The following is a 144,179-nucleotide window of genomic DNA, read 5'->3' on the forward strand; positions in this document are numbered from 1 at the left end:
CTCATGCACAGCTTCATTCCCTGTCCTCTTTCGGGTCTCAGCAGAGGTGACAGCAGCCAGGGACGGGGTCCACGTCCTTGGTGCCTTCCTCCCTCCTCCTTTTGCTCAGATCCTCGAACTCGTCCTGTGGAATTTCATTTAAAAAACCTTTTGCCATGAGCCTGGCTCTCTGAGGGACCTGTAAACACTTCATGTCTCTAGTGATTTTGAATGAAACCCTGGTTTGCTAGTAAGAGGCTAAGTAGAACCAAATGGAACAGGGGTGAATACACATCTCATTTGAGAGAATAGATGTTTTCCTGAAAGCGGCCTGTGTTCAGAATTTTTAAACTTGAACTTTAAGGCGACTGTGGGTTTGCTGTTTACAAATCATGTGGCAATTCTTCATTTCTGAAAACATAAGGCTCTTTAATGGCTTACTGTGGATACACCATGCAACCATGGTTTTCCTAAAGTGGAGAGCACCTGTAGTCCAGACTTGACTATTTACTGGACGCATGGGAAGAAATGAGTGTTGAATGTGAACCATGAATAGAATGTTACATTCTTAAAACTGTAGCCACATGAGACAAGGGAGTTACATGAAGCCAAACATTGTTTCTCCTTTTTCCACGCCTGTCTGTTTGGCATGCAAAAATAAACAAGAAAAGCAAGGATGTAGCTAGGAGTTCCGGCTGTAAGGCTTCTTTAAGGCATACACTCAACACATCTGCTGGCCTTGCTCTTTGTTGCTAAGATATCGGGGTCCCCTTGGTTAGAGCCCTTGATTAGAGCACAAGGTTCTTCCCCAGTGGAGGTGTTCAGAGAATGTCAATGCCTCTTGACAAAGCCAGCCTCAAATCAGTGGGGGTGGGGCAAGGCGACTGTTGGTGTCACCTCCCTGCCGCCTACCTCTGTCTTTGAGCCTAAAGTGAGGCCTTCTGCCCTCCCAGTCTGTAGTGCCTCTGTCACATGGGGACCAGATGGATGGCGCTGTAAGAAGAGCCAATAATGCATAGGGCACACAAAACACAGAGCATTTTAGCTGTCTTAATTAGGTACCGATAAAAATGTTTGGCTAGAAAGCTATTTTTGTTGTGGGGGAAAGAAACCACAGCCTAATGTAAATTTTTCACAAAGTCAATCAACTCTGCTATTAAATAAGTATTAGTAGTATTTTCATCATTCTTTTCGTTTTTATCTCAGACATCATCGTTTTCATCTCTAGGAATTCAAAACATACATCTTCTGTGTCTCCACTTGTTCAGTCTTTGCTCTGACTTCTTGAACATATGGAATATTGTTGTAATATTCTTGTCTATTTTATCATCTATACGATTTTTGAGTTCGTTTTTGATCTATCCCCCCCCCCCCCCCATTAAGGGCTGTACTTCCTGGCTTCTTTGCTGCCCTGGTAATTTTTTATTGGATGCCAAGTACTATGAATGCGACATTGTTGGGTGCTGGGTATCTTTGTGTCACTTGAACTATTCTTACGCTTTGTTCTGGGAGGCCCCTCAACCTTTGGAAATAGTTTGGTTCTTCTGGGCCTTGTTTTGAAGCTTTATTAGGTGGAACCAGACTAACGTTTAGTTTAGAGCTGGTTTTCCCCAGTGCGGAGGCAAAACCCTGACTACTCTCCGCATGGCCTCGTGATCCCCGAGGTTTTCTAGCTCCGGCCTGTATGAGCCCCATGACCGATTCCTCCCTCTGTTCTTCGTGGATGGTCACAGGTAGTCAATCCCCTCTGTCATGGGAGCTGCCTTGCGTGCATGTGCAGGTCAGTACTCGACTTTAGACTCTCTGTGCAGCGCTTTCATCCTCCCTGCCGACCGTAACTGCCATGGCCGGCGAGCTGCATCTCCTCAGCTCCAGGAGACCTCCACACTCTGCCTGGGTCCCCTCCCTGCACCGCAGCCTGGAATCTCTCCAGGCAGTAAGCTGGGCGGTCACAGGAATCCCCTTGCTTTTTCTCTCAGGGATATTAGCCTTCATTGCTAATGCCCAGGGTCTTCAAAATCATTGTTTTCATCTGGATTTCTAGGAGGGTATGCAAAGTAGGAAAGTGTTCCTTGGGAAGAAAGAAGGAAAGAAAATGTGTATGGATCAGCTAGATGCTGAAGTATCTTGAGGGTCAGACAGAAGTCATGTCTAGATGACCCAGGATTGTTTTCATTACGCCCAGTATAAACCCGTTCCAGATGCCGTGTTCCCCACAGGTTCTCAGCTACACCATCTCTCTCTCCTTATAGCACGGTTTGCTTATGGGGCACCTTTTTACTATAGGCTTATCTTGCTTCGTCCACCTCAGGGTCATCCCAAGTGCTCCTTATTTAAATGTTCTGCCCAACACTCACAGCTCAGAAGTCTCTAATTAGTCCCACCCATCTGGACTGGCCCATATGTACCCAGCCCCATGTGGTTGTTTACCTGGCTTTGCATCCTTTGCAACTGGTTTCTTGCCGGCCCCAACCAAGCAGGTGTTTATTTTAGGGATGGGCGTATTCTCATTCCTCATGACAAAGTTGCGACTTGTGGAATGTAGGACATTTCTTTTGCTGTAAGGTTTGGTATCAAACAGGCACCTATCATTAACATCTTCACTTTTCTGTCTTAAAAAAAATGATCGATTTGCTTTGTATGTCTGACAAGTTCTATGGTAATTTGAATGCTGTAGACCAGTGCCTCCTGACACTGCGGGGCTTTTCAGTGTTTCCTGACACAGAATCACCTGGTGTTCCTGATTTCCTTAGAGACCGTCAAGGCCCAACCTTATGGATGGAGTGAAAAACTTGAGTATAGGCCTTGGGCGTGTTCTTACCACACTGCGTGGGTCACATAGGAGAGAAAAAACATTCAGGGCTTTAGCAAGACGTAATTCAACTAAACCCTTTGCTGGAGATACTTGTTCAACCCACTTTCTCACTACAGCATCTACAGCACCCTTTCTGTTGACTGGAGAGTCAAAGGAGAGAAGCCTGTGGCAGCAACGGGGACTAAAGTTCGCTCTGGGTCTGCTTCCCCTGCTTGTGACCCGATTGTTTGTCAAGCCTTGGCCCGTTAGCTCCTCTGCCTTTATCCAAGGAGGCCCATTTTCCTGTTGGGGGTCTCAAGGGGCTGCTGAGAGACTGTCAGAGGTGTGCTGCTGCCTTGAATTTTATTACAGATGGCAGCCTCTTTTTTTCAATAATATAGTTCTTCTAACTCCTTATAACAAGTCATAACTTGGAAGAGAACAGATGCATCAAATGCTTTTGTTGTTGACACATTTGGCTGAAGGCAGTTGTGTCCTTTTAAGGCCACCTGTCTGCTTTTGGAGAAAATGAACAAAAGAGCCAAGTCAGTACCCAAGCACTGGGGTGAAGTGATGTGTATAGAAAATCCCAAGCACAGAGGCAAAGGTTGACAAGCAAAATTGTGAGCAATGCTCTTTACCGACCTGATGGGCCCATCGCTGCTGAGGGCAGAAGCAGCAGTTCGGTGAGCTGGTTAGTTAGACTACTCCTGTTTAAAAGGTAAGGGTGGTCATTCCACATTCCTACATGTGTAGGACTACTACTAAGATAAAACATTGCTCAAGCACAAAAGTCACATCTAAGAGATAGCTAAGTAACTGCAGGCCTCTGGGAACTTGTGCGTCAAACACCAAATGTTGATGCTTATAGTGGTGCAGCCTTTAGGACTGTTTTTTTGTGGTCCCCTAAGCCCGTGCTATTGTAGGGGGAGGCACATCGGCGTCAATTGGAGTGCTGTTTGTAATTGCAGATCTGAACGTCCATCAACAGAATGTCCACAGAACGTCCATCAACAGAGGAATAGCTGAACAAATTAGAGACATCCATACAATAGAATACTGCATCATTTACAAAAACGTCTGTAGGTACTGGGCTGGAAAAATGGGACAGATTAAGTGAAATGGCATGAGATACAGTAGGTAAATTAAAAATCAAAACTTGCTGCAAACCAGTAAGTAGAGCCTGACTCACAAACTGTGAGCACATGTGTAGCTGACTGCCCAAACAAGGGAAAATGGCAGAAACAACACACACTAAATTGTTAACAGTGGTTACCTACCTTGGGAGACTGGGGGAGGAAGGGCAGATTAACTTGGGAAGGGCTTATTTTGTACATTTTAAAGTAGTGGCATTAAGATTTTTAACTTTGTGTTTCTTGGTATTTTTATATAACACTCATAAAAATCTCAACACATTGATTGGGTAAATGACACAAAACACTGAGTGATCGTGGACTCCAAGTCTCTCTTATTAGGTGTCTCAATCCCACGTATTATTAGCCATGAGACTCCGGGCACAGATTCATCTCTGAAGGTGGGCTGTTCTCCTATGAATCGGGGAGAATTCCTATTCTAACTACTTCTTACAATTGTTAAACCAGAAAATTAAAATGTTGAAATAAGATCACATGTGAAAATACTTTATAAATTGCGGAGTCATGCAGGAATGCCAGGCTGTAGGAGTTATCTATGAGAACAAGGATCTCATTTCCCTTTGAATTCTAGGGCTCCCAGTTTTTGCTAAGGTGTGTCTTCCCTAAAGGCTGCTCGGCAGTGCCCAGACTGCTTTGGCTCTGGTTCAAATGCCTCACCCGGGACAAGTGTAAGACGATCTGCCTGCAGAACCTTGGCTCGTAAGCTGAGGGCTCCTTTCTTCTTCTAAGGTACCGACATTGTTTTTCTTCCTACTGTTTCCTGCTTCAGAGGGCAGAAACAGCCACATGATGGACGGCACTGATCTTTTCCCCTTTCATGCTGGGATAGACAATTAGGTATTAGTGGGTTTTCCCTTACAAGTAGTTTCTGACCATCCCCAAAGTACCCAGGTGGCTGGCTGCTCACAGAACAAGTGGCTCCACCTACTTCAACAGTGGCTCTCGTGATCCAGGAACCATGAATTCTCCTGAAATAAGGGGAGGTCTCATTAATGGTCATGGACCAGGACTCTTGAGCAGCCATGCCTATTCTAAAAGTCAAGCCTATTCTAATAGGCTTTTTAACCCTATCCATGCATCTGCTGGGGTTGTGTAAAATTATTAAAATACTACGTTGCATTGACTTTTCTTCTTCCAGGTTTACTGAGGTATATCCTACACCTTAACTACCACCTCAGTTAAGGTATGGAATGTTTCCATCACTCCAGTTTCTTCTTAACCCTTCGTAGTCAGTTCCCTTCCACAACCTCTAGTCTTGGACTTTTCTCGAGCTGTATCTAACTGCAATCACATGTAGGTTTTTGTCTCTGCCTTCTTTCACTTAGCACAGTGCTTTGAAGTTCACTCATGTTGTTCTGAGTATCAGTTCATTCCTTTTTGCTGAGTATTCCATAGTACGGATGCACTATAACTGGTTTATGCATTCATCTCTTGAACATTTGGGTTATGGCTACTATGAGTGACACTTTGTGGGTATCTGCATAAAAATCTTTGTGCGGCCATACGGGTAAACCAAGGAGTTGGCTGGATGATAGGTGTGTGTTTCATGTTTTAAGAACTTGCCAAACTGTTTTCCAAAGTGGCTGTATCATTGTATATTCCCACCAGCAGTGCACAAAAAGTTCTAGTTGCTCCGATCTCACCAATACTTGGTATGATCAATATTTTACAATTTTAGCCATTTTAACTTGTATTGTGATTTTTATTTGTATTTCTCTGATGACTAATGATGTTGAGCATCTTTTCTTGGGCTAATTTCATTTATCTTCTTTTGGGAAATGTCAAATCTTTCGTCCATTTTTTAAAAAATTGGGTTAAGTTGTAAGAAATCTTCATGTATGGTGGATACAAATTTTTTGACAATTACTTTTTATGAGCATATCTCATTTCAATTTTTAAATGTAAGGATCTGCTTACAACAGAACTGGGAAGGAACAGATGGGAGCCTGTGTTCACAAATCTTGCTAAGTTGGACACTAACATGATTGTGTGTTTTTCTTAGAAGTAGGCTCAGCAGAAACAGAATTCTTGTCTATCTTTGTTAGCTGTTTTTACTGGACTTATTGGCAAGTTTTATATTTTATTGTTTCATAGCATCTCAAGAGTAATGGAGCACTTTTCTCACACATTAGACCCAGCATTTATCAATAGATGGTACCCACTGGATGATTCTAGATGAAAGTGTGAAAGTAGATTAAGTAAGCTAAGGTAGACTGGCAGAGATCTAATACCTCCCTATAAAATAAGACAGAAACTAGTAGCTCAATTTATTACTTAAAACCATGATTTTCTAATGATTAGGGTGAAATGTATGGCCTACGGCAAAACAAAGATTTTCACTGTTTTCTAGTGTTCACACTGCACAGACTCCAACATGTCCATGTAATTCTTCCAGCGGGATGGATCTGTGCTGTGTGTCCTGTAACTGTCTCAGTGTCAGATAGAGTAAAAAATCACCTACATACTCTCAAATATTCTGAATACTTACGTTGCAGATTTTTTGTTCACTTTAAAATGACTTCAAAGGCTGTAACTACGAGACTACCACTGCTTCTAAAAAGTTTCCAAAAATACTATTTTATCGTTTCCCAGTGATGAACACATGTCAAATGTAGTTAATAAAAACTAAAAATCCTTCCTTATGTCGCACTAATGCAGGTGTGTTCTAATCAACCATCTTGTCTCATCCGTAGGGAAAGAGTAGGATCCTGCTTTGCAGGAGGAATCAGTGTGTGATGCTCGGAGTGTCCCTGACTCAGAAGGGGACGCATCTCTCTGGCACGCCATTGGACTTTTACCAGACAAGGAAGCTTCACCCAGGCACATTTGTATCTGCACAAGCTGGCCTAACACGGCGGACGGGCGGTATTTACCTATGGAATCAGACAGTGTTCTCTGCTTTATTAAAGCACAAATGGCTTTTCCCTGTGGGGGACGACTGAGGACACCAGGGGAGGAGAAAGGGGCACGTGGAGAGAGAACCACAAAACAGAAACCCGTCTTCACAAGAAGGGCTCAATATTGATTTCCAGGGAGGAGCAGGGCATAGTCAGCTCAAACTTGGTGATAACTTCGGGGTGAAGGACCCCCAGCTTCCCGATGCTCTGACCCCTGGCAAAGATCTCAGCACATCGCCCAGGGAAGAAAGCAGGGCCTGAAAAACAGTGAGAGAAAAATAATCAATGTTTCTCCTGGCAAAAATATCAACAGACATTTAACACTAAAAGCTCACTAATCTACTATAAAAATAACTATTCTTTAAACCGTGGGCTCTGAAATGACAGTGCTTCCTTACACTTTCTAGACATAAAAAGTATTTGGTATTACATCACGAAACTCTTGTAAGGAAAAGGTTGGGACAACTATGAAAGTCAGGGACCTGTGTTTTTTATCACAGGGGTCCAAGCAGGAAGGACGAAGAAGAGGAGGCTGCAGGGGCACCATTGGGAGAATCTTAGGGGAACGGGTCCTAGAAAGGACAAAGGAAAAAATGAGATGTAAAACTGATGACCTTTGCATGGAAGAACCTGTTCTGAAACAGGTTTTTCCATAGTAATCCTCGCTGGATAAAAAGTCTCCACTGAATTCATAGATGATTCAAAACACCCCTCTTTTCTGCCTGGTTACACAGAGAAACACAAGCTGCACACCAGCAGTAGGCTTCCAGAATGCGACCCACATTCTTGTCGGGAAAGGGGCTTTCTAAGCAGCTCTGAGCATCTGCTGTAGAACCACAGCAAAGGTGGGAAACCCAAGAAGTCTGGGTTGACCTCTGATTTACTTCAAGACAGGCAGAAAGTTCTCTTCATTTGCATGGCTATGTCTTACCAAACCAGCAACAGTTCTTGAGGTTTGAACAGCTGAAAACAAGCAAATGTATAGTCCCACTCCACTTTCTGTGAAGTACCAGTCCCACAGGAGTTTATTTACGCTCAGTACTCCACTGAAGTTAACAAAATGCTGACTCATTTCTCTCACCACCAGCTTGAAAAAGGATCAGGCCCACAGCCCCTGACTGACAACCTAAACGTTTACTGGCACGAACTATAAATACGCAGCGGGGCTGGGCTGCTGGCCTCCAGCCTGCCATTTCGAGGACTGCATTATTTATGAAGGAGTGAACTGCTGAATCTCTACTAATGGCTCCAAGGTCAGCGTAACGAAGAAATACAGAAGAAGGGTGGGGGTGGGGAGGCTCCTGTCAGGTTAGCACCAGTAATACCACAGAGACATGGGACCATTACACATATTTCCCGATCAGCACAGAAGGCTGTTTGTTTATATTCCTGAAAAACAGTTTGGCATCCTTAAATAATCCCAAAGCAACCTGGATGGAATATAAAGTGGTTTATTTTTCACATTATTCACCCCAAACTAAACAACTCTGCTTCACTGTCTATTAAAGCAAGAATTTCACTGAGCTGCATCTGAAGGTGATAATTATTTGGTTATGTGCACTAATCTACACTTGGGGAGAGGGACGGGGAGGGGACTCAAAATAATACAGAAACCAAACTGGACTGAGACTGTGGAGCCTGATGTGAATGTTGTGAAATCTGATGAAGACTAAAGACAGCATATTTTAATTCTATCAAAGTGAAAACCTAACTTAAAAGACAATACCAGTCCCCCCTCCAAACTTCAAATGACAAAAAAGTGAGGTTTGGATGAAGTATTGATGGTAAGCAGTATAACCAAGAATCACAGACCTGGAAGGACTGCTGAGAAGTCATTTATTCCATCACCCACCACCCCTGGCTCCCTTTGTACAGAACCATATCTGAACAACCTACACTAGCTGAAAAAGACACCAGCCTATTTTTAAAGGCCATTCGGAAAGGAAGTTTTCAGGACCTTTGCTGATAACCTTGCTATGTTCACAATCCTCATTGTACCAAAATCCTTCCTTTTATCTATCTCCACATTCCAATTTGATTGGATTCATTTGAACTGAAGCATAAAACCAGACTATTTCAGAATCTAAGCCAGATGTGCTAGTTCTGACAGTGTTAGCAAAATAAAGCCTAAGAGATAAGAATGTAGAATTTTTTTACTTCATAAAACAACTTTTTGAATCAGCACTTTCTAGCAAAATTCAGTTCCATTCTTCTTTAGTTCCCAAGCATGATAATGCCAGCCACACCTCTCCAGGAGTTTGGACCAAACTTTGCTTTAGTTCAATTAACTGGTGAGGTACTCAGTCAAACAAAAATATTCCTATCACTAAGTATAATCTTTCCAACGAAAAGCAAAGAGAACTGAAATTCCTATTATGTATTGTTTAAAACATACCCAAGTATGAGACGATTCTAAATGACATAAACATCCAAAGCTCTCAGCCCAGCACGTGGGCCCATCCGGGTCACTGCAGCACCCTGCACTGCCCCTGGGTCAGAAGGTCCCCACTGGGCAGGAGCTGCTTCCACAGGGTCCTCTCCTTCCCACCCACGTGCAAAAATTAAGCCCAATAATGGGATTTCTGTATAAGCTTCACTGTACGGGAAACTGTACACTTAAACTGTGATGGCAATTTTAACCTTTCCTGCTATTTCTCATTTCTGAGAAGGTCGATTATGATATAAACACTTCTTACGATTTTCTTATTGGCTCTTCTGTTTCCTTAAGAGCCAGGCTCAAGTTCTCTTCTCGAGACACACATTGAGAAACACACAAAAGCGCCTTCAAGTTTGTAAGTGGTACGGAGAGAACCCCAAAAATGTACCACTTGATTGATGTATGTGAACTAGAAATACTGAACGAAAGTTTAAAGTTACAAAGTCACCAGCATTTCTTAGCACTTTTTAGAAACCTTTATGGGTCGAACCAAACTTTGCAGGCAGAAGTGAATCGCTTCAGAGAAGGGCAAGAGGAGACAGAATGAGAGAATCGCTTCACTAGCAACGGAAAGGGAACACACCCACGAAGGCAGCAATTAGGCCCCAGTTCAAAGATGAGAGCATCTCCCCGTTGGCGGGAGGGCAGTTTAGCTCAGAACCAGGGAGCTCAGTGGGACCATCCTGCTCTAACTAGAACTGATGCAACTCTAATCGGAGTCTTTTCAGAAGGAAAAGAAGTCACATAGAAACAGAATCTAAATAGGGGTCCAGGTTTACGAAAACTCAGACCTAGATAATGGCCAAAGGCGACTTTTGTCTCATCCACAAACAAGCAAAAACATATTTTTGGACAAAGAGCAGCCTGCTGTGTCTAGAGACATAAAGTCGCCAATTCAAAGAAAATCCCTGTGAATGGGAAATCTAAAAGTCAAATTCCACAAAGTGCATTTTTTTCCTTTGATTCACATGTCTAAGCCCAAACAGAGTCCCTGGCACACTGCTGTACCAAGAGGCATGAATACTACAATTTTCAACCTGTGCCCAAAATGCTCCCCAGCAAAAAGCCTCTCGGCCCACTCTCCACCTAGTTCCTTAACGCCGATTAAACCCTCAGCTTGGGTAGTGTTCATCACCGTCAAATGGCTTCCACCATGAAGCAGATCTGGGGGCAACAGTGCTCTCTGTGGAAATCCATGTGGAAGCCCAAACAAAAGAAACATCAGCTAAGCACAAACAAGAATTTAATTTCCAAATCGTAGTGGGGTGTAAGTAAGCCCCTTAATTAAAGCTTTTGTAGCATCTCCTCAAGGTCTGTAATTGTCTCTCTGTGCTCAAACGGCTGGACCACTTTGAGGACCTTGGGGGTAATTCCTGGGCCAGGAATCCAGCACAACACCCAGTCTTTAGCACATTTTCTGGCTAATTGACCTTCAAAGAGTTTGTGAGCCCCCTCTCTTGCTCGTTGCCAAACACCTTTCACAGTTTCTTTTTGCCCCTGTCTTTCTTTCAGAGTAGTATTACAGGACCAAAGTTTGGGTAAGCTTTCCACAGAGTCATTCCTATAATTTCATGAAGCGTCGGAAGTGGAAGCTTAAGGCAGTAACTGAGCAGACCCCTAATGTGAAAAAGCTCGGTTGTTATGAGGCATGAAGCTCTTAACTCCTTCATCTTAAACCCCCCGCCGTGAGTTATAGTCAACAAATTCACTTGGTACTTTATTTAGGCCACCTCTAAAATTCATCTAGTCATACAATTTTACTTTTCCCTTTCTGCACATCACTAATACAGGCTTTGGGGTTCCAACCCATATATTGTAACTACCTGCAATCTGGTACTTTACTGCCCAAATGTTCTACCATAAAAAGAACAAAATAAAAAGGAGGGCAGGGAACTTTGGAAGAGGAATCTCCGTGTGTCACATATGTTATATACAGCAAATAGCAGAAGCCATCATCATAAGCTTTAATACAAACAACCATACAGGGACCCAAATTCAGGGACAAAATACAAAATGCAGAATGATAGATGTAGCAAAGCCCTTGGGCCAACTGCATGTATTTTAAATGTGTTCTACATGACTGGTTATGTCATACGGGGTGGGAGAAAGGAACAATCATTTCACAGGCTGACTCGGGCTGGCATCTATCCAAACCCCACCCTTTCCTTCCCCAAATCCCTAATTCTAACACAGTTAGGTACATATATAAAATAATGCATTCCATGTGCCAACAACCATCCTAGGAAATCACACAAAGGACAAAAAAAGAAAAAAGAAAAACGCCCCCCGTGTTCCATTCTGGGGTGACACTGACGGAGTAGGTGACAGGGCAAAAAGTGGAATATGGGGCGGAAGCCAGAACTTGCTTTGTAGGATTTTCTCCTCCTTTCCCTCCCGTGTCCTGAGAATGTAACTCTGCTGCCAGCACATCAACCTCACTTTCCTTTTTTAAATCATGTTAATTTAAAAGAAAAGACAAGATATAAGCCTTAAAAAAACCTGAACACACTCTTGTACCATACATGTGAGCATGGTAGCTATCACTCTTTAAAGCAGTTGTTCTCAAAGTGTTAGAACCAGGAGTTTTTTTGAGCGCACCAATGGAATTACACAATGAAGGAGAACCCAAGGGGGGAAAGGCACAATGGAGGTAAGACGTCAACTTATGAACAGAAAGAAAAGGTTTTATAGGAAGATGGGGAGGAAAAAGTGGCATAGCTCCCGAGATATAAGCACACATTTTTTTTCAGATCTCAGTACACTCAAGGTCGGAAGAAAATTTCTCTGCAAAGATCATTTAATTGGTAAGTGGAGACTGAATAATTTCTAACTGGTAATGTAAAACACCCATTTCCCCCAGATGTATACAATTCTTCACTTTACATCTGAAGTGAAATATTTATGGGAACTCAAGTCTTTAAAGAAATGGTACCTAATCCCTTGAGTTTAATGGCTATCTTTCACCGCTTTCTGAAGATCAAAAGAAAGCAAAACCCCTTATACAACTTTACAATGCTAATCCCGACACACCTGCAGACATCATTAACTCTTACAGCAAACGCAACTGGACGCGGGAGAGGCGAGTTAGCACCTCCTTAAGCCCACAGCACGGCCCTCGGCCCTTGGAGAGGGAGCCTGTCTGTGCTCACAGCAACATTCGCGTGGCAAAGCCGCTACTGCAAGTAAGGACGGGATCACACAGGACTTGATTCTCAAAGTCATCAGCAAAGCCCAGGCTACCTAGTCTTCTAACTAATGCGAAAATGTCTTCAATAAAGTAGGTTTGGGAAATAGATCAGCACAATCACCTTATGACTAAGTATTTAAAATCGTAACTCCAAAATTTCCCAGTTGGACTTTGTTTAGAGAACTCTGTAGCTTATTTCCGTGGCTATCACTTTTTAACATTTCGTAAGATCTATTTTAAAGTTTAATCTTAACAACGTGTCTCTCACACACACATATTCATACATACTCATATTTCAGAAGCTGAAGGTCAGAAATGTTACAAGAATTTAGATGTGATCCATCTAATTGCAATTTTAAATCAGTCTCAAATTAACTCATGTAAAACCAAAGGACTTTTTAACTCTAGGTCAAAAAGTGCCCTCACTAGCTATTGGTTTGTTTTGAAAACTCCTATTCCAAAAGAATGCCATCACCCTACATTTGTCTGATACATCATTTCCCCCAAATTTTCACATTTTAAAAATATTGACAGGCCAGATTTAGAATAACTTCAAAAATAAAACCTATGGATTATCCTGTATTCCTGGACCAGTAAAATGATTTTTCCTAGTCTTTCACCTGATGAAAACTTTTACAAGGACTATTTCTCAAACCAGATATGAGCAACTTACTCCTTTCTCCACAATTAGAGTGAAACAATTAAGAACAAAAAATAATAATGAGAGCGTTGTAGGGCTAATTAAAGAAAGAATAGAAATGTTGTAGTAAAGGACATTATATCTATAATTTCCCAATTAGTTAATTTATTCAATTGAGACCTTTGGCCAACTGGGAGTAAACATAATTTCACACATTGATTATGACAGATGTGCTTTAGTTTCAGAATTAGATTTCAGCTGGCAAGTCAGGCATGCGGAAGAAAAAGAAGAGAATGATGAGACTGTGCAAATGTACTACCCTGCTCTCTACTTCCTTCCTTCCACTGGTCCCAGGCCCAGCCAAGCCCCCAAGGACAGGCAGTTACAGATGGGAAAAAGTGAAGCACAAGGAGATTAGGGGACTTGCCCAAGGCAAGCAACAGAATAGGCCAAAGAGCAGCAAAGGTGAGGACAGCCACTGACAGGGCACCTTTCTGTGTGTGGCCCAGAGGCACTCATGGGGTGGGGTTTGGATAGAAGGCCGGCAGGAGAAGGGTTTCAACATTTTGGTCAAGCTGTCCATTTTCAGGTTTGCAAACTACTTCTGGTTTAAAATTAAAGAAATAAGCAAAATTTAAGGGGAAAAAAAGTGAAGAAAAAGAGCTGATATGTTAGAGCCTATGGCAGACTGCTTCGGAAGCATTTAAACTCCTGCAAAATCTTAAAACTGGAAATGACCTTGGCGGCGATCTTGTCCATTCCTTTATTTTTAGATACAAGCAAATGGATACCAAAGAGGTTAAGAAAACCATGCAGCCAAGTAATACCAGAGCTAAGATTAGAACCCAGGTCTTCTTGAACCCCAGTCTGTGACTCTTATCTAACACCAATTTCCTGAAGGGCACATTTGGGTAAATCTACCTTGACTTGACCCATTCCAAAATGCTTTCCCAAATTCTTACATCTGCATCTCCCAACAACTCTGTGGCACGGACAGGGCCAATGTTACCATTCTGATTTTACAGAGGGAGAAACTGGCATGAAGGGATTAAGTCCTGTATCACATGGGTTATAGCGACAAAACATGAAGTCTAATTTTTACTATATCACAGTTGATCATGCAGCCTAGGGTTTAACAAAACGTACTCTTTCCTATCATTTTAATTAGTGTCTACACCATCTTGGGATCTAGCTTTTTCAACTTAGTGTATAGTCACAGGTCTAAAGATATTTTTTTCATATATTCCATTATATTTATATGTCATAGTTTGCCAAATGTTTCTTAAAGCATTTTTATGTTGGAGTTGTTTCCAATTATTCACTATTATAAATAGGGTTTCTATAACATATATACTCTTTTTTGTTTTTAGTTTCTTCCCCTCTACCAAACGTAGTACCACACAAGTAAAAAAAAAAAAAAATGAATCACTGTATAGATCATTATCAAAATGTTAAACAATGGACTTCTAGCAATGGTAGTACCAACAAACCACAAACTTAGTAGAGGATTATACTGATCTCATCTTGTATGACACTGATTAAAGAAATACTTTCCCTTGCAGAGTACCAACTACCACCTTTTTTTTTTTTTTTTCTTTTTTAGTTCCACTGGTAGGGGAAAAAAAAGACTCAAAGCAACCTAGGAAAATAATTCTAAGACGAAACCTTTGTTCAGAGAATAATTCACAAACAAGCTAGGCACCTTTAGGAATTAAGAGAATGACCAGAAACTTCTCTCCTGGAAGGTGAGTGTCAAAATCTAGTGGCCGAGCTAACAAGACTGATAAACTATTTAACAGGCACTGATGAAAATTAGGCACATTGAAAGCAGTCCCACAAAACAGACACAGGAGTCCTGGAGCTGTTTAGAGCAAGGCCTCTTATCTGCACTTTCTAATCAAGTGTCCGCTCTTTATGGGCTTCTACATTGCTCAGAAGAAAAAAGAATATTGTAACTGTATTCACATGGTTTATCACCTAAAGTAAGGCAAGTAAATGATTACTACCTGAATTGGCTAATATATTGGGCACTGTTGTTGTTCCCCACATTTCTTCTTCCACTTCTTTCTCAATATGCTCTTTCCACATAAGGAAGGCCCCCAAGTGTGTGCGGCTGTCAGCATGGTGTGGTTTCAGTGGGTGGGCAGCTTTTTCTATTCCACTGAATTTGCCCCATCCTTTGTGTTCATACCTGACACTTTCATACAGGGACCAGAATGTCCTCCTTTCACAATTAGAAAGAAGGCTAAAAATTAAAGCATCTTTACGTTCACACTGATAGGTATCAACTGAAACTGAAGTCAGATCCTTTCCTGAAAAGAAATATTTTTTTAAAAAGGCAGAGAGGAAAAAAAAAAGAGCCCTTGGTCCTGAACGGGGAGGAGTAGAAGAAGGACCAACTACGACACAAAAAGGCTACAATGGCTGCAAGAGGGGGAGGCCTGGGGGCCCTGAAGACCCGCCGCCAGCCCCACATTCGGCCTGTTCGGCCAAGAGTCATCCATCCTCTGCAGGAAGGTGACCTTCCTGACTCACAACCCACCTGAACCAGCAGGTGCTTCAGAGGCATTTTCAGAGGGGGATGGGTTGCCCAAGTCCCCATGTGACGATTAGCATTCATTTCTCAAACAGGACAAGATTAGGCACAGATATTCAACACCGAAGTACAGCAGAATAACACACCAAGGTCAAAACTGCAAATGGGACCTCAATGAAATTAAACTGTCTGCCTATCATTTACATAAAAATATTACTATCATTTACATAAAAGTTGCTGCTGGATTTCTATAATGTTAGAACCACAAGTCCTATAGAGGGGTGTTTGGCAGTATCTAGTGAAATATGGACTTACCCTTTGTTCTAATAATCCCATACCTCTAAGAATCTCTCCCTAAGATACACTAGCAAAAATACCACTCAATATATGCGCAAGACTATTTATTATAGCATTATTTGTAACAGCAAAAGATTGGAAATAGCCTAAGTGTCATTTATAGTGAATTAGTTGAATAAAATGTATACTCCACACAACAGAATACTCTGCAGAAGTCAGAACCATCTGCTGCCAGAGTGGCCTCCAATGTAGATTTTATAGAACTGTATATAAAGCATCAACTCTTCAGTTGAGAAAGTGGAGAAGAACATAAATACACACAGGCTTATACTTAAAAAAAAACACAAATTATAGAAAAATAACTGAAAACTAACAAAAATCATAAGCTAGAGAGGCAGGGAGGGAACAGACTGAAGGGATCAGAGATGGAAGCTGGAATTCTCTAAACATACTTTACTTTGCAGGATATATCCTAAGTAGAAAAAGAACTAAAGGTAATGATGCTTAAACTGTTTTAACACTCATATTGTTAGTGATAATACCGATATTTTTGGAAACTAAGATAGAGATAGAGCAAGCAAACCAGTAGTAATGTAAATTCGTTAGGAATCAAGATGTCCAATATAAAGAAAAAAGCTATAAATATTAAAGCCAAACATAGTAAAAATCCTCTAATTCTGAATATAAACGGGAAACAGCCACATGAACTCAAATTTTTTCTTTAAAAACAAGTGTTTTCCCAGCTCTGCATACTAAAAACTCCTAGGAACAATGACTCACTCGGGAGCAAGGAGCAACCCTACCACCCTGCTTGAGATCGCAGTTTGATTTCCCGTTAAAAGGAACAGGGGCCACTTGGAGACACAGCTCATTCCAGGTCTGAGGCACAAAGCTGAGACCAGAAATGTATTTTTGACATTAACACCCGCTTCCAAAAAGGATCCCACTATATACACCCATTGAACAAGAACCACCCTACCAACAAAGGTCTCTGAAGACTTAGAAAGTCTTTTCCCCTTTTCTTCCACAACAATTCAGCTCTAAAGAGGCTGGGGAAGGCAGAAACCCCCACCTTGGGCGTGGGGAGACAGGTAGGGACTCTGTGTGTCCCAGATCAAGGCAAGAAAGTCAGCACGAGCCTAAGGGATCAGGAAGGACATCCACAGGTAAGCAGGGGACAGCCCTGAGAGGCAGTAGAGTCAGAGTGATGAGCAGGGCAAACATACAGGGGGGCAGATGGAGTTCAGGTTACAAATGGGGCCATTGATCAAGAAGTAATTTCTCACTTGAATTTCTCCCGACTAATGGGAGCCAGGCTTCTCACTGTTGGAGGAGAGAGGTACACATACGAATGGGAGAAAACTGGAATGAACCCTGAAGGGCTGGGCTGGGCTGCAATGGAGGTATTATCATGGACTTATGGTCTTCAAACTATCTGCAGATGCAGAAGTAAATACGTGTGCATGCATACATGCACACACGCAAATAGCAATTCTCAACCCCTAACAGCAATAAGCACATCTTAAAGCTTGGCGTTTAGACACCATTCCCCACTAAATGGACCCTGGATGGAGAAATGGAGCAGCAGCAAGTTCCAGGTAAGCCTGGTATGTCTTTGAGTGCTAATTGTAAAGAATAACAGGAATACTAAGAGGACACAGACACCAGCAGAAAGGGATGCCCACTCACTGGCCAAACTGTGGACCTGTGAGCACCAGACGAAATAATAACAGTAATGGCTTAAAACCTGGTGTCTAAAATAGGAAATATTTAGTAAGTTCACACTGATATAAATAGAAAGCCAGGTTAGAAACAGAACATTTACATAATTTCAAACTTCTTCCCACAAAATGTTGAATTATACTGGAGAAATAGCTTTATAGTAAAGAAGCCTAGCAGACAGCACTGTCACCAGGTGATCACAACACCATCGGTTGTGAGATAGAGGGAAACTGTGTCTTGACAGGACACTTGATAGGATGCACTGAGAAGAAGCATTACTTCTGTAACATTCTTCCGAAGATGCCTAACCTGAATCGAATAGTGAGGACACATTAGGCAACCCAAAACTGAGGGATGCGCTACAAAATAAATGGCCTGTAATCTTCAAAACGTGTCAAAGTCATGAAAGTCAAGGAAAGACTATTCTAGAACTCTCCAGAAACGAATGAGACATGACAGCTAAAGGCAACAAGTGATTCTCTGATATAAAGAACAACTGATAAAACTTGCACAGGGTCTGAGGATTTAGATGGTAACACTGACATGAGTGATAGTTTCCTAATTTTGATGATTATATTGTGGTTATGTAGGATGACGTTCTTGTTTGTAGGAAATACATACTGAAATATTCAGGGGTAACAGGATATTAGGTTGGCGATTTACTCTCAAATAATTCAGGAAAACGTTCTTCATACTGTATTTCCATTTTTTAATAAGCCTGTGACTGTTTCAACAAATTTTTTAATTAACTAGCAAAATGGGGTTTAAGTTATAGGAGTTGCTTAAAAGATGCTTCCATCCAATTCTTTAAAAATACAGTAAAAAATTATTACCCTAGTCCTCCTATACCTTGAATGAAACGGACATACTACATGTGAATACATTCAGGGAAAAACATTTTGCAGATAGATAAATCCAATCAATTTATTTGTTTTAACACTTCAAAAGAAATAAGAGCATTTATCTGTTTTAAATCACTCCCAATTCTCTTAAGAACTGATCCTTTCTTTTTTTTAAAATCTGTTTTTAAGGTCACTGGAATAAATTGTTTCCTTCCTTAAGATCTATCCATTCATCTATCTATCTAAATACATGCATAATTATGTTTTTTTCTCAATCACAGTATTGCCCATTCTTTTTGGAAATGCAACAGCCCACACTTATTTCATTTTGTTAGGTTACCCTGACAAAGTATTAGATACCATACATTCTTATAAATGACTAACTGTACTGAGGACTTTCAGAAACTTAAAAGACTAAAAAAAAAAAAATCAGTATCATATCATATTAACTTGTATCATTAAACTCTTCTTCAAATTACTGAAGAGAACTTAAGAAATATGAGTTGAATTACCAATGTTTTGGCGGATTTTCCCTTTCAAGTCAGTGTTAATGAAAAATAATCACTATTAATTTTTCAGTATACAAAATGTGAGATGCTATTAAGTACCTGGTGTTATATCCAACTGGAACTAGAGAACACCCAAATGCTGACGTGTAATTATTGCTGCTCTATGAAAGAAGAGTGAGATCTCATGCTCATCACTGCAGCATTCATGAACTTCCTGGTTCTCTATAAGGGTGCGTTTCAAACTCTTAAGACCAGGGACCCTTTGTTCAAATCTTACTTAGCGGTATAGATACTTTCTCTTTCTCTCTCTCTCTCTCTCTCCCCCCTCCCTCTTTTTTTTTTTTTTTTTTTTTTTTTTTTAATGAAAGCCCAGAAGATATTTTTAAAGCCAATCTTCTAAAACATACTCCCTGGGGACAGCCAACGTCTTCATTAGCTGTAAAAATGCAAACTGGAAATAAATGCCAGTGATTGGCAACTATATCGCCTTAAAGGCCATCGGATACAAGTATGTCCATGAAGCTAATATACATGAAGGTGGTTGGAATAAAACCACTGCATATGCGGATGAGTGAGCCATCGAAACTGTTCAAAAGTCAAGAGGAAAGGGACTGGGGGTGGGGGTGGGGGAGGGAAAGAGAGGGGGAGAGGGGGGGAGAGAGAGAGAGAGAGAGAGAGAGAGAGAGAGAGAGAGAGAATGAATGAGAGCAAATGACTTTACTAAATGTTAATTTTAAAATTACTTAGAAGTTAGTCTGAAACTTGAGTCAGTTATCTTAGAGCTGGGTAGCATTTTAATACTGCCAAGTAGTTCAGGAAGGTAGAAATCAAAACATAACTTGTAAGTTAGGGTTAAACCTTGACAATATCTGACTACCAGCTATTTCCTCTCATCAAGGAAAAGTTAAATTCACTAAAAATTATTTTTAAGAAGTTTAAATTTTCAATTGTTTTACTCTTGCTGAAAAATAAGTTTTGAATGTTTTAAAACTTTTTGGTTATGGTTATTGTGCATTTAAATTAATTGCTATGTGGTACCTAATTTGATACACTACAATTTAAATAAATAAATAACATTAAAAATTATTCAGCAGATATAGTAAAGTGTTATTAGTTTTTAAATTTAACTTTTAACTTAAAATTTTTTACTTATTCTTAACCTTGAATTGAATTTTTAAAAAGCTTATACTTATTCTTTTTATGTATAAAGCACAGCTATACAGATGGTGCTAAAAATACGTATACACATTTTAAGAAAGGTAAAAACTGTATTAAAATTGTAATACTCAATATATACCGATAACAAAAGATGAATATGAGTGATGTGTATATATTTTTTGGCACTCCCGGTGCATACAGCACATAATAAATATGTGGTATATCTGTGGCATTAAAATTTTATGGAGGGGCAATTAAGAAAAAAGTCTAAAAGGACCCTTAGGGGAAAGATAATTTTTAAAAAGGTTAAGAAACACTGTGTTATGACAATATCTACCAGAAGGGAAACTGAGCTGACCAAGTCATTCCAGTGGGGCCTGGTGTGAAGCACTCTAATTTACTGGGTACTAAATTGTCAAATAAGTACCCCTTCCCCCAGAAAAAGAGTGAACATGAGTGGCGAGAGCTTTGCCTTTGTACACATAAGAAAAAGTGGGCAAGAACAATAAACAGGCTCAAAAACAAGGCAGGGCTAAGTGAATTGTGTGGCAACTGCCGAAGCTTTTATAAATACTGTGGCCCCAGGTTACACCGCTGTTTTGAATGTGGTCATCACTGTTAAAGTGTTTAATATTGCTTTGAGTCTTTTAATCCCTTCAAAGGAGGTAACAAGAATTGTAGTATTTGAAAGCTTGCCTCAAACACAATAAACAGAGAACCAGAGGGATACACACAGTAATAGGGCCAGGAGGCTTAAAAAACTTCCCAACCTTTTTTCTTTTAAACCTGATGCCTTAACAGAATAATGTCTGTGCTGATGGTAACTAAAGGTGGGTATGCCGTGCAGATCCCCCTTTATTCTAGTCCAGAACATTCTGTGTAAATCAAACCATAAATGGAACGCCTTGACTTCAACAAGTTGTTCGAGCATATATTCTCAAATATTTCCAAGCTCACATTACGCTAAAAACCAGTGTGAAGACCAGGAAAACATCACAATTTCACCCATATTTTTTTGCATCTGAAGTCTTTCAAAGGTGTCCTGAAAGAGGGAAAAGGTCATGACCTACAGGTCAATCAATGATCATTAGGTGTTACTGTAACAGAAGGTATCTAAATAACCACTGTCGGTACATATGGTGCAGGATTGAATGTGCATATTACTTACAAGGTTATTTTTCATTTCATAGAATGAATTCTGAGCAGCATGAAAACTAGAATTGTCAAAACTCAAAATTCTAAATAAAACTTCTGTCTCTCCACCAGGACTCTTGTCTCAAGTTATATTAAAATTTTCTGTAGAATTGTAAATAAGCAAAACTGAAACAGGTAACAAATTCAAGGGGAAAAAGTACACCTGGAGTCAATGCAGCCAATCCCACACAAAGCCCACTCACTAACTTCTACAAGAAAGGATGTTTGCCACTGATTTGCCCAGGAACCACATAACTGTTCTAAACACAAAAATGTTGAGAATTCTCCTTGCCCAGAAGTGGTTTTTGAAAGGGATAAGTGCATTTTAACATACATAATTTAGTTTGCAACAAACCACAAAAACAAGGGGCAAGAAGCTTGAAAAAGAGCATATAACGTATGCTATAATAAGCTGATCCAATGCCACTAAAACATTCTGAGTTGAACCTTTTTGAAACCCTCAAAACACTCTACAGCCTGCTAAAAAGTTAAAGCTTCTTGCCTTTTTTCCACTCAACAGTTGACCTTATTCTGTTAGCAACTTGCCGTTCTGTCTCACCTATGTTCTTAATTGCAAGGGTGCTCAGCAAATGAGAACTATGGAAGACCAAGCGACCATAGCTTCTAACTCAGGGGTCTTACGAGACTCCGCAGAGGCTCCCCAGGCTGCAGAGGGCTGCTGCCTGAGTAAGAAGGTGCCACGCCAGTGTCACAGAACTCCTTGGGAGCAATGTGATGATCAATCAAACGAGCTTCCAGATTTCTCTTACAATGGACAGGGCCACGTTTCTCAAAGGGGAATCAAGTTCTGCTCCACTCATCCCTACCTCCAAACAAAGCCACACAGAAGGAAGCTGGCGGTGTCCATTAGAAAGGACAGAAGAAATTAGGTATAATGGCCAGGGGACTGACATTAGCAGGAGTCTCTGGTGAACAGATTTAGCTCAACTGTAACTGCAAAGCCACCAGGGATTTTTAATTATTAAAAGGTAAACCATATGCCGGAGTAACAGAAGACAGCTCAGTAATCAAGAATGGCAGGAAATGGTACTTCTTAATCTGTTTCTAGGGTATGCTTCTTTGATACTCAGAAGGCCCTTTCTCAGCAGAAAAAGCTACGTGCAAAATATAAATTTGAAAAAAGTGATGTAGTTAAACACACCCCAGCAATCAAATTCCTGTGTTCACAGATTTACTTAGGAGATACATAGCTATATGCTTATGTGTGTGTGTGTGTATAATATATACCTATATATATAGTATATAGAGAGAGGATGCCAAAAAAACTGTATACATATTTTAAGAAAGGAAAAAAACTATTAAAATTCTAATACTCAATATATACTGATAACAAAAGATAAGTCACGCGTATACATTTTTTGGCAAGCCTGGTATATAATATATATGAAATTCATATATATATGAAATTTCAGATGAAGACCTAATACCAGCTTTGCTTCTTATTTTGACAAGCCATTTCTATGGGTCTTGATTTCTTTAACTATAAGAAACAAAAAAAACGATAATTGTATTTGTCATTAGATAATCAAAATAGACTTGGAAATCCCTGTGAAAAATGAGGAACTATTATTTATAATGACACTAATTCTCTTTGGCTTGATGGCTCTTACAGAAAACATCCTGAGAAAAATGATTTGGCCAAAGCTGGTGATAGGGACAGTGAAAGTAAACCTCTCTCTCTCTCTCTCTCTTTAAAAAAAGCCAGTTAGATTTATTGACACATGTACTGATCCAGGCCACCCATATGTATAAAGAAGTTGTACCAAAACTTCTCACGTTCATAAATCTAGGACATGTCACAGATGTAAAAACTTTAAAACCTTACAATATTCTATTATGAGAACCAAAGTAAATCCAAAAGGAAACATAACCCTGTCCTCATACTTAATCAAACCCCACAGTAACAATTTGGCCTAAAAAACTGAACAAACATATCTACAAACACATAAGCAGTTACAATTTATGAATGTATTTTCTAATAGAAAAAAAATATATTCCAAACGAAAATAACAGACATCTACATATTAGGGAAATTAAATTCTAAGTATTATATTGTTTTGGTGCTAAAATATATAGCATTCAAATGATAATATCATAGGTTTAGAAAGATAAAAATCTGACTTTTAAAAATGTGATCAATATGTGTTAGCTGTATCATAGAAAGTTCCAAGCTGCATGTATCATGAACTCTTCCAAATGCTGACTGCTAGAGCATCTCACCTTCCTAAGGTTTCTTAAATCAGCCTTCTCCTTCATTTAGCTATGGCCAACATCCAAGTTTAGTTCCTCATTCTAATTGCTCTAGATACACTATACAACCATCTCTTCACCTCTACTCTATGCCACTCCACCTCACCTTGCTGCCAGATTAATTCCTCTGAAGTACAGATCTAATGACCTGCTTAAAAAAATAAAGCAAGAAGGAACGTCACTATTTGCCCCTAATTAGCTAAAATCCCATATTCTAGCATTCAGGACTCTAAACATAGTCCTAAGCTCTTTCCTCACCCTGCAGTCAAACCAAACTGCACTAGGCCGCAGGAGTATCATTTTTGGCTTTGCTCATGTGGTTTGCCTTGCTTCCTGTCTCCACTTTTCCCTTCTTTCAAAGGCCTATCTCACTTCCCAGAAACTCACAAAAGCGTTCCCAGATGCCCTCAAGAAGGTGCACTATCTCCTGTATAGTTGGCCTAACTTAAACTCTCCAACAGAGATTTTCCTGTACTTTGGCTTTAAGACAGGATTCCCTCCCTTCTTCGGGCAACTTTATGATGTGACTAACATGTGAAGTCTTAACTTTGGAGGGTTTGTTTTGTTTGTTTGTTTGTTTATTTGTTTGTTTTTGCCTTAAAGGCCTCAGACAGGTGGCTTTTGAGTGTAAATCATCAGTTTAGGTTTCTCTCAGTTTCCAGTTTGGACTTCTGGGTTCACCATGGTGCTGGTGGCTTGCTGGTGCCAGGAACTAGGGGTTACCCATGCTCAGCTAGAACAAAAGGATATTGTGCAGTGCGACGAGAACTCTGAAAAGTGTTTTCTTAAAATGTGGGAGAGAAGTGGCATATTTTCTAGAAGATACTAACGAGTGAGGCTCTATCTCCTGCCTCCCCCCCAAATTAAAACCAAAAAAAAAAAAATAAGTTATCAAGAATAGGGCTAGGTCTCTTCATCACATTACCACTAACTCTGGATTCAGCTGCTCTGTCTTACCTTCTGATGCTTTGATCACATATCCTCCCTTCTTTTCACCCGGAGGCACATTGAGCAGCTGCATAATTCTGTCCAGTAGCCCGTGGATTATCTCAAACCCAGGATTCTTATTGTAATAAACGGCACAGAGATGCCTGTAGTTTCTTGCACCTACATCTGAAAAAAGTAAAAGAATTAGTCACAAAGCCACACTGATCACTACTTAAGAATGGGATTTACCCCAACACAAACTTGGGCCAAATCAACAAAAAAGAAAACGATTCGTAAATACATAGAGACATTCAACCTTAGAAATTCAAGATATGATAGTTTTTCAACCATCAAATTCCCTGAGGTGCTTTTATTTGGGGGAGGTGTGGAAAACCCTCAATGCTGACCCCGGAACAATAAGGCCTCATGTGGTATAAACTGATAAAAGTCTTTGTTAACAATTTAGCCACATATATCAGAGACTTAAAACTTCATACTGTTTTATTCACAATACTGTACAAATACACAAAAGGCTTCATGTATAAAGGGTGATCAAAAAATATAGTGAATGCTGAAATAAAACTTTATTACAGTAAAAAGACACATTGCCATTCATCCCCCTCAGAATACTCCCCCTCGCTTCAAACACACTCATCCCATCGTTCTTGCCACTTTCTGAAGCAGTTCTGGACGTCCTCTTTCATGAGTGTCTTCAGTTGCACTGTCGTGGCTGCCTCAATGTCCTGAATCAATTCAAAATGTTTACCTTTAATGGTCATTTTGACTTCGGGAAAGAGCCAGAAATTGCACGGTGCCAGATCCGGTGAATAAGGACACACCATAATGTTTTTATTTGACAGAAATTGCCGTACCAGAAGCGATGTGTGACATGGAGCCTTTCTGTTGTGATAAAAAAATATGGTGAATGCTGTTGCCGAGTGCCATCCAACAGAAAGACAGGGATCTTCAATATAGGAAGCGTTGCATCAAACCTTAGTAACAGTGTGTGACAAGTTTCAACTTGTTCGGTGCAGTCAGTCGAGTGTGAGCTACAACTGAGAGAAGATGTGTTTTAAAGTGTGCCGTCAATCATCCTCCATCATTTCAACACTCCATTGTCACACATTGTTTCTGGTATATGGCAATTCCTGTCAAATGAAAACAATACCGGTGTGTCCTCATCCACCTTACTCACCAGATCTGGGACCATGAGACTTCTGGCTCTTCCCCAAAGTCAAAATGATTCATGACATCGAGGCAGCCATGACAGCGCAACTAAAGACATGAAAAAGGACTTCCAGAACTGCTTCAGAAAGAGGGTAGAATGATGGGATAAGTGTATTTGAAGAAGGGGGGGAGTATTTTACTCTTAAATTAATGGCAATGTGTCTTTAACTGTAATAATTTTTTTTATTTAAACATTCACCATATTCTTTGATCACACCTTGTAGAAAGATATTATTTCTACATAAAGCATTATTTCCAATAGTGAAATCAGAAACCAACTAAATTGGGGAAAGGCTACATAAAGTACAGTACAATGACTCATCAGAATACCATGTGGCTAAAAAGCATCTTTCTAAAACATTTATCATAATAGAGCTACAGCAAATATTTAAAATAGTAAATGAAAAAACCCAGGAAGCCATGAAGTTCAAAAACAGTCAAAACTAAATTATATTGTTTAAAGAATATACGTAAGTTAGAAAACTATGAAGCAAAGACTATCACAAAAATTAGAATAGTGATTATTCTAGATAAAGGGAAGTTGATTTGGTAAGGAAGAGTCTTACAAGAAGTTTAAGATACAAGAAATATTCCACTTCTTAATTTGGATGCTTGTACTAGTGTTTGTTTTATAGTAATCTTCTCAAACCATATTTTATATACACTCTTTAAAATTAAAACATTTTAAAAAGCAATACATGAAGAATCACAACTATATAAATATAACCATAAGCCAAAAAAAACTCCATGTACAGGAAAAAGATGGAAGACAAATACACCTACATGTTGACAGAGGTTATGTTTGGGCAGGGGTAATTTTTTCAATGTTTCATCTATTTTCAATTTTTTTTCCCTGATTAGTATATATTATTCTACTTTGAAATTCAGAACTTACAAAAAGTAATATTTTTAAAAAGTCAATGGTGACCATTTAACTTTATAACAGTATATACACCTGTGGGCCTTTAATAAATTCTGGAGGAGACCACTGCTCTAATACAAACACTGAATAAATGTTGGTTTCATTTTGCTTTTCAAACTAGGAAAAGAGAGAATAAGCTCATGCCTATCTGGGGGAACAAACTGAAAATAAAAACCTGCTTCATGTTAGCATGTATTGGGCAAAAGCCCTTCCACAGGTTTATTCTCAGAAGAAAGAATTCTGAGATGTCCTACATTAGATTACAGCAGCCAGAGAGTGGGAGAAGAGACAAGAGAGGTTAATCAGTTAACAGCCAAAGACCCAAACCAACAAGTGACAGCTCACACTCCTCAAAGTATGCTGAGACTTCACATTCATGTTCAGGTGGCTATTTCCTCGATTAGACAGACAGTTGAACATCAGAAGCCACCGCATCCTGGTTACGGAGATCTTTCTAGACTGTTGCCCACAACCAATCCAAAAGCAGCAAATACACTTTCCTACAGACCATGCCCCTGTCCCCCATTTCTCCTTCTCCAGCCACCTTTATCATAGCCAATGTAAATTCTTTCAAAACAACTTACAGCTTTCTTCTCCTAACTCATTGTGTAACACAGCTCTGTCATTCCCGGGCGGCAGGCATGTTTGTGTTCTCCATTTCGCCCTGCTGCTGGCGGCTTGCACTGCGTGCCCCAGGACCTGGTCCTTTTTCTGGCTAGCACATGACTCAATAAATTCTTGCAGAAAAACTTCTGGCCTCCAAGGTTTTTTTTATTAACAATTCCCATTGCTGTAACTGACACGAATTATAGACTGCCCTTTACCTTCCAGATATCCAAATAAAACATGGGTATTTTAAGACACTGTACTCAACTACTAAAGTAATCTGAAAGTGAGAAAGCACATGAATGGGGTGAAAGGAAAAGGGAAGCTAATGTTAACTGATTATCTGCCATGTGCCAGGAACTTAGTACCTACCTATCAATTTATCTAGAATCTTATTTAATTCTCAAAACAATCATATATAAGGTAAGTTTTACTATCCCTACAAAACAGAATAGGGAAAATAAAATGGTGAAACAAAAGCTCAGAAAGATTTTGCCAAAAGTCAAGCCAACTGGCTGGAGCTAATTATTATTAATTACATAGCTAATAAGTTACAAAACCAGGATTTGACCTGGATCGTCTGACTCTAAAACCCATCCACGCTCTTTACACTATACAGGGGCTATCTCTCAATCTCCAAAGGATTTAAGTAAAATCTCCAAGTCTCTAATGGATTTAGATGAAAACAAATAAGATAAGGGCAAACTTATGTATGGATATATACCTACTTAACATGGTCAAAGCTGTGCATTCTGGAAATGTTTCTGATATAATAAACAGATGTTTGAGTTTTGAAAATTTTTCATGATATGTAAGAATTCTAGTTAAGCAACTGGAATAAATTATTTTTAGAAGTCAGTTAACCAAAGTTTCTACCCATAAGCAGTATTGTAACTCATGGAAAGTGTATTCTAAGTTAAAGGCTGACTGAACACATGTGGAGAAATAACTGTTCTTGTCATGTCACATTTCTTAGTACCTACTATGTTCAAGGCACTACACTCTTAGGTATCTCCTAGAGGGTAAAGGTCGAAGCCCACACAGGGCCTGCACAGACAGAACCCTCAACAATTACTTTCTGAATCAAGGAAGAAAGCCTGGAAAGGGAAGTAAGCACACAAAAATTTAACCAGGCCGGACCAGACAGCGGGCCACATTCTAAGTCAGCACAAGAGTCAGCTGATGGAGGAAAGTAGGACTGGACTATGTCACTCTCTAGATCATTTCCATTTGCAAGGACACAGAAATTTGGTGTCTAGAAGCTTTAATTGAAAGTGTAAGAATAAAGATTAATATTAAAATCAAGCAGGCATAAAACCTCACTAAACTAACCACATGCATAAATTAAAATGAGGGCCTCATTCCTCTGTAGGATCTCTCTCTCTCTCTCTCCCTCTCTCTCTCTCTCTCTCTCTCTCTCTCTCTCTCTCTCTCTCTCTCCCCTCTCTTTTCCTGAAGGGAATAAAATGAAATGAAACAGAACTAAATTATCCCTTTCATAACACTGACTTGCTCCTGGGCATCTCTGCCATGTGGTACCCATTTGTCGGTGTCACATGCTTCCACTTTAACATACAGACCCGTATTGAAACTGCTTTGTTGTCCCATTTTTCGCTGTGAGAGGAGAGCACAACAGTCATGCCACCATTCAGAGAGCTTAGCAACATAAACTAGAAGCTTTATTTTGGTAACCTTTGCCTTGGAATACTTATTTCCTGATCTCCAAATTATGTAAAACTTACCTTTCCGATAAGAAGAGCAACATCTGGTTTAAAGACTTAGAATTCAAAAAAAATAAAAAATAAATGATTTTGATGATCAGAATAATAAAGTTACAATAACAAAAAATATAGAACTTTAAAAACATTATATTGCAAGAAAGGCTTCAGGATGTCAGAGTACACACACACACACACACACACACACACACACACACGATAATGAGCTATATATTTTTAGATTCAATTTGCAATGTTTTTTAAAAAGGCCACTGACTTTTAGCGCTTTGTACTAAAATCAGAAGAATTACATTGAACTCCTTATTTAGGTGGCCACTCCCAACTCCAACCATTGATGGGCTGGTTTTTCACATCTCCCTAGTGCTACCACTCCCTCTAGACTTGCTTCCTCAACATCTTGCTAACATATTCCCTCTGTGGCCGAATTGAAAAAAAGAGAAAATTACCACATACTCAGCTCCATCCATTCCTCCTTGGAGAAACTGCGAGGTATAGTAAAATTCCCATTTCCTAGTATTTTGCACTGAGGGACCACATTACATCACAAAGTTCACTGACTGCAAGCCACAAAATAAGAACTATTCCAATTTCATGCCAAAACTAGGGTTTGTTGGAAATGACTCAGTTCTTTATAACTCAGTTAACAGACCTCTTGTGTCATGCCATCAAACAATTCTGCTTTTTAACTTGGCTTGCCAAGTATGTCAGCCTAAATTACCAATATATTTCACAGACTTCAAAGTACTGCCTGGAGAGGCTGATCTAAACCACCCAAAGGAGGGGCAGCTGGCTAGGATTCTGTAAGTGGAAAGAACATGCCAAATGATTTTTTTAAAGAAGAGAAAGTAAAAAAGAATAGTACATGGTGTCCCTTAGTAGATAACTACTGCATACAACTCAATATTTTTTTTTTTTTTAATTGGGGAATATTGGGGAAGAGTGTGTTTCTCCAGGGTCCATCAGCTCCAAGTCACTGTCCTTCAATCTACTTGTGGAGGGCGTAGCTCAGCTCCAAATCCAGTCGCTGTTTTCAATCTTTAGTTGCAGGGGGCGCAGCTCACCGGTCCATGCGGGAATTGAACCAGCAACCTTGTTGTTAAGAGCTCGCTTTCTAACCAACTGAGCCATCCGGCCGCCCCACCATTCAAATTTTGAGAATAGACTCTTGTTTGGTATAGATTCTCTTTCACCAAAGTACCAATGATTAAAAGCACATTCATCTAGAAGCCCAAATAGAGATGCCAGGAGAAAGCCTAACTGGGACCCAAAAAGGCTTCCAGGGTAATCGTTGACCTTGAAATGAGTAGTCTGGCCAAGCTCAGAAAATAAAACAAAGCACCTTGATTTGTAGTCTATTCCATTCAATAAATTTTTTTAATATTGGTCCGCAATAGACTGAAGCTTATACATATCTCTTGAAAAATTCCAGTGTAGTATTAAATAATTCACCAAAGCTAAAAATCCTGTAAAGACATACACTTTAAAAAAATTATACCTAATGTAGGAAAACAGGCACCTTTATATATTCTTAGCAAGACTGTAAATTTGTACAAAATCCTTTTTGGAAGAGAATCTGACAAGACAGCAAACATTTAATGTACATGCCTATGAACTGACCAGTTTTATTTCTAAAAAAATAAATTGTGTAAAAGTATGAGGCCATTCATTGAGACAGACATATTTTAACAAAAACCTGGTAGCAATCTAAATATTCATCATTAACAGTCTGAGTAAATAAATTATAGGGCATCCATATAATTGACTATTATGCAGCCATTAAAAAGAATGAGGTGGACAAAATGTGTTTGTAGCAAAAAGCAAGGTTCATAGGAAAAAGAGGACAGGTAAAGCATAATTCCATTGGTGTAAACAAAAAAAAGTATCTATGCATATCCATGGCTATATATAGAAATGTAAAACATATGGCTACATATGCATAGAAAATGTCTGGCAACTAATTGTAAGAGGAGGATTAGGGAGAACTTGGATATGTGCATTTTTTTTTAGTACCAAAAGAAAAGAATTGCTTTTGAATAGGAAATACATATTTATGAAAGTTCTTAAGAATACTACAAATATATTTTCTACAAATAAATTTTAAAAACAAACATAATAAAATTTTAAGAACAAGTTTCCTTAAAAGGCATCTATCTATAGTATAGCACTGAAATACAGCTTTTTCTTTTTTAAATAATGCTGAAAGCCAAGAAAAAAAATGCAAGGAAAAAATCTATGACCTTTTCCATGCATGCGGGAAAAAGTTATATCCTCGTAGGTTGGCTTTTATTTAGTTAACAAAAAACCTGGAACGGATTTTTATCTATTAAAAAAAATATAATATGCAACGCATGACAGAGCACATTATACTCACGTTAGCAGATCTTAACTATGTGGAACCAAATGTACTAAAATAACTTTCTATATTAAAAATGATGTTATTTACACAGTTAAGATGCCATCACATATGCGAATGATGCTACTTCAAATATTGTTAATGTCAATGTTCCTTACACCCATATTTTTTGAATTATTAATTGGAAATTCTACATGCCAAAAATATGAAGTAGTAAAATTAAATTAATCCAGACTGATGACATAAGCTCTCTTCAGAAAACCACATTCCACATGTGGATGCTAGATAATCTGCCATTATTTGATGGCTGCAGAATTAATGGACAACTTTTCAGAGCTGAAGTATTTCAGAAGCTCATAATGAAAACGCTTTTATTGGACTCTTTATTAAGCAAAGAGTTATAAAAAAACTATAAAGATCTGGCCCCTGTATTTTAGTAGGTTACAATATAAGATATACATGAATGGTACAAACCGACAGCAAATTGAAAGAACTAACGAAATCATAAAAGAACAGTGAGTTCTGTTCCATGCAGTTACAGTAGCCCAGGGAGGAGAAAGGAACACAAATCTTCGATATATATTACAAATAAAGTTAAAAATAATAAATTCTGGGACTCCATATCCAAACTAGTCGAGGTAAAAAGTAGATCATTCTCTGATTTAGAAAAACTTCAGAGAGAACACAATTTTAGAAACTGTTTACACAATGATCTGGGAAGCAGAGGAAATGCAGATTGTTCCAGGACTGTGGCAGCACTTTGGAGAAAGTAGAAATGGTCTGAGAAAGAGGTGAAGGCTTGGAGGAAGTGTGCTTGCTAAGAGAGAGGTAACCAGAGCCCTCTGAGTGGTCAAGGCCTTCCATCTGTTCCATCTACTAAAGTAATTATTAAAACCCCCAATTCTTTAAATGCAGTAGTTGAAACTAACATGCATGGCAATTTGATTATCAGGGTTCCCCACAGATATATGTCAAATTGACAACAGGATGGCTGTTTTGTGCTAAATCTGCCTCACCCTATATACACTTTACAAAGCCAAACTAAGTCATCTTTCACAGGCTATGGTTCTTTTAAACTTAAACTCAACCCAGTGATGTGTTTTGTCTTGCCGTTTCAGTGAGCTTCTAGGCACACTGGCAGCTTCAGTGACCATCATGGGATAAATGGCGATGGCAGGATTCGATCTGCGTTTAATAAAAAGCCAGAATGTTGGACTTTGTAAAACAGAACTGCCTGGGCATAAAGATTTATTCTGGGCATAAAGATTAGCAATTCACAATTAGGTCCTCTGCTCCTCTAATGTCAATTTTTACTATTTTGTTGATAGTTTAGTTACCCTTGACATCGAACAGAAAACACAAAAGTATTAACCACTGGAACCAATCAATAACTCACACAGCAACGTGAGCTGATAGCTTCAGCACTGCCCCTACTGACGTCCCCGCCATGAAGCTGAAAATTTACCCCACAGCAGACAGCATTAACTTCTCGTTCCACAGACACATGCTACTCTGCTCAGCAAAATGGATAAATCAGCTTAGTCCTTTGAGTCACGACTAATTTTTTTAAACGCTGCAGCCACTTTGGACCTTAAGACTCAATAAATGCAGAGGCTGGCACAGCCTCAAAGAACTGGAATGTGTCTGAGTCAGAGCGGAAGTCTTCCCACTTGAGAAGTGCACCTGACCTAGTCACTAAACAGGCAGCCAGCCCGACAGCCTCACAACATAGACGGTCAGTCAGAAAGTCCTCAACAGCCTAGGAAACTGTCCAATGAGGTCAAGCATGAAACTTGGGGCTAGCAGTCTTTCATTGACTCTTACAGGAAAGCAGGTCAGACACATTTGTGGGAGGCATATTGAAATCCAGTACAGATTCCTTTTGCATTTCCAGTTTGGGAGATACGCTTGCCCACACAAAACTGACGTGAGGCTGGTAGTGTTGGGTTTTCCCGAAGTGTTACAACACAAGTTAGTGGCAACTGTCACTCCCTTCTCTGTGCTATGAGGGCACCTTGTACATTCCCTCGGAGCGCTATCTATAAAAATTTGTTCCCTGGCCCATCTCCCTCAAGACTGGTAACTCTTTCTCCTATATGCCAAACAGTCCCTAGCAAAAAAAGGAACTCAAAAATTCTTTATTACCAGTGCAATGAACGAGACTGTCTTGTTCACTCCTGCCACACACTTCTACCCCTTTTGAACCAGTAGTTTGGGTATTGCCCCAACTAATAAAAATTTGGGACATTTTCATTATTAACTGGAACACTCCTTTATCATTTCACTTTTGATCATCGACACTTTTTTCTCTTCAAAATAGTTTCAATTATTTAGGAGGAAATGGCTAATGTAAATCCAACAGAAAAATGTTTACTGGTTTGAAAGGCAGTTAAAACATATGTGCTCAATTCATTAAAAAGAAGTGGGTGGTGTATTACTGAAAAAACATTCCTGTTTTTTTAAAATTCCCATATTAGTACATTTCAGTTTTCTTATCCTAAAAAAAAAACACACACAAAATAAAACAAAAAAAAACACCAGTGCGCAACAGAAGAAAAACCAATTAAGTCAAAGGTTAGGATAAAAATGAGCCCCAAGTGCCTCAGCAAGGCGACATTAACCCTTGAATGGCCACAAAGGTTTTCAAGTCATCCTCCTAGGAAATTACCAGACCAGGGTGCTATGTCTCTGACATTGGGAGTTGCTATAATAGTAGTTGCTATAATAGTACCCTCATAGTAAAAGCAGGCACCAAACCTTGCTTATTATGTGACTGCAACTTTTTCAAATGCAATTTCATTTAATCCTTATAATGAATCTAATGAATAAAGTGCTATTGTTATTCCTATGGTACAGATGAAGAAACTAAGGCACAGAGAGCTTGAATCAACTGTCTACGTTAAGCGGCTGGTACACGGCAGAACTATCACTCAATCCCAGGCCCGCTGGTTGCACAGTCTCTTCGGAACCGTGGTGCTGTGCTGCGGGTCCTATAGCGTCCTCTATGTACACCAGATGACAAGTAAGGGGACCACATGTATGTATTTAGAACAATCCATCAGAAAAACCACTTTTGTTAGGAAATAAAAGCCAGGCCTACCTAAAGAGGAAACAGAGTCCAAATAAATTAAAGCAAACCTATGTTTTCAAGATGGTAAACTTACCGAGCAGATGTACCTCCTCTCATTCCTCAAATCCCACTGATATGATAGAAAATTTTAAAGGAAAATGGTGCAAGACAACAGGTAAAAGTAATTACCAGATGGAAATGGCTCAATGAGGAACACAGCGCAGAATAATCACAACTGAAAACAGGAACTAAAGACATCGGCTACAGAGATGAGCACTATCTGCCTAAAGAAACAAAGTGCAGCAGGAATCTAGCTTTTGAGTAAACAAGTACATACATGGACTGGGTTCCTGGGGTTACCACCAGGGCTGTTTGCCAAGTGACGACTGCAGCGCTAACACTTGAGACCAGCTGTCTCTCAATAGGGGAGGTTATCGCCAAGCATGGGCCCTGAGGCAGAGTGGAGTCTATGCCTGGGCCAGCCTAAGGAACACAGAGGAAAAGAGGAAACAGTACAGGCACCTCTGCCCAGGATGGCAGGACTGTCAAGTGCTCCCAAGTGCTCCGTGCCAACAGCGAAACCTTCCTTGTGGCACTTGTGGGGACTCCAGCTCTGAGCTGCCTGCTTGCAAGCAGGCCCAGCCGTGCAGTGAAGGCAGTAGCCTACTGCGGAAATAGTGTTCCAAAACTTTTGAGGATTAACCTAATCCTGTATTTACAAATGTGTCTGAATCGCCAAGGATTGAAACAATATAAAACTCAAAGAACTAAGATAAAGAAAACACGTCCAAGTTAATAGAAATATCTGACATTGGAATTTTAACCAAGTCTTACTTATCTATACCATTGGGGGATCTGAGGCAGAAGAACCCTCAAAACTATTTACAGCTGGCACTGAAAATGTTTTCAGATTTCTATGATAGTAGATTTATCACCCAATGAACATTCTACACAGACTGATATTAAAATGAACTTTCATTCTCTAAGACCAAAATTATTCTCACCCTAGCTCTAAGTCCAATATTTACGCAGCCTTGGGCAAATAACTACTTTTCTGTCTCAATTTTCCTATATTTTAAATGGGGACAATGTTTTTTTTGCGGTTGTTTTTTGTTTTTTTCTATCTCATCTGCCTAAGAGATGATTTCACAATCAAAAGAGAAAAAGTACGTTAAAAATTTTTTTTGAAAAGTAAAATGCACCATACAAATGCAGGGTGATGCTGGTAATTGAAAACAGTCACATACCGGGGAGCAGATGGAATCAGCGTTGGCTAAAAAGTTCACTATGGACAGTCCCCAGACAGTCATAGTGGACATACATCTGTAATGCCTATTTCCTCTGATAGGTTGATTTATAGCGATTGTTCTTGACTGCTTTCGCTGGTTAGAAAGATGCCATATTATCGTCTTCAGGAGCAACTGAGGAAAAGGCCTCTCTGCTTTTGTTAACTGACTCAAAAGAATATACTCCAAATTCTGCAGTCTGGAGTATAACTCTCTGAATAAGCAATGCTAAGAGTTGAACTGTTAAATCCAGAGAACCAGGAAATACTGACAGCAATTTAGTCAGCTGAGGGCACTGCTCACTAAGAAGTGACCTCTTACACAGCTCGAAACAATCAGACTTGTATAAACTTGGAAGACATGGGGAAGTCTGAATGAGACAGACTTCCTCGGAAATCAGGGGTAAGTACTCAGTAACTGTATATTTTTTAAACAACCACTGCGTTCCAAATGCTGGACCAAGCAACTTGCTCCACTAACAAGTCCAGACCACACTCAAAAGAGGCAAAAACGGCTAAAACACATTCACAATGTCTAGTACAACAGTGGTGGTATACAGTCACTTGACAAACTAGGAGGACAAGATACCAAATACCTTAAAATGATATTTACATAAATCACGTGATATAAGAAAAAAAGAAATGTTCCATAGTGCTGTTCAAGGTGAGGTTTTAACAGGGCTCGTCAAAAATATTAAATTCATTGTTAAAATTTGCTTTCTATTAAAAGAAATGAGAGCTAGAGTAACCAAATATCTGGACCTTGCTTGAATTGATTCAAATAAATCAATCATGAGAATTAAACTTATTAAACAATTGGGAAAATTTAAACACTAGCTAGATATTTGATAATAGGATAATGGTACTGGGTTATTTAAAAACAAAACAAAAATGGTAGTCTCTTTTAGAACTACACACTACAGCGTTTGTTGATGAAATGATATGATGTCTAGGAATTACATTAAAATAATGTGGAGAAGTGAGTTAGCTATGTGTTGATAATTGTTGAAGCTGGGTCCTGGATTCACACAGCTAGTTATACAATTTACCTTTATATCAGTTGAAGTTTTCATAATAACAAAATGCTGTAAGTATACAAATTAAAGGTGACTCATTCTTACCTCTGCTAGAATCTTTTACTACAATGTCAGAGATTTCAAACAGTTTCAGAGGAAGGGGCATCTTCCGATTTGCTGCTATGGTCTTTAGGAGGCCAGGAAGAAGGGTAGTGCGTGCCACCTGCAGGACAAGACATGAAATTGCACTGAACAAATAGGAACCAAACAGACCAACAGCAGATTCCCCCCTCATCTGTGGTGGGAGATGCTCCAAGAGCCCCCGTGGATGCCTGAAACCTCAGGCAGTATCAAACCCTATATATACTATGACACTATGTTTTTTCCATACATACACACATATGATAAAGTTTATGGCTTCCCTTTGGCATAATCGAACTGCCAGCATCACTACTCTTGCGCTTTGGGGCCATTATTAAGTGAAATAAGGGTTACTGGAACACAGGCACTGCCATACTGTGACAGTCGAGCTGATACCCTAGTCGGCTACTAAGTGACAAACATGCAGATGGCATACACAGTGTGGACATACTGGACAAAGGCATGATTCACGTCCTGGGCAGGATGGATGGGATGGAGTAAAATTTCATCACGCTACTCAGAACAGCATGCAACTGAAAACTTACGAACTGCTTATTTCTGGAATTTTACATTTAATACTGTTGGACCAGGTGGACCGTAGTTAATTGAAAGTCCCGAAAGTGAAACCGTGGATAAGGGGGGGAACCACTGGAATTGGTTTAAAGACAAAGCTAAAAGACTCTATGGCTGCATAGGAACACACTTCTGGAAAATGCAATGCCTAAACACCCAAGTCACCTTTAATTTTCAATTCCAGGACACTAGAATAATTGAAAATATTCTGCCTCCCAAACTTACAAAATGAAAAATCATAAATGTGATTAAAAAATAAGTGAGAAACAATTATTATAGCACACATAATTGCTTGAATCTAGGATTGGTTATTTTATTATCATTTTTAAAGTTAGCTTAAAATAAAGTTGCCTTATTTTATAAAATAATTGAAGTAGTTATAAAAAATACAAATATTTAAATAGATTAAATATGAACTAACCAAAATTTTAAAACCCACAGGGAAAATGTAAATGTAATTTAAAAACCGGGACAATGAGGAAAACAACACAAACATGTAGTGTTTTCAGCTGAGTAGCCAAAGAAGTACAAATACATATCCTAGTTCTTAAAAAAGAAAGACAGAAATCAAAACTTCCCTGCTTTTGCCTGTGACATAAATTCTCCATTCTAAGATATGTGAGATATGTTAGCTTTCAACACATCATGTTACTGGAAGGGTATGGAAAGCAGTGGTATCAGACGCCAACACCACTATCTTTTGCCCAGACTATTGTATGAGTTTCTTAGGCTGATTTCTCTGCTTCCACTCCTGCCACTTGATGGTCTATTCTCCATACAGAGGGATCCTTTAAGACCTCAATCAGATCATGCAACTCCGCTTCTCAAAATTCTCCAACAGCATAGGGAATAGAGTCAATGGAATTCTAACAGCTGTATGCGATGTCAGAGGGATAGTAGATTGGGGGAGGGGGGTTATCACTTTGCGAGGGGTGTAAATGTGTAACTAGTACATCGTTTTGTACACCTGAAACTAATAAAATAATCTCCAATAGGTTGCCATCTAATTTTGAATAAAATCCATGCCCTACATAGGGCCCTATATGAATCTGGGCCTGGTCCCTTCACCAACTTCAAGGCCTGCTCCAGCCGCACACCCACACACCGCAAGCAGGTTTCCCTCTCAGGCCTCCACACATGCGCTTTCCTTTGCCTGGTTGTGGGGGCAGAGCCTCAGAAAGTAGTTTCCAGGCTCTCGGCCTCACATAGACAGGTGCTGGCTCAGGTAGTAAATGGCCAACTGTGATTGCATGGCCATCAGCTGTGGCTAGTTGGCCGTCAGCTGTAACCAGTGAGCCATTGGCCACTAATGTAACTGCTGTGGCTATGCTAGCAGAAGGAGAGGAGAGAAGAAAATGGGGGCTAGCAAGAAGATGGTGGCTGGGCTGGCAAGTGTGGATGGCGGTTTGCGTATAGTGTGGATCCAGCCTCCAGTGAGAGTATAGTGCCGCCAGAGAGAATATAGTGGTATGACTCCCCTACCTATGGCTCCGTGGGTGTTCCTTTTTGGCCTCACCGTATCCTGCGTTATGTGGGGAGCGGGAGGAGAGACCCCGCAGGCCGCCCTGCATGACACTGGTACATTCTTCTCTAGACTCACACGTGGCTATCTAACTTCCTTCAAGTCTCTGCTCAAAGGTCGTCTCCCACGGAGGCCTGCCCTGACCACCCGAGCTAAAACAGCACCCCTCCTAGCTCCTGCATGAGCAAGAGAGTAAGCTCCTGAAAGGCCTCGCTAGATTGTGGGTTGAGGGAAAAAGAGAACATCTTTCCTATCACAGCCACGCTACCAGCAAGCGGCTATTAGCCTTCAGCCTGGTGCTTTCTTAAATACCCTTTACTTTCCCCACAACTTCCTCTCCTCTTTGAGAATAAGTGCCCAAACCATTCACAGAAACAAAAACCATGATGTTAAAAGAAAGATTAAATTATTGGAATATAAACAGCCTATTTTTGTAGGTAACTTTTCTTAGTTTATTTTTTCTTTTCAGTTTATTTTATAGATAAGCCTTATTTGCTTATTTAAAAACCTACAGAAATATAAAAAAATTTCAACTTGAATCTGATCAAGCTTCTAAATCTAACTACCAGTTTACTGGAAAAATAAAGGGCCATAGGAATATAGTCAGCAAAATCCTCAATGTGAGAACTCTATGGGACAAATGACCTAGTTTCTTCAACAAAGTAAAAAAGGGAGGGGGCGGGGAAGGAGGGGGGAAGAAAGGGAAGGAGGGAGAGGGGAGAGAGATGTGGATGGGCAACTTGTAGATTTGAGTCTTAAGATGCACATTGATCAACTCTGATGTACAGCCTCATTTGAATCACAAATTAAACAAACCATTGAAAAAAATTGAGACAACTGGGAAAATTTGAACAATGACTGGATATTTGAAGATGTTAAGGAATACTATTGCCAATTTTGGGGGATGTGGTAATAAAGTTTGTTTATAATTATAATAAAATATTAGATATTTTGTCTAAATAATATTTCTCTTATTTTATCCATTCACATAATCTATTACTACTAATAATATATCTACTATCAGAAAACAGCCCAAGGTTAAGAATCATACAGGAGAGAGAACAGGCTTAGACAATAAACTGAGTTACAAGACCCTGTGCAACTTTAAATTTAATTTAACCATAAATAAATATAAACCTGTTAGCCACATTAGCAATGGTAGGACGTACCTGTTGGTAAAGCAGGAATAAAATATAGAATCTATCAAGTCTAAAAGACAAACTCAGGGGGCTGGTTGGCTCAGTGTGGTTAGAGCACAGTGCTCATAACACCCAAGTCGCTGGTTCAATTCCCACATGGGCCAGTGAGCTGCGCCCTCCACAACTAGACTGAAAACAGCAACTTGACTTGCAACTGATGGGTCCTGGAAAAACACACTGTTCCCCAATATTCCCCAATAAAAAAACATAAAAAAAAAAACAAAAAAAACAGAGACTCACTTTCATCTGTAATGTATTTTATGCAGAAATATTGATTTTTAAATGTGCTGAGCCACAGCTACTTATAGTGACATTTAATGTGTTTCTGATTTGTTTTCCTTCTACTTATATAAAGTAGATTAAGACAGGCTATAAACCCTGAAGAACATAACATCACCACATCTTAAGAAATCTATCAAGTTTGGTAAATGAAACTGGGAGAAGAGGAAAATTTGGAACGCACATAAAAATCCATTAAGATTTACTGAAAACTCACACTACCCAAATAAATTTGAATATATCTTATTGAAAAGAACACCATGGACATCTTTTAAAAGCAGTGGAAAAGCTAGTGGACCTCAGAAAACAAAACATAAAAACTCATTATCACAACCCCTCCAAACTAGTGTAAGGATCCTTCAAAGTTCTGACACTGAGTATGAAAAATTCATGTACTTGATGCATTTTAGTACCAATTAGTTCTTTAATTACCTCTAATCTGCCACATCAGTCGGTAGTTCTATAGACCAAATTTAGATTTTTTTTAAGGTTACACTTAATACTTATAGAATTTTTTGAAATAATCCAGCCCCCTGCTTTTACAGAAGTGAAAACCAAGATTCAAAATAACTATCTCAAATCAGAGTACAGATACTATTTTATAATAGCATTAACTTTTTAAAAAGCATTTCCCTCCAATTCTAAATTTTGCCTTGATTCTCGAAGCCGTGATTTTCCTAAAGCCTAGATTTTAAAAACCATATAGAATTTGTATATACAAGAAAAACAAAACGAGAGCTTATTCGTATGAGATGAGATTATCTGAAGTTATTAATAAGCCAAGATATTATAACCTTGAAATATTCTCTGTTTATAATGAATACCCTACACTGTAATTTAAGTCATTTAACATTTGCTATTAAGGTAGCATCATTCTCATTTAAACATTCCTAAACATACTATGAAACGGTCCGTAAACTAGACAATTACTGAGAAAGACCCAACAACATCTAATTTCAAAGTGACTGACTTAAAAGGTACTCAGAACAGGTGTTGATGCATTTATGAAAACGGGTGGAAAGGAGATGAAATCTGAAAATAATGTTAAAAAGTCAACTATGAAATGGAAAGTTCAGACTGGGTTAGATAGCACAAAGCAAGTAAGAACCAGCTATAAAGTTAATCGAGAAAAGATTATGAGACGTTTTAAGAATTTTTGTCAGCAAAGTATGTGAGAACCAACTGTAAAACTTACCCAAGAAGGGATTTTTAAAAAGCTCCAAAGTTTTTGCCATCTGGGGTAGAATAATTGAAGAGACTTTACATAACTCATGTACTACACGGGAGTTTTTACCTAAATTCTTATCTACTTAAAACTCCTACCTGGAACTCAGCTGTCTTTGGATTACCGATGTGCACTGCCTTTGTTGCAGAGATATCCAGACGAAGTTTATCAGCAATATCTTCTTGGGAGCACTGAAAATAAATGCAACATAGATCAACATGGAATAGCGGTGACCAAATGGAATATAATAAATGTTTAATGCTGGAAGTCAACTTATGGTCTCGTAGCCATGTCGATTCTCTACATATGAGTTACGAATAAGCTAAGAATAAACATATCAATTAACCCAGGCCCACAGCAGATGCAACTTAACATTGACAGTTCTCTTCTAAGGAGTTCTCGCGGTGACTCAGAGCTACTGTAAGTTTTTCATATGGAGATGGTGGCATAACCTGTATTCGGGCCCTTCTCATAAGCTCTTCCCATTCACTTTACCAGTCTAATTGCCTACAATTCCTACCCATTCCCCAAACCTTACACTTTCCCCCGCCTTTACCTGAAATAGTCTCCTGCCCTACTTGCTGCCATCCCCCAGGCTCTACTTAAAAGATATCTCTTCTGCCTCTTCCATAAAACTATCTCTTATGACTCTAGGCAGTTATTCTCTCCCTCCTCGGTATTCCTATCGCTTTTTGTTTCGACTATTATTGTAATCTCTGCTAAATCCACAGATTGTGGCAGAATAGTAGGCCTGAGAGCAGAATTTACATGGCCTGAATTTTGCCCAATGTTCTTTCTACTGTATCATTTAACTTTCGTGCTTATATGCTTGCTAAAGCTCCAAGGCATAAACAAACTGCTAAGCACTCATCCACCAAAAAGAGAGAGATGCTTATCGTCCTCAAACACTAGGATGGGGGGGATGGCCAGTGAGCTCAGTTTGTTAGAGCGCGATGCTCATAACACCAGGGTTGCCATTTCGATCCCCACATGGGCCACTGTGAGCTGCGCCCTCCACAAGTAGATTGAAACAACTACTTGACTTGGAGCTGATGGGTCATGGAAAAACACACTTAAAATAAATAAAAGTTAAAAAAAAAAAGTGTTTTGTGGTTGGGTTGTTTCCAATTTGTGGCTGTTATGAATAAAGCTCCTATAAACACTAAAACAAAACAAAAACCCAGGATGGTAGGCAGAAGTTGTGAAAATAAACTTACTAGTAGACACAGCAAGTCTAATAATAAATCAGATAACGCAAAGTGCTTGGCACAACTAAGTGATCAAAAATATTAAAAACGGTAATAAATCTTTACTAAGAATAAGCAATTATCACATATATTAATACTAACTTATTGAAAAAGAGTTTAAAACTTAACATGCAAACTGATGTACCATCAGATCACTGTACTCTTTTCCAACACTGGGTGACACTGCTCACTACACTGTTGTACAAAATGGTCTTCAAAGGCTAGCTGGCCTGTATTTACCTTAAGAAAAAAAATGGGGCCGGCCCGGTGGCTCAGGCGGTTAGAGCTCCGTGCTCCTAACTCCGAAGGCTGCCGGTTCGATTCCCACATAGGCCAGTGGGCTCTCAACCACAAGTTTGCCAGTTCAATTCCTCGAGTCCCGCAAGGGATGGTGGGCTCTGCCCCCTACAACTAAGATTGAACACGGCACCTTGAGCTGAGCTGCCTCCCGGATGGCTCAGTTGTTGGTTGGAGCGCGGGCTCTCAACCACAAGGTTGCCAGTTCAATTCCTTGATTCCCCGCAAGGGATGGTGGGCAGCGCCCCCTGCAACTAAAATTGAACACAGCACCTTGAGCTGAGCTGCCGCTGAGCTCCCGGATGGCTCAGTTGGTTGGAGCCTGTCCTCTCAACCACAAGGTTGCCGATTCGACTCCCGCAAGGGATGGTGGGCTGCAACCCCTGCAACTAGCAATGGCAACTGGACCTGGAGCTGAGCTGCGCCCTCCACAACTAAGACTGAAAGAACAACAACTTGAAGCTGAACAGAACCCTCCACAACTAAGACTGAAAGGACAACAATTTGACCATTGTTCCCCAATAAAGTCCTGTTCCCCTTCCCCAATAAAATCTTTAAAAAAAAAAAAAAAAAAATGGGTTTAGATTCGCTTTACGCCAATGCCAGTTCTAACGATTCTTGCCATGCTCTCTTGGGAAGGATCGTGAAGCCACAACCAGGCACAGCAGAAAAAAGCGCCCTGGTCTGCCAGGGCTGCGGAGATAGAGAAAGGTGGCAGGCATGCTAGGAATAACCATTTTGCCCATAGCACAGAGGAGTTTTTATAACAAGACTTGAATATAATGTGAGCAATTAATTAGGAAATGTGTTCGATTCTCAAAGAGAACTAGTACTGTCTATATATAAAAAAAGATTCTACAGACACATGGCAATGCAGCTAGGTATCTTAGTGAACTTTTACTTTTCAATGGACGATAAGGCGTGGAGATAAGAAGCAGTTTAAATCAAGGTATCCTGCAGTGGCAGTAGCTGGTATACAGGAAGGAGTATTTTTTAAATGTTAATATTGCTGTATTTATTTTCAAGTGTTAGAAAAAAATATAATAAGTAAATGAAGCCCATAATTTTTACAAATATTTTTATAATAATTGTAGGGACAGAGCCAGGAGTGCAGTTTCCAGGCTCTCAGCCTAACGTGAAAGATGTTGTCTCAGGTAGTAAATGGCCATCAACTGTGATTGGATGGCCATCAGCTGTGGCTAGTTGGCTGTCAACTGTAACCAGTGAGTCATTGGCCACTAATATAACTGCTGTGTCTATGCTAGCAAACAAATGGGGGGCTAGCAAGAAGATGGTGGCTGAGCTAGCAAGAGCGGGTTGCAGTTAGCACGGAGGATTGCAGCTAACAAATGAGGTTGGTTGGCTGACAGAGAAGCAGACAGCAGGTTGCAGGTCGTGTGGATCCTGTTTCCTGTGTCTCCAACCCAGCCACCAGCGAGACTATAGTGGCATGACTCCCCTATCTATGGCTCCGTGGGTGTTCCTTTTTGGCCTCACCATGTCCTGTGGTATTATGCGGGGAGCGGGACCAGAGACCCCGCATGACACTCTGCATGACAGTAAAACTAAAGTAGATAGCTTTAAAAGTGCACTAATAAAAAACATATTATAACTAGTATATTACAACTAGTACACAGATATAACAAAAATCATAATGACAAGTTGTGAATTACACTTGGGAAACCAAGGGGTGGGTTTTAGAAAAAGCAGGGCTATCACTCTTGTGCAAAAGGAGATATAAGGCTCAGAGATGTTTAGTCTTGCTTAGAAAGTATGTAACTTTATAAATACCTTTAATGTTAAAATTCCTGTAGGGAAATCATTACTGCAAATCTGAAACTCTCTAGCACCTCCCTCCTTTCCACTCTGGTAATAAATCACGTGACGAAGTGACTCGAGACAGCTGAACAGACTGGCACTTTCGGTGGGAGATATTTCAGTCATAGACCTTGGATATAGACAGACCTGGCCTGGAATCCCTGGTCCAGAGCCAACTGGCTGAGTGGAGGGTGGCCAGTGACCTACATGACCTGCTGTGAGAGACAGGGACACCCATTTCCCAGGGCTGCACTGAGAGGTGACATCACGTACATAAAGCCCTCAGTGAGGGATGAACTCTGCACAGCAGCTGCTGGCCAGGAGGCACACAGTTACAAAAGAAATCCTGTGCCGCTGAAAATAATTTAAAAAATACATTTCTCAATGCTATCATTTTGTAGTTCATGTTCCATAAAATCACTAGGGCTCACAATATGTACCTGTGTGTATGTGCATGGCATGGTACCAGGAGCCTAGCATACCCAGGAGGAGAAAACAGAAAAGCACCGCTCCACTAGTCAAAAGGCCAGGATTCTGCTCAGGTCTCCTGCCATCTGGGTAAACTGTTAGGTGCTCATCATCTCCTGTTGGCCTCAGGCTTCCTCACTGGGACAGTGCCTGGCATACAACAGGGGCACTATCAATGTCGCTGAACAAACAGATGATAACTGAATTAGACAACAGAGGGTGGGGAACGAGATCCATAAGTTCCCTTCTGATGTTACCATCCCATGAATTACAAATACTCAATAAAGTGACGTGAGAAAGGCGGCATCTCCTGACCTGCCCTCTGTATACTGGTAGTAATTCCACGTCTGCCTTCTACTCTAAAAGATAGAGAATTTCAGGCTGGAGTTGAGTTGAGGGGGAAAAAAAGAAGTCGCTTTTCTGGTTGTCTTTGTCGTGCTTTGCTTTTTGGCCCACGTCATTCAGTTGAAACCTCCTTGAGTACTCCGGAGCTACACTGTCAGCACCACAGAAATGTGCAGCAAGAGAAAAGGGAGCTACAAGTTGCACATTTTATTCTTTTCAAATGGTCAATCTGGTGGGGAGGGGGATTTCCTTCTGATTTTGTAATAAAATTCATTTCCTGATTTAGGCCTTTTATGTCAGCTTTTCAACTCAAAACAAATGTTTGTGAACATGTTCAAAGACAAAGAAATAAGTTTAATGTGGAACAGTCCCCAAGCCCTTAACCAGGGCGGCATCTAGTGGACACAGCCACAACCAAATTACGACGCAAGATTCTAACTTAATAAATTTAGTATGAAATTCATTGGGAACCCTCAACACTTATGTGAAACTATACTATACAATACAAAAGTGTCATTTAAGACACCTTTTAAGTCACCACTTCAGGTTTTTCTGTGACAAAAAAAAAAAGTCGCCCAACATTTCTTTACCAGAAATTGTATACCAAATGACAAAGTTATTTTTCTAGAACCTGGAAATTTCAGCAGTCTAGATTTTATAAATTCATATGAGGAATCATTGAATAAATAATTCAGAGATTCAAAGTAAACAATCAGCTGAGCAAAAAAAGCATACCAGAGCAAAGGTAAGTGCCTCAGTGAATCCAGCGGCTGCCATGTCATGTCTTAGAAGTTCGGTGAGCTTATTAAGGGGAAGCTGGAGGGAAAAAAAGGTTTTTCCTTTATTTCACCTCAATAAAATTTCCAATTTTGAAAAAGAGTTATACAGAACATGTCAGTAAAAGGAAACCACCCTTCCATCATTACTGATAGACTGCTTATACCACCCTTTCCCCACCAACACCACCACCTCACTCCCGATACGTCTACACAGACATACACAGCCCACTTTCACCTCTCCCACACACAGCTTCTGCCCCCAGGCCCAGGTTGAGAAAATGAATCTCCCCGTTAGAGATTCAACAAGAGCTCCACACCCAAAACCTGTCTTTCTTCAAAGAACTAGTCATCACAGGTTTTCAACTTACTCTAATCCATTGGGCATCTGTTTTGTATCCTCTCCATAGCAAATGCCTCCCATAGCACAGCATGTCCAAATATTGCTTAATTCCTATGTTCTGGTTTTCTCGAAACCCTCCTGGCATTCAACAATCCGTTTCTAACAATAAGGAGTGTTTATTTAAGGGTGCAATCTTACTTGATTAGCTATGGTGTATGTTTTCGGGAGAATCAGCTGAATGTTGTTATATCCATAAGCAATAGCTGCGTCTTCCACAATATCACACGTGTGGATAACGTCAGCTCTTGTCGGAGGGATTTCAATCTCAATCTGATTCCCATCGCCAATGACTTCTGACTTTAAGTACATCCTGGTCAGAAGCTTAGCAAGATTCTCTGGAGTTTCTCTGAAATAGGAATGTACAAACCATAAACTTCACTGGATTATTTAAAACATGTTTATATTTTGTTTATATGCTACTACCTGAAATAGTAACCCTTCTTTTGGAATTTGATTAGACACGAGACATCCTAACTGATGTTCTATCATCACTTAACCCTCTCCAAGCATCCTTTCAGGAAAAATTAAATAATCTTGTGGGCACTTCACCCTTGAATTATCTCCAACCGTAAACAAATAAATGAAGTTTTCTGGACATACCTGATTCCAACTTTTTTGTTAATTAGATCGGCTCTCACCATCTCCTTTCGGTAAGCCAGTTCCTGAAGAGCAAGAGTTTGAGAAGCTTAAATCCTCCGTCAGATACAGCGTTAGCCTCTTTCTACTTGAACTTGTCATGAGTTTTATCACCCTCCCAAGAAACTGTCACTAGAGCAAGACACTGAAAATAAACTTGGAGTTTCAAAACATTACTGTAGAAGAATACATTTGCTACATTATATTCATACCCGTATATGAACATTCTACTTGCTACACAATTGGAACTGCTCAGAAATAATATAAAATGCCAAACATTTTTCTCTTTCAGATGGTCAATCACCATTCTCTTCAGTAAAACACCGGTGCATTACATCATTTCTAAAATGCTTGTAAATCCTGAAGCTTTTCAGCCTCATCTCATGCAAGAAGGTGTTTAGGACCAAGAATGAATAATTCATGTGTCACGATGTACTATCCATCATACTAAGCCTAAGAGTGTTATGAAGACATTCCTTTCTCATTGTTTTTCCCTGTGGGGAAATGCAGCCATGCCTCCAGTCGCAGCTATTGAGCTGCTCCAGGAGACAGTACGGCTGGGAGCATCTCATGAATTGGTACTCATTCGCCTTAGAACAGTATATAACTTCCATGTTAGGCAGGAACAAACACACATAAAATGCAGACTTTTCAGCACCTTTGGAAACACATCTGTGAACATTTCTTATCACTAAATTACTCTCAAAAGTATCACTGCCACTACCAAAAAGGCTGTAAATTTACAAACCCGTTTGGACTCAGGTAAGGACAATGAGCCTGAGCCTTGCTAGTCAAAATGTAATTCTCAGGCAGAAGTAGCACCACCACCTGAGTGCTTGTGAGAGAGGCAGACTCTCAGGCCTTGATAGCTAGTGGCCGTTACACCCGACGCACTGAACCCAAATCCCAATGTTACCAAGATCCCTAGGGGAAGTGAATACACATTAGAATTTGAGAAGCACTGGACTGGATGCTCATGTTTGCAATAGTGGTAACAAACCTGTACTGAATAGCTAGTATGAGCTCAACAGTACAAGACGCTCTTTTAAGATAATCTTAACCCTCAGAACAGGTACCACTCATATTCTCATTTGACAGATAAGGAATCTGAGTTTTAGGTTAATAAGTAGTTCCAGAGCACAATGGTAAGCTGCTTAACCCTAGTGCTGCGATATTCCCAGTGCCTGGAATAATGCTTTTTAGATAATAAGCACTTGTTATACAGTTAATGAATATAAGCATGCATGCACGCATGAAGTAACAAATAACGAATTAATAAACAACTCGAGGGAGCTTAATTCCAAAGCTCACACCATTAACCATTAGTCTCTCTGACCATCTACCACTTTCGTCCCCTCTGGTTCTCTTATTCCAAACTCTATTCTTTTATATGAAATAACAGAAGACTAGGAAAGAACTTTCAAGTGTTTGAAAAATTATGCTATGTCGTATGAAAAAGAATCAAGTTTTCCCCAGAGGATCATTCTTTTCTGGGAGGACAATCTGGGAAGAGTTGTTTTCAACTAAGTTTAGAAACAAATAAATTGACAAACGATGAATCACTGGGGTAGTACTCCTTCTCAGAAGGCCCATTTCGAATTTATGAAAGCTTTTTATAAATGATTTCAAGGAATTATCAACACGAGGAGAAAAGTGAACCAAATTTTAAGATAGGTTTCTTTTTCTTCCCAAAAGTACATATTTCACTTTTATTAACACTTAACAATTCTTCACACTGAAAAGAAAAATTGAACTTTCCAAATTAGAATTATTTTAAAATAGACTACAAAGCCATCTCTGGCTAATCCCAAATACTGCTATGGTAAACTGTACAAATGGCCACAAATTCTTCCTGCCTCTGCATCCATGGCCTTGGAGTCTTCTCCCCCGTCTCAATCTAGCAGAATTACTGGCTTTGACCAAACAAGATATTTGCTTAAAAGCACTGGACGTCCTCTCTTGCTGTTGGGAATCCCGCAACCCCCATCAAGTACTGAAGACCAAGCTAGCCCCTTGGGTGATAGAGACACCTGACCTGCTGACCCCACAGCCAGGAAGCAGACATGTGAGTGAGGCCATCCAGGTATCCGGCCACTAGCCTGCCAAGCGGCTGACTCCACAAGAGCGAGCCCAGCAGAGGTAGGCCAAGCCAGCCCAGACCAGAAGCACTACCCAGCTGACCAACAGAATCAGGAGATAAACAAATTGTTGTTAGTTGTTTTAAGTCACTAACTCTTGGGGCAGTTTGTTACGTCACAAAAGCTGGTAACAGCCACTAAAATCAATTTGAAAAATAAAATGATACTGCCCATAATTTCAGTCATGCTTTTTACAGTTATACATTTATTTTGAATTATAGTTAATACTCTAGAATAAAATAGAATGCTACATGCTAATGTTATCAGGAAAGGGAAGGTTTTGATCTTGGTAGGTTTTATCTACTTTAAAAGCGACTTAAATAGTAGAAACTATTCTAGATGCTGTTCATTTAATAAATAACAGAGAAATAGTGAAAAACCCAGAGAAAAAGAGCTCCAGGAATGGCCTCACTGAATCAGAACCATAATTAAAAGAGTGGGAGACTGTCGTGAATTATAATGGCATTTTTATATTTATAAAGCCATCTTGGGGAAAAGAGCCTAGACAATTAAGAATAAGCTGGTTCAGATTTATATTTTTTTTCACCAAGATCCTATATCTTCACAATAATTGTGCTGTTAATACGTTTGGAATTATATATTAGTTACAGTGATGGCCTTCAGCAACTGTTAATTCAAGTGTGAACAGACTAATTAGGTTTGGATGGCTGAGTAATTTTAAAGGGGTAAGACTATAAATTACCCAGTTAACTAGTTAATAAGAGAATAAATCTCAGAAATTATGGCCATATAATGCTGTGGTATAATGTAGTGTGTTGGGAACTGAAGTCAGACTGTCTGGGCTTAAATCCTAGCTCCACTATTTAATAGTAACAGGCAAGCTATTTAACATGTCAAGGTCTCCCTATCTCCACCACGAAAAGGGCATAATAACAGCACCCACCCTCACAGGGTTAATGTGCGGACTAAATCCATCTAATGCACATCTGGTGCCTGGCATGTTGGTGGATGGACAGACAGATCACGAGCAATCTATAGCTATTGTTATTATTATTATTATTATTCTATCAGCATCATCAGAACCATCATCAAGTCACTTCTTAAATACTTACTGGAAAGGTATATGATTTTCCATTAGGAAAAACGACCTCAGCTGCTTCAACCCTGAAAAAATAAAATAAAATACTTAAGAAAAAAAGGGTCCATAAAATCTAGAAATGTGTATGACTATCAAATCTTTCACTTCATCTACAACTGTAGCCTCCACACATTTAAACTATTCACCTTCCAACACGGGTGTTTGGATTCATCCTCCTAAATACAACACGACTCTACTATTCCACTTCCTATGGCTCCGTGTCTGCTCAGGTGGCGCCCACCTGATACGTTTGTTTCCCAATACAGCACATCACGCATCCTGCACGGACTCCTTGTCAATAGTGACACACACATTCCAGGTTTTACCGGGGTGTGTGTTACACAACGCAAGCTGACTGACACAACCAGTAAAATGCAAATCAATAATAAAGAAAAGAAGCAACTGATACTGCCCATAAAATTTCAGTCCTGCTTTCTACAGTCATACATTTATTTTGAATTATAATTAATACTCTAGAATAAACTATGATGCTGTGTAAGGGCCATATAGGTTTGTTGAATACATTTTTTTAAATTAAAAAATAAGCTTTGGAAAAATTATAGTAATCTTACTGATATATATATGGGATGTATGCTTTGCTCTTATATCTGCTTCTCTGCCCTTGTTTTGCTGTTCCTCCATGTTTCCATTCTCAAATTCAGTGAACCTTAAACACAGTTTAAATTTCACTGCCTCCGTAAGGCCTGCCCAGCTTGCCTCAGGTAGCAGTAACTTCCCCTTACAAACAGCCAGAACATCACTGAAACTTTTAAAAGTACTTATAACTTTTTTATTTTATACATTATTCATGCACATGTCTTAGCTCCCCACAGAGATTATATGTTCTAGTTACAGGTACACAGTTTTCATCTTTATATTTAGCACAAGTCCTTAGTGCTTTGCCTTCAGAACAACAGGCCATCGAAGAAGGTGCCAAATGAACTTACGTAAATTGATTCTCACAATATTCACTGAACATGGTGACAATAATATCAAGAACTATTTTTGCCTGCAAAGGAAAAAGACAAATGTTATGCTAATCTATAAATAAAACACATTCCCTCTTTACTCAGGTGGAAGTGAATTAATATTTAACATAATTTAGTCCCCAAACATCTAAAAATGGGCCTTTAATTAGGTTGGTGCAAAAGTAATTGTGGCTTAAAAGGTTAAAAATAATTGCAAAAACCACCATTACTTTTGCACCAACCTAATATATACATTCTAAAAAGGGGGGCGGAATAAACACTTGTGAGCTAAAGTAGGCCTGTCCTTATCTTCAAGTGTTCTGCATTTATTTGGTGCCGAGTTACAATCCATGACCAAGGCAAGTCATTTGCTTTCCCCACCCTCTCCCTTGGGTTCACCAAGTGTCGAGAGAGACATATGGCCAACTACAAGGTACAATTTATCAATCTCATAAGTCTCTGCAGCCAGATACCTGACTCATGGCTCAACCACTTACCAGCAGTCTGACTATGTGCAAGTGATTTACGGTCCTTGTACCTCAGTTCTTCATCTAAGTGGAGATAATAAAAATTCCTACTTCATTTGGTTTTTATGAGGATAAGTGTGTGTGTGTGTGTGTGTGTGTGTGTGTGTGTGTATCACAGAGAGCAATACCTGACACATAGTGAACACCACAGAGATTTGTTAAAAAAAATTTTAATTGAAAAAAATGCTTAGGAAAAATACAGTAACCTTATTGGGGTATATACTTTGCTTGTATGTGTACTTCACTCTTACACATAAGCTTCAACAAAGAAGGTCTGCTAATGTATGAATTTTAAGAAAAGTTTTTTAATAGGAACACTACTCTGACAATATTTTCCAAGGCAAATATGGTACATAAAGTTATAAACGAAATACCTTGCAGTGGACTCGAATTCTGTCAGATGTATGTGACTGCCGTTTGGCTGTCCTACTTCTACATCACAGCCCTCTCCTGCCACCCACATTTACCTTTCTTAAATTGCTTAACTGCCACCTCACTCTATGCCTTACTCAACATGCGTAAATAACTCATATGCTACAGAAAAAAACTTTCATACCAATCCAATCCAACCCATGTGGTGGCTGAAAGTGAGTGAACAACTAGTATTCTATATATTCTCGATACTGTGTGCATAAATCCTTTATCAATTTGCTAATAAAGAAAACTTCTTTATAGCCAGTTGGATTTTTGTTGTTTTTTTTTTTCTTTTCAGAATTTATATTTTACTGTCAGGAAAATTTGCTACAATTAATTGTCAAAAACTTGGAATTTATATATTTTAAATCCCATGAAATTACAGAAATTCTCATCATTTGAGATTTTTTAAATTACAATGACTTAAAGTGAAGATTAAAGGACTCTGGGTCATAGATAGAAATTTAACAGTTGTTCCCTTGTTTGTGTAATATTATCTCATATAGCCAGTTGGTTTTGAAAAATGTTTTACCAAGTACAAAAAGGTACCAAATTACTCAGCATTTAAATTAAGCCAACTAAGATAAACAATTGATACAGATCCCATTACAATACTTATCCCATTCTCTGTTTTACAATTAGGTGTATGCCTTATTTTCCCACTAACCTATGAATTCCTTGAAGTCCAAGAACATGCAACTCATTATTAAATTTATGGCACTGGAAAGACAATAGGTGCTCATTAAACATTTGTCGATTGAACGAAGGCACCATAACCAAAGTACAGAAAATCTGTATATTTTAGAAATTTTCTAATTTTCTAAATCTCTAAAATATGTTCCCACTTTGAAAATAAACACAATTTAAAGTTTTGCCACATAGTCTTGGTCCAGACGTAAAATCTATTCTGTCTGACAGCACACACACACAAAAAGCGTTATTTACCTTAGTAAAGTCAGTTCCTGTGCATTCAATAAATATATTTTTAGTATTTATTGTTATTTTGGAATGATTTCCTATAATGAATGCAAAACAAGAACAACAAAACAGTCAGTTTCAGAAATGTAAGTACACAACATAGCTCTGTAAAATAGAAACTACATTTTGATTTAGAACACGATATAAACTAACACCTCAAAATAAGGGGATATACAACTTTTATTTTAATCCCCTTTGCAACCTAGAGAATAAATGCAAGATAACAAGCTTTACTGAGTGCATTCATCGTGTCAGGTGCTATACCAAGCACTTCACAGAGACTGTCAGCTCATCCTCACCACAACCTATGACAGACTTTTAAGTGGGACAGCTAAGATTCAGAGATGAATCTTATGACCGTGACTGTGATCACAAGGTATAAGCAGCAAGGCTAAGATTTGGGTCTGGATCTGGCTAACTCCGAAGCCCAAGTTCTTAACCACTGTAACTACTAGTGGCCAAGACCCTGAGAAGGCAAAGACTCTCCTTCCCATCGTGAATCAACTAAACCCCCTTCTCACCTCCAGAAAAGCAAATATCTATGAGTTCGATGTCATTAAATTTTGTAAATACGTCTAAGTTGCCTCATCAAAAAGCCTTCAGAAAGTAGTGAAGAGGATAAAATTCAGCTTAAAAACTTTGGTTTAAAAAAACAACAGACCAAACAGAATTTGACCTTGAGTTTACCCAAGTGAATTACCTGCTAAAACCAAAAGATTAACACCCTTTGGAGGAATATAACAGAATCTAGACTGGCATGAGAGAGTATTTATAAACTTATACATATTTACACATTTATAAATTGTATAAAAATCCCAAGTAAAATGTTGTTGAATAAATAAATGAAAAGAACTATTGCAATATAATCTACAAAACATCTGAGATTCTCAGATTAAAAGTTATTTGATTTAATTCAGCCAACTCTATTGAGAATTCTACAGAAATGCTGAGTAATAAGAAGAGACAGCAAAAAAAAAAATCTATGATGCTTAAGAAATAACTCACCATTGATGATTGGAGGCATTGAAAGGACGACACCATTGCTATCGTAGATAACTGGATACAGGGGTTTATTTTCAATGATATGTAAATAATGTTTAAGGTGGTTGTCAGTCTGAAAAAAAAATCAAACAAAATTAGTTTTTATTTCTATCAATGTAATTAGTTTACATACTTACCTACTATGAAAAGATGGGGGGAAGTCAGGGGAAAAAAAAGCCCCAAAATACAGAAAGTTCTAAGTTTATCAAGATTTTCTAATATATAATTAATATTTCAACATCTTTATACAGTCTTATCTCCTACTGTGGACAGATGAGAGCACAATTGAGACATTTTTCAAAAGTGAAAATAGATTTGCACTGGTAAGGCTGAATCATCTCAAATAAAACACACACCATCACAAAATATTTAGATAAATCAGAATAGATCACTGGCAAATCAGGCCAAGATGAACAGCTGCTTTTTTCAAAATATGCACTACTATTTGTTATGTGCAATTTAAAGTGACTACTTAATTCACTTTCACTGCTGGAGTCTAAAATGTTAATAATGGGAGGCAGACACTTTGTAATATTATTTCCCACAAAGAAAACCTAGCTAAATCTTATTGTTCTTTATACTCCACTGAGTTTAAGTATAACCAAGTATAAATATTACAATGTGGTGTGGTCTACTTCAGTGGTTCTCAATTCTAGCTGTGCACTGAAATCATCCAAGAGGACAAAAAAACAAACAAACAACCATAATAATAAACAAAACTATGCCCAGACCCTGCTATTTTTTTTAAAACACTCATTACATTTCTCTTGATATCCCAAGACCTGACTTTGAAGGAATGTCATGATTTATGCAGGGCTATTGCACGATATAAAAGACCAATTACCTTGTATATGTTCATCATTTCACAGGCTGTATACTCCTTTGTCTTATTTAGAGGCTTGAATTTGATATCTGAAGGTCGCTTCGCAGTATAAGTAAATGGGCCTGACAAAGTGTCCAAATCATGGGCACCGATAGCAACCAACGTTCTTTTCCTAAATGTTGACAGGGAGGGAGAGAGGAAGAGAGAAGAGAGAAAAAGAGATTTGTATATTCCAAAGTAGAAATTATAAAAATAACATAGACTATTTATTTAAAAAAATTATTTTTAGACACTTCCCTAAAATTGCCTGTGGTTACATGGCAACTTCAGAGGAGTATAGCCTTATACTCCTCTCCCAACCATTACAAATGAGAAATAAAGCTACTAAAAACACATTATTTCGGTAGCTGAAGTAAATTCCTTGCCACTATGCTTTCCCGAAACTGTTAACTAGGACATTTTCAAAGTCAACATTCCCTCTACCTTCTTTCAACCTTATTTCCTCTTAGTGTCCTCAAGTGAACATAAATGTTTTATTAAAATAAACTACCAAATTGCTTTAGTTTTTGGCTTTTCCGTATTTTCTTAGTTTCTGTCACATAGTTGTATTATCTTAACAATGGAGAAATTTTAAGAACTGTGAATTACATTTAAAGTTTAATGTGTAAGGAAAATTCAAAAGCTATTAATTTCGTTTGTTCTGCAGTTTATCTACAAAGGATTTAAGGTAATTTTAGGAACTTACAGTAAGTTACAAATTAGGAGAGAAAGAAATAGAAGTAGAGATATAAAACAGAGCCAGGAATGATGTTAATACTAAATTAGAATCTAAAGGCCCACAGTCTTATCACAAAGAGTCACAAATTTGGCTCTAAGCTTTCGAATAGACAATTCAAAATGACAAACTTGATCAGATTTGACGGTGTTTCTAAGATTTCTTAAAATTTGTTTTAGATGTATCTGCACACATATTTATATATTTATGCAGAACCACATAGACATAGCAAACAAATAAAATGCATTAATAACCAAAGATGTCATTAAAATCCATGTTACATGAACTATGAAAGTTTTTAAAATTTGTAAGAAACCAGTTTTGGTCAATCTCTAAGACCAATGACTAAAACTTTAATAAATATGGTTGAACTGAATAGTATTGTTGACAAGCAGAAAGGATGTGTTACTTTACTCAATGAGTTATATACTTATGGAAGATAATCACCCCAGAACTACCACAGGTTGAAATATATATGGTTTGATAAGTTTAAATAAATTAACAATTGACAAATCCGTGGGTAAGAAAGCCTGTGCTTCCTTAGATATTGATATTGGTCCCTTAATCCTAAAATGGGATCTCAAGATGTCCCTAAATTTCGACTTCAAACCAATCATAAAAAAAATGAATTTCAGACAAATCAAAAAGCTACACATTTTGAAAAACAAAAGACAAAAATGTACATACACACACACAACAGAACCCATAAAAATTAATCAAAGAAATATAGGAGAATAATGCTTAAAACTGTGGAACAGGATACCTTCTTAAGTTAGACACAAAATATAAAATTCATATAGGAAGACTGATAAATGACTACACCCAAATTGAAAATCTTATATATCCAAAAGACCCCCAAAGTCAAAAGACACACTAATAGAGAAGGTTTACAACGTATATATAGAAAATGGATTACTATCCCAAATATATATAGCTATGAAAACCAAAAATAGTTAGAAATCAAGATTTTACCTATCATACTGGCAAAAATTTTAAAGTATTGCTATGAAAAAGCAGCAGGTAGGAGCTGAAAGGACTAGTAGAAAATTCAGGGGCTGCCAACTGCAGAGGTCTCGTCTAGCCAAATGTTTCGAGTCTGAGTCTAGCTAAATATTTGGGAGTTTTTGCCTGCAAGAACAAAACCACTCCTCAGAGAAACAGAACAAAATCAAGAGCCTCTTCCATCACATAATATTCTATATGCAATCAAAAAGCAGTGGATATGAGAAGAAACAGGGAGATGTGACTCATAGACTCCAAACAAAACTTGTCCACGCACAAAAAACAATAAAATAAAATAGCTTTCAAATCACCGGATTCAAAGCTGCTAGTACAAAAACTGTTCAAGAATTACGGGCAAAATATATACATAATGAAGAAATGAAGAAATAGCAGCGGAAACTTTAAAAAGGGAACGAAATGTATTCTAAAGATGAAAAGGAAAATAACTGAAGCAAAAAACTGGACACTTCTAGCCACGATGGAAAAACAGAGACTAGATTTACTCTCTTGCATGAAATAACCATAAAAGGGGCAAAACATATGAATCAATAGTTTTCATGGCTGGCACTGGACACCAGGCAATGAAGGGCAGCCATTCCTGAGAGACCGGAAACAGCTGAGGTGAGCCCCACGATTTCCCCAGCTTATTGCCTGGAGCGGTTTCCAAACTGCAGGACAGGAAAGGGGAAGGGGAACCCGATTAGAGCCCAGAGGACTCCCCAGCTTGAAGAGACATAGCTGACTGTCTAGGGAGACCAAGATGGCTGGAGTTCAATGGACAGAGTATTGGAAAGGAGATAGCTACAGAGAGAGCGAGCTCTGGAGATCTGCAGAGGACCCTCCTCAAGTATTCAGCCAAGTATTGATCAGCTCCTGTATGTGAAGAAATGACCCCAGGCGACAGGGAAGAACCATCCAAGGTAACTCGGGGAAACAGGGCTCATACAAATAGAAAACCTCACTACTCATGTGGAATAGGTAAAAGAGGCAGGAAGGTCTTGCCTCAGTAGTAGCAACTAATTAGCCCTACACAGATCACTGCTTAATCAATGAAAAACATAAACAGAGGAAAAGAAAGCAGAGAAAAGTCAATGAAACCAAAAGCTGGTTCTTTGAGATCAATGCAATGGATAAACCTTAGCCACACTGATCAAGGGAAAAAAGACACAGAATGAAAAAGGTACTATCACTACAGATACTACAGATATTAAAAGGATAGTAAGAGAATATTACAAACAACTTTAAGCCAATAAATTTGATAACTCAGACTAAAATGAATACATTCCTTGAAAACCACAGATTTCCAAAGTTCACTCAAGAGGTTAATCAGGATTTACTGACAAGTACTCTGGTGTACCAGAGTATTAAGACAAGTACTCTGGCGTACCAGAGTATTAAGACAAGTACTCTAGCGTACCAGAGTATTAAGGATGTGATTTATTCCTCCCCTGAGTAAAAGCTCCTGATTTCCAAATGCAGCAAATAAAACAGAGCTTAAAGTTGAATTAAGTGAGGAAATGCCTTCTGATTTAGATAATAGATTCTTCAAAGAAAGTATGTCCGGCATAGATAATCTGGCTCAACCACTTACTAGCTATACCTATCCTTGTCAGAAATCTTATAACTTGTTTATTTTGAAATAATATTTAAATTCTTATTGTTTTGCTTAATGATGACCTATTAGCAAGCTAACAAGTAGACTCGTTATGAAATGTTAATAGGAATCAGAAGAAAAAAGTTTCTTCTACCACATGAGCAAAGATGTTTCAGGAAAAAGACTTCAGTGAGCTTAACTACAGGTGTGATTTTTATTCTTAAGTGTTTCTCACCCCGTAAGAAAACACGCAGTGTCCCCCTCAAGCCTGTTCCTAGCCCATCACTTACACACAAGTCTCTCCCAATCTCCATGGTTTACCAAAATGCAATTACTAAAAAATAAAAATTCCTTTTTCTATTTGTATTCAAAACACACACATATATAACTATTAATCATACCTTTTGATCAGAATGAGATAACTTGTTGATATAGTTCAAGACCAACACACAAATACCTGATACGTTAGCTAAAGCCTGATGTTTCTTAGCATCAGTAAATAGGATTGTTGAAATATTAAAATTAGTTCAAGGACTCCTACTGTTACCTTCCTTGACCTTTAAGTGCTCACGAATTTTTTAAGTTTGAAGATCACTGCACTAAAAAGACTTGGTATGGGGCATGATGTATATAGTAATGTCAGCGATACTAAGAAAATGCAGTCATTTAAAACTCTCAAGTTTTATCTGTCAATTTATAATTATACTCATTCAAAAACTCAGTTGACGCCAAAAAAAGTTCCACTTTAACATGACAGATCATTTCAAATTACCATGGTTTAATATTTAGTAGTATAATCCACTACTAATGATTTGAATCAGAAAACAAAAAATAAAACCAGGAAAATCTCTAGGACTAGATACTTCGTCTCTATATAGTAATTAAAATATATCTCTTGTTTCTCCACACACACACTGTTTAGCAGTAACAAAGTTCTGTCTGGTAAAGGAAACTTAAACTCTTGTGACTCTTACATATTATTACTTTAGAAATGCTTTGAAAAAATCTACATTTAAAAAATAAAGGAAGAAGGGAGGGAAATATGAGGCAAAGGAGAAAGGGAGAGAGAGTGAGTGATGGAAGGGATAGGGATGAAGGGAGAGTAGGGAAGGCAAGGAGAAAAGAAGATGCAACCACAAACCTGCAAATGTTCTGATGTAATTTCTCTTGAAGTTCAATGAAGCTGTCATATCGATCTTTAGTGAGCTTTATATTTCGGAGAACTGCTGCTACAGCATAAGGGCGTATTTTAGCTGTCTGAAATTCATCATATCATTAGAAATTGTAAATATTAAAGCTCTTCTTTGTAATAACATTTTGTAATATTAGGCTGCTGCAAAAGTAACTGTGGTTTTTGCAATTGTTTTTAACCTTTTAAACCATAATTACTTTTGCACCAACCTACTAGAAAGCTGCACTCTTGACACTGTCACACATTGTCATCCTAACAAGTATATATTCATTCATTCAACCAATAAGCAATCGTGATGAGAGAAAATCACTGTCCTCATGGAATTTACATTTCAGCAAGATTTCTGAAAATTTCTGAAATAACTGAGAAAAAATTAACCTTTAAGTAGTTTGCTTATCGTTGATATTTTTTAACCAAAATAACGTCCCCCCATAGTATTTCTTTTTAAGTTTATTACTATACCACAATTTAAACAATTATATCTCAAATGTATTTTACATAAACACTTGGATGTTGTTTTCCAAAATTATTCATGGAAAACAGATGCTTTGTTCCCTTTCATTTCTTGTAAAAACAAATTGACTATTTGTAAGAGCCAGAGATTAAATATATAGCCATTTTAACAAATGATCAAACAAACTACATTTGGCAGAAGGGTCAGCTTTGTTCTTTTTCCTCCCCTCCTTATAGACATTTACACAAAAGAGATTTGTTTTCAAAAGGAAAATAAAATTGTATCCTTATTACCGCTTCTGTGATGATCAATTTCTGCATTTCTCCATTAGGCATCACCCGTTTAAACACTGGGGGCTTTATCCTGAAACAATATTGAAACAAACTTTCTCATTATTAATCAAAACATTTGATAAATTAATTATATTCTCTTCTGTGTAAGGAAAAGTAAACAAAATGAACAATCAGTTGAAGTTACAACAAATTAACCTTTAAGTAGTTTGAACTGAGTTTAAGTAACTTGAACTGAGTTTTTTAAAAAAGCAAAAATTAACTTACTATTGTGTTTCCCCGAAAATGAGACCTAGCCGGACCATCAGCTCTAACGCATCTTTTGGAGCAAAAATTAATATATTATAAGACCCGGTCTTATATTAAAATAAGACCGGGTCTTATATTATATTATATTATATTATATTATATTATATTATATTATATTACATTATATTACATTATATTATATTATATCATATATTATAAGACCCGGTCTTGTATTATATTAAAATAAGACCGGGTCTTATATTAATTTTTGCTCCAAAAGACACATTAATGCTGATGGTCCAGCTAGGTCTTATTTTCAGGGAAACACGGTAACATTTAACGTTGCCCCAAAACAGTACAGGATGGCTCTGGTAATGAACATCCTGTCAGTAGAGGACAGAAAACATTAACTAAACAACTGTATGAGGGGCATTTAAACATCAGCTGAGGGGCTGGATTAAACAAGCTTTAACTTTTATTCCAAGCATGAGATTCTGAAAGCCTAAGAAAAATAGGGCTTATTACAAATACGGATCTGGACCTACTGAATCAGGATATTCAAGGGAAAGGGCTGGTAAGTGGTACATTAAAGGCACAATTCGGGTAATTCTTAGCAGGAAATGTTGGACTATTTTTTAAGTCAGTGCTTCTCAAACTTCAATCAGCTGGGGAATTTGCTTACAATCAACTGGGGAATTTGTTAAAGCACAGATTCTGAGTCAGTAGGTCCTGGGCAGAGGATGAGATTCTGCAGTTCCCACAAGCTCCCAGGTGATGCAAATGATGCTGCTCCATGGGCCACACTTTGAGCAGCAAAGCTTTTAAGTCACTTTCCTAACTGTCTGATCAGAAAAATCAAATGTGCCTGTTAAAAACTGAATTTCTAATCGGATAGGTTTGGGAAACACTCTAAGGGAATGTTCCTGACCCTAAAATTTAAGCATCACATTAGCATGCAAGAAACCAACTTAGTAAAGCCGAAATTTTAACCACCTTAACCAAATGCCCAATTACCATCCTTTCACCAACACCCATCACTCACCATAGTTTCAGAATCTAGCTCATCAGCCAGAAGCTCTTATTCTTTTGCAACCGACCAGATAATGTAGGAGTATAAGTAATCAGAACCAAAATAATTATTTTTGATAGGTGTTGTTTCACCTCTTATTCACGTTAATATATTACGTTCTATATTTATTACATGGAGGGTTGGTAGCCGACTTTAAGATATTCATGATAAATGAGGAGATTGAAATTCGAGAGGCCAATTAACTTGCCCAAGATCATACAACCATTGTAAGATCTTCAGTTTTCCAGTTAGAAAGCTCCACGCAAGCTTCCTTAGAATGCTCAAGAAAAAAGCATAGAAAGTTTTGTCACCTTCACTTTTCCTCCCAACCTTTATAACAAATCCAGTGAACCACATATTCCAATGGGATTGCCGAGGGAACTCCCATAAACCCACTAAATAATTTTTTAAAAAGTCATAAAATCCCTGACCACTGCAGTTTTAAAATATGCTCCCAAAACGAAAGGCCATGACTCAATATGCAGACAAAGTGCTAAAGGGCCACAATCTACATGAGCCTCGCCCTCCAATCGTCCATCCATGCAAACCTGGAGCTGTGTACCTGTCCAACAAGGCTTGTTTTCTACAAACTTAAACAGAGTTGCTGATCATGACAGGAAAAGAAAAGGAATCCAATGTGGCAAATTATTTAATGACTGTATCCCCTTACCTTTCCTTAAAGACTTGAAGTCCTCGAACCAGTCCTTCCAGGCACAGGAGATCATATCTATTGGCAGGGACGTCAATTTTGTAAAGAACAATATCAGATGCCCCCTCTGCCTTTTCATTCCCTTGTTCCTTACTTATAATTTCCTTCTCGGAAGTCTAAAACAAGGACAAAAAATAAAATAAAACTAAGTAAATCTAAGTTCTTTTGAAAAAGTAGTCAGCCCGATAAAGCAGTAACTATATTATACATGTTTTTTTCTGCGATAAAATATGGGTTTATTATATCTACAACAATAATAATATAAAAGTGACTGTTACTGATTCAGACATCTAGCATCCTCCTTCATTCCAAACAACACAAATCCATCTAAAGCAAGGCTCAGCAAACGATGGCCTGTGGCCACATCCTATCTGCCATCTGTTTTTGTAAACACAGTTTTATTGGAACATCGCCAGGCCCATTTGTTTACTCTCTGGCCCTTTAAGGAAGTTTGCCGGCCCTGATCTAAACTAAAATGCAAACACCACCAAGAACGTAGGACAACAATAAAAACAGCAGTGTCACCGAGGCAAAGTAAATATGATTCATCGAATAAAAACTTTAAATTTCTGATACGGTAGTAACTCTAAAAGCCACATCCTGTGGACACCCAAGCCTGGAAGCAACATGAGAATGAGAATAATCATATAAAAACAAAAGCGTTTGAAGAGCTCATCAGCTGTGGTGTAAATTAGAAGGGATTATAGGTACAAGCGGAAGCAATCTAGTGACAGTAAAGGTGTGGAGCAGCAAGAATGAAGGGAGAAGAAATACCACTAGAATAATTTCAATGCAGTGGCAAGAAACTGTGAGTCTCTCAATCACCACATTCCAGCAGAGAATGAGAACAGGTTTCCTTAAAGATAACCACTGACAAGAAGTTAAGTTCTGTTCCCTCCCACAGCAGGGAAATATACATACATTTAAAATGTTTTCAATCAAAATCCTCAAGAGTTATATTCCCACTGTTAATGTTACCCATTATCTGGAAACCCCACATAAGCAGAACTCCCCCTATTTCTATCACCAACAACCTGCTAAAATAACTGATGGATTCCTATCAAAATATGTCATGATTTTTGTTTTACATGATGCCCTCCCACTGCCACAATATGAGCAGTTCAAATTATTGCCCCCAAAAGAATGAAAGCCCACATTTGCACAGCACGCAAAGGAATTCACTTTTGGTCAATAAGCTAGAGGTTAAGTCACACTTCACTATGCGCCCAAGTCACACGTGAGGTACCACAGAGGTCCATACCATCCTGGGGCTGTGCAAGGCTGTGCTGGGCTCCACAAAACATCCTACACTGGGCATTTCAGACCTAGGGGGCATATTTTCTAAATGACAGAAGATGAAAAAATAAAAGAAGAAGAGGAAGAGGGAACAGGAGGGAAGAAAAGAGATGGGGAAATGAGGGAGTGTCAAGAGAAGAGGCAAGAGGAGGAGAAAGGATACTCAGAATTTATTTAAATAGAGTTCCGTCAGATGGCTGTTTTTTAGTGAAGAAAGATGAGTCACCTCAGAGGGGATGCTGGATTTCAGGAGGGGGGAAAATGTGGTCAGAGAAATGAAGGCATCTGAATAGAAAATGGCCTAACTCCTTTGTTAAAAAGACACTGCAGCTTAAATCTTTCATTTTTAGCATCTCAATTGCAATGACCATATGTGAAGAATGGGTTTGTCAGTATAACAAGACTCTTATGGAAATCAAAGATCACAGAAATTTCAGAGCCAGAAGGGATCTGTGGGGCTCATATAATCCAAGCTCCGTATTTCAGATGAAAAGGAAACCCAGAGAGGTTAAGTAACTGTCCAAGCTAGTGAATGTGGGAGCTCCGACTATTACTCAAATTTTCTGATGTCCAGTATAATACTCTTAGATATCACATTGCCTCAAACATCATTTTCAGGTCTAATAAAATTATTAATAACAACTTGATATAAACTACAGATATCTCAGTCAAGTTGTCAAGCATACAGATGCTCATTAATATTTAAAAATCTTCCTGTAATATTAGTAAGGCAGGAGGAGAAACAAGGCAAGACAATGTACATTTGTCAGCCTGAAGATTTTTTAACCTTATAGTTATAAAACACTGACTAGATCAAGACGATAAAAGGTTTAAGGAAAAAAGAACACTAATTACCAGAGAAACACTAAATTATCTTTTTAGTTTTAAGTACCAGTGTCTTTAATACATACCCATTATTAATTTATTTTGCAAATTAATTAGTTAATTTATTTTGCAAATAAAGCCATTTTTTAATATTTTAATCATTATACAATCAAAAGACTAGGAAAATGCTTCATAATCATTTTTAGAAGCAATTCTTCAAAAATGGTGTATCATTTTACAAGATCAATGTACTCGTATACAGTAATGAATTAGGAATGAATTAACGCTGGTTAAATAAGCATGGAGGAAGGTGGGGCTGGGGGCAAAGGAAGTGAAGGAGGGGGAGCCAGAGGCCAAGGAGACAGCAACTCACTCTGGCTAAAGCAACATTTCCACTGCTTCCCTGGCCCCTTTCCATATGGTTAATCTGTAATAAGGCACCTCTCTGCAGGGAGCTCACTTTGATTCTTGAGATACCTGAGATGGTCTACCCATCCCCACAGCACTAGCCTGATAACTTGAAGTGACTGCATACAGAATAAAGCATGACCACCTTTTTAGGTTTTAAGCAAAGCAAGACACTCTCAAAACCAGAACTTAGCCCCTTACCACAGAGAACACGGACATCACCATGGCCCACAAGCGTTTCATCTTATCCCACCATAAGGTAACAAAGATAAGCGATAGTAAACCTCTGAAAAATGTGCTTATATAGAGAACATTTGAAAAATAAATATATGATACATACGATTTCATCAAGTTCCAGGCCAAATTCAAAACACAGTTCATCAAATTCTTCGTCAGCTAGAAAAAAAAAGATTGCTAATTTTAATCTGATCAGCACAAATGAAATGAGTATATATGAGGTGTGATCAAGAAATATAGTAAATGTTTAAGTAAAAAAATTTATTACAGTAAAAGACACATTGCCATTATCCTCTTCAAAATACTCCTCCTTGCTTCGAACACACTTACCCCATTGTTCTTGCCACTTTCAGAGGCAGTTCTGGAAGACCTCTATCGAGAGAGTCTTTAGTTGTGCTGTTGTGGCTGCCTTGGTGTCCTGAATCAATTCAAAACATTTACCTTTCATGGTCATCTTGACTTTAGGGAAGAGCCAGAAGTCACACAGTGCCAGATCCACTGAATAGGATGAATAAGGACACACCGTAATGTTTTTATTTGATAGAAACTGCCATGTACCAGAAGCTATGTGTGACATGGAGCCTTTCCGATGCGATCACAAAATACAGCGAATGCTGCTGCCGAGTGCCATCCAACAGAAAGGCAGGGATCTTCAATACAGGAAGCGGTGCATCGAACCTTAGGAATAGTGTGTGACAAGTTTCAACTTGTTTGGTGCAGTCAGTTGAGTGTGAGCTACGGTTGAGAGAAGATGTGTTTTAAAGTGTGCTGTAAATCATACACCATCATGACAATGCTCTGTCACACATCGTTTCTGGTATATGGCAATTTACGGTGTGTCCTCATCCACCTTATTCACAGGATCAGACACTGTGCGACTTCTGGCTCTTCCCCAAAGTCAAACTGATTCAGGACATGGAGGCAGCCACGACAGCACAGCTAAAGACATTCACAAAAGAGGACTCCCAGAACTGCCTCAAAAAGTGGCAAGAATGATGGGATAAGAGTGTTTGAAGCAAGAAGTATTTTGACGGGGGTTAATGGCAATGTATCTTTTACTAAAATAAATGTTTCTTTATTTAAACATTCACCATATTGTTTGATCACACTTCGTAAGTTGCATTTTCTTATTAATTGCCTTATACCAAGCATACTAAATATCAGCCATGAGATACCACCATTTAAAAACAAAACAAAAAAAGCTTGAACAAAAAAAATTAAAAATAAGAAAATGCACACAAAACTATCAAAGGACTGATTCATCTAATATCAACTACAGAATTAGTTTACCAGCACTGGGAAATTTACATTTACTTATAAGAAAAACATCTTATTAAGTAGGGATTGAATGTAAAGTAAGCTCCAAATCACAGATCCAACATAATGGAATAATGTCATATAAATCCTACCATTCAAGATTCTCTGAGGCAGCCTGCCAGCTGGCTTTGGAGCCAGGGTAATCAAAATGAATTCTGACTGTCCCACTTACTAGTTCTGAGAGCTTGGCACCTTATGTAAGCTTTCTAATTCCTATGCCTCATCCATAAAGTGGATCGAAATGCCTCATTCATAAAGTAGCAGTTTACAGCCATTTATTTATAGCACAAAACTGTTGGAAAGATTTAAATGAGTTCATGCAGTCAGTGGGCCTGGCACAGTCCCCTGAATGAAATGTAGTAGGTCTGCAATAATTAATGGTTCTCTTCTTTATTTTTAAATTACATTCTACTTTGCTTTGCTACCTGATACAACATTTTCAGGGTTTTCGCATTACCAAAAATTGGACACAAACCATCATTACCAATATATTATAGTGAAAAGCTCGTCTTAAGATTCCCAATTCCCATAAGAAAAGATGAAATGTAACTTGCAACATGGATGAATCGAGATTATCATGCTAAGCAAAATAAGTCAGACAGAAAAAGTCGAGAACCATATGATTTCACTCATGTGTGGGATATAAAATTGAAAGCAACAAACAAACAAGACAAACAAAAACTCATAGACACAGACAACGGTTTAGTGGTTACCAGAGGGTAAGGGGGGGTTGGGGTGGTAGAAGTTAGTAAAGGAGGTCAAATACACGGTGATGGAAGGAGAACTGACTTTGGGTGGTGAGCACACAACGCAACATACAGATGATGTACTATAAAATTGTACTCTTGAAACCTATATAATTTTACTAACCAATGTCACCCCAATAAATTTAATAAAAATTTAAAAAATGAAAAAAAATTCCTGATCCTGACATTGAACTTCAATTAAATTCAACAAACATTTATTGAGCACCTACTATATGCCAGCACTGCACTACGTGCGAGGGCTGCAGAGATAAACCAAACACAATTGCTGTGTTAACTCCTTCCTAAAGTTGTGAAACAACCAGATGTGTAAATCTAGTGGTGCTAAGTGCAAGGTACAGAGATGGCACAATGTAAGTAAAGAGCTCCACTTAGGGTCAGCTAGGTCTTCACAGAAAGGATGAGTTCATTAGGCAGAGATTATGAGTGAGTCAACAGCATGGCAAATTTGGAAAGTTCAGTATGGATGAAACATTAAAACTCAGGTCAGGAAGAGATACCATGGAACAAGAAGTCAACACATGACAAGCCAAGGGATTTGCCCTTTCCTGCCTGCAGACAATGGGGAAGTTACACTGAGTAATTTTCAGCTGAGCAAAAGCATGATCTGCATTTTAAAGAATGATGGCAGAGTAGATAAATGTCTAATCACTATGCTGTATACCTGGAACTAATATTGGATGTCAACTGTAATTGAAAAGAAAAAAAAAAGAATAGTGGCAGGGTGGTGCATGGATGGGGGCAGGGGAGCTACTCCAACAGTACAGGTGAGACAGTGAGGATTCAATTAAAGCAGCAGCAACGAATATGAGTTAGAAGGAAGAGTGTGAGCAACGTTAGCGGCAAAATCTGTAAGACTCAGTGAGTGAATGGGAGTTGGGAACACTGAGTGAGGAGTCGAGATGACCCCTTTGTCTCTGGTAGGGGTACCATTAACGGGGGCAGGGAATACAGAGGTCCCCAGTGATCCCTGCCTCCTGGCATTCACACTCTTGTGTGAACTGAGGTCTGAAGCAAGCCCATGAGTGAGCTTAGGAGCATATTCTCCAGCCCAGCCCAACCTTGAGCTGACTGCAGGCCCAGCTGACAGCTTGACAACCTACGTGGTGACAGACCCAGAGCCAGAACCAGCCAGCTAAATCCCTCCTGACTCCTATCTCTCAAAAAGTATGTGAAATAATAAAGGCTTGTTGTTTTACACTCCTTAGTACTGGGGTAATTTGCTGTGTAGCAATAGATAATACAGACTTTAGTCCCTGGAGTGCTGTCGTAGCAGAACCGGGGAAACATGGGAATGGCTTTAGAATCAGGAGGTGGGCTTTGAGAGTGTAAATGAAAACCGAAAGTGCCTTGAAAAAGCCTCACAGTCTTTGAAAAGGATAAGGAAGAAAGTGAGGTGGTGTTATTGGAAACTGACAGAAGGGGAATCCTTTTTACGTACAGGCAGAGAGTTTAGCAATTCTGTTGCCGACAATTTTGTGGACTATAGAAAATGTACCTAACCAACTGGGTAATGTAACGGAGATTTCCAATCAATGCTGAAAGTGTCGCCTGGTTTTTTACTTGCTGCTTAGAATGTGAGAGAAGAGATAAACCGCAGGAAAGAAGTCTAAACAAAAAGAAACCAGGACTTGATGGTTTTAGAAACTCTCAGCCTCTCCAGATGTAAAACAATGCTAAAATTAAGAAATGAGTTCTGAGCAAAGAGCAAACCCAGAGCACTCCCAGGAAAACATGGTCCAAAGGTGAAATCTAAGATATGACTGTAAAATCTGAAGACTCAGAAAGATCAAAGGTACTATTCACTGAGAAAAGTAAAGGGTGTGCCTCAAAATTCACTGTCACACCGCTGAGCTTAACAAAGGGCATGGTGTCAAAAGCCCAAGGTACAGAGATTTGTGGGCGGTGTGGCTTTTGACTAATGAAATGGAAGCCAGTAAAATTCACCACAGACCCACGAAGTTTGCTAAAAGAAATACATATGCAGAAACACTGTGAGCTTGAGCTGAAAGGGACAGGAAGAGGACAAAATGACGTCTCTGAACCCCCAAAATTCTAGTTGCTGGCAGCAGCCTGAGAAAACTGATCAGCTGTAAAGCACCTGTTTTCTTTCACCTAAATAAATAAGTAAACAAATAAGGGTCACTCAGAGGGTGGAACCAAGAGCCTCGAGGGGATCCCGTAGGGCCAAGAGCCCTAGGGAATGATCCTAGGCCTTGAGACCTTCGCGAGAACATCCAGCATATGCCAGCTCGACTGCAGAACTGCCACAGACCAGTGGCTCTTTCTGTCTCCCATTTCTCCTGCTTCTGAAATGTCTATAATAGTTATCCTATGCCTGTCCCCCACTGTATGTCAGGTGTGGGAGGGGCAGATAGCCTGTTTCTTTAGCCTCTAGGCCAACAGTAACTGTATTCAAGCAGCTGTGCTTAAGGAACCACACTGGAAGAGCCTCAGCCACACCTGGCCCTGATTTAGATGAGATTCTGGATTGTGAGCTGCTGCTGTAATAGGATGACACTTCTGGGGACCTTAGGAGAGGGGGAGCATATTTTCAGTATCAGAGGAATGTGAATCATTGGGGACCAGAGGGCAGACTGTAGCAGTTAGCCTCCAAGAATACCCACCTCCTGTTCACACCCTGTGTAGTACCCTCCCACATGGTGCCAGAATTGGTCTCTGTCACCTAGAGAATATGGCAAGCTTGGGATGGCATTTCGTTTCTGAGATGTCACTGAATACTGTGGCTTCCCTTTTGAGCATTCTCTCAATTATCTGTTGTCTCGGACCTCTCACTCTGGCACAAACAAGCCAAGTTGCAAGCAGTCTTATGGAAAGGTCAAGGTGGGAGACACTGAAGTCTCTGACCAAAAATCAGCAAGGAACTAAGAGGCCCACTCGCTGTGGGGACAGAGCCAGGAGTGCAGATTCCAGGCTCTCGGCCTCTCAGGTGGAATGGTGCTGGCTCAGGTAGTAAATGGCCATCAACTGATTGGATGGCCATCAGCTGTAACCAGTGAGCCATTGGCCACTAGTATAACTGCGGTGGCTATACTAGTAGCGAATGGTGCCTGGCAAGCGGGGGATTGCAGTTAGCAGGGCTGATTGTGGATTACGGATTGTGGATTGCAGAGAGGCGGATTGCAGTTAGCAAGTGAGGTTGGTTGGCAGAGAAGTGGAGGGCAGGTTGCAGATCGTGTGGCTCCTGCTTCCTGTGTCTCCAACCCAGCTGCCAGCGAGACTATAGTGGTATGACTCGCCTATCTATGGCTCCATGGGTGTTCCTTTTTGGCCTCACCATGTCCTGCGTTCTTATGTGGGGAGCGGGACCAGAGACCCCGCATGACACCCCACGTGACACCCACCAAAAACCACTTCAGTGAACTTGGAGTTATTATAAAATAAAAAGTGTAGAGAATTAGAGCTGGGTTTAGAAGGCAAGAGTATTACCTCTATTTTCAAGGGCTTATGGCAGAACTCTTCAGGAGATAACATGTCAAGAATACATAGTACCTCAAAGAAGAACTTTAGAATCATCTTTAAAAGCTAACTTTCAGTCATATCGTATTCTACAAAGCAGTATCTGTTAAACCGCCTAGGGCTTTGTTACCATATTGAGCTCTAAAACCAAAGATAACTCACACATCAATGACTACAGCCTTTATACAAGCTGATAATTATGGGGCGGGCAGATGTAATCTCAACTGCTACATCTATATGGCAACTGATAATTGTACTTAATATTGCCTCTTGTAAAATGGTAGAACTGAAGAAAAGATGAAATGTAGCATGAATACTAAGCCCACCGAATACACTCCTACTCATTCAGGTCTCAGTCCAATTGTTACCACCCTGTCTAATGTTATTCTCAGCACAATAGCTCTTTTGTTTCCTTTATAGCATTTAACACTATCCGAAATTATTTACGTATGTGCTAATATTTACTGTTTACCTCCCTCATCAGAGTGTGATCGTGGACCTTACGTGTCATGTGCACCGCTGTATCCCCAAAGCGCTTAGAACGGTGCCTGGTATACAAACAGGCGCTCAGTAAACATTAATAAAATAAAACAGAATACTGTCCCCCACCTCCTGCTCAATCTTCTCCCACCCCTTCATAAATGGAGTTCACATATTGCTCTTACTGCACTCAACCCGTTACACTTGGGATGCAATTCCGTCCCCTGGCACCAGGCACGCAGTACGCACGCCACGCGAGATCGCCGAATGAATGGCGAGCCAGGCACGTGCGTGTGATGCAAAGGCAGCTGCGGCGAGAGGGCTTCCTAAGGCTACATCTACCCAGCTCGGCCGCTCCCGCCGTCAGCAACCCCCCTCCCGACGACCGGCCAAGGCCAAGGCTGCATGAACGTTATCACGATGCCCGTTTTGTTTCGTTCTTTGTGTGTGTGTGGGGGGGTCCCTGTCTCCGAGGAGAGCCACCGTGCCCAGGTTACGGTGCCTGCACTCACTGTAAGTCCGGCCCAGGGCTTGGAACAGCAGATCGCGCTTCACGCTGACAGTCGGCATGGCGAGTAGGGACAACTGCGCATGCTCAGAGCGCGAGCCCGGGCTCAGAGACAGAGGTACGTAGGACCAGGTCCCCCTCGTGCGGGCTGTCTTGCATAGTGGCAGTCTGCTTTCAACAGCTTCTACTTTCGTTTTCATCTGAAGGCAAGTAAATTGCCACTATTAAGCTCGGTAAATCCAGATGCGTTGCATGAATAACCTACAGGTTCATAAAGGAGACATAATTGGATAGACTATGCGAGGATTTGATGGGCAGTAAAATGGACAGACTGTGAAGGCCCTCAAGCCACCAACGCACTACGGACGGATGACGCCCAACCAAGTGGGCAGGGCAAGAGGGGCGGGTGCGCCGTAGGGGGCGGGGCCTCGAGATGGAGATGGAGAATCGTCACCAGGAGGTGGCGAGAGTGTGAATGGGCAGGACTTAAGGCGTCCGGGAGAGAAGGATGTGCAAATCCGAGTAGTGGGAGCAGGAAAACTGTTAACAGACCTCAGCTTTCACTTCATTCTTACACACAATCTCCCTTGTACATTTCTAAGTGTTATACCTGTGCTTTGTTTGACCCTTACAGCAGCCCTATAAGGGAAGTTTCACAAGACCTCTTTTGAAAAGTAGAAACAGAATCAGTGCTCTCTACTGGCAGATGCTGTGCTGGCATTATCCTCTGCTGGCATTAGCATATTTCCTCCTTTAATAACCCTGAATGTAATAGGCTGGATAAGCCTCTCCCCACCAAAAATATTAGGTCCTAATCCCTGGAACCTGTAAATGTTACCTTCAGTGGAAACAGTCTTTGCGGGTTAAGGGTTTAAAAATGGTGAGAGTATCCTGGATTGTTAGAATGGTCCCTAAATGCAATCACGTGTCCTTACAAGAAGGAGGCAGAGGGAGATTTGATAGCGAAAGAGGGGCAGCCATTGTAACCGCGGAGGCAGAGATTGAAGTGATGCAGCCCCAAACCAGGGAATGGCAAGAGCCAACATAAACTGAAGAGGCAAGGAATGATTCTCCCCTAGCCCTCTGGAGAAGGCCTGTAGTGTTCTAGACACTTTGATTTTGGCCCAGTAAAATTGATTTTGGACTTCTCCAGAGCCATGAAAATAAATTCCTTTGTCTGAAGCCACCAAGTTTGTGGTAACTTGTTACAGCAGCCGTGGGGAACTTACACACCGGGGTAGGTGCCACCATTACCCCCATTTCACAGATGATGAAAGTGAGGCACATGCTATCTGAATCACCCAACTCTCAAGGCTGAGTCAAGGTCCTTCCACGAGGGAGGCTTGCCCTTATTTTTTCTACTGTACAATGAGGAAGGGCCTCCAAGGCCATTCCAAAGAGGAGCAGTTGCTGGGTTGGATTTAAACCTCCATGATTGCCAATCAAGCAGTTTTTCATTATATTAGCTTCCCTCCATTGCTCCTGCAGTGCCTTCCCAGTGCCGAACATAACAGATTGGCAGAGTCCCCATTAATGGCAAACATCTTCAATGCCAAATAAAACTCTCTCCCCAAATTAGTCTCTGTTCAATTAATGAATAAAGGACTTCCTGAATTATTGCATGCTGACCTGCTCTCCTCTGGGCACTCCAAAGTGTTCTGTGGCCTCTGAACCTCCGTTTCCTTATCTATAAAGTAGGGATAATAATACACATCTAATAATACTCATAAATGACTAGTCTAGTTCTTATGTCATAGGTCCTGGAAACTGGGCAGCTATAATTGCTATCTATTCTCCTATTCAGTTTCCTGATTATTCTTGAACCAGATATTCTCAGACCACCCAGGGGCATTCTGTTTCACTTCCCACTTACCCCAACTCATCGGTCCTGCTTTGTGCCTTTGCGCGCGTGCACACACACACACACACACACACACACACACACAGGTCTTCTGTACCTTCTCTATAACTAGCTAAACTGTTAAAAGATTCTGATGGAAAAGGAAAAACTAGGCCACAAGTGCCCATCACAAATGGCATCGGCTGACCGATAGGAAAGATACTTGGAAACGGTGAGATAGGGTGTCATAAAATGTAGGTAGGTGCTTCTCTCATCTAATTTTAGGCCAACCTGAGAGCAAGAATGAGATGGCAGCATTTTTCTAGACATGAAAGATGAGCTGGCTAATAAACATTAAAAAAATCCTCCACTCATTAGAAATTAAGGACGTACAAATTAAAATTATAGTGAAATATATTTTCATAGCCACCAGACTGATCAAATGTGAAAGTCTGATAAAATAAGATGTTGGCAAGAAAGTGAGAGTATAAACTGATAACAACCACATTGGGAAATATGGCCTTCCCTAGGAAATCAGAGCATGTATTTGCTACCCAGCAGTTATATGCCTTACTACCCAGCAGTTACAGTCCCAGGACTATTCTCCAGGCAAGCCCCTAGCCTTGTGCACCAGAAGACCAAATATTAAGACTGTTCATAGTTATATTATTCACTATAACAAAAGCAGGAAACACTCCAATGTCTATCAATACTAGAGTTGATAAACCATTATGATAAATTCATACAATGCAGCACATACAGCTGTGAAATGAATAAACTACAGCTGTATGTATAAACTTGGATAAAAAAGTAAATCATGGAAGCATATACACAGCATGGTGCCATTTATATAAAAAAGAAACACAGGCTAACCTAAAGAGGATATTGTCTAGGCACACATAAATAGATATCACAAAAGGAAAGTGGAGGATAAACACAAAATCTCAGACTACATAGTTCTGAGTGGGATGGAAAGGATGCAGCCTGGGGAGTTGAGATACCAAAAATATTTCAGAAATATTGGTAATGTTCTATTTTACCTAGTATACCTTCATGGATGTATTGCAAGAAAGTGAAAATGAAGGTGAAAAACAAGAGATGAAAGTGGCACTCTTTTTTGAGTAGGTAGACAAATGCTTGGTGACCTATAGCTGAGTAGAATAGGAATACTCAATATTTCACTTTAAGTTATTTTTTTCATAAAGAGCTGTTTTTCAAAGTTTTAGTCTAATTTATAATTATTTTCCTTTATGGAGACTGGGTTTTACGATATGTTTTAAAAGGTCTTTCACCATCACAACATTTTTTTTTAATCATGTATATTTCTTAAAGAACTTGAATGGACTCTTTTTTTTTCCTTCCCCGTTTAAATCTCAGATCTTTCTGAAATTTGTTTTGGAGCAAGTGAATGAACCAGCTTAATTTTGTTTTCAGTGATCCAGTTAGCCCAACACAACTTATTAAACAAGTTTCTTTTGCCCACAGATTTGAAATACCTTCTTTAGCATATATTAAATCTTCATATATATTTGGATCTATTGCTGAACTATTCTGTTACCAATACCAAACTATTTTTAATTATTAGAGCTTTATCATACATTTTAATATTTGAAAGAGTTAGTGTACCTTCAACAATTTCTTTTTCAAAAATATCCTGACTGTTCTCTCATGTTTATTTTTCTAGATGAACGTTAGAATTTTGTCAAGTTCTGAAAAACATTCTGATATTTTTTTTAAGAATCAAACGTAATTTATGGGTTAATTTAGTGATCGTTCTATCCAAGAACCACAGCCTCTATGCAAGTTTTTGAACATGCCAGGGAGTGACCCACTTTAGAGCCTTTGAACCAGCAGTTCCCTCAGCTAGAATCTCCCACAAGTCTTCTCCGAAAGACCTATCCCTGACTATACTATTTATTATGGTTATTAGATATAAATGTCTCTCCCTGCTAAAGCAAAAGTTCCACAGAGCAGAGACTTCTTGTGTTTTGTTCACTAAAATATGCCAAGAGCCTCAAATGGTGACTGGCACAGAGCAGACCCTCAATAAATATTTGAAGTTTTCTTTTAATGATAGGTATACTTGGTATATTATCTTTTTTATAAAAACATATACTTCAATAGAAAATAAATGGACAAAGGAAATGAACAACCAATTCGTTAAATACAAACAGAAAACAAACAAAAAGTGAGGAGGAAAGGAGAAATGCAAATCAAAACAATGAATGCAGGCATGTCTTCTCCTGAGATACTGGCAGAGCAAGAAAGAAATGATACCACCTCGTGTTGGCAAAGATTTAGGAAGCTGGCACTCTTAGACACACCTGTCATGAATATAAATAACAGTTTGACAATATGAATCAAAATTTTAGACATGTATCCCCTTTGAATAAACTGATGGTTGCCAGATGGGAGGGGGATTGGGGAGCTGGGTGAAAAAAGGTGAAGGATTAAGAAGTAAAAATTGGCAGTTACAAAATAGTCATGGAGATGTAAAGTACAGCATAGGGAATATAGTCAATAATATTGTAATGACTATGTATAGCGCCAGTGGGGACTAGACTTATTAGAGTGATCACTGCCTAAGTTGTATAAATGTCTAACCACCATGTTGTGCACATAAAACTAATACAATATTAAATGTAAACTGTAATTGAAAAATTTTAAGAAAACTAAATATGTATTCTCTTTGATACTGAAATCCAACTCTTGGAATTATTCTAAGGAAATAATCAAGGAAGTATTTTTCTGTTTGTAATATAGAAAATTTAGAAACAACCTAAATGTCCAACAATACGGGGCTTGATTAAATAAAGTCTGATACCTCCATACAATAGAATACTATGCAAATATTAAAAATAATACTCAAGAACTACGTTTTTTAACATGGAAAATAGTCCACAACATATTATGTGAAAACAAATTACTAAACAATATACTTAAAATGACTGATTTTTTAAAAAACACATGTATGTATATGAGTGTGATCAAAAGTAAGACAGCTGGTAAGACATACACCAAAGCATTAACAGTGGCTATGAGGGAAAAAATAACCCAATAATGCGTTGAGTTCCCCTCCTGGCCTTATCAAACAATGGCAAACAACCCAACTCTTTCACCCACATAGGCCAAAGCCTGTGTAGCTCTGTACAATCATGATCAGTTTTGCCTGTAAAACATGTAACACATAGAAAGTTTCTTAAATGATTGTGCCACTTTCCTGCAATGCTTGTGGGTTGGGTAGCAATTGGGAAAGAGACGTTGTCAGGTCTGAAATCCTTCCATATTTTAGGTCCTAAAAATGCAATACTGTGTCTGATGACATTTTACATGGGAGCAGGCAATAGTTTAAAATGGTACACTGGTGTTATGTGTAGTTCTTTCCTGTCCATAAACAAACATTGTTCACTCCCAGCTTCAGTGCCCTCATCCCTAAAATGGAGTAGGATCTTATCAGGTGGTGGTGAGGATAAAGTAGGTGGAATCAGATGCAAACCTGCAAAGTGCCCTTCAAATATTAGATATTTATACTCAAGGAAACAACCCCAGTGATCCAAGACTATAAATTCTCTCTGATATTAACCTTAGTAGAACTTGGGTTACTGTCTCCAAGAAGATGAAGTAGGGCTGTAAACTCGGGTGATAAATAATACAATTTACTATAAGTGGTCTTGTTTTAATTGCTGTGTATCCCAAACTGGTTCTGTTCTGGTTAAAACCTGTTATGCCTCTCCTCTAAATTTTCCAGGGCACTCTATTCCCTTTGAAGAGTACCCTGAAGCTCTTAAGACATGGCTAAATTTCAGTTATCTTCTTGGGTTTCTATTGATGGATCTGTCTGGAATGAGGAAAGTCTGCCAGACCCATCAAGAATCATGTTGAACAGCTCTGACTTCCTCATTGTCAAATCAATGGCCATTTTTAATTGAATCTTTAAAATAAACTTGTTAGACATTATATATTATTGACCATTCCCTCATTCTTGAAATTCTCCTGTCTTCATTTTCCTGACTCAAGACTCCTGTATTTAGCTCTCTGGATTTTTCTACTATCACTATGTGAGAAGCAATACAATGCAATGTTAAGAGTTCTATAAATTAGTCACAGATTAAAATCCTGTATCTACTGCTTACTGAGACCTTGGACTAATTACTAAATACTGATAAGCCTTGGTTCCTTATAAAATGAAGATAGTAATAATACCTACCGCATAGGTACACCATAGGATGGTTGTGTAAGTTATTTCTTTTTTTATTTTTTTTCATTTTTTTTTAATTAAATTTATTGAGGTGACAATTGTTAGTAAAATTACATAGATTTCAGGTGTACAATTCTGTATTACATCATCTATAAATCCCATTGTGTGTTCATCACCCAGAGTCAGTTCTCCTTCCATCACCATATATTCGATCCCCCTTACCCTTATCTCCCACCCCCCACCCCCCACCCCCCTTACCCTCTGGCAACCACCAAACCATTGTCTGTGTCTGAGTTTCTGTTTCTCATTTGTTTGTCTTGTTCTTTTGTTGCTTTTGGTTTATATACCACATATCAGTGAAATCACATGGTTCTCTGCTTTTTCTGTCTGACTTATTTCGCTCAGCATTACACTCTCAAGATCCATCCATGTTGTCACAAATGTTCCTATATCATCTTTTCTTACCGCCGAAAAGTATTCCATTGTGTATATATACCACAACTTCTTCATCCATTCATCTATCGAAGGACATTTTGGTTGTTTCCATGTCTTGGCCACCGTAAACAAAGCTGCAATGAACATTGGAGCACACGTGTCTTTATCTCTAAATGTTTTCAGATTTTTGGGGTAGATACCCAGGAGAGGGATTGCTGGGTCATATGGCAATTCTATTCGTAATTTTTTGAGTAACCTCCACACCGCCTTCCATAACGGCTGCACCAGTCTGCATTCCCACCAACAGTGTATGAGGGTTCCTTTTTCTCCACAGCCTCTCCAACATTTGTTACTATTTGTCTTGTTGATGATCGCCATTCTGACTGGGAAGTTATTTCTTTTATTATTACTTTATTATTATTATTATTATTATTTTTAAGGAGGGCACGGCTCACAGTAGCCCATGCGGGGATCGAACCAGCAACGTTGGTGTTATTAGCACTATGCTCTAACCAACTGAGCTAACCAGCCACTCCTGGTTGTGTAAGTTTCAAGAGAAGTAGTTCATGTTGAGGTTTGGCACATCATGAACACTTAATATTAACTCTCTCATAGCCTCTTCTACCTCCTATACTACCATTTCCCTGCCTCCAGTGGGGCACCCTCCAGAGTTATGTTTTTGATGATCTTCTCAAAATATCTCAGCTCCCACTACCTCCTAAACACAGATGGCTCCCATTCTAATCTCCAAACTTTCTCTCTCTTCTTTGCATATTTCTTACCAGCTTCTGAACATCTGCACCTGGATATCCAACAGGCTGGCATCTCATACTCAACAAGTCAAAAACTGAACTTTCCCCTTAGTCCTAAAATTGTTCTTTCCCTTGTATTCCCTATCCTTTTCAATATACCATTATCCACAGAGTTATCCAATCCGTAAATACTGACATCAACCTAACGCCTCCTCTTTCATTTCTCTCTCTTAGCTAATTACGATTGAGGAAACTTGGGATCATCTACCCAGCATGCCTTTCCCCCCTTTGCACAGAGCAAACCTTTGAGTCACCATATTAGAGCAAAGGGATCCTGTATCTCATGCCAGTGAATTGGTCCAGGGGTAAGCACCTGATCCAAGCTGGATTTTGGGCTTGGTAGCACATGTAACTTAAGTTCCATTTTATTTAAAGGTGGAAGCTCTCACGTGTAAGTCCAAAGCCATTGGTGGCCATGTTTCTGACCACACAGAGAACACTAGTCTACAGTGAGATGAGATTGATACTGACCCCAAGAGAAAAGATGGTGGAGAGAGACCTAGAAGCATTTAAATTTCTGGTTGTTCTGAAGACCCAGGTGTCCCCTCCTCTTCCTGAAACTTAGTTCTTCAACTGAATGAAGTTCAGATGGCTTAAAGCTTAGCGCATGTGAGTTAGAGGGTTGAGCTGAGACTCAGGAGGAATATAAATGCTCTATAATGCAGGCTCCAAAACTATAATAGAGATTCGGACTTTATCTTAAGAGCAATGGGAAGAAATGCAAAGATCTTAAGCAAAGAAATGACATGATCAGCTTGGCATTTTGGAAAGATGACTTTAAGTTCATTGTGGAAAAAGGATTAGAAATGGTAGTTTGAAGGGCAAAGCTCAAGGCACGGAGACCAGTTAGGAGATTGTAATAATTCAGGGGAGAAATGATAGCCGCGAGGACTGGGGAAATGGTATGAGTGGAAAAAAAAAAAGTAATAGTAATAGACCAGAAGACTCAGCAGGTTGTATACCAAGTAGCCATAAACAACTAGAAAAATATCAACAAGAGTGCAAGCCCATCCACTGGATTGGACCTTCTTGGAAATTGGAAGTGATGGAGGCTGCTTTCCCACACTTCCAAAGACACTGCTGTTTGAGTTGTTGGCTGCCTCTTTCAAGAGCCTGCCCTGGACCCAGGTTGGGTACAGTAGGCCTTCCCAGTCTCTTTCTCCTCATTCCTCCCTGGCTTGAGTTGCTGGGGCCTCAAGCAAGGCCCTAGGTCAAGTGCAAACAAACGCGGAGGTGAGGGTCATGAAAAGAGAAAGGACAATTAATATATATTAGTAATTACAATAATTTATAAGAGTAATCATCATAGTGTTATAATTACTCAAAGAGCACCTATTTTTGTAGAGCAAACATCATATATTAATATGAACTATGGAAAGGTAACAATTGAACATAAATCAATGGAGCTTTCAAAGGAGAATGTGAAAGGAAGGAAGCCTCGAATGGTGCACAGAGTCTGAGACCTTGTATTTGCTCATAGCAACTAGCAAATACGGAGGAAAGGCAACCTTGGACTGTAATCATGTTGGCTATAAAGCCTCACTATCTCAGGCAAGACTCCTGCAACTTTGCCCAGAGCAAGCATATCAAGCCCCATCAGATTGATAAAATAGTTAATTAAGAAGACAATAAGAAAACAGTGGGGCCAGAGCAAATTTCTTGAACTTCGTTCAAAAGAACCTTGAAAATAGAACTTCTTGAAAGACATTCCACTGAAACTACCATAATGACAGGCTCCTATTTTACGCTCACCAGAGGTAGTCACTTTCAATGAGTTATGGTAACCATGACATTTGTATTCTGTGTGTGTGTGTGTGTATGTGTGTGTGTAAGAATATTTACTTTTACAATCAGTGTATCCCATGATAACCAGCACAGTGAACTTTGTCCTAAATTGTCTGCTCTAGGGACTCTTAATCTAGAGAGAATACTATTTCCTTTTTAACTTAAGTTACAGTCAAATGTCATGTTATAGAAAAACATTACCATCTTGCTAGTAGCAGTTAGCTATGGTAAAATGCACAGGAAAAAAAAATTAAAACAAGGAAGTGACTTTAAATTATTCATGTCCGAGAATTGGCTTTTGTAATCTATGAAGCAATCTGAACTGTCATCTTCTTATTCCTTAGAGTTGAGAAGTAGAAAAAGGAACCACTCTTGGTCAGTGGAATCTCAGATCTTCAAGCAGGACAGTCTGGATTCCCTGCCACCATGCCCTCCTCAGCACTTGTCACAGCAGAGCTGTTTGACACATGTTTGTTGAATTACTGTATTGAAAATATCTGTATATTTTATTACTCGTATGTGTCTAATGCCAAGCACGTAGTATGTGATTGGTAAATATTAGTTGATTGAATAAATAGCTAACCCCAACCCAAACCACGACAAATTGGGTCACCTGCATTCTACCCACTGTTCATTGACTTGTTCCTCTGTTTCAACAACATTCCCTTCCTTCCTGGTGGTATCATGTGAGAGACAGCTCAGCATGGCAGTTATTTGCTCAGGCTCTAAAAACAGACAAACTTATTTTCAAAACAACAGAAACCTGGTACTTCTACTTACTAGGTGAACAACTAGTTTGACGGTTAATAAAAGGAATAATAGTACCTGCCCTGGAGGGATGTTGTGAGGTTTAAATCAGACTAGGTAGCATGGTACCTGGTAGGTAGTAAGCAATCACTAACGTTGATATATCACTTATGTTTTATTTTTTAACTGTAACCCCATCCAAACAAGTGTTTCTCCAAATATTAGGCTGCCCTCTTTCCCCCTGCCCCCACAAAAGTGAAAAGAAAAAGAAAAGAGCAAATAAGCAGTGATTTTCAACGGGGGTTTTGCCAAACCCTCAGAATTTCTGTACCTATTCGATGTCGATTTCATTTTGCTAAAAGTACAATCACCTCAGGAAGAAGGAAGATGCTGAAAGGGTGGGAGCCAGGTTCCCCATTCCTATCCAACAAGAGCAGTTTCACTTGGATTTCTTTAGAAATTGGAGTTCCTTAAAAATTAAAACAATTCCCCTGCTAAAATCAACGTTTGAAACCATTCACCCATACCACGTTTCTTCTCTTTGTCTGTTTTAGTGCTGCCGGTTGTAAAGAGACCTCGCGCTACTCCCTGCCAATAACTGCCTGGGTTATCTTCAGCAAGCCACTAACTTCTCTGCTCTTGGCTCCCTATTCCATGAAATGTGTAGTTTGAAAAGACAATGTCTAAGGCTCATGCTTTCCTATTAGTTTTAGTTCTAGAAATCAACTAAACTTATATGGATGAGTTGTTTTGAATAGCCTAATCAGTTTAAACTTCCTCACCTTTTAATTCCAATAATCATTTAACTCCAATAACCTGGGAGACAATATGTACACACAAAAAAGTGTTGATATCAAACAAGAGTGAATCAAACATGAGTGAATGAGTTAATTGTTGATTAAAATGGTGATGAGCTGTTGCGTTGCCTGAGCCCCAGTGGGTCCACGCTTTGCCTTAGTGGGCTGTGGTGGGAGAGGCCAGTTATTTTTTACAAGCTAAGGGCTCTGGAAAGTGACAAAAGCATGATTCCATCCAGTAAACTCCAAGTGATTGGGACTAAGAATTGGGTGTCTTGCTTTTCCTATTCAATTGATTGTGAATCCAATTTCTCAACCTGTCCTATCATTTACATCTCCTGTGCAGATCCCAAACCCATCCGTATTCTTCTTTGTACCTTGTAGACCAAGCCACCACCCTCTACTCTCACTCTACAATAACCTCCTTAGGGTCTCTCTACTTCCACTCTTCTTACCTCCAATCTGATCTAAATAGGTGATATCACACATTTGGTTTTATACCCATGTGGTTATTTTCTGTTTCTCCCACTAGACTGCTAACCCCATGAGGACAAAGACCTTTCTTATTCACCGCTGTAGTCCATCCCCACTCCCCACCTAGTGCCAACACATAGAAGCCTTTCCACAAATAGTCAGGGGAAAAATGCTGTGAATTCTTAAAGGCTCAGGGACCATGTCTTAAGTCACTTTTGTGTCATCAGCACCGATGCAAAGCAGGCCCTTAATAAATGTGTGCTCCATGTTCAATTCAATTGATGAAGGGATGGCCCTCCTCTCCAGGTTGTAGACAAGACTGCATTTAAATCTTTTCTACTCTGCCAGCTGTGTGACTTTGAGCCTGCACATCTTGGGCTGCAAAACTGGAAACAATGCTTATTTCTCAGGGTTGCTCTAGGATGAGCTCAGGCCTGTGAAAAGCTTTGCACAATGTCTTCTTACATGGTGTGTACTCACAGTATCCCCACCTAACACGAGGGGAAGGTTCAGGGAAGAAATCTAAAATGGAAGAAGAAATGGACTCCTCAACTAGGAAAAGAACCCAAAAAGTTTTACATGCAAAAGGTCACAAACAACTCGCTGGACGACCCAATCTTGGTTTTCATTTCCCTCAATTAAAATGTTGAAGGAGAAGGGGGCATTGCACAAATGTGACATTTTGGTCAACGAAGAATCATATATAGAACAGTGGTGGTGTAAGATTATAACAGAGTTGAAAAATTTGTATCACTTAATTAACTCCAATGTGGTAACACCATGCATTACGCAAATAATTACCATTGTGCTATAATTACCTACAGTATTTAGTACAGTAACATCCTCTACAGGTTTGTAGCCTAGGAGCAATAGGAGAACAGAATTTTCACCCCCAAATATGTCTCATTAGCATAAGGATTGTTTTAGGCTGCTTAATGGTAAGAAATAACAGACCTGGGAGAAGGTCTGAAAATCAAGTAGAAGGTAAACTTGTAAGGGAAATCTCCATTTGTAAGAAGAGTGTCTCCCTCACTGTACTGGGAAGAGGGGGATGGACTTATCTCTAGACACTCTTTATCAATGCAGAAGGCAACTAGGAAATCTGTATAACAACCTTACCTTGTTTACTGTGCTTTTTCTAGTAACCTCTTACAACTGACTTCCTCCACCCCTAACACCTCTTTTGTCTTCAGTGAAAAATGGTATTTAAGGTGGTGGCTTCAGCCATTTGGGTGAGTTACTCAGTGTTCCTGGGTCTCTTCTACGTGTACAGGAGATTTACATAGTATTCAACTTCTGTTTTACTCCTATTGTCTTTTATTACAGGGACAATAATCAGATTGAATAAACAGTAATCAGATCCCGGTGGATTCTTAGCCAGGAACGCAGAAGGGTAGGGGGAAAACAATTTTTCCTCCTCTACAGAGCAATAGGCTATATGACACAGCCTAGGTGTATAGTAAGCAGGCCATACCATCTAGGCTTGTGTTCAGTATACGCTATGATGTTCACACAATGCGTTTCTCAGATGTATTCCTCCCCCCCCCCCCATTAAGTGGCACGTGGCTGTACTTTGCCCTGTTCCAACTTCATTCTAGCAATGACTTGACAGCCTCGTGCCAACTGGAGTTTTTCAACTATATAGTCATTAACATTTATAAAGAAAATGTAGTGGGTGCTCACATCCATCTATTTAACATACATAATTGAAACCCTTCAGTGGCAAGTCTTGGGCAAAAGACTTGAACTCTAAACACAGCCTGCAAGGATCTGACCCTTGGACCCTATTTTTGACGCATCTCACCCCAGTCTCCTCCTTGTTCCCTGAACCATTGGTTTTCTTTGAGTTTCAGCCATAGGACCTTTGCCTGTAAGTTTCTCTTTGCCAGGACTAGATTCAAACTTACAGTTGGAGTGAATGTTACTTCTTCAGTGACTTCCCTGACTTTTCCGTCTAAGTCCTAGAACCTTCTTCCAGTCATTCATGGTAGGGTTTCACTTTGCAATTATGCACCCAATTGTGTGGTTATTTTGCTTATGTTGGTCACCCCCTCCCCGCCCATAATTTCTACTCTGAGAGCAGAATCAATGAGCGACTTGGTCACCGGGTGTCTCCCCAGCCCCCAGAATGGTTCCTGGCACCATTGTGTTAGGTACTCAAATGTCTGTTGAATGAATGAATAAGTGAAGATTTCCAGGACTCAGGTAGGAATCTGAGGACACAAAAGTGAGGAGGCCAGGTCCCCAATCCTCCCCTCCACCTTAGTTTGGGGGTAGTGTGGGGGTCACAGACCAATAAACATGTGAGTGCCTTGCTCCCAGAGAAGCTGAATCCTGCGCCTTCCTCCAGCTGGCAGGCGATTTCTTGAACTAGCCCTTCTCCAGCAGCAGAGGGTTCAGAGGAAGGGGTGGATTGAAAGGCGGATGCTGAAGCCGAGCGCACGGTGATCGATCAGCGGAACAGTAATCATATCCCGGTGGAGATCGCAAGGCCTGGGTAAGGTTGTAGAAGCCCACGCTGCCGGGCTCCGGCGGGCGGCCAGCTGATCCCCCTCGGCGTCCCTTGAGCCCAACGACGTGCGCTCTCCCGGCGCTCCCGGGAACCAGCCAATGCGCCCTGGGCGCGCCAGCGGCTCCCCGGCGCGGGCGCGCGTGATTGGCAGCCCCCAGCCCCGGCCCAGGCGCGTCCTCCCACCCAAGACAAAGTTCAGCCCCCGCCCGCTCCAGGGCCGCCGCCTCCTTCTCCTCTCTGCTCCGCGGATTCGCCTTGCGGGGCCCGGATCTGGCCGTGCATTTCCCGCAGGCGCTGCGGAGCAGCGAGGTTCCAGGCGGCCGAGGGCTGTCCTCTCTCCGGCGGGGCCATGAAGGTCGAGTTTGCGCCTCTCAACATCCCGCTGGCGCGGCGACTGCAGACGGCGGCGGTGTTCCAGTGGGTCCTGTCCTTCCTGCTACTCGGTAAGGACCCTGCGCGCTCCCTTCCGCGCCAGATCCACGCGAAACACTGCGGTGCACCGGGCTCGGTGTCCTCCCTCCCGGACAGTCCTTGTCCAAGGACGTGCTTAGATCCTCCGACCTTTCTTCTCCTGTAAGCCAGAGCGGCAGGTCAAAGAGGGCGTTTGGAGCTAAGTTGGGACTCTCCTCTTCGGTTTCTCTCCCCATGTGAACCTCATACCGAATGACTGTTTGCCAACTTCATTTCCCCGGTGCTATGTATTCTTTTTTTTTTTAACTGACGTATACCTTACCTACAACGAAAGGCAAATTATAAATGTACAGCCCGAGGAACTTTGGCAAATGTCTGCATTCAAATGCACCACGGCGCAATCGAGCTATAGAACATTGCACTTTCGCTCCTCAAAAGTTGATAAACTCGTTCTATGAATGGTCGATTTATAAATGGAAAAACAATGCCCAAATTTTAAACACCTGATTCCTTCCTCTCCCCACCCTCATGACAAATAACCGTGTTAGCTTTTCCGTGTTAAAGATCTTCCGGATGCAGAAAGTACTTGGCTGCAAAGAAAACTGCTCCAAACATTGGGTTGAGTTGGGTGGCCTCTATCTGTAAATAATTCCCCCCAGGAGTGTGGTCTAGCCGGTTCCCTAAGCCCTCGTAGAAACGTAGAAACCTACAGGGCCAGTCACAGATGGGGCAGAGGAGATTTTTTTTGTCTGGATGTCTGCTCTTTTTGGAGAAATGGGATGGTATGAGAGAAGAGAGGGATTATTAAGAACTTAAACTCTTCTGAAGGCTAACACCATTTGCATGCTGTAAGATCAGATCATGGGTTGTACACTGTTGAAGCAAATAACAATAACAGTAATAGTCAACTCATTGTCCCAGAGAAGTTCACGCTTTTGAAATCGTTTTACATTGTGATTGCCTGGATCAGTGGTTCCCAATGCTGGCCGCAGGTTAGAATCACTGGAGGAACTTCTGAAAGTAGACACCCAGGCTCTATCCCTAGAATTTCTTGTTCCTTTGTTTCATGATGGATCCTGTGTGTGTGTGTATGTGTGTGTGTGTGTGTGTAATATATATTTTTAAATTATGTATAATTATTATTATTTTTTAAAACAAACTCTCCAAGTGACTAGTGTGCAGCTAGGGTTTACTGAAAAAGGAAATTCAAAACATTAACTCATTTAGTGCTTACAGGCGCAGCTGAGACGGGGTTGATAGCATTACACTATGTTTCGCTCTGGACCAAAGGACCATTGAGATACTAACAGACACACTTACTGAGGGGTTAGTGTGTGCCAGGTCCCATGCTAAGCACCATCCGCTGTTAACCGTGTCATCTTCACAGCAATCCTAGGAGTTACGGACTGTTCATTCCTGCACTTGTACAGGTGAGGGAACTACTGTGAAGTAGATTGTTCAAGGTCACCCAGTTATTGGAGGTGAAGGAGAGGAGCTGGGAGCCAACCCAAGTATTCTACCTACTAGCGTCCCTGCCTGTAACCGCTGTGCTGCCCACTTCGATGCCTTGGACTTGGAGACTTGACTTCCTTGCTGATCAATCAGCACATCTCTGATTGCCCACTGTCCTTCTTTTGCATGGCACTTGTCATTGCTTGTATTCATGTGTGTCCGTGGTTACTTGAGAAAGGTCTGTATTGCCATCCTTGTCTACAAGCTCAGTGAGGGACCACCCAGGATGTGCCTGTCCCATGGAGGTTATGAAATAAATACTTGCTGAGTGACTGTCTCCACTCCGTCACCCAGAAGGGAGGCTATCCACCCTATATGTCCCTACTTGTATTAACCCATGAAATCCTCACAACAACCCTGTGAGGTAGGGGCTACCCCTGCACTCTTTTTTACAAATGAGAGACTTCAGAGGTGAAATAAATTGCCTAAGGTCACATGCTTCAAAGTGAGTAGTCGAGCCACAAGTGTCAAATGGGAGTGGACTAGTGACTTGGACACAGCCGATGATTTCTCCTTTGAATCCCACTATAGTAGCTCGGCAGACAATTCATTTAAATGCTTTTATTGCACGTGTTTGACATGTGTGTTATCAGGAGCAAATTATTTCATATTATCATGTATTTTGGAAATTTTACTATGAAAAAGTTCAAACATACAGAGAAGTAAAGAGAAGGGTATAAATTCCCATATGTGCATTACCTTGGTTTATGGCAATTTGCCCTATAGTTTTAGCTATTATTTTGCAAAACATATTTTTAAACAAATCACATTTCTTAGATTATGCCCCAAACACTTTTATTGGTGATTTATTCGAAACAGGATCCAAACAAGACCTTCGGGTTGCATTTAGTTTGTATGAGTCTTTTAATTCTGAGCAGTGCTATCGCATTTGTTTCTTGTCAATTGAGTGTTGAAGAAGCCAGGTTATCTGTCCTGCAAGGAGTCTCAACTTTAGGATTTGTGCAAGTGCTTCTTTGTAGTGTTAACTTGTTCCCTAATCCTCTGTTTTTTTTTTTTTCTAAAATGGAAGTTAGAGATAAAGGCTTGATTAGATTTGCATGAGACCTTTTTGGCACGACCTCTTCCTAAGCTGCTGTGTGCTTCACATTGCATTTTGTCAGGATGCACATAGTGTTTAGCTGCCCCATTATTAGTGTGTAAGAGTGATCAGTGGTCCAGGTAGGAAGCAATCTGAGAGGTGGTGATGGCCTTCATGCAAACAGAAGTACGCCCTTCACCTAGTGGTTTAAGTCTATTAATGATTCTTGCCTGAATTACCTGTTTTATTTGAAACCGAAAAAAAAGTAGTTTTCTTATACTTTTTAATTCTTCACATATTAGCTAGCACTTACACAAGGAATAATTTTTCTTCATCATCTAGGACCATTTGACTGCCCTACAATTCAATTCTTACAGGAAAGGTAGGATAAAATCTTATTTATTTCCGCCTAATTATCTATTTTAAAATAAGAAGCTGATGTAATAGCTACTTCTAATGGTGACTGGAGAGGTTTTATTAACTACATATTTTAAGATCTCTAAATCAAAATCTTGGAATGCATTTTTCTTTCCACCATCAGGAAATGAGTTTAGGCTATTAGCCTTTGGGATATGTTAAAAAAAAAAAATAGCAAAATGTTTCATTTGGTCATGAAATCAAACATTGTTTCCTTGAGATAAATCTTAAGTACCTGTCATCCAATCTTATAACATTGTATTAGTTTTAGGTATACAATATAATGATTTGATATGTGTATATTGCAAAATGATCCAGACAATAAGTTTAGTTAACATACATGACCACACATTGTTACAATTTGTTTTTTCCTTGTGATGAGAATTTTAAAGATTTACTCTCTTTGCATCTTTATATCTCCAGGACTTATTTATAAATCTTATAACTGCAAGTTTGTACCTTTTGACCATCATTCATTTGCCCTACCTCTACCCCTACCACACCGACCCCCTCCCCACCTCTGGCAACCACAAATCTGTTCTCTATATCTGTGAGTTAGATTTTTATTTTTCAGATTCCATGTGTAAGTGAGATCATACAGTATTTGTCTTTGTCTGTCTTACTCCACTTGGCATAATGACCTCCATTTTGTCACAAATGGCAGGCTTTCCTTCTCTCTTTTTTATGGCTGAATAATGTTCCGTTTTATATATATCGGGGTACCAAAAAATGTGTACACATGACTTGTATTCATCTTTTGTTATCGGGACATATTGGGTATTATAATTTTAATATAGTTTTTCCCTTTCTTAAAACGTATACATTTTTTGGGCACATTCTGTGGTTCATTGCCTTTTTGTTTTAAAGTGGTATTCTAGTGAAAGGATATATTGCAATTTGTCCATGCATCTGTTGAATATTTGGATTGCAGCTATTATGAATAACACTGCTGTGAATCTGCCTACAAGTCTTTGTATGAATGTATGCTTTCTTTATTGTTGGGTAAACCTAGGAATGGAATGGCTGATACGGTATGGTAGGTGTAGGTTTAACTTTTTAAGGAACTGCCAACCCGTCTTCCCAAGTGGTTGTATTATTGTACATTCCTACCAGCAGTGCATGAGCGTTCCAGTTGCTCCATAGCTTTGCCATCACTTGATATAGTCAGTCTTTTTAATCTTTGCAATTTTAGTAAGTGTGTAGTGGTTAAACATTGTGGCTTTTGTTTGCATTTCCCTAATGACTAATGATGTGGAGCATCTTTTCATGTGCTTATTTGCCATCTGTATGTCTTCTTTGTTGAAATACCTGTTTAAATATTTTGCCCATTTTAATTGGTTTGCTTATTTTCCTATGATTGAGTTTTGAAAGTTTTGTGTTCTTCTGAGTACAAGTCTTCTATAAGGTATATGCTTTGTACAAGTTTTTTTCCCAGCCTGTGGATTATCATTACATGCTCTAAACAGTATCTTTCGAAGAACAGAAGTTTGTAATTTTCATGAAACCAATTTATTAATATTTTTTAATGGATTGTGTGTTTTTGTTGTTACAGCTAAAGAATCTTTGCTTAATCCAAGGTCGTAAGATTTTTTTATGCTTTCAACAAGTTTTATAGTTTTAGGTTTTACATAGAGTTCAGTGATACCTTTTGGGTTAATGTTTGCCTATGGTGTAAGTTCTAAATTCATTTTTGGGCATATGTATGATCCAATATTTCCAGTTCCATTTGTTTAAAAGATACGCTATCTTTTTTCTACTGCACTGCCCTTGTGTCCTTGTCAAAAGTCAGTTGTCCATATACGTGTGGTTTATTTCTGGACTCTGTTCCATTCCGCTGATCTGTTTGCCTATCTTGATGCCAGTACCATACTGTTTAGATTACTGTGGCTTTATAATAATTCATGAAATAGATAGTGTTAACCCTCAGACTTTGTTCTTTTTTTTTTTCAGAGTTGTTTTGACTATTTATTATAGGTTCTTCGCATTTCCATATGCATTTTAGAATCAGCTTATCAAATTCTACAAAAAATCCTGCTGGGATTTTCATTGCAATTGCTTTTTGATTGAGAGTAGTCTATAAACTTGGAGAGAACTGACATCTCAAAAACATTGAGTCTTCCACTGTATGATTTTATTTACATCTGAAGTTTTCAAACTTTACAGCATATTTAAGAATCACCTGAGGATTTTTGTTAAAATGCAAATTCCCCAGAGGTTTTGATTCTTTAGGTCTCAGGGAGGACCATTGACATTTTTAAACTTTTTACTTTGAAGTAATTTCAGAAACTAAAAATTCTGGAAAATTACCAAAAATTCCCATATTTCTTCATTAAATTCCCTAAATGTTAAGATTTTACTATATTTCCTTTATCTGTGTCTATCTACACACACACACACACACACACACACACACACACAATTATTTTTTGAATTATTTAAGAGTAAGTTACAGACATGGTTTCCCTTTATCCTTCCATATATCAATACGGGGGGTGCCAAAAAAATGTATACACATAACTTGTACTCATCTTTTGTTATTGGTATATATTGAGTATTAAAATTTTAATACAGTTTTTTCCTTTCTTAAAATGTGTATACATTTTTTTTGGCACCCTCTGTATATATTTCCTAAAACCAAAAACATCGTCTTACATAACCACAGTATAATTAACCAAATCAGAAGAATAACAGAGATACAGTCCTGTGATATAATCTAGACATAGATCCTATTTATATTTCAGCAATTACCCCACTAATATCCTTTAAAAAAAAGGGGTTCACACATCGTGTTTCGTTATGTCTCTTTAGGCTTCTTTTATCTGGAAAATTTTGAGGGAGCGCATTTTAACATTCAGTTGAGTGATGTTATACGAGTTTGTTGGACTTCCATAAACACGATTGTTCCTCTTTTATTCTGGACTATCTCCATGATTTTTAATTGGTAGCTGTACAAAGTATTTGTGCTTATTTTGTCAGTAAGGTGGTAAACATTTAAATATTAAGAATATGGGATTGGTTTCAACTGGATCCTTGTTATAACCTATTTGTCTCCGTTAAGGCAAAGAAGTAGGTCCAATAGTAAATTTGCTTTTAAACAAGAAAAATGTGATTCCCTATAGGGGAACATTTTTGAAAAGCAGTGTGGACAGACCCACATATGAGAAATAGTGGGCTGCAAATTTCTGCAAAGGGGTCTTAGATTTTTGTCTTATAGCACTGTCTTAAGAAACTCTGGGAGACGTTTCTCTTAAAACAGGAATTTTAAAAATCAGAAGTATGTCATGCTTACATTCTTATATTTAGCAGATGGCTCTGATTGGTGTTTTGAAATACAATGCCTCAGGAATAAGAATGAAAAGAATGTGGTGGTCTAAAGGATTTTGCTTGCCTCTGAATTCCATTTTCTTTCTCCATACTATGTTAAATAATTAATGTAAGTGCAGAAACGATTTCATAGGGAGAAAAGTGAAAACTTCTTGGGTACAAGTGGGAAGGATATATATACAAGTTAAATATTTTCAATTATTTCCTTAATATTGATCACTAATGTGAGTAAATAAACTTTCAATAGTTTACACAATGTTTTCTAATGTAGTTTGCTCATGGAAATTTCATAAAATCATGTTAAAGATGAGACTATTCTTACATAAGTAGACTTGTTCTACAAAGTTTTGTTTAGTTTTTTTTCTTTCCTGTTAGTGGAGCCATTTTATTTCTTTAAAAATAACTTTTTGATTATAGAATAAGTCATGCTAGTTATTAGGAGAATTGGAAAATGTGGAGAGCTTTCAGAAGAAACTAGGAAAATTCCATATTCTCACCCAGAGATAACCATTGTTAATATTTTGGCATATTCCTTTCCTCCTGTTTTTAAATTTTTATTTTTAGCAAAATAATATATGCACTGGAGGACAAATAAAATGATATATTGGGTTGAACCACATGGAATTGGTGTTTTTGAGGGTCTCAAGCCATCAATGGGGCTAATAACTAACATTTATTGAGAGTTTCCTATGTGGTATCAGTGTTCTAAAGGCTTTCTGTGTGTTATTTTATTTGTTTCACTAGCCAATTATTTTTCCATAACATTATTGTCCATATTAAAACTTAGTGTTAGTGGTTACCAGAGGGTAAGGGGGGTGGGGCGTGGGGGGTGGGAGATGAAGGTAAGGGGGATCAAATATATGGTGATGGAAGGAGAACTGACTCTGGGTGATGAACATACAATGGGATTTATAGATGATGTAATACAGAATTGTACACCTGAAATCTATGTAATTTTACTAACAATTGTCACCCCAATAAATTTAATTAAAAAAAAAAAAACTTAGTGTCTTAAATCTTGAAAAACTGATAAAGACAAACCTAGGACTTAAAGAAATTGATCAATTTACACACATCCGGTCTTTGACTGGAGAAATGCCTGTAGACCAAGTGTGCTATTAGGAGTAATTTTCTTTTCAAGTTCTGCTGATATTGATGGAGCATCTGTCACAGATCAGACATTGTATAATGGTTTTTAATTTGTATTTTCTTGTTCAGCACAATTTCACTGATTGTAAGTATCCAGGTGAATGCACTGGAGTCAGGAAGGGTGGAAGCAGAAGAGGAATATCATTGCTAAAGGACTGCAGAGATGGGAAGTGTCCACGTAAGCACTGAAGGACCGTCCACCCAAAAGCTATACACCTGGCCATCGCTCCTTGCCAAAACTCTTCAGTTCATGGGGGGAAAGAAAAGAAATTTACATCCCTGATTTTACTAGAAATACCTGAAGGCAGCTTTGAAGCTGAAAGTGGGTTATTGCTCAATCATTCCCTCTACATATATGAGATTGGAAGTCAAGACTTTCTTGCAAATGTGGGTCTCTCTGTGAGGTTCCAACTGGTTCTCAGCCAGGCAGCAGTACTTAACCTGTTGTGCATTATTATTAGTTGTGTGTGTGTGTGTGTGTGTGTGTGTGTGTGAGTCACACATTTCCCCCGTCTTCTTTCCCTCTCATCTTTTAATTTTGAAAATTTTCATAGAAGTATTGAAGGAATAGTGTAGTAAAGATTCTTTTTTCCTTCGATTCGCCCACTCAGCATTTTGTCACATTTGCTTTCTATCTACACACACACACACACACACACACACACACACACGTTGTTATTGTTGCTGTTGAACCATTTGAATGTAAGAAATTAAGTTGTAGACATCATGACACTTCATCCCTAAATACTGTAGAGTGTGTCTCCAGAACAGAAGACATAATTACAATCCCATTATCATCCCCAAGAAATGTATCAGTGATGCAATCATTTTATTTAATATATGGTTCATATTCAAATGTCTCTAATTGTCTTCAAATTTTCCTTTAAAGCTAACACAGTTCCCACACATTTTATTTGTTTTTTAGTCTTTTATAACTGATTTTTCACAAAATAGTCCCAGCTGATTATCTCGCAGACTGTCACCCAGTCTGGAGTTGCCTAGTTTTGTTGTCATGACTCAGGTCGAGTTCGGCACAAAGACCACAAAGGTGAAGGGGTGTATTTTCCATTAGATCATGTCAGGAGGCATACGCCACTTTGTCCTTTTAGAGGTGATGCTGAATTAATGTTGGTGCATACGCTTTAGCTGAGCCTTATTTGTTTCTGACTTTCAGTACTGTTAAAGTGGGTGGGGCACGCCTGCACTAAATAGTTGCCAACAGGTGGAAACAACCCAAATGTGCATCAACTGGTGAATAAATAAATAAATTGTGGTATATCCATCCACGGGAATATTATTCCTCCATAACAAGGAATGAAGTACTGATAAACTGCTAACATGGATGAAACTCAAAAACTTGATGTTTAGTGAAAGTCTACAAAAGGTCACATATTGGATCATTCCATGTATGTGAAGTACTTAGAATAGGTAAATCCATACAAATAATGTAGGTAGTTGGTTGCCAGGGGCAGGGGAGAGGGGAGTAGGGAGTAACTGCTTAATGGGTACAGGGTTTTATTCTGGAATCATCTAAGCATTTCAGAACCAGGTAGAGGTGGTTGTTGCGCAACATTACGAATATACTAAATGCTGCCAGATTGAGTGCTTTTAAATGGTTAATTTATATTATGTGAATTTCTCCTCAGTAAAAAATGGTGGGAGGCAGCTTCCTCAACGATGCAGAGTAAGTCGAGTCCATGGGAGTATTAGTGATGGGGGCTGGCCTGTGTTCTTTCACCCAGGATATACCCAAGTCAAGTCAAGGCAGTGGAAATGCAGGCCAGTGCAGCTTGGTTTGTGACTCTAGACAGTTTTAGCAGATGTCAACGTCAGCCCTGAGAACTGCATTTGGACTAGGCTTTGTATCTTCCTTGTCCCTTTGACCTCCAATTTAAAAGAATCATGTTACCTTGGATTGCTTAATGAGATAAAAATAGAAACTGGAGGTGATCTATTCACCTAGTTTTTATAGTGTTTTCTGCTTTTGATCCAATTTAGGGTCAAGGGATTAAACAAACTATTTTGGTACTGTTTGTGATATGAAATATAAAAGAATGTATGCAATGTGTGGAGTGGGAGTTTAAATTAGAACAACTCCTTTAGATAGTAAGGTATCAAAGTGTATCAGGGGACAAGTTGTTTCCGCTTCATGGTCCACTATTTGACTTAATGTCCTGTGGAAGCAAATCAAAATGTGGGTAAATTTTATGCAAGAGTGCGTTTGTAGAGAAAATTTGTTAGAAGCCCAAATGTTCAAAAATAAAAGTGTGGTTGTTTTTATTGGGTGACCGGAATATGGGTGAAATTTTGTCTGCGTCTACTTTTTGCATGCTCCCAATGTACAATAGTAAGCAAAATTATTATGACAATGGTTTCCCTTTGTCCAGTGCTTGCTGTGTACCAGGCACTGTAGCATCTCTATGTTTTCTGCCTCCACAGTCCTCGGAGAAAGTGCTGATATTAGCCCACTTCACAGGTAAAGGAATTGAGGCGCCAGAAGTAAAAGAATTTGCCTCAGGTCAGGCAGCTAGTCGGTGGCAGATTCCAACATAAGGAGTCCAATGCCAGGTCTGTGTCTTAACCATTAGACATGCAAAACATCTGATGAATGTTAAAGAGGTATGCAGTGTATATTCAGTTAGAGGACATGTGGTTGGGTGAATTCGTAGCTGGGGGACTTTATTTCTGGAGCTGCTCGTGACTCACTCTGTGGTTGAAGTTAAATAAATTTGGTTTTGGACTTAGTTTTCCATCATTATAGTAAAAAAGAAAAAATCAGAACATCTCATCTACCTGAATTTTATGCTTATAAACCTACTTATGTACTTGTAATAGATACTTATAAGTTTATGGTGTTATTACCATTAACTGGGTATAACTTGGTTTTGTAAAAAGCAAACAAAAAAAAGAGTGCATGGGTTTAGGAATTAGGCAGATCCAGGTTCAAATCCTTTGGACATTCAAACTGCCTGAGCCTCAGTTTCCACAACTGCAAAATGGAGACAGTAATGTGTACTTTGAGGGTTGCCAGTGGGCTATGGTCGCTCCTTCAGAACAGTTCCCTTCCTTCCCTTAGAGCTTCTTAGCTCACTGTATCTGGCTTGGAATACAGAATAATGAGACCTGCCTAAGTTTCTTGTAACTTTTTTTGCACATGTTAGTAAAATAAAATTAACCATCAGTGGTAAATTGTCAGCACTCAGATCTGGGAAGAGAGAAGTAGGGGAAGAAAAATGGAGTGATCCTGGTGGGAACGAGGGCAGAGGGCACTCTTTTGACCTTGCTTCTGGACTCATTTAAACTTTGTTGGCAGTTCAAGAATGCAAGAAAACAATCCACAGAGGGGTGCAGGGCAATGCTTCTTTCACCTTTCATGCATTCTTTTAATCTGTAACTCACCCTGGGGAGAGCAAGGCAGTCGTCTATGGGGTTCCAGTCTATGTTTGGGTTAAATCTGTATGGGAAATGTATTGATTTATATAGTTCAAGAAAAAATATATACAGAGGGTGCCAAAAAAATGTATGCACATTTTAAGAAAGGAAAACATGGTATTAAAATTGTAATACTCTATACCGATAAGAAAAGATGAATGCAGGTCATGTCTGACTTCTGCAGTTACAAGAGGTGCTCAGAGTGGTTACCATCAGCGTCATTTGAATACAGTTCTTTTCCTTTCTTAAAAATGTGTATACACTTTTTGGGCACCCTCTGTATGTACACATGTTCTTGTTCTGGAAAAAAAAAAACTACGTCTATCTCTATAAAGCAATAATACATAAAGATGCTCTTACTCAGATACCATGATGCATTGTATGGGAACAAAGCTCTTTTTTAACAAAGTTGAAAAGGAGTGGATAGGAGTTTGGAGAACTGAAGTCAGCACTAGGTTAGTGGTTGCAGCACATCATAGAAGCCGAGAGGCAATGGCTCTCCTTAAAGTAACAGTAGCAGCTGGCATTTATTGAGTACTTACTATGTGCCACGCTTTATGTCTTTATGCTCCCTCCCCTCTCGTCGATGCATTTCTCTTTTTATAAATATCTTTTAGTGTAATACATAGCCCAGACATAAAAAGAAAATGTCTAGCTTAGCTTAAGTTCTTGTCTTTGCTGCCCAGGTCAAGTTTTGTCAGTTCTTGCTTCATGTATCATGAAGCTATGTCATCAGGAGCACGAATGATTTGGATTTTGCTCTGTCATTGTGACATGTTGCAAGTAATGATAGATGAGCTAAGAGGTAGGGTCCCTCCGAAGCTATTTCTCTCTCGGGCAAGAGAGTTTCTGAAGTTTGTCACTAGAACGTCCCCTCTGTGGGCATGTGAAAAATGGCTGCTCGGTCAAGGTAAATACCTGCGGCAGGAACTCCTGCATCCCTCCTGACTGACAGTTCCCCCATATCTCACGTTAGGGACGCAGGGTAGGGACGTGAACTTTGAATTTAGGTGAATCAACCACTTACATCCTGTGTGGCTTGGGCAATTCATTTAACCTCTCAGCCTCTATTTCCTCTTCTATGAAAAGGCCATTACGAGCACTGTGGCTGCTTCAATTGCCACTGTGGTTTGGTTGTATGAGGATTATAATGGTTATGATTATGATTTTTATTTGTTTGAGGATTAAATGAAAATGTTTTGGCAGAGCGCACAAGACAATACTTGGTATATAGGAAGCATCCAATTAATGTTACACGATCCTAGCTCATCGCTATCTTGTTTTATTACCCACTTGAACTGAGGCTCAGTTTAACAGTCTTTGCGTGTGTTAAACCCCCGTCCACCGGCCCATGACTATACCGCCCGGTGAGCAGACGCTGAGGCAGCCTGATTCCTGAGCACTCGCCCTTTCTTACAGCCGAGGTCTGCATTGGGATCCTTCTGCTGCTGATCGTGTACAACTACTGGTTCCTCTACATCCCTTATTTGACGTGGCTTTACTTTGACTGGCGCACCCCAGAGCAAGGAGGCAGGAGATCCAACTGGGTCAGAAGCTGGACCGTTTGGAGGTACTTTAAGGACTATTTTCCAATTCATGTGAGTAGACTTGTTTTATATCGTGTGTTTTGAGGTGGGAAAAGAATGAAACATTTTCATTACTTGTATGTCCAGCTTTTCCCCCGTTAGAGGGAGAAAGCGTGTAATTCATCCCAACTTACTAAATGGATGCTAAGCTAAGAGAAAGTGTGGAAGGCTATTGTGAGGGGCTCTGGGCTCAGGAAATAGTTAAAAATTGGGGGAACAGCTCTAACCCAGGGGAAGAAAACAAGTCCTAATCTCCATTTCCTTTTGATATAAGAATTAATCACAAATCCTTTTATTTCTTATTGGAAACGATTCAGGGAACATTTTTTTTTTATATAAAAAAATCTCAATATAAATGCGTTGTAGCTCATCAAAACTTTGGATTTGGATCCAAGTCACAACTACATATTTGGGTTTCACCCGCATGGAGTGCTCGTGGCTGGAGCCTTTGGAAATTTTTGTACAAATTATTCGGACTTCACGAAGCTGTTTCCTGGCTTTACTGCGTATCTGCATGTGCTCCCAATTTGGTTCCGGTGTCCTCTCTTCCGAGAATATCTCATGAGCAGTGGTAAGTGAAGGCAGATCGCTGCTTCTACAATGTTCTAGGGTGGCAGAACCACACAGAAGGTTCCCCCCTAAACCCAGTCAGGTTTATAGTTTTCTTAGTGTCTTTATTACGGTCTGGCACTTTATGTGCTGTTTGGATGTTTCTTGCCTCCCCCACTGCACTGTAAGTGCCCAGAAGACACCAGACTATGCCTTTTATTTTCTGTTCCACTCAAGTATTTAGCATAGTGCCTGGAATATAAGAATATTCAATCGATGTCAATTTAATGAAACAGTAAATATTTTTGCATAATTCTTTTAATGTGTTCCTTTGGATTAATTATGTTTTTAATATAATTCCGTTTAATCTCGGTAAGAGAATAAAGGGCAGAGATAAATATGTAAATCATAAAGCACCCCCTAAAAAAAAATCTTTGTGAATGTGAGTTATGGAAATTTTCAGAACTTCCTCATGTCTAAAATGGGAATAATAACCCTTACAGATAAGTTGTGATGACTAAATGAATTTTTTTTCTGTTTTCCTTTTTTCTTCTTTTCTCCCTCCTTAATGAAAGAATAAATTGATGAATGTATGTTGTGTATCCAGATGTGGCAGACAGAATCATGGATCAAATAAGTGATAAATTGCGCCTTTGGGAAGTCGCTTTGTATGCTTTTATGAGAGATGAGAAATAGCCTCTGATGTGTCTTGAAGTAATGGTAGTATATAAACTAAACATACTCAGTCTGCTATCTTTTTCTTCCCAGATTAAATATATCTTGGCTTAGAAATACTCTGAATTAGTGGAAGGCGTTTTCATTAGTGAAACCATAATTCTGAGAATAAAATTCAGCTGGAATGCTGTAGAGATACTATTTGAATGTGTACAGAAGCTAAGCTTGTGTTAATAGCTCTCCCTTCAAAGTAAAAGGCTCAGTCAGTTTGTTTGGTTTTCCAACTTGACCAACTTATTAACTAACCCTGAGCTATAGCACCTAATTTACAGAGAGAGTTCTTTATGGTTATTGTGTGGGTTAATTATTATTGTCTTTGCATTTCTTGGCTATCAAGGAAAGTCTGTAGTCTCTTTTTGAAAATTTCTGATTTCAGGATCAATAAATAGCATATTCAGAGACAGAATTTTCCATGGGCTTCCAGGTCTTCATTATTTCCTATTAATTTCCGAAGTCTCTGTTGTCATTAATACCTGGTAGGAAATCACTGAGCCCTAAAAGGCCAGGATTTTAGGTTCTGGTCTGTGTTGTTAGGTTCTGTTTACCGACCTTCTCCTCTGTAGCCCTGGGCTTTAGGGCCAGTCCAGGCTGCCTCTGAGTCTGGCCTCCAGGTGGTGCACTAAAACCCCCACACTACTGTAGAGGAAAAATATTCCTTCTCATCCTTGTTTTGCAGACATTGGATTCGAGTTTTATGAAAGGAGGAAAATTAAAGGGAAACTTAAAAAATGTGTTTAAAAATTCAAAAAAAGCGCAGAAATATATTTACAGTATACAGTTTGCTGATTTAAAGTACAGTTGTAGGTGAGTTTGGTAGTGTAATTGAGAACAGGTATTGCAAATTCATGGCACAAGAGATGTAGGTACACCCTCCCCATGGCCATGTCAGATACAAATAGTCAACCTTGAGTCCTTTTCCATATAGTGCTCCGACAGCCACTGCCATTTACTAGAGTTGGCATTTGAGGTGAAACCTGTCTGCTCTCACTGGCTTATAACATCATGAGATCATTTCCTTTGCTATGACCTAAGATGTCCTAAAGACTAAATGAAAAACATCCAAACTTATAGTCAAGGGAGGTGCAGACTTTCCTTGTCTCTAAGTTGAGTTCTCAGTCTCTCCCCGAACCCGCTTCCTAGGAGAGATCTTGGTCTGAGGCTGCCCTCCTAGCCTTTGCCTGCCTCAGTGGCTGCCACGCTAGGTGTGAAAGACAGACAGATATGTGCCCCAGACCTTCTCTGGTAAGGAATCATCAGTAGGGTTTTAGAGGCTCCTTGCTACCAGGTATCTGTTTTGCTCTTACCCGAGATTTCTGTGGCTCTAAAGCCTTGTAAGTCCCACCTCCAAACCATTCCTCTTGGCTCATTTTGGTGAATCTGTACTCAGCAGGTGTCAGCCAGAGCACACTCTGTGTTTCCAGGGCTCATGTCCCCTTCTTTCTCTCCATTTAGTCTGGGCAGATAGTGGAGATCAGATCACAACAGCCTTGTAGACCATGCAGAGGACTTTAGATTTTATCTGGTAGGCAAGCCACGGGAACTTGTGAGGGATTTTGAGCAATAGAGGAATCTGATTGGATTTTGCATCAGGTTAGAAGGCTCACGCAGGCAGCAGCTTGGAGATAAGTTGAAGGGCGGTAAGCTCGGAGATGGTGATGGTGGAAGGGGCCTATTGCAGTGCAGTGACCAAGGGAGAAGTGATAAGGGCTCAACTAGCACAGTGACGTACAGAAGAGTGGATTGATACGCAACATAGTTTATTAAACAGATTCAACAAGACTTAGTGATTGATTCAGCCTCATGAAGGCAGCGACTGTAAATTGTAATCCTCAGCATCTAGCAGAGAGTCTCACCTATAACAGGTGCGCAGTAAATGCTTTTGAATGAATCAATGATGAGTCAACCTAGTGGCTGAGAAGAGGGGACTACATATGGGACTCGGGTTCTGATTTGAATGACTGGATAGAGGATGGTGTCATTCTCCTCGATAGGTGATTTTGGAAGGGGAAGAACTTTGAGGAAGAATTTAATTCATTGGGTTTGGAAACATGACGTTTGAGGTATCTCTGAGCTGTCGAGGAAGAGATGTCCATTGAGCTATTGGAAGTATGGACTTGGAGCTTCAGGAGGAAGCTCGTCCAGGAGATAGATTTGGGAGAACTCAGCATACGTAAGTGGTAGGAGAATCCTTGTGTGTAAATCAGATGAGAAGGCAAGAGAGACAGTCAAGGAGCCTGGCTTAGTCAGTTTGGGCTGCTGTAAGGGAATTCCACAGACTTGGAGGCTTAAACAGTGTTTCTAGTTCTGGAGGCTGCAAAGTCCAAGATGAAGACACTGGCAGATGTCTAGTGAGGGCTTGCTTCCTGGTTGGCAGACACAGCTGTCTTCTCGTTGTATTCTCACGTGGTGGAAAGAGGGAGAGAGAGCATGTGTGATAGCTCTCTTCCTCTTCTTTTAAGAATACTAATTCTATCATGGGGACACCACTCTTCTGACCTAATTAACTCCCAAAGGCCCCACCTCCTAACCACCCTATTGGGGGGGGTTAAGATTTCAGCATATGAAATTTGGAGGGACACAGACATGCAGTCTCTAGTAGAGCCCTAAAAATAGCAGCATTTTAGGATGGGCTGAAGAAAGGGAGCCTAAAGCGCAAACTGAGAAATGCCAGGGGCAAACTAGAAGAGCCAGGTGTCTGGAAATCCAAGAGGTCCTCTTTCCAGTGGAAGTAATTCTTCCAGCTGTCACTCAGGACATGCAGAGAAAAACAGCCACACTTTGAACTCGATGAAAGTTCAAACCCATCTGAGCTCAGATTCTTTACCCTCTAACCCACCACCCCCACCTCCTAAAAGAGTAGTTGGTCATTCAGAATCCTGTGATAATTTTCCATTCCTCTAGTAATAGGAATCCACAGTAAAATGAGAATATAATCTCCTTCCAGAGATGAAGTTCACTGTCTTTATAAAGCCTAACACATTCTTTTATAACTAAAAAAAAAAAAAATAATAATAATAATAAATGGATAAGACCAAGAATGGAAGGAAACAATAAGACATTAAAAAGCAATTATCTCTGAAACATGGTCATGAATAGTTTGTGTTTTCATCTTTATCTTTTCCTCCAAGAGTTTAGAGTATTTTCTTCCAAGAGTACATAGTACATTTAAAATCTGAAAAAGAATCTTTGAAGTTATTTTTACATGAGAAAGCCTGATACAAAGACTGAACAATGATGTAACTTTCTTAAACAGTTTATCAAAGTCATACTAGACATTTTGGAACCATGTAGGGATCTAGCAAGTGATTAAGGTTATTTGTCAAATGTCTGATTTTTTTGGAAACTGTTTGCATTCTAAATCCGAGTTTGGAAAACAAGAATCCATATAGAACATCGGAAAACATTGTGTGTTCAGAAGACCCACAGCAACCTCTTAGAGGATATTCTTTTCAGTTCTAAGCAAAGATCTACTAGGACAATAACCAAGACTGTCATATACAACTATGCAGGTTGTGCACTGAACAACTCCAGGGGGCGTCTTTTACTTAGAATGCAATATGAATGGAGTCTGTACAATTGAACAGTGCAGAAGCCACCCAAACAAGCGGCAGACATAATGAAAACCTGATGACATTTTAGAGGCCTAACCCATCACCTGCCAAAATGTTAGATCATATTCATGGAATATATTGCTAAAGATTTGGATGTGAAAAGAATTATAAACCTGCAAAGTCCTCCAAATGTAAGCAGTGTAGGAAATTTTGTTAGGTGTTCACTGATGCCGTGGAATATTATTATGATAAAAGTGTTTTCATTTGTTTAAAAAGGATGTTTAGTTACACCTTTGGTTTTGTTCACTAAGGGCCAGTCTCAGTTTCCAAGAAAAGTTTGTCCCACGTACTGAGCAAGGAGGGAGGTGGAAACATTTCAATCATTGTGCTTGGGGGTGCAGAGGAATCACTAGATGCCCATCCTGGAAAATTCACTCTGTTCATCCGCCAGCGGAAAGGATTTGTGAAAATTGCTTTGACCCATGGGTAAGTGGCTTTTCATTTTGGGTGCCTGGGTCAAGGAAGTTAAGACATTATTAAATGAACACAAAGAAGCAAAGTAATTTTTCTGGCCCTGAAAGACAGACCCCCTCCTAACTGACCTCACCGTAAAAGCAGGTGTGGATTTTCACGGGGAATGGAATATGACCTTCCCGTTAAGGTAGCTCAATGCCACAGCATCCAGCTACGACACTTGTCTTTAAAAGCAAAGCAAACAAAAAACATACAAAATTTCCAGCCAAGGGAACAAAGGAACCATGGCCAAAACTAAAGATATAAAGAAGCTCAGTGGAACCTTGATTTTCTGCAGCATCAAATTCCACAAATTGCTAGATTACGGAAGTCCCTCCCCAAAGAATTTCTAGTACAAGTCAGTTTCCACGTGTGAAACAAGAAGTTAGCCAGATGAGGAAGGCTTTGGGGACATCAAAGAATTGTTAGAAATTTGTTGCAAAAGTCAGCTAGGCAGAATAAAATAAGTACCTCCTTTTCACTGAAAATTCTCACTCTGCCCCTTTGTGTTTTGCAGTGCCCATTTGGTCCCTGTGTTTTCTTTTGGTGAAAATGAACTATTTAAACAAGTGAGCAACCCGGAAGGTTCGTGGCTTCGTGCCGTGCAGGATAAACTACAGAAGGTCATGGGGTTTGCTTTGCCACTGTTCCACGCCAGAGGAATCTTTCAATACAGTTTTGGCCTGATGCCCTATAGGAAACCTATTCACACTGTTGGTATGTATACTGAAGACTAAATGCTTGTTACGATGAGGAAACGTTTATCTTGCTTTGAGCAATGTTTATTGTTCTTGACTGAGGTGCTAGTGCAAGTGGCTTTGAGTAAGAACTTCCAAAAATAAGAATCCTGTAGATGTTATTTGAGCTTCATTTCAAGTTGACCTTTTATTTATGAAATGACTATGTTTTCCATTGCAATGGGAATTGATTACTTTCAAGAATACTACTATTGAACTATGGGTAGAATCCAGTTTTAGAAATAAAGTTTCTGATCCTCTAGGATGGATCTATTTTTTCTGTACCAGCAGATTATAACACAGCAATTCTATGCTGAACAAGTTCAATCAGAGTCTATTAATCTATGCAAATTTCTGTATAATAGATGTCTTGATCGTGTTCGTTTCTCATAGGCATCAGTTTCTATAGCAAAAACATTTTTTTGCAACTAGCTATATTAATATATCCTATATATTAATCCTGTATGTAATATACCCTGATTTTATTTTTTAAAGTTGCATATTTGGGGGAGAGAAGATGGGGGAAGAGGAAGACAGATCATGTTGATAGAAGGACTGAGGAAAGTAATTAGCTCCTCAAATTGAAAAAGAACTAGAGAATTGAAATGAGAAAATGATGAGTCAGGTGCTGATAGGAGAATTAACCAAAATTATATACTTCCTATGAAACTGGAAGTAATAATTTCACCGTGGCTAGCCCATTAAATGAAACTCAGTTTTGGTTTTGTTTTTTAGGTCTGTTTCATTAGACTGGGATTTTACTACTGTTTATGTAAGAGCTTTGCTTTTCATATATAGTCACATGACATTATTTTAAAATACTATGTTTAACTCAAATGGAATGTTAGACTGCTGATTAGTTGGTGTAATAGAAATAACTGAGATAAATTTAAGTTTGCAATTGTGTTTTTTAGGATAAGCTGGTTACTTTTGGAGGCATATTATTAATTAGTCATTTTTTATTTCTTATGTACAAAGTACTATAATTGGTATTTTGGGGGATATAAGGAAAATTGTGGGAATGATTTTAGGAACTAAGTGTTTAATTAAGTGTAACTCATATGCACCATGAAATAAGTTGTAAATGTTGGAAACAAGGATATTTTGGAGGGTTAAATGAGTATAGTTATCACCTGGTTGGGTTAAACATATTTTTAAAAGTAAAGAGGTTTGTCATTTGATACAGCCTGGTTACACTTCTACTGACAAATAATTAATTGGTCAAGGGTCATGTGGAAATCACCAAATGTGAATTTGTTGTAAAGACTAGAAATCTACAGATCTGGCTTTGACTCATGCTTGTAGAACGTGCTTCTCTTAAAGATTCAGAAAAACGAAAACTTGCTTCGCTCCATCTTTCTACTTACCCTACAAACGATTACATAAGGAATGCCATTTCTAGTCTTTAGCATCTCCGTATCCACTATTGCTTGAAGTCTTTTGAAACCCAAGCTAAGGATATAAATGAAACATGCAAGGATTTCAATGTCTCAAGGATTCAGCTGCTGAGATCTTGTGGGGGTTGAATGGGAGTCAGATGATTGCAAGCAGCCTCATTTGTGCGGACCAGACTCTCAGACCATGTGTATGTAAAGACTTTATTGACTTGAAATAATACCAGTTGAGGATATTTTAAATTCCATAAACAAAAGCAAAGCTGTGTATCAATCAAATGCAACAGAGGATAAAACACGGTATGATATTGAAACAGTGATCTATGTTACTATGTCCATTTCTATTTTAAATCAATGCACTTCTAACCCAGAGTTGTTTCTTTGCTGATTCCCTGACACCCCAGGTAAGATTCAGGCAGCATCCAGAGCAGCACGTTATTTTGGGGCCCCTCTGCTTCTCTTTCGACTTAGTTAAGAGTTTATTGACTTAAATAAGTTCTACCTCACACTATACAAACTCAGTAAATATTAGTTAAATTCATCCTAAACCATCATTTCATCTATAATCCTCTCACTCATGGGTGTCCAGAGATGCTCTGATTCTTCATACTATAAATAGTTTCCCTTCACATCTTTCAGACCCCACTTCCTTAATGACCTCAACCAGAGTGTTCATTTCAGTGTTAGTGAGTCTCTAAAACTAGTGAGAATCACTGTAAGGGTTTTGTTAGTGTTCTATTAACAACAATGTTCTATTAGTTAACCCCCTTTAAAAATGTGTTCTCACTAAAATCAAAGTGCCACCACTGTTTGCATCACAGGGCTCCAGGAGCACAGGAATTGGGCCTTGTTTGTTTTCTGCTATGTTCCCAGTGCCCACAGAATGGGAGTTCAAGACACATTGGGGAAAAAACAAATTAGACAAATTAGTCTTTTGTTAGTCCTCTCTGATGTAATTCTTAAGTCTTCAGATATCTAACAAATAAATACACACTAAAAATTTTAAAGGGGACTAATATTACATTGAAGTACTATAGAGCCAGTACAGGTCGGATGATGGGACGGTGCATATTTCAACAAGAAAATAAGATCCAAGGGAAACTTGTTATTTAAAAGAGGAAATTTCCTGCATACGCTGTTTTTGATTTTTAAAATTTTGTGTTGAAAAGTTTCAAATGTTCAGAAAGTGTTTGTGGGTAGTAAAATGAACTCCTGTGTGCCTTTCTCCTAGATTCACTAGTTGTTAACCTTTTCTAAAGTTTTCCTCTCTCTAGTGGTATAATAAGTATACTTTCTGCTGTTACTGAGCTGTCTGAATTGTGCAGACATCGCGACCATTTGCTCCCAATTACATTTACGTATATTTCGTAAGAACAAGATGAATCTCCTTCATAATGTCAGTACAATTCAGGAAATTTAACATTGATAAAATGCGATTAATTAGTGTATAGTCTATATTCAAATTTCACCAGTTGCCACAATAATTTCTTTTTTTTTTTTTTTTTGAGAGGGAGTGGTATGTTTTCTGTACACAGAATCATACATTGCATTTAATTTTCACTTCTCTTTTGCCTACGTTAAGCTGAAATCATTTTTCAACTTTTCTTTGTCTTTATGAGAAACATGAGCAGTTTTGAAGTATACAGGTCAATTGCTCTGCAGAACGTTCCCTGCCATGGGTTGGTATGTTTCATCATGATTATATTCCGGTTATGCGTATTTGGCAGAATGCCACAGAAATGGTATTGTGTCCTCAACATATCACATCAAGAGGTACTTGATGTCACTTCGTCTCATTGTTGGTGATGTTCTCTTTGATCACTTGGGTAAGGTGTTCACCAGGGTTCTCTGCTGTAAAGATACATTTATAGACTTAGCTATATAAATCTTTATACTTATAAAGATTGTTTTTCTTCTTCATTAAGAAGTAACCTGGGGGTGATGTTACTTAGAGTCTGTCATTATCCTGTTCGTCATCAAACTTTACTTGATGGTTTTAATAGCCATTGATAATTCTTATCAGCATTAATTATTACAGTCATGGCTGCAAACTGGTGATTTTCTAACTCTAGCATTCCTTCTATGTTAATTAGTTGCCATTTACTATAAAGTCCCAGTGTTAGTCCCAGAATTATGGATACCCGGACAGGCTTACCAGCTGTTTACATGTGGCACAGAAAGTGCTCCAATCCCACCTTTTGTAGCCTTGAGATTGCCACTGACTTCCTGTTAACTCCCGAACCTCTCTTCTAATTATGGATGCCATAGAAGTGTTCGTTGCATTTTTTTTCTTATGGCAACATGAAAAAATACAAACAGTGCCATTAAGAGGTTGGTTCTTTCCACCTACAGGTGCACCGTGGTGGCTGCAGCTAACGCTCAGGCATCAGCTGCACACAAGTTAACACCAACATTCGGAAGGTGTTTATTACGCTTCAGCCAAAATGTACAGGAGGAAGTGGTATGGGTTTGAGGTCTGACTCGGAGTGACTTAGAATGTACCATTCATCCTCTCTGAGTATCAGAGATGCTCAGAGAAGAGGAGATGCTTATCATTGTCCTGTCATCTTTCAGGGGCACTGGGGGTTAGATGACATCAGACTGGGAAAGCACTCTGTACATCCAGGTGCTAGCGCAGTGAGAGTTGGTATGCAGAGTAGAAGTTCCCAGACCAGATTGTTGAGAGCTATCAAATGTGTTTCAGTTTCCCTGTGTAAGTATTCCTGCCAAAATGTTAATCTGAATCAAATCAGGAGGAAATAGACAAATCCAGATTGTGGGACCTTGTACAAAACAAGTGGTCTGGACTCTTCAGAAATATCAATGATGTGAAAGACTAAAAGGAGAAAGTGAATATTTAAAGAGACAAGGCAGCTGTGGTGGACTGGGGGGAAACAACTATAAAGGGTATTATTGAGACAATTGATCATGTTTGTGGATTAAGCACAAAATAAGATTGTGTGCAGGTTAAATTCTTTGGATGTGAAAGTGGTGTTATAATATAGGACAGTGTTTTTTATTCTTAGGTATGCATGCTGAGATATTTAGGGATGATTAACATGATCGAATCATTGGTATCTACAACTTTCCAATGGTTCTACAGAAATAAAAACAATAATAAACACACGTGTGTGCAAAAGTTTCAAAATGGGTGAGTCTGCAGGAAAGGAATGCAAGTGCCTATTGCATTATTTTTTCTATAGGTTTTAAAAATAAAAAAAGATAGGGAAGGGATTTTACTTTATTTAAATACAACTGGTTTGAAACCACATGAGGACAACAGTAGTCCATTATGTTTCAAGTCATTAGTATATCCTGATGGGGAAAAAAGCAGGCTAAGGCATTCTCTGAAATGGAGAGAAAAAGGAAACTTTCAATTTTAATTGAAGGCTGGGATTAAAGGAGATAATAATGTTAGGGGGATTAGTATGGTGCCAGTATGAGTGTGTGGAACACACACACACACACACACACACACACACTTACATTGGGCATCTTTTGACCCTCCACAATAAGCCAGAGGTGGAACCAGTTCTGAACCCGGGTTTCATTTGGCAGCCATGTTTAGACTCTGCACAGCCCCACTTCTGCCGTGCAGCTCTGCCTATTATTTCTCTACTGTATAGTATGTAGCATCTAGAGAAAGATCATTCCTGTGTGAGATCAGAGAGATAAACTCTGTGGAATTTTCATAATTATAGAAAAGTAGAACAAAGACTACTTACTGTGAAATATCTATGCTTTGTCTCAGTGAGAAGAAAATAATTCCCAGTACCAATTTTTCTCTAACTGTGTATCCCATGACCCGTGAAGCTGCTCATTCCTTATCTTGGAAAAATATAATACAGCACCATCGAAATTCGAGCAGGAGTGCTCTGTGAGAGCAATAAATGCATAACTAACCTTGAATTGTTGGATGGAATTGGAAAATGGAATAAGCAAGCATGTCAGTTATAAAAACCACTGAAACATAAACAGAAGCAACGATTCCCAATGCCACGGTAGATGTTTGCTGATTTTTCCAAAGTAAGGAGTTGTCTTTCCAACAGCAGCCTGATGCAGCTGTTTTTCTCCTTTCTGTGGTAAAATGAGAATTATGCAGCAGTTTGCGGCTAACTTAGTCTTGTGTTGAAAAGGTGTTTTTTTCTTCTCCTCAGTAGTAAAAAACTCTCCTTTTTGTGGAAAGAGATAATTCTGGTCTTGTGGGGCTCAGGGGATCCTTCTCGGATTTGCACATTTTTGTCTGTTACCTCTGTCTTTAGCTCTAAAAAGCAATTGAGAAATGTTTCTTACTCTCTAATCCAATTTCAGTGTTTAAATGAGGGGCAGGAGTACTGGGTTTAAAATCATAATTTCCTCTCGGTGTTTTGTGTGTGTGTGTGTGGTTTAGGGTCTTTCAGCATCTCACTTTCTCTGCACTTAACTAAGAGAAAGGCAAGTATGACTATGTTTCACACTTAAAGGGAAAAGTCTTATGGTGATAAATTCGACACATATGGACCTGTCTCAGCTTGCTGGAAGAGCTATCTGAAATATAATAAAACCATTAATGAGAGAAGGGCAGAACTGATGTTAACTATAGGATAGCTCATAGAAAGAAAGATTCAACTAATAATTCAGAATTCACAAGTCCTAATTAAAGTAAGCTGGGAACAACACATTTCATCATCTTAGACTAACCACTGTGTCTCTTTGTAAGTCCCAACTCCCACCCCAATAGTTGTACTTGACCTCTCTCCTTGGGACCATTTCAAAGAAAACAAGCTTTTTCTATAAAACCACAAATTTATTAGTAGATTGGCATGCAGGTTTTTCAATTTGCATGTAAATTTCTGAGATTTTCGCTCAAACAACAACAAAGTTCAGAGCTGGAAGAAAGTTTCAACATTCCAATTCTACTCTTTTATCCTATACATATAAAACTTAAGGCCAGGGAGGAAGGTACTTACTAGCTCAATATACTTGCTGGTGAGCTAGCACTAGACCTGGTGTAGCCTGGTGCTGTTTATGCAACACCAGCTCCCAGTTCTACCCCATCCCCACATTAACCTTTCCTGGTCCACATTTCCAACCACAACTGACAGCAAGATGGTTATGTTTGTAGTTATTTATGTTGAATTACAAAGGACTGATGTGTGTCATATATCAATTAGACATCTAAGCTATCAAAGAACTACCGTGTTTCCCCGAAAATAAGACCTAGCCAGACAATCAGCTCTAAGGCGTCTTTTGGAGCAAAAATTAATATAAGACCCAATCTTAGTTTATTATAAGACCGGGTCTTAGATCATATTATATAATATGATTATATAACTATTGCATTATATAATAATATTATAGTACTATAAGACTGGGTCTTATATAATATGATACAAGACCTGGTCTTATATTAATTTTTGCTCCAAAAGACACCTTAGAGCGGGTTGTCTGGCTAGGTCTTATTTTCGGGGAAACGGTATATATGAGCTTTTTGAGTCTACATGTGGTTAAAAACTTAGCAATTTAAGAACATTAGTGTTGCAGTTAGGATGTATATACAGATACACACACACACACACACACACACACACACACACACTCTTTATCTCCTTGGTCTTCCCTTAACTAACCACCTTCTGTTATTGACATGGATTCGAGCCTTGGATGGAGCACAGGATAACTCAGGGTAGGCCAAAGGAAATCGCCTCCCCTTCGAGTTCTATTCTGTGACCTACAGCCCCGTTCGATCTCATGCCCAAGCTAATCAAAGGTAGTAAGAATCAGTTTGCTGCCCAGCTGGTCGGTGAACATCCTGTATATTTTAAACTTGGCACCAGTAGCAGCATTAGACCAGCAGAGGGCGCGTTGAATAGTAGAGAAGACTCAGGAGAGCTGGCATCAAAGTCATGTGTACCTATCTGTATTCTCTAAACATCTGAGACAAGTAGATGAACGTTATTTATTATATAAATGCCTTTTAAAATACATATAGAATTTGCGATGTTTTTAAAAATTAATTGATCGATTTTGAGTAAAATTGATCTATATGAGTAAAACACAAATGTATATTCATTGTATAAAATTCACACAATACAAATAAACTGAAAGTTCCCCCATCTCTCCTCCCTCCCTCGAGGTAACAGTTACCAGTCTTTCCAGACTTTTTCAATATGCTAAAAGCTTACAATCTACCTAGAAATATAAATGTTTTTTTCATAAATGGGATCATGCTATATTATTTTACGTTTTTCCCATTTAATACATTTTAGACATCTGTGTATGTGCATACACACATATGATTTCATTTTTTAAAACTGAAGTATAATTGACACATAACATTATTAGTTTCAGGTGTACAACATCATGATTTGATAATTGCATCTATTGCAAAATGATAATAAATCTGGTTAACAATCATCACCATACATAGTTAGAAAAATATTATTTCATTAAAAAAATTGCTGCCTAGGATTCCGTTGAATGGATGTTCTGTGGTTTACTTAATAATATTTCTATTGAGACTTTCGGTTGGTTTTCATTTTCTACTGTTACAGACAGTGGAGTCCTTGTGGTTTTGTATGCTTTCTATTACAGTCATTTAGCTATGAAGATATTCTTTTACTTTTTTAGGATGACATTGAAAAGGGAGTAGAGCGCTGGTGCCTCATGATTCAAGATTTCACAGCCAGCCGTAATGGGTACTGTGGTCGGGCTGTCAGCTCAACCCGAGGAAGAATGCTGGTGACGCGCACACACAGCTGTGTCCTCTTACCTCCCAGCTGCAGTCAGCACAGTAGTTCATTTGACTCAAAGTCAAAACCACCAGGGTACTGACAATCCAGTGTCTGCTGAGAGCGAAAGTTATTTATTTGTTATCAAATGGGATGGTGTGATCAGTGTAGGCAGCCAGTAAAATGGAAGAGGGATTGGAGTGAGCAGGCCAGATGGATTCTGACTGGCAGATCTTTCCAGGGCTGTCTATTAGAGGCAGTGGTCTGTGGTGGAGTGGTTTGAGTTTCTGACATGTGACGTCTTCTCTGTATTTGCAGTTGGCCACCCAATCCCTGTTCGTCAGACTCTGAACCCAACCTCAGAGCAGATTGAGGAGCTACATCAGACTTATATGGATGAGCTAAAGAAATTATTTGAGGAGCACAAAGGGAAGTATGGTATTCCAGAGACCGAAACTCTCATTTTTAAATAACTACACCCTTCCACGGCATACAGGAGGAGGAGAGAATATCCCGTTGAGAGAATAAATATTTTAAACAAGTTTATTTTTTTTTCTTTGACTATGGAATCAAACTTGCAACTGAAAAGTATTACTTATAGTGACACGTGGATGTATATTTGTGGTAAATAAAAATACAAGGTGTGACTATAGGATGCGGTTAGAGATGACTAAATCTTTCAATCATCTTCCTCATTCAGGAAGGTGAAATCATTTTGTAGGTTAAGAAACGAATTATTCATGTGCTCAAAAAAAAAAAGACAGCTTCAGAAAAAATAATTAGACCCTTTTACTAAATGTCACAATAATATAAGGTGGTGTTTTCACTAAGTATGTAAGCTATGTAAACATTTAGGAGACAGTGTGTAAAATAATTTGCCATGTAGAGCTAAAGGAGATCATTTAATTTTTGTTTTGTTTGAACAGACCATTTGTTAGTGAATAATGATACTTTTAACACTGAGATCATTTGATCCTTTAGGTCATGTAAACCAACGCATTTTTATACAATAGTGCAGAATTTCTACGTGGTTTTCAAAGTAGGATGAATTGACCATGTGGAAACCTATGTGGATCAGAGCATGTCTCCTCATTTCTGTTCATGCTTAGAAATATTTATCCTTGTCACGTGCTTGGAACTATGTTCATTTGCTACAGACAAGGAAGTCTTTCGGAAGACATGCTTTTGCACATGTTTTAGGACACTGAAATTGCAAAAGGTTTTCATGGTAATAGAAATGGTTTTAATTTTCTTCCCAAATGGCCTCTTTGAATAAGACAAGCTCTGAAAGAAAGTGCCCTCTCTGGTGAGATGTGTCCTGTTCTCAGTTGCCTCGGGTTGCATGAGTCTCCTCTGAACCAGATCTGTGAGAGCAGACTGATGTCCTGTGCACTGATGTGTCCCTATGCCTGGGTCAGCTCATGCCACTTAGTAGGCACCAAGTAAGTACGTGTTTAATGAATGTATTTATAGATAAACACACAAACTTCGCCATAAAGTCATAAAGTGAAGAATTTTTAAAGCTGGTATACCATAGCATGAAACCTATTACAAGATAAGATCCACTTTCAGAAGGAGATGATGTGCTATGTCTTGATTGTCCCATGCCAAGAATTGACAGTACTGCAGGCTGGCTTGTAAGGAGCCAGTCAGAAGGAGGTTTCTGATAATAAGTCACTAATGGTTAAGTAATTATCCAGTAAGTAAGAAGAATGTCTAGTTTCCAAATGATCTCCACTGCTACTGTGTTTCCCCGAAAATAAGACCTAGCTGGACAATCAGCTCTCATGTGTCTTTTGGAGCAAAAATTAATATAAGATCTGGTCTTATTTTACTATAATATAAGACTGGGTCAATATAATATGATATAATATAATATAATATAATATAATATAATATAATATAATATAATATAATATAATATAATATAATAATACCAGTCTTATATTAATTTTTGCTCCAAAAGACACGTTAGAGCTGATTGTCCAGCTAGGTCTTATTTTCTGGAAAGCAGGGTAGGTGTTGCTTCTATACTTTTTTCACTCTAGGTATTTGGGGTGACTTCACAGAGTTGTTCTAACTAATTGGTTATATGTCTTCAGGCCTCTAATGTTTAAAACATCAAGCCCTGGGCTAGAGGCTGGATTGGGTTCAGCAACAGCAAAATGAAATTTTGCTGGATAATGCTGGGGTAAGAAAGCATTTCACACACAAAAAAGTGAACTTTCTCGATTGTTCTACATAAGGTTTTTGGGCCAACATCCCTCTGTCTTCACACTGAGGAATCCAGGAGTCCATTAACCATGGCCTTGAAATTAGATAATTTTTTTTTTTTTTTTTTTTTTTTTTTTGTTAAAGCAGGGAATAAGACATGACCTATTTTATTAGATGCAGAAAAATCAACTGTAAATCACTTTTGGTATTTCTCAATACCAAAAAACAAAAACAAAAAAAATAAAAATAAAAGGAGCACCATTTACACAAAATGACAGCTCCACTGGTCAGGGTTCAATCTTTCAGAATGAACAATGAGGCCCAAATCACTACAACTAAAGGCCTTTGAGTTATTATGAAACCCATGAGTTTCCTCGCTTTGGAGAAGTTTATTAAAAGCTCATGACACATAATCTTTTGCAATTTCACAAAGGTATGAAGTTTAATCTCTCACTTGGGAGTGATGAGGCCATGAACGTCAGCTGGGTTGTCCGGTAAGCAGGTAGAGCCCAGGTGGAGTAACACAGAGGCACAGAAAAATGAAAGAAGTTTTGCTCTGATGAATTTACCTAGAATTTTGCCATTTAGAAAATCTAGACAGACACCAGCAACTTTCATTTTGGCATACCTGAAATCTTACTGTTTTGGGTACATATTAGGGAGTTTTATCTCTTCCTTTCTTAGGGCCTCCAGAGGACTGAATCCAGCCAGGCCAGAAATTCTTTCATAAACTCAAAGCATGGTTGTCAATTCCACATAGTCCTACAGATTGCAAATGCATTTTTTGATGTTAATTTTTGCTACATCACAAATGTGGGCCATATATTGTCTTCACTAGAATGGTTTAATGGAGATCTTTATTTTAAAGGTACTCATCAATTCCACAATTGCACATAAAATTAGAGTAGCAAAGTCAAACAATAACAACAATGACCCCAGAACATTGGAAGAGACACTGGGCTCACCGCCTTGAGAAAATGTACATTTATGTTGTTTGATTTGGACATTTCTTTCTCCTGTTCCCTTTGCATACCAGGTGCAGGCTGAGTCATTTCCTTTGTCTGCCACCTAGAACCACTGAAGTGGTCTATATCTGGCTAAGTCCGTTATACTCATGTTGAAGGGTGCAGCTTCCATGAAGGCCAGCCAGTTTTGCTCTGTCCCCAGGGGAACTGGGCAAGGGACGCAACATGACTTATACTAACCCTTCACCATGACTGGGAAAACAATCAAAGTGTATATACTTCAGGGATGATGGCTGAGCTGTTATCGTACGTGGAGGGTTAAGAGTAAATCCCCATGCCCGGTAGAAAGTACATTTCTGTCATGGGAAGCGCAGGAAGTGGAATCTAAATGTGATGCCCATACTTACCTAATTTTACGTCTCTTCCAAACGACCTCCTAGATGCCAATTACCAAAGTCTGATGAATGTGAAAACATGTGAGGTGCATTCACTCTGTCTTCTTTTCCTCTGACGGGAGACAATGTTGATGGGATGTTTTTTGCCAATTGCCCAAGATTGCTAGTTTCTATACTGATATCTTTTTTCTACTAAGTGACAAAATGTCTATTTTTGGTGCTGGGAGACTGACTTCAAGTAAACTTTTCTATCTTTTTTAAAGAAGAAAAACAAAACAACTTGGAAATAACCAACCAATTTGCTCCCATTTCCCTAGGAAGTCGTTCTTTATATTAAAAGCCAAAGGATTTCTCAAATGCCTTCTATTTGGATTTTTGAAATCAGTCCTTCCCAAACACCTTCAGCTTTAGTGCCTTAATATCTTAAAAGAGAAGGAGAAAGTTTATCCCAATCCTTAGTTAACCTGTGGGACACTGAGTTCCTGACTACAGACGCTGTCTCGTGTGTGTTTTGAATGTGGCCCCAACAGTACCCTGCAGCAGCCTCTTAACGCATGCTTGTGGCACTAACCTCGCAGTTCGATGGACTGTGTCACAGAAGCCACCTTTTAGAGCCAGAGGGGACTTTATAGTCTGGCAGTTATTCCTCCTACAGAAGAAGCAGTTGAGCGCCAGGGAGGTGTCATGCGGATCAGACTTGACTCCATGCTCGTGTTACTCTATTCTAGATTGAACAGGAGGTGAAGCTTCTCCGTGATTGTTGCTTAATAAAACCCAGAAAGCCCCCTACAAAACAGAAATGTCAGAAAAGTTGAGCCTGATTAAAAATACACTTAAAGCAAGGGGATTGATAACTTTCAAGCAAGCTTCGTGTTACTGGGATTGAGGACATTTTTTTCTTTTTTGAGACCAGTACACCACATTGTTGATTTTTCCCTTTTGCAACAGCTATTTTGGGGATGTGTCCTGGGCAAAGTCCAAGTATTCAACCACAAGCTTAGCCACTAGAGCCTTTTGTATTGGAGCAGCGGGATAGGGCACGATGCCTATGCTCAGGATGAGTGACAGGCCCTGAAAAGGGTCTTCCCTCTCAGAAGTGTTGTGATCACTAGTGCAGGACAAAGCAATCCTGCTATTCAGACAGAGGTGGCCATAGAGCCGTCAGCTCACTGACAGCCCCAAGTCCCAAGTCCATGCTGGCTCCAGTCTCATCCAGCTGGGTTGTCACAGCTGCTTTTTTCTTTCTTTCTTTCCTTCTTTTTAAAATAGCTCTTAGATTCTGGTTGAGAATTATCTTAAGCTCTCTTGAGAATAAACATAAATCTGACCTTCCTTGTATTCCAAAGGGCTGTGTAATTCTCCCCAACTCCATTTCCAGACCAACTTGGAGCCTGGGTCTTTCTAGTTGGATTCTAAACCCCCCAGTGTGGGGGTGCAGTCATGTTGAAACAACCAGAGAACCTACCTGGCCCATTCTTTTCTACTCTCCAGGATTCTGTTTCAAAGAATCCTTTAGCCTCTGGTCCTCCATTATCTGGGTGAGCTGGGCTCAGTTCCTTCCCATGTAAATCAAGTTAGGAGTGAATGATCTCCAAGACCCCTCTGGTTCTAGCTCTGTGGTCTCTGCTGGCCGTTTTTCTGTTATCCTAATGACATCTATTTGCAGATGTAGGCTTGTCTGATGACTTGCCTCCAAGACACGCAGTGAATTCAAATGAATGTCTCACTTTCTTGGTAAATATAAAACTGAAACTGCTGCTGAAATTTCTCCAGCATCATAGTCATGATGTTGCTAACAAATAATTTTCTAAATGAAAATAGGAGAAATTCTTCCTTTATATCATTCAAAACTATGAAATGACAGTTTATTGTTAAAATCTTTATACCTAGGAGATGGTGCATTTTTGTATGTTCTATCTTGTTATATGTTGCTGCATGCATTTTTTTTTAAAAAAAGCTCTCGGTTTGTGAAGCTTCGACCAATAAATGTGTTTTCTGCCTGGGTTATAAATATGTGGGTGTGGTGTTTCATCTGAATAGGATGGGTTTTTTTTCGCACCTTGGCAAGGCTGAATTAACTTGGACTTGGGGATGAATTCAAGCAAGAAAATAGCACTGCAAATTCTATACTGAAGAGTCAGTCCTTTAAATTCTTTTGATGGGAGGAAAGTACAGAAAGGGGCAGAGCTAACTGAAAACTGCAGGTGTGCAGGAGGAAGCAAGAATGGGATGGTAAAAGGAAACAAATGAGGAAACTGCTGTGCTCTCACGTGGTTGGAATAAGGATGAAAGCTCTTAGAATCTGAATCTTCAAAAACTAGTAGAAAAATGTATTCATTATGAATTCAGTGAATCACTGCTAGTGGGTACAGGGTTTCTTTTTGGGTGATGAAAATGTTCTAAAATTAGATTGTGGTGATGGATACGGAACTCTGTGAATATACTAAAAACCCCTAAACTCTATATTTCAAATGGGGAGTTTTATGATCTGTGACTTTATATCTCAATAAAGCTGTTTTATAACACCAATTCAGTCATAACACTTGTCAAAATAATGGAAGAAGCTAAAAACTAAATTCCTTTTTTTTTTATAATGTATCAAAAGTGAAATTGCCGCCTTTTGATGTCAGCATTTTTAGTGTACAATAAAGTTTTGGCCTTGATTTTTGAGAACTGTTGGTGTTTCTGGTGTTCTTTATCAAAATAGGTGTTTCAATACTCTTTTTAAAGTATTTTATTGGATAAAGAACATGCTATTTTGTTATTGTGTATAGTACTGTTTGACTTTAATTCTTCCCCAGTATTTTATTCAAACTGTAGCATGTACTAAGTAAATGTTATCATATAAAAACAACAATCAGGGGTGGCCAGATGGCTCAGTTGGTTAGAGCACCAGCTCTTAACAAGGTTGCTGATTCGATTCCCACATGGGCCAGTGAACTGAGCCCTCTACAATTAGATTGAAAACAATGGCTTGACTTGGAGCTGAGCCACAGGTGGGTGACCGGGTTGCTCAGTGGTTAGAGCACAGTGCTCATAACACCAGGGTCGCCGGTTCAATTCCCATATGGGCCAGTGAGAAACAATGGCTCAAGCTTGGCGCTGAGCCGCTGATGGACGGCCGGTTGGCTCAGTGGTTGGAGTGTGGTGTTCATAACACCAAGGTCGCTCGTTTGATTCCCACATTGTCCAGTGAGCTGCGCCCTCCACAACCAGATTGAAAACAATTTGACTTGGAGCTGAGCTGTGCCCCCCACGACTAGATTGAAAAAACGACTTGACATCCTGGAAAAACACCCTGTTCCCCAATATTCCCCAACAATAAAACAAACAAACAAGACAATAATTAATATTTACTGATCACCTACAATGTGCCAGACACAGGGCAAGTACTTAAGTACATTATGACATTTAGCTCTTAAAATAGCCCTATGAGGTTGGTACCATTTTTATCTGATAGGAAACAGGCTCAGAGAAGCTGAGAGCTTTGCGGAGGCAGCCCTGATGGTGGGTGGTGCCAGGGTCCTCTGGGCAGAGCCCATACCCTGCATGTAGGACTCAGGAGCCCTGGGGGGGTCTGCCATCACTGTCACTAACTTGCCGTGTGACTTTAGGTAAATGACCTTGTGTTCTTCACCTAGTGAATAAGAGGCGGGACACGATCTCTAAGGTTCTTTATGGGCCAACCTACCTGGTCATCCTGTTAGAAGCCCTCTATACTTCTATACACCGCCCTTCCCACCCGCCCCCAAACCCAGAGGTCACAGGCGCCATCCTCAGCCCTAAGAACAACCCTGAGGACCCATTGTGAGTTGGAAAATGTTGTGTCCACCACAAGAAGGACAGAGTAAGAAGGTTTCATCAGTGGACTAACATTTGTTGTCAAAGTTAAACATTTAAAATGTTACATTAAGAATGACTGTTTGGGCTAAAAGTCTTGATTTTTTTGGCAGCTGTTACGACATGGAGCACTAATTGGGGAAAGGTCATTTCTACAAACTGTATTTTAAAATTCATTTTATTTCTCTCACATGTGTGGGTTTCTCAGTATTTAAAAAAAATGTTTTTCTCTATAAGATGATTACCGCATGTCCCAAATTTAAGAAGAAACTTCTCCTGTTTGACATCTGCTTCCGTTCCTTCTCCAGTTCCCCAACATCTTTAAAAACTCTAGATGGAAAGGAAATTCGAGAGTTTGACCCAGCATTGACATTTTATGTGTGATACTGAAATAAAAGAATGCTGTAATCTGTTATAGATTCGTTGACTATATAAGAGCAGGATCATAAAATTTCTAGTTCACTTAACTTAAAAATAATACTGAATCCATGAATGCAGACTGTTCAGTCATATTAAAGAATTTTAGTGGGACTTGAAGAAGCGTTTATATATTATATAGAGAGATATTAATATATAGATAAATATCCATTACTGTTATTGAAATAATACCTAAATATAGGAAACTTTAAGTAACTTGGAATAAAAGCAAATGTGATTCATTTGGGAACTAGATATACTTTCAAACATGAATTTGATATATATTTTGAATAATATATAGTTGATGGAACTTGGTGCAATTATTATTGCAAAGAAACATGGGAGATATGACACAGTGACACCCTACGATGTTTCTTAAGGAATCAACACACTTTGCTCTTTCAAACCAGGACACAAATATATCCACTCCTTAATAATGCTGCAGCTCCAGAGGGAGGGTTGACCTTCCCAACCAGGGAGGACCTTGATCAGACAGTCACCCACATGCCTACTCTTTTGTATTATTTAGTTTTTCTCTCCAGTTTTGCTTGTGTTTTGTCGATAATCCAAGAAAAAGAAAAATCAAAGCAAAAGAAAGGGAAAGTTGAATAGCAAGAAGCAATTGAGAAACTTACCTTTTGTCAGAGGTACGGTCCAGCACGATGGAAGTAGGGAAGAGCTGAAAAGGAAGCAGGGAAATGACACTGAGGAGGAAGGAAGCAGAAGGAAGAGGAAAACATCTCATCTCATCTTTATGGTAAAGGACCTTTCACATTCCATCCATGGTGTCTCCTTGTGCTGAAGGCCCTTCATTTCAGTAATATGACAGGAACAGATCTGGTGCTGCCTGAGTGAAATGTCATCTCAGAAAATGTGCGCTGCTGAAGGAAAGTGTATCTTCTTACTGGCCCGTTCTGGTCATCTGAAAGAGTGATTTCTGCATAAGAAGTTCAAACTTTCTGAACCTTTCTGGTCTCTACAATAAGGATCTGTGGTAGTCACCTGATTACTGTTAGCAAATCACTATCTCTACCTTGACAGCTAGACAGTTGAAAATGTTAGCTGAAAATTATGGGAGACCCTGAAAGCCCATCCCCACCCCCAATAGTGTGTCAAGTTGACAGATATAGCAACTAGTCCAAAGATCAAATAGTCAAATGAAAAGAGACAGGTAAAACTGTGTTTCTTCAAATCTGCATAGGCAATGTGACTTTTAGAACTATGTATTTCCACTGTTGCTGTTGAGAGTTCTATGAAAAACCATAGGATAATTTGGCTACAATTGTTGCATTTAGATGTACAGATGACAGCTTATGCAAAACAGTGTACCCTAATGGTCATCTGTGGCCAGAGAAAATAAGGAACTCTTGATATTGAACTTATGAATTACTCTGAAGCTGTTACCACATCCTTTTGGCCTGACTTTATTGCAGAAGTGATTTCCCTTTCCACATCTAGATAGGCTTAGAAACTGCCCCGGGGCCATTATTTCAGAGGAGAAATTTCTCTTCCATCCTGCCTGTGATTTCTTTTTGCTCTGGGCACTAGTTTTTGTGAAACAGGGATGCAGTGACTTCAGTCTGATCTTCTATCTGGGTTGTGTAATGTGTTTGCGGCTAATTCACTGAGTTCCGTCAGGAATATTCTTTGCCAGAATTATTTGGCAAGAATCCGCTGAAGAATTACTTTCAGCTTTGTTTGTGGTTACTAGACTCAATTGGAATTTCCTGTATCTCCTGGAGATTCAAGGATTCTCGTGGAGGGGCTGAGGCCCTGGCTGCAAGGTGTGTTTCTGCCTGTAAATGCAAGAAGTCTGGGTGCAGCGTGGAGGGAGACGCTGAGGGCCCAGTTCTTCTGAAAGCCTTCCCAGTCAATTGGACAATTTTGATCAAGCACTGACTTGGGGAAAAGTACGAAGGCGCAGGACCCATATACTGCCCTTCCAGAGCCCATAGTTAGAAAAGTATCTCATAGGAGAGAGGGAAGCACCAACCCAGAGCTTTGGCCACGTGGAGAGATGTATTCCAGCTGGAGATCTGGGAGGAGTCATGGTGGGAATGAAATTGATGGGCTTGTGATGAGGAAGTGATGAGGAAAACAGGTGAGCACGAACGGAAGGCTCAGGCAGAGGAGTCAGGATGAGGTAAGAAACTTGTCATGGTTTGCCTGGGGCTTTCCTGGTTTTAGCAGTGAAAGCCCCTGTGGGGAGAGTCCTAGAAAGCAGTTTCCAGGCTTTTGGCCTCACGTGAAAAGGTGAGTGAATTATTAGATGGCCATCAGCTGTTTCTGGTTAGCCGTTAGCCACTGATGTGACTGCCGTGGCTACGCTAGGGGGTTGGTTGTTTGGCAGAGAAGCAGATGGAGGATTGTGCATTTTGTGGAGCCTGTTTCCTGTGTCTCCAACCCAGCCGCCAGCCAGAAATAGTGGTATGAACCCCCTATCTATGGCTCCGTTGTTGTTCCTTTTTGGCCTCATATCTTGAGTTCTTGTGTGGGGAGCAGGAGCTGAGACCCTGCATGACAGCCCCCATCCTGGGAACCCATCAGTTCCAGGCAAAGTGGGTTGGTTGGCCACCCTAGATGGGGAGGGATGGCGGGGGTTGGAGGGGTGGGAGGGGCTTGGGGTTTTGGCTTTTTCTTTTGTAATGTCTCAGAGAGTAGCTTTTAAACTAGTTTTTGGAAAATGAATAATTTTCCTATGATACTCTGAAATTATGTAGTCCTATATTCCTATGAAATTCTGAAATGTCTCAGGTACTGGGAGTTCAATGTAAACCTGAGTGAGATTTTGTCATGAGTTCCCTGTAATGCACTCTTTGGTCCGAATGGCCTCAAAACTAATGACTGTGAATTCCCCAAGAGTCTGGTTCCTGTGGATATAATGATTTGGTAACTGACCATCTTTTCTGGGCTTTAGTTTCTCTCGCTGCAAGGAGAACTTATTTTCTCCTATAACGGATTTCTAAAATATTTTTAATGAAGGGGTGCCTAGACCTTGGAACTTTTAAAACTGAGGATGTACTTAGAGGACTGAAATAGCAGGAAATGCCCTACTCTTTAGATAGCATCTACTCTAATTTTTTTATTTTGTCTTGTTCTGTCTTTTACTTGTTAAAATATATATATATTTAAGTGTTTTTATTTATATCATATTCCTAAAAGGACCATAGGTGGAATAGCTCTGTTAAGAGATTTCATCATGAAAATGGTCACTTACGAAACTTAATCAAAATGAGAATTGAATATAAAAATATCAAATTCCAACTGAGTATTCATTTACATAAAAAATTATCTCTCATATACAGAAGATCTGAGTAGTAGGAAATAGTAGTCAAGAACTAGATGCTTTTACCTCTTTGCCACAGTTAAATGAACACATTTAATCTTGGAACACTGTCCTTAAACTTGTTTTTATATCTTTTTTACTCCAAGTACCTTGGCAGATTCAACTTGAGCTGAAGTTGCATTCCCCTCAATTGGAGTCTGGGGTTACGTGACCAGGATAAAATTCCTAAAGAAACGGAAAGTTTCCCATGGGAAGCATCTGTCTAAATTATTCATTCCCCAGTGACCGATGTTGAGACTACGTTTAGAAAAACAATAGGCTGTTTCAAATCAATCCAACTCCAGGGACTCAAGAAAGCATTAGATCTTTGACCAACAAAGTAATGTATCATAGAAATACTGTAACCTCATGTTTATCTCATCATGGTGGCAAAAAATGTCACTAGAGCTCCAGATATCACATCTGTATTTAATGCAGAAAGAAGAAAGGAGTCCAATCATTTTGTTTAGTGTATTAGGAACCGTGCTTTCTTTCCCAGAATCCCTCCTGCAAACTTTCTTTCACATCTCATTGGTTGGAACTGGGCCACATGGGTTACCTCCAGCTATAAATGTGGCTGGGAAAGTCATTGACTTTCTATTCTCTACAGCAGAGGTCAGCAAACGTTTTCAGTAAAGACTAAGACAGTAAATATCTTAGGCTGTGCAGGCCATTTGGTCTCTGTCACAACTACTCAGCTCTGTCATGTAGTTCAAAAGAAGCCAGAGATAATGTGTAAATGAATGAATGCATCTGCGTTCCAATACGTCTTTATTTATGGACACTGAATTTTGAATTTTATATAGTATTCATGAAGTGTTGTTTTTCTTTTGATCTTTCTTCAACCATTTAAAAATGTGGAAATCATTCTTAGCTCACAGGCTATACATGTGTGAGAGGAGGGTGAGAATGGCTTTGGGAGCCCCCCACAGTGGTCCCACAAATAGGCTCTGTACCTTGAATACAGAATATCGGAAAGTGATGACAAGTTCAGTCTATCAAGCCAACTTTAATTTTCCCAAGATCAACAAGAAAAGTTGGCTTCCAAATCATGTACTTTGTCATGAAGAAATTAAAATTTACCAGAGATTTTTAACTCAGAAAATCTGTATTGCTGATCTGGGCCAGACCTTATATATTTTACATATTTTATTTAAAGTTGCCCTATCATAATTGTAAAACTGGATCCAACCCTACATGAAAAACTTTAGAATAAAGTCTAGAAATAAACCAGAAAATTATCGACACAGTAACACAGACATTTGCATAATTATTCAAAGGTCTATTTGCATTAGCTTCATGAAAATTCGGAGATAGTACTAACCTAAATACTAGTTAAAACAGGAGAGTGATATGTTAGATGTGTTGATCTAATGATTATTCGTTTTGAATATATCTCTAAAATGTTACCTGTTGATTCCCTTAGAAACCTTCTATTTGTTCTCTTTTGAACTTCATAGTTAATTTTATAATTATACTGTGTGTTTGTGTATGAATTTGTATGTAAATATAAAAATATATACATTATGTGTGTATACATATGTACATATATGTACACACGATGTAATTATGACATAATTATAATATATACATTATGTATTATATATACATATATAACATATAAATATATATATGTAGTAATCAGAATATTCTCCTTAAAAAAAGAAATGCATTGAGTTACATAGATGAAGAGTCTAGGGTCTGGCATGGCTCCAGATATTCAGATGATATCATCAGAATTCAGTCTTGCTCCGTCTCTCCTCTCTTCTGCCAACTGTGTTGACTTCACTCTCTGATCCCTTCATGATGGTAGATGGGCACCAGCAGCTGTAGGCATGCATCTGACCAGGTCAGCATTCCCAGGGGAAAAAGAGCTGCTCTTTTTCTTAGGATTGGGTCTCACTGAACTGACTGGAATATGTGTCCACCCTTGAACACACCACTATGGTCAAGACATTGGAATAGCTGATGGGCCTGCCTGGATTGTGTAGTTAAATGTCCCTTCCTAGAGCTGGGATATTGTCAGGTTGGCTGGTTTGTCTGAACCACAGGGATAGAAAATTAAGGATAAGTAAATCCCCAAACAAAAATCAGGGTGAATAGATCCTGGAAAGACAAAAACTATGATTCATCACAACATTAACATTTGACTTTTAACAAAAGAATCAGGAAGAGACCATGGAGACTCAAAGAAAACGAATGAGGAATGGAAAAACCATAAAAATACAAAGAATAAGTTTTATAGTTAATTTGGCAAGGTCAGTGTTCATAATCTTGGCAATGCATCAGAAAAATCTAGGTAGTTAAAAAAAGAAACCCCACAAAAACAGATTTCTGCACCTGACTCCAGACTGACTGAATCAAAAGCTGAGAGTGGGACCCGGGATTCTGTGTATTTTTAGATCACCCAAGGTAATAGATATTCAGTTCATCCACAGACTTGCTTTGGGAAACACTAAATGGGGTTGTGTTAGAGTACATTAGGCTAAGCTGCCATAGCAAAGGGACCTCAAATTATAGAGGCCTAAATAAGAAGTTAATTTCTTTCTCGTGTAATTGTCTGGAGGTGAATGGTCCAGGATGGTGGGTGTGTTCTTTCCAAGACCCATGTTCCTTCTCTCCTATTGCTCCACCGTCCCCTAGGGGGATGCATGCTTGGAGCTGGTTGCTGCCACATCCACATTCCAGCCCATGGGAAAAACAAGGAAAGGGCAGAGAAGCACTGAGAGGTATGGTAAGGCCGAGGCTCAGAAGTGCACGCATCACTTCCACTTTCATTATATTGGCCAGAACTTAGTCACGTGGTATAGCAGGCTGCAAGGGAAGCTGGAAAGTATAGTCTTTCTCTTGCCTGAAGGTCTCTAAATGCACACACTCACATATACACATAAATGGCTAAGTGGGCATGTGCCCAACTAAAATTGGACACCTAAACATTAAACATTACTTCAGTTAAACACGACAAATGGAATCCTTGCATTAATCTTATTCCTTCATGAAACTCCACTGAAATGAGACTAAAGGAATAAAAATGGTAAAAAGTCCAAGAGAACAACAGAGGAGTAAGAGACAAAGGTGATGTCAGCACTATTTTGCAAAGTAGAAAACAAATGTGTGCCTTGACACACAGATGTCACAGGTGTGATTTGTTGTCGGATTTGCCTCATCCCTGGGGGTTACTTGGAGAGCTGGAGAGTGGCAGGAGTCTCTAGGGCTGGCTGCTGGAGCCCCTGGGCCAGTGAGAACGCCCTCTAGCCTGCCTTGTCAGTTTGCCCTTGATGCACTGTACAAATGTAACCCTTTCCTCTAACTAAAATGCGCCAGAAAGACATGCTTTGAGATTTGCACATGAAGTTTATGTACACTATCTCTCTTGGTCTTGCAGGAGCTTTCTGAAGTTATTATTAATCTCATCTTCCAAATGTAGAAACTGAGTCCCTGGATAAGTTAGATATTTTGTGATTTAAAACACTCAGACATCCTGTGACAACATGGATGGACCTAGAGGGTATTATGCTAAATGAAGTAAGTCAGATGGAGAAAGACAAATACCATATGATTTCATATGTGGAATCTAAACAACAAAATAAACAAACAAAACAGAAACAGACTCATAGAAACAGAGAACAAACTGATGGTTGTCAGAGGGGAGAGGGGGTTAGTGAGCTGGGTGAGAAAGGTGAAGGGATTAAGAAATATAAATTGGTAGTTACAATATAGTCCCAGGGATGCAAAGTACAGCATAGAGAATACAGTCAATAACGTTGCGACAACTATGTATAGTGCCAGGTGAGTACTACACTAATCAGGGAGATCACTGCATAAATTATATAAATGTCTAACCACTATGCTGTACACCTAACACTAATATAAAATAATATTGAATGTCCAAAAAATTTTGTTTGAATGAAAAAAAGGAAATATTTTCCCTACCAAAAATTAATTAATTAGTTAATTAATTAATTTTTAAAAACACCAGGAAAAAAAAAAATCAGACAGTCAACCACTAAAGAAAACTTTACCACATAAAAGTAGATTTTTTTTTTAATCACCCATTCTAGCTTTGGACCATTTTCATCTTTACCTATTGATTCCCATGACAGGCCATCAGCAAGAATTTTCTAGGTACCTGCTATGTGTTTATAGGCCTAAAAGAAGACCCTGTTAACTGAAGCCCTCTGAAAAGTAAGCCAAATGTAGCAAAGATGAGAAAAGGGTTAAGCCGATTAGGTTTGTGCCTAAATTCTTACCGTATTGGGTGCGTCTGCATGGCATGACATTCTGTTGATTCACGTGGATCAAAGAGGTGTTGAAAGGCCAGGAAGAAGTAATATTTCTCCCCAGGTCCTTTACAATTAGCATTCCCCAAAAACAAATATTTATACAGGCAATACAGTTTACTTCTTAAGTCCAATTTTTTTTTTACCATAGATAATAGAGTGCCCCAATTGGCACAGCTATTTGATGACAGAGTCAGAATTTGCAAGTAGGTCTCCAGACTCACTTTACTGCTGCAGAGAGAAGAGGCATGTTTATTATTTCCAGTTCTCCATTCTCATTTTACACTTCCCTCTGAGTCTACCGGACAATGATGAACTTTCATTGCTGAGAGAGGGTGGTGGGAGGAGGAAGCTAGTGGGGTGATGCGAAGGAAGGATGGTTTGGCAACCACAGAACTGAAAGCTGAGAGAATGAGGGTGGCTCGGCCAACTCAAATCTCTTTATTTGTGGCTTGTGAAGATGTGACAAGACCTGAGAAGCCAGAACAGAAGACAGTGGGTACATTGTTCTGTTGGACTGAGGCCCAAATGTTCTTCCTCACCGTTTGTTTCTTTGGCCTCCTGACCTCCACTAGATGGCGTTGTGCTAATCCCGGTGCCAACGGCCTATGGTGAGAAAATGGGGAAGAGTTTGCGTGGGAGCAGGCTGGGCTTGACCCAAGCGTGTGTAGCATTTTCACTTGTTTCTTTAACTTCTGGGACCGTTTGTCTGAGACTCTCAACCCTGAAGCTGCTGGTGGTCAGGATGTTTTATTTCCACTAAAAAATGTGCGGTGTGGTTTGATACCGTTTGGGTGCTTTTAAAGAAATTGCTGATTTCCCTTTGTAGTTTAAATGGTTTCTTGTTGGCCGAAGATTTAAACAGTTGAACTCCAGAAGTTATTTCTCTGAAGCTTTGTAATGGCAGAATATACATTCCTGCTTTCCTTTCTCCCAATCAGATATTGCTTCATGACACATGGTAGCATCTAATGGTGTCATCAAGTTCTACCCTACATCATAATTATTTAATGTGTCTTATTTCTTCTTCTGGATTTTTAGGTTTTTGGAGTCAGGGGCTAGATATGAATGAAGTTCCCAATACTCATGGTGCCTAGTAAAACGTTGCATGAAGGAAAACAATCATTTTTGCTAACTGATAAAACAATTAAGAAACAATGTATTGTTTCATAGAGAACCTGAATAAATGAAAACAAAAATCAACAAACAAAATGCTGTTTCAGTATTGTTAACTAACTGGTAGAGCCAGATTGAAGAAGCAACCTGTTGTTTCAGAGGAAACTTTAGTTGCTTGATTTAGTAAAGAGACAATCTTCTATTAACATACCAATTATTTTCAAATGAATGCTTCTGACTGAACCCGGAATTAGGGCACCTAGACTGTAATCCCAGCTGTGTGACTAGCAAACTGTGGAAATTTGGCCAAGTTACTTGAGTCCCTGAATATCAGTTTCCTCTGCTGTACAATGAAGGGATTGAAGTCATTATTAGATCATCACGAAGTTCCTTCCAGTATTAGCATCTACCAAGTGTGGGCCTCCCTGTGTCATCTCGATGCGTTGAGCACAGTGAACGCTCCGGAAATGCCTGTGAGTTAACTGACGGAGTTAGTTAAGTGGTTTCACTTTAATGTTGTTTATTTTGCAAACTTTTCTTTATGGATAATGTAAACTAAATCTTAACCAAGCTCCTCTTTACATTAGCACAAATTTCAGATTGACAGTTTCCAAGTTACTGACACGATATTTAATTTGGAGAACTTCTCACTTTTACATCTCTCATAGCTAGTCCATGAATTACAGATTTTATTTTACATAAAAGAGATATTTAGAGATCATTTTGTCCAGGGATTCTGAATCTGGGCTCTCTAAACCGGTGGGTTTTAAGGGCTTCATGTACCCCTAAAATATAGCTGTCTGAATCTTGTCACTCTTTATTGCTTTCCTCTAACTTATTTTTATTAAAAGCACTATCACTACATGAAATTATCATATATTTTAAATTTGCTTATCAAGTCTGTGCCAAAGCTCTCCATTTCTGTGGGTACATGCCCGCATGTGCGCGCGCGCGCGCGCACACACACACACACACACACACACACTTACACTCACACTCCCCACTAGACTAAAGGTATGGGAGGGTGGAACCTCACCACTGCATCTCAGTGTCCACAGAACAGGACCTGACATTCAGTAGTTGATCAATAAACATTTGTTGACTGAATGTACAAACCAAAAATAAAGCGTATAATTTTGGAACCAATCTCAAATCAATATCCCATGCCCCAAACCCCAAACTCAATTCAAAAATCCTTTAAAAATATGTAATTTCTGAAGATTCTAGAGGAAGTAACAAAAGGATGTGGGGATCCTCGTGTATCGCAAATACACATCAAACTTCCTAAAAATCCTCTTTACCCATCCATCTCTCCCACATCTCAGACAAGACAGTTGTCTTGAACTTGCTTCTCTCTTCCTTCCCAAAATTCTGACCCTGCTGGCTCTCTTGTCTTCTTCATTTCATCTCTTTCTCCTCTGCCCCCAAATCTATTCTTTTTAAAATTGAGATAAAATTCTCACACCATAAGATTCACTATTTTAAAGGGTACAATTTAGTGGGTTTTAATATAGTCACAAGGTTATGCAACCATCACCACTAATTCCAGAACATTTTTATCAACCCATAAAGAAACTGGTACCTATTAGCAGTCACTCCCCATTAACCCTTCTCTCACCCTCTGGCAACCATTAATCCACTGTCTATGTATGGATTTGCCTCTTTGGACATTTTACACAAATAAAATCAGATAACATGTGGTGTTTTGTGTCTGGCTTATTAGTATCATGTCATCAAGTTTCATTCATATTATAGCAAGTATCAATACTTCATTCCTTTTTATGGCCAAATAGTACTTCATCATTGGCTATGCCACATTTTGTTTATTTATTTGTAAGTTGGTGGGCATTTGGGTTGTTTCTACTATTTGGCTATTATGAATAATATTGCTATGAATATTCATGCACAAGTTTTTCTGTGAACATGTGTTTTCAATTCTCTTTTTTATTACAGCCATTTTAGTGAGTGTGAAGTTGTATCTCGTTGTGGTTTTGATATGCGTTTCCTTAATGATTGATGAGACTAATGATATTGAGCATCTTTTCATGATCTTACTGGCAATTTGTGTACCTTTGTTGGGGATATGTCTAATCAAGTCTCTTACCCATTTTAAAATTGGCTTATTTGTCTTTTCATTGTTGAATTGTATGAGTCAGACATATGATTTGCAAATATTTTTTCCTATTCTGTGGATTGTTTTTCACTTTCCTGATGATATCCTTGGGATCACAAAAGTTCTTAATTTTGGTGAAGTACATTTTATCTACCCCAGATCTACTCTTACTTATCTTCTACATTAACATCCTGACCCTTAGGTAAATCAATCTAGCCTCTCTTGTTACTTCCAATTCTCCTTTCTACACATTACCCTGATCTGTATAACAAAGGCCCTGAGGAAAGTCGAAGAAATGCAATATCTTCTTTAGAATGTGAAATGAAGAAGAAAGTCTGTGACCTTCTGTATTTTCATATTATTGTCCCTTTCAGATAAACAAAAGTATTTAGGCATAATGTGCATTTTTCTGAGGGTAAGGTCTGTAGGTTTATTTTATCAGATATTCAAAGCTATCTTTCATGCCCAGCATGTTAAGAAACATGCATCTAGCCTCATTCTCTTGTTTTATAGGAAAATGAGACCTAAAGCAGTTAAATGACTTGGCCCAGGTCACCCAGCTTATTAATGACAGTTCTACACACACATAGATTTCTTCATGTTACCATCTCCTCCCTCATCAACTCCATCCCAGTGTACCATGCTGCCTATAGAACTTCCGTATTGCAGGGAAATTCCTCTTGGAGCAGCATATTAATCCAGTGTAACATTTTATCAAATATTTTTTTTGTCAGAGACTAAGTCCACGATTGACCGGGAAGGGTATGTAGGAGATGGGGACCGGGCAGGTCTTGGGAGGGTACAGAAGCTTCTCCTGAGGAAAGTCACAGAATGAAAGGTGGGGGAGGATGGTGAAAATAAAAGATACAATACCACTTTGTTTGGATCTGCTGAAAACAAACGGCAGATTTAAATCATGGAAGTACATATGCTGAGGAGTAGACAAGGAATCAGAGAAACTGGAACTTTCTTAAAGCAAAATTGGGGTGGGGGGCAAGAAAGATGGTACAATTGATAACCCCAATGATCATTTCTCTCATCTAGAAAATAAAAGAAATGTCTCTATGCCACATTGAAAACAAAAAAGAGATAATTTTAGAAACTTTCTGGTCAATTTTTCACTTCTGAACTTTTTTTTTCAGTCAGCAAAGAAATTTCTAAATGATGTTTTAGATTTTGTTTATTTCTTAATGTAATACTCTTCTTCCAGACCATGCCCAGGGACTCAGTCCTTTTTCCAATTAGTAAGACACAAATGATAGCGTCTCTAGGGCAAAACACTACGCACCAATTTTTATAGAACTCTTCCCACCGCAATGTAGAAATGACTGCAATCATTTCCAATCCCCCCTCCACCCCTCTCTTTTAGACAAATAACAGTTCCTTTTTATTCTCATCACATCAATTCCTTTCATCCTGGAAAGCTGCCTCTTGGTGTGGGTCCTGGTCATGTACCCATTGGTCAGTCAAACCGTCTGTTGCAATCACTCCTCTAATTGCCAGTGATAAAGTAGTTAGGAGATGGGGCCACTACTGACTGAACTTGAGATAACCAGAACAGTATGGAATTTGCAACTGCCTTTGCAACATGAGTTGCTGTGGCAAGCTGACATGGGGAGGGGGTGCAGAAAGTCAGATTGTCAAGAAACAGAGTTTAAGGGGAGAGTCTATTCCCCCTTTCTGCTGAGGTTTTTCTGCATTTGCCATCTCTTTGTACTAAGAAGCGTAGGAGGCTCTACCAGCAAATGCTGAGCTTGTATATGCTAAAAAATAGGAAACAGACCTGTGAGCATGAGCAAAGTTGTGGATTCCAGTTTAGCATCTTCTTTTCATATCTGTTTACTTGGTGTGTTTAATTCATAGTGACCTAGTCCACGATTTCTCTGTCAAAATGTAACAATACTTAAAGATCTCTCCTCCACACATCACTGATGTTCTCTTTAATCCTTGCAGTGGCCTTGTACAGTAGTTAAAGAATGCCTACCTTTTGCACAGATGGAAATCTTTGTGCTCAGAGAAGGTGAGGGATGTACTCAAGGTTGGTATATTATTTTCCCAAGGCTGTCATAACAACAGCTTTGGGTGGCTCAAAACAACAGATATGATCAAATATATGGTCATGGAAAGAGAACTGACTCTGGGTGGTGAACACACCGCGTGATATGTAGATGATGTGTTACAGATTGTACACCTGAAATCTATATAACTTTACTAACAATTGTCACCCCAAATAAACTTTAATTAAAAAATAAATAAATAGAACAAAAAAAATAAAAATAAAAACAGATATTACTGTTTCACAGTTCTGGAGGTTAGAAGTCCAAAATCAAAGTGTTGGCAGGACCGTGCTTCCTCTGAAACCCAGCAGAGAACCCCCGTATAACATGGTTGTTAGGTTCCTAAAAATGCCGTGTTATGCGAATCCATGTTACACGAAACAAAGAATGAGTACAAAAAAGGGGGTTAGGTTCCAAAAATTTTAAAAACATACTATTTTTATAATTAACAGAAATATCTTTATTAAAGCAATTTTCACCAAAAGTATAACATATTAAAAGGTATTAAATAATGTTTTCTTTTTCATCATTACTAAACACCATTAACCGAGGGTGTTTTCTTTGTGACAAGATACTATCTTCATCCTCTGAATTTAATACCCCACGAACAAAATGGATTTAAAATTCTAATAAATTTTTAAATTCTGCAGTCAAATCTGATACGACATCCATGCTCAAATGAAAAATTTCAAATGAGATTTCTTTGGCTCGTGAAAGCTCTTATTATGCTCCATGTTGTACTAGGGTTTCCCCCAATTCTCGAACCGTATTAGAGCGAGCCCGTGTTATAGACGTGCCGTGTTATACAGGGGTTACCTGTACTTCTAGCCCCTTCCAGCTTCTGTGCGTGGCCGTCAGTCCTTGGTGCTCCTCTACCTGCAGCTGCATCATTCTGCTCTGCCTCTGTTATCATGTGGTGTTTTCCCTTTGGGTCTTTGTCTAAATTTCCCCCATCTTATAAGGACACCAGTCATATTGAACTAAGGACCACCCCAATGACCTTATCTTAACTTGGGTACATCCGCAAAGGCTCTATGTGCAAATAATGTTACATTCACAGACTTTTTGGTGGCTGTGTGGTACAATATACGTACAATGTTCCATTTTAACCATTTTTAAGTGTACAACTCAATGTCATTCGTTATAGTCACAGTGTTGTGCAACCATGACCACTATCTATTTCCAAAACTTTTTATTACCCCCAAACAGAAACTCTGGTCTCATTAAACAATAACTTCTCATCTTCTTTCCCCTCAGCTTCTGGTAACCTCTAATCTACTTTCTGTCTCTATGAATTTGCCTATTCTAGGTCCCTCATATAAGTGGCATCATACAGTGTTTGCCCTTTTGTGTCTGGGTAATTTCATTCAGCATAATGCTTTCAAGTTTCCTCCATGTTGTAGCATGTACCACCACTTCATTCCTTTTGTTGGTTGAATAAAATTTTATGGTATAGGTAGCACACTTTGTCCATTCATCCACCAGTGGACACTTGGGCTACTTCCACCTTTTGGCTAGTATGACTAATGATGCTATGAACACGGGTGTACCAATATCTGTTCAAATCCCTTTCAGTTCCTTTGGGTATATATTTAGGGGTGGAATCACTAGATTACATGGTAATTCTAAGTTTAGCTTTTTAAGGAACCTCAAACCATTTTCCATGGTGGTCATACCATTTTACATTCCCACCTCTTGATTTTAAACAACCAATTATTTCCACTCTGGGAAATTATATTTATTTCATTGTTCTTCCCCTTTTTTTCTTAAAAAGGACATGTCAATTATTGGTTCTTCAAGTGACCATCACAGAAATCTGCTGACCAACCAAAACCAAGTTTATTAGACCTACTGCAGCAAGGGAGACTATATCTTTAAAGGTTGTTAGTTGGGTCTCAGAAGGGGGAAGTCAGGGGATAATCTTGGTGACAGTAAGGCAGGCCTTGGTAGCTGAGTCACTGGCACTGGGCAGAGTTTATGACACAATTGTTTTGGATTTGTGGGTACAATGACGCGAGGGTCTTGATGAGTAAGACTGTTATTCTTGATAAGTAAGCTCTTAGAGTTGGCTCATAGTCTTATCTTCCAAGAGCAAAAGTTCATTCCCTGGAGTAAATAAGATAGTTTTGTTTCTTGTTTAACATGGGGACAACATACCCCATCCCAGTATTGTTGAACACAGGCACAGGAAGTTACGTTGGTGTCCCTCTTCAGAGGTCAAGAGGGAAGAATCTTATCTTTTCTTTAATATTGGGTATTCACTGGGTGAGAGTCACAACAGGAAGAGGAGGGATGACAGGACCGTGAATGATAGAGCTGGGATGAGCAGTCAGGTGGGAATTGTAGTCCTTCAGGCCAGTTTTCTGAACTCAGATCAAGTTGAATTTCTGGACTCTGTACTTGAACTCTAACTAGTGAATACTTTTGTTTAATGTGATACAAACTATATATCCACATGGGGGCTTCCCAATGTTTCTAGTCTTGTCAGCCATGGAGGTAACAGTTCTCGCCTCCTTTCCTCGGACTACCAACACACACACACACACACACACACACACTTCTCTCCTCCCCACATCACCTGTAACACAATTTCCGCTCAGTCAAAAATTGACAAAGAGCAGTAAGAAAAACTACAGTAGCTCCATAAAACTCTGCATTGTTTGGAGAAACAGGAAAAAACAGCACATTTGTTAGCTTTTATCTGATATGTAGTTGCACGAGTTGTTTCAATTGTTACAATATATTTTGTGCACTAAAATTCCTACACTTTAATAAAATCAGATTTTTATAACCACGGAAACAAAGGTCCACAAGGATTGGGCTAGATTTTATGTTAAACATCACTTCAATGTTTACAACACTCAGTTGAAACAACCAGTAAAAAGTTAAAGAAATTTTATTAATCAGAATTCCTCTTGGGAAAGCATTTTATTTATTGGAAAGAAATATTTTGATAGGCAAGTTTGACTGGGAGAGTGGGATCCCAAGGACATGATTAAGTAGTAGCAGCAGTAGTAGTAGTAATAATAATAATACTAGTAAACTGCCTTTTATGAAAGCCGAATCCTGGTATCAAGTGGTCATTTGTTTCGTTGGGCTATGAATTGGTTTTGTCATCCATCTTTGAGCATAGAAGCAAGAAGAAAGCAGAATCTCTCTGTGTAATAGAGAAGACCCTGCTAGGATGAGCACTGCTAGAGGAAGGAGAGAGAGAGAAACAATTCTCAGACATAGTACATCAAAAGGCAGATAGAAATGATATATCAAATGTTTGCTGTAGGATGTAAACTCTAGGCCACTGTTGACCACCCTTGGGACTATTTACATTTTAGGCCACATCATTCTTTATTGATGGGGCTGTCCTGTGCATTGTGGGATGTTTAGCAGCATCTCTGGTCACTAACCACTAGATGCCAATAGTATCTTCCTTCTTCCCCCAGTTCTGACAACCCAAAATGTCTCCAGACATTGCCAAATGTCCCCTGGGGTGCAATCACCATGGGTTGAGAACCACTGCGTTGTGTCTTTAGTAAAGTGTAGTTTGCTCTGGAATGCGGTAGGCGACAAAGGCCAACAAAGGCCAAGCTACTAAGATGAATGTTCTAATAGAAAACAGGAAGTGACTATAGGCTTCCTTTACTGGAACATTTTACTCCTGTACTGACGTTGTAGACTGGAGCCAGGGCCTACACACAGTCAATTTTCTAATACACAGTCTGATTCGTATTGCGACAGCAAGATGAGACAGAGTTTGATCTTACGAGGATTCTTAGCTCTTCTGTGCCCCGGATCAACCTTGAACCTTCCTTTGTTATAGCACATTATACTTTAAAGCCTGCATTTATCTATGGGTTTTTTTGTTTTGTTTTGGTTGTTTTTTTTTGTAGACAGCAGGCTTTTATTATCATCACTGCCCAACACAATGTCTAAAACATTCTAAGCCTGAAGTCAAAACTGGCAGCCCACTGGCCTTACTTGGCCTGCAGCTATGATGTTTTATTCAGTTCTTTCAAACATTGAGAATGTTCACACTGAAATATAGATTTACAGCTTTTCTTGAGAGAACCAGAAGATGGTTCAGTTATAAACAGGCATTGCCACGTGGCCACAATTTCTGGACCTGAGAATCAGCTTCCTCTTTAGCAGAGGGACACACCAGTTTGCAGAGCTCCTTCCATTCACTTGGTATTGTTTCAGCCCTTTCTCTTGACTATTTTACTAGCCTGCTGTCTGAAGGTATGTGAATTTTCAATCCTAGTATAAATGCTCCCAAAATGTTTACAAAATTGGTCTTTGATTTCACATTAGGTATCCTAATATTGTATGGTGTAAAAGAAAGAAAGATGGCCACATAGCAATCTGAAACAGAGCTGAATGTATTTGTTTGTCTGACCAGGGAGAGCTGCATCACTCGTGCAAAATCAGCAGGTCTTTCTGAACAAAAATTAAAAGGATTAGATATGTGTCAAAAAGAAAGTAGAGTTGACCCTTAAACAACACAGGTTTGAACGGCACTGGTCCACTTATACGTGGATATTTTTCAATAAATACTGTAAGTGTATTTTCTCTTTCTTACGATTTTCTTAATAACATTTTCTTTCGCTTTATTGTAAGAATACAGTATATAATATGTATAACATACAAAATATGTAATCAACTGTTATCGGTAAGGCTTCTGGTCAACAGGCAGCTGTTAGTAGTTAAGTTTTGGGGGAGTCAAAAGTTAGGCATGGATTTTTGACTGTGCAAGGGGTTGGCACCCCTAACTCCCATGTTGTTCAAGAATCAACAGTACATCAAATAAATACTGAGTATAGTAAGTCTGATGGCTCATGAGGTGAACTGTAACCTCCTCTCTGCAATTGGTCACAAAAAGCAGGACCAGAGTGCTGAAAGAGAACCACAATGATCTGTGTAAGGCTTGAGGTAGCACAGGGCCACACAAATCTCTATGTACATGCTGAGGCCTGGGAGAAAGTTTTTGTTTGTTTAACAATGGTTAGTACGAATAACTATTATTTAGTCAGGTGGCTAGCTGAGTGACTGAGACAATAGGTCTCCCAAGGTTTAGTTTGATCTTCAACTCTAGCACTTTCTTTCTGGATCATTAAGAATGTCTTAGTGATGTTAGATGTAGGCCACTCAGTGTATTACAGTTGGCCCTCTTGAGTTCCACAGCCTGTTCTCTCTTTGCACCTCCAGGGACTCTATCGAGTCCTTGAATTCCCCAATCACAACACTAGTTCATTGTACCAAGTGGATTCTCACAGCTCCCAGCCCTGAAGAAAAATTAGGCCAGGCTGGGTACTTCCTGTAGCAGGACTTTTCATTTTCTCCAGCCAATGTGATAAATCAGTCATTCTCATGGCCATGGATTTTGGACATTAAGATAAGTTATTGCTCAATCAGTGGACCTGCTTTTGGGCACAGACATCAAACCAAGCTTCATTTCCCTGGATCAGTAATTGACAGGGTGCTTAATAACCATTTGACATTTTGAAAGTGAATACTCAGGCAAGATAGATAGACTGAAATAATCAGTCAGCTTGTTTACAAAGTACTTGCCTCCCATTAATATGATAATATACTGAAGAGATTATTAAAACATCCTTTTCTGAAGAAAGAGGGAAAAAGGAACCCCTCTAAGATGTTAGTAATTACAATAGCAGTAATGGGAATGAAATTTGATATGTTTGGATAGTTTATAAAGCTTCCAGTGACTTATTAAAAATTTTACATTTCTGCCCCCTTATTATCATGCTCCTTTTAATTACTTTATTGTGGTAACATATAAATAACATAAAATTTTCCATTTTAACCATTTTTAAGTGTACATTTCAGGGGCCTATTTGTTTTTTAAGCTGTTGTTTTGCTAATAAAAAAAGTCAGTGGGTGAAGGGGAGAAGGAAAAATTAATTTATGTCTATTTTCACGTCTGTAAATGGAGACCTATCCTATGCCACCAAAAACCCTTTTCAACAAATCTTTACCCCCTCAAAGCCTCTGAACTTAAAGAGATGAGGACATGGCCAAGTATATAGTCTACTGTTTTTAAGAAGCAGGACTTCAATTATTCTCCTCTTTTCAAATCCAAAATAGGGTGGTTAAATTATGTAGAAATAATAAGGTATTAATTTATGATTTGGTGAGAGGAATAGTGCTAGTTAAACTTGAGTGAAGAAACCATACCAAAACAGTTTATCAACTATTAGTTGATTAGTTTCAGTCTATTTATATTATTTGTATGCCTTCTAAAAGTCATTAAAAGTAAAAACTAAAACATGCAAAGCAATACTGAGTAAACAAGTATCCATTATTCACTTTAAAAATTATTACTCTCTCAAAAATAAAAGCAGACATAAGATCAAATGCATACTTTGAACTTTGAATCTTTTTTTTTAATCTTCACATAAAGAAAAGAAAAGGTCTGCTTCAAATTTATTTTTGGGCATTATATAGGCCAGGTATTTCCAAATGATGACATAAAAAACACTGGTTTAAGGAGTTGTCAATTGGTCCACTGTCAATCACTGGAAAGCTGCAAACTAAATCCTCTCCTTGGAAATTCCCAATATATGACCACAGTGTAAAGGCTCTGAGAAGTCCCATAATGAAAGAGATATCTTTTCAATTTTCCCAGTGGTTAGCCTCACATGTGCAGCTATGGCATTTGCTCTGGAGCCATGCAATATTTAATTTCGCATCAGCACCATCTCTTCATTGTCACCAAGATTAATCTTCATCAATAGAGGAGTTCTAAAAAAATATGCTGCAATTATTCAATTCCTTCAACTTCCAGTGTGGTAATATTTTACAAATTAGGAAAGGAAATTGTGGCTGTTAAGAGGATAGAAAAATGCCTGCAACTACACAAATATTATCCAATAAGAAAAGCCTTTATTTTCATTTTATATTTCAGTGGCCTTTTTTCTTCAAAGAAATAAATCAGATTTCTATCGATTATACCAAGGATGGTCTTTATCAAGTCTCTTCCTGCAATCCCCGGAGCTGCCACCAGGTGGTGTTGAGCCAGTTTGGATGCTTAGGCTCCCTTCCTAGAGAAGTGAGGGTCTGACCAAGCTCAAAATAGTTTTATTAGGGGAGGAAGGGAGGACAGCAGAGAGGGAGGGAGGGAAACAAGTGACAGGGTATCATTATAAATTAACAAAATGCATCTATTGATACATTTTTTATAAACAGAGCTCCTAGGGGCCAACTTGCTTCTCCCTTCCAATCTCCTCTGCCCTTCTCCCGGTTCACTGGCTGCTGCGGTGGACAATTCCCAGCGCAGTGACAACTTCCCACCTCAAGGGGGTCACCCTCTGCTTTTCTGTCAGGGGTTTTTCTTTGGTGAAAAAGATTTTTGGCATCTGTTCTATCTGCTCGGGGAAGCCTGGAAGACTCAGAACTCAATAATCTCAGAGGCAGCCCTCAGTCTATGAGGGGAAGTCCGTGGATCAACACCCCAGCTTCTCCCTGTGGAGGGGCCCTTCTGTGAAGCATTTGTGTGGCTCCTCAGAGGGTTCCCAGCGAGACTGAGCCCCAGATGCCCCTACAGAAAACTGCTAATTTACATACCACTTACTTATTGGCCTTTCTCTGTACCCCTTCTCCTTTCCTGCTCCCTCACTGGTACTTACTGAGATCACCTCCCCAAAAAACGACTTGCCCTAACTTATCTCAAGGTCTGAATTGCTAAACTAGGACACTAGTACAATTTAACTCTGATATTTTTTTCCGTTTTATTAGATACTATATTAATATTAGAATCCAGGCGATGGAAATTATACCCAGATTGGTACACACACACACACACACACACACACACACACACACACACACACACAGCTTGAGCGTCTTTTTTGACCCTGCTAGCTAACTCTAAGTCTGGCAAAACAATAGCTACACAAGCTAACATCCAAACGTTATTGATTTGCTAATTGCAGTTCTTAATCTGGGCTTTGCCTCCTTGTCTATTTAGTTTAGACTGTTGGATTTTTTGGAAACCCCTTCTTTATTAGGTCTCATTACAGCTGCAAACAAGAAAAGAAAAAAGAACTAAATCGCACACACTAACATACTAGTAGACATTGTATTATTCCATGTTTATAGTTTGGCTTTTCACCTGAGCCAAACTTTTTTTTCTTCTTCTTCTCTTTTAAGTAGTCTTTAATTTTTAGAGCAGTTTTAGGTTCACAGCAAAACTGAGCAGAAAGTACAGGAAGTTTCCATATACCCCCGGCCCCTACTCATGCACAGCCTCCCCCACTATCAATGCCAAACTGTTTTTAAATTAGATATTTTTTTGGCCTTGTTGAAACTTAAAAAAATTTTTAACACCACTGTAGGGACAGAGTCCCAGAGAGCAGTTTCCAGGCTTTCGGCCTCACGTGGAAAGGTGCTGACTTGGGTAGTAGATGGCCATCAGCTGTGGCTAATTGACCATCAGCTGTAACCAGTTAGCCCATTAGCTACTGATATAACTGCCTTGGCTGCATTGGTTGGTCAGTCGGTAGGTTGGGTGGCAGGCAGAGAAGCAGACAGCAAGTTGCAGGTCATGTGGATCCAGCCTCCAGTGAGGCGATAGTGCCTCCAGTGAGGCGATAGTGCCTCCAGTGAGACTATAGTGGTATGACTCCCCTATCTACGGCTCCGTGGGTGTTTCTTTTTGGCCTAGCCATATCCTGCGTTCTTATGTGGGGAGCAGAAGCAGAGACCACTGGCCACCTCGCATGACAACCATATAGATTTTAACAGTAGTGACATGGTGATTTCCTAACACTGCCAGCTCTGCCTTTCATCTTTTTCTTCATGGCTTTGCATTCTCAGCCCTTGCTCTTCTGATGAAGGCAGGGAGAGAAACTCCTAGGACTCTGCATTGGGCCAGCAAATATCAGCAGAGTTTGCCCAAGCAGAGTGGAGCACGTGGATTTTCATCCGACAGTGGGAGGCTGGGAGAGAAGAAAGATCACAGCCTTTTGTTTGAGTAAAAAAAAGTCATCTGTATGAAAAATTAAAGTAGAATTCAATGAAAGGAAAGCTAAAGTTTTAAACTTTGGAGCCATGGTAACGACTGATGTGGCAACTTGCTTCAGTGTAAAAGTCAGAGAAGTTGGAGGAAAACACATAGATAAATTTAAAGCATTTGGAATTATTTCAACACGTATGGTTGAAAGCCTGATCTTCTATTGTCAATAAGAATCATCAGGTCCTCAAAAGTGACTGATTTTATTAATGCCATAATTTCATAGTAAACTCAACAAACACCTACTGGTTTACCAGCTGTATGCGAGACCCAAAGGGACGCTTCCTCAGACGCGGAGTCCATATTTGTCAGTGACGGGTCTGTGATTGGTGCTCTGCTGGATGCTTTCACGTGTCTCCTTGTTTAGTTCAAACAAGACTCTGATAAGAGACATCTTCCCCATTTTACAGTTGAGGAAAGTGAGTCTCAGAAAGTAGCATGTCTAAAATCATACGGCTTAAACAGGCAGAATTTGAACCTAGTTCTCTTTGACCCCAAAGCCTTTATTCATTCTAGCTCACCTCTTTAATTAAAAAATTAATTTGCCGACATGTTTTCTTTCCTAGATAGGGTCCTACTGCTTCGGAGTTGTTTAAAGAAATGTTTATTGGACTCCACCCCTCTCCCACACACCATCTACCCCCACCCCCAGCACTACAGACAAACAGGATCCCCTGAGACCCCACTGGCCTCACAAAAAGCCACATTGACCTGTTGAGAACTTAAAATGTATCTAGTTCTAACTGAGATGTGCTCTAAAATACACACAGGGTTTCAAAAACTCAAGTAAAAGATAATGTAAAACATCTCCTTAATAAAGCTTTTGGTATCTACCATGTGTTGAAGGAATATTAGGGCTATATGGGGTAAAATAAAATATTAATTAAAATGAATGCCAGCTCTTTCTTTTTACTTGTTTAGTGTAGCTACCAGAGAATTTTAAATTGCCCATGTGGCTCGCATTCTATTTCTAAAGGGCAGCTCCGGGCACAGGCTGTACTTAGACCTCGTCTTTTGTTGCTTTCGTCTTAGATTAAGTTGTTCTTACTGGGAGTTGAGAGAAGATTTGTGAGGAGAGCTGACAGCTTCTCAGTGGGCCTGGATATCGAAGGAGACCCTAATGCCTGGGCTGAACCTGGAGAAACTGCTCGAGCTGGAATTTAGTGGCCTCGGATCCTTAATAGAGTTAAGCCTTCTAGTGAGCTTTGGCTGTTGAAAACACTACCTGTCTTTTTGGATTATATCTTAAGGAACTTAAAAGAGGCTAGGGCAGTGGAATCATGAAGGAACTAAACAGTCTCACTCTGTGTTGTCAAATGCTGGTTCAAGTTGAAGTTTTCTAAATTTGCCCTGCATTTACCTGGATAGCAAGCTGTGAGCTATTTCATTGTTTGCCTCCTTGCACAAAGGAAACGCCTCTCAAGACTGTAGTCCTCTTTTTTCAT

The 144,179-nt window shown here is 39.2% G+C and overlaps 2 protein-coding genes across 2 annotated transcripts; one reads left to right on the forward strand and one right to left on the reverse strand.

Annotated features, from left to right (window-relative positions):
* Nucleotides 1-6,813: 6,813 nt before the first annotated feature.
* FARSB (phenylalanyl-tRNA synthetase subunit beta) lies at nucleotides 6,814-72,492 on the reverse strand. Its single transcript, XM_019753680.3, has 17 exons — nucleotides 72,333-72,492; nucleotides 65,883-65,938; nucleotides 62,975-63,129; nucleotides 60,990-61,059; nucleotides 60,192-60,307; nucleotides 55,701-55,851; nucleotides 54,821-54,929; nucleotides 53,783-53,853; nucleotides 51,876-51,937; nucleotides 50,903-50,954; nucleotides 47,656-47,717; nucleotides 47,194-47,401; nucleotides 46,612-46,692; nucleotides 41,800-41,892; nucleotides 36,868-36,985; nucleotides 24,575-24,730; nucleotides 6,814-7,081 (listed from the first exon to the last, which is right to left on the reverse strand). The coding sequence occupies exons 1-17, from the start codon at nucleotides 72,388-72,390 to the stop codon at nucleotides 6,930-6,932; spliced, it is 1,770 nt and encodes a 589-aa protein (XP_019609239.3). The 5' UTR covers nucleotides 72,391-72,492; the 3' UTR covers nucleotides 6,814-6,929.
* Nucleotides 72,493-86,014: 13,522 nt separating this feature from the next.
* On the forward strand, nucleotides 86,015-113,529 carry MOGAT1 (monoacylglycerol O-acyltransferase 1). Its single transcript, XM_019753687.3, has 6 exons — nucleotides 86,015-86,371; nucleotides 98,632-98,810; nucleotides 99,165-99,369; nucleotides 103,945-104,119; nucleotides 104,664-104,863; nucleotides 113,306-113,529. Exons 1-6 carry the CDS (start codon nucleotides 86,278-86,280, stop codon nucleotides 113,458-113,460), a joined length of 1,008 nt encoding a protein of 335 aa, XP_019609246.2. The 5' UTR covers nucleotides 86,015-86,277; the 3' UTR covers nucleotides 113,461-113,529.
* The last annotated feature ends 30,650 nt before the right edge of the window (nucleotides 113,530-144,179 follow it).

Source organism: Rhinolophus sinicus, chromosome 17 (genome assembly GCF_057876585.1).
Source record: "Rhinolophus sinicus isolate RSI-liver-muscle chromosome 17, RSI-T2T, whole genome shotgun sequence".
NCBI classification, from domain to species: domain Eukaryota; kingdom Metazoa; phylum Chordata; class Mammalia; order Chiroptera; family Rhinolophidae; genus Rhinolophus; species Rhinolophus sinicus.

What these genes read in the sequence shown, in the direction of transcription:
- MOGAT1 (XM_019753687.3), top strand. Translation starts at nt 86,278, where the DNA reads ATGAAGGTCGAGTTTGCGCCTCTCAACATCCCGCTGGCGCGGCGACTG. An exon ending in CCTGTCCTTCCTGCTACTCG is followed by an intron (nt 86,372 to 98,631) that starts GTAAGGACCCTG and finishes CCTTTCTTACAG; the next exon opens with CCGAGGTCTGCATTGGGATC. An exon ending in AAAATTGCTTTGACCCATGG is followed by an intron (nt 104,120 to 104,663) that starts GTAAGTGGCTTT and finishes TGTGTTTTGCAG; the next exon opens with TGCCCATTTGGTCCCTGTGT.
- FARSB (XM_019753680.3), bottom strand. Translation starts at nt 72,390, where the DNA reads ATGCCGACTGTCAGCGTGAAGCGCGATCTGCTGTTCCAAGCCCTGGGC. An exon ending in GAAAATCATATACCTTTCCA is followed by an intron (nt 47,718 to 50,902) that starts GTAAGTATTTAA and finishes CTTGCTCTTCAG; the next exon opens with GAACTGGCTTACCGAAAGGA. An exon ending in TGTGATCAAAGCATCAGAAG is followed by an intron (nt 7,082 to 24,574) that starts GTAAGACAGAGC and finishes ACTGTTTTTCAG; the next exon opens with GCCCTGCTTTCTTCCCTGGG.